At 32.4% G+C, this 123,860-nt stretch overlaps 3 protein-coding genes across 5 annotated transcripts; 2 read left to right on the forward strand and 1 right to left on the reverse strand.

Moving 5' to 3' along the window:
- The first annotated feature begins 17,168 nt into the window (after window positions 1-17,168).
- On the forward strand, window positions 17,169-67,938 carry CngB (Cyclic nucleotide-gated ion channel subunit B). Of its 2 annotated transcripts, XM_072526137.1 has the most exons (11): window positions 17,169-17,396; window positions 26,160-26,345; window positions 30,426-30,616; window positions 38,498-38,745; window positions 38,802-39,085; window positions 41,282-41,606; window positions 53,488-53,742; window positions 53,953-54,182; window positions 56,411-56,523; window positions 62,695-62,908; window positions 67,531-67,938. In XM_072526137.1, exons 2-11 carry the CDS (start codon window positions 26,319-26,321, stop codon window positions 67,711-67,713), a joined length of 2,070 nt encoding a protein of 689 aa, XP_072382238.1. In that variant the 5' UTR covers window positions 17,169-17,396; window positions 26,160-26,318; the 3' UTR covers window positions 67,714-67,938. The 2 variants fall into 2 exon arrangements, with proteins under 2 accessions (XP_072382238.1, XP_072382239.1); XM_072526138.1 differs by lacking the exons at window positions 17,169-17,396; window positions 26,160-26,345 and adding an exon at window positions 26,441-26,663.
- Window positions 67,939-73,729: 5,791 nt separating this feature from the next.
- Window positions 73,730-121,501, reverse strand: LOC140435666 (SET domain-containing protein SmydA-8-like). Of its 2 annotated transcripts, XM_072524386.1 has the most exons (6): window positions 120,801-121,483; window positions 117,440-117,828; window positions 117,120-117,330; window positions 109,104-109,432; window positions 78,957-79,120; window positions 73,730-73,900 (listed from the first exon to the last, which is right to left on the reverse strand). In XM_072524386.1, the coding sequence occupies exons 1-6, from the start codon at window positions 121,034-121,036 to the stop codon at window positions 73,790-73,792; spliced, it is 1,440 nt and encodes a 479-aa protein (XP_072380487.1). In that variant the 5' UTR covers window positions 121,037-121,483; the 3' UTR covers window positions 73,730-73,789. The 2 variants fall into 2 exon arrangements, with proteins under 2 accessions (XP_072380487.1, XP_072380488.1); XM_072524387.1 differs by lacking the exons at window positions 73,730-73,900; window positions 78,957-79,120 and adding an exon at window positions 106,256-106,543 and having other exon boundaries at window positions 120,801-121,501.
- LOC140437896 (uncharacterized) lies at window positions 82,152-83,993 on the forward strand. Its single transcript, XM_072527688.1, has 4 exons — window positions 82,152-82,696; window positions 82,755-82,877; window positions 83,351-83,641; window positions 83,827-83,993. The coding sequence occupies exons 1-4, from the start codon at window positions 82,285-82,287 to the stop codon at window positions 83,991-83,993; spliced, it is 993 nt and encodes a 330-aa protein (XP_072383789.1). The 5' UTR covers window positions 82,152-82,284.
- Window positions 121,502-123,860: the final 2,359 nt, after the last annotated feature.

Below are 123,860 nucleotides of genomic sequence, written 5' to 3' on the forward strand. Positions count from 1 at the left end.
TGATATGACTTCATAGGGTATTCCGTGTGTTGAAAAAATTTTCTTTAACTCCTTGATGACCACCTGAGAAGTTTTTGAATTAATTTTCACTATATCGATCCATTTAGAAAAATAATCGATCAGAACTAGATATGACTGTCCACCATAATCTAATATATCACTTGCTACCTTTTCAAAAGGTGCTTGAGGCAACTCTCTAAGTAATAGTGGTTCTTTAGCATTGTGACTTTTAAATATCTCACACTTGCTACAATTTCTTACCCAGTCTTCTATACTTTTGTTCATTTGTGGCCAATGTAATATCTGTCTTGCTCTCTGTTGGGTTTTCTGAATGCCAAAATGACTTGAATGCAATAATCTTAGCATGCTCTCTCTCAATATTTTTGGGACTATAACTCTGTCTTTGTAAAATATTAGTCCGTCAAGTAAATATAGTTCATTTCTTATATAATAATAATACCTAATTGAATCGCTTACTCTTGACAAAGTTTTGGGCCACCCTTGTATACAATATTTCTTTACTAGTTTCAGATCCTCATCAGCATCCACTTCAGTCCTAAATTGTTCTCTCTTCTCATCAGTCATGTCAATAGTATGAACTATTTCTGTAATAAATTTATCATCATCCACTTCATCTTTTATAAAATTCCTCGATAATAAATCTGCCACATGCATGAACTTGCCTGGCTTAAATTTTACCTCTATGTCATATTTAGATAATCTTACCCTAATCCTTTGTAATCTCGGCGACATTATGTCCGCAATGCCTTTATGCATTAATGCCTCCAAAGGCTTATGGTCAGAATCAATTTGCACTTTCCTTCCGTAGATAAAATTGTGAAATTTATTGCATGCATAAAGGATTGCCAAGAACTCCTTTTCAATTTGACTCATATTTGACTCTGCTTTCGTTAGCGCCCTAGATACAAATGCTACCGGTCTGTTATTCTGTAAGAGACAGCACCCCAAGCCATTACTACTACTGTCAGTCTGTATCACAGTTGGTAACTTCTCATTGAAATTGGCAAGCACACTACTTGACATAATTACTTCTTTTATTTTATTTAGTGCATCAGAATGTCTATATGTCCATACCCATGCATTACTTTTTTTTAAGAGTTCTCTTAAGGGCGTGGAAATCTCTGACAAGTTTGGAATGAATGCCCTTAAATAATTTACCATTCCCAAAATTTGTTGTAATTCCTTTTTATTTTCTGGATCCTTCAATCTTCTTATCGCTTCTACTTTTTTGTTGTCAGCTCTCATCCCATCTTTATCAAAGATATGACCCAAGTATCTAACACTTTCAACGCAATATTGTATTTTGTTTGGGTTAAATTTCACATTTAGTTCTCTAGCCCTATCTAACACCTTATTCAGTGTATTATTATGCTCTTCTATTGACTCACCACAAATTAATAGATCATCGAAGTAGACTATACAACCTGGAATATCTGCAAAATTTTCAGAATTTAATTTCTGGAAGTATTCAGGTGCTATGTTAAGACCAAATGGCAGGCGGCAAAATTTATATGTGCCAAATATAGTGCCAAAAGCACATAAATTACTGGATTGCTCATCCAGTTCTACTTGGTAAAAACCCTCCTTAAAATCTAGAACTGTAAAAAATGACTTACCCTGTAACATTGAACGAATCTCATCAACAGTAGGTATTATACAAAATTCCCGTTCCAATGCCTTGTTCAGGTCACGAGGATCTAGGCAGATACGTAATGATTTATCAGTTTTCTCAACAATTACCAGGTTACTAAGCCACTGCGTAGGACCATCAACCTTTGCTATGATTCCTCGCTTTTCAAGATCAATTAGTTGATTATTAAGTTTAGGCTTGATTGTAAGTGGGACTCTACGAGGTGGCCTAGCCACTGGCACTGCATTTTCTTTAAGCTTTAAACTACATTTTTTCTGAAATTTACCTAAACCTGAAAAAACATCCTTATTCATTTCTACAAATTTTTCTTTAGAATGCAGTGTTATGTTATCAATTTTATTAATTAAATCAAGCTCTATGGTAGAACATAAACCCAAGATAGGTGTTGATCTTTCCTTTACAACAACAAAATCTAATAAATGATCAATATTTTTATATTTACAGACAAGTTTTATTATACCCAAAGGAATGATCTTAAAACCACCATATGTCTCAAGTATGACCTTAGTTTCTTTTAATTCATTAATTTTGCAAACTTTTTCAACAAAAACCTTGGGTAAAATGTTAACCTGTGCCCCTGTATCTATTTTAAAGGGTATATCAATGTTATTAATTTTTAAATTTTCCATCCAGTCTTTATTATTTTTATTCTTAATTTCATTAACAGTGATTGATGAAATCATGAAATCATATACTTCATTATTTTCACTTTCTTCCACTTGTACCTCTCTTACTAACCTACCATGATAACACACTTTATCAAAATGCCCATATTTACCACACTTTCTACACTTTTTTCCATATGCTGGACACCTCCTTGGTCCATGGACACTCCCACAGTTTCTGCAGTTAAATTCACCTCTAGAAGAACTGGCACCCCTGACTGTTTGGACTGAATTATGCCCCTGCTTGACTTTACTTCCAATTGATTCAATTTTCACCTTCTCTAAGCTGTTCTGAACTTCTTTTATTTGAGCTTGGGATACTTCATGCATTTTACATATTTCAATAGCTTTAGTCAGATCTAAATTAATTGTTTTTAACATGCTTTGTTGTGCATCCTTCCTATTGGTGCCTAATACTATTCTATCTCTGACCATTGAAAATGCTTCAACACCAAACTCACAATTTCTTACTTTATTTTTTAAATCTGTTAAAAAGTGGTCAAAAGGCTCTCCTTCTTCTTGAATGCGCTTATAAAACAAATATCTTTCATAAACCACGTTTTTTCTAGGGGTAACATAAGACTCAAATGCTTCCAATACATCTGCTAGCTTTCCTTGTTGGACCTCTGTTAATTCCAAACTGTTATAAATCTCAATGCCTTCTTCTCCAATTAAATTGAGTAAAATTGCTACCTTAACTTCATCACTTTTACCACTTTTTCCTGATGCCATCAGATATATTTCAAAACTTTGCTTAAATCGTTTAAAATTTTCGGCCACATTGCCTTCAAATGATAATGGATTTGGTAACCTTGCTTCCATGATTTTTGTTTAATTTCCACTAGACTGCGCCAAGTAATAATATTTCATTGGGTTTAATACATTTATTTAAACATACTTTTTAACAAAGTCTCCAAGAATCAACAATGTCCCAAAACCATCGAGCAAAAAGACAAAAGAGGGAATATAAAGGTAGTGGGGGCAAAAATATTGTTAGACAGGAAGTGCCATCTTGAGAGGCCAAATTAAACAAGGAAAGAGAGTCTTTCCTTGTTTAAGAAATCAAATTTAGTTGGGTTATGTTATTATTTGTCCCAACTGTCACATGAAATCTTATTTATATTGAAGTTTTTAACAATTGTTTCACATTTTAGACTGTTATCGTTAATATTTAATTAAAATTTTCTCGTCTAAGACACATTCTCAACACTATTTTATAGCTACTGTTAATAAGTGTCGGAAAATTTAAATTTGGCGCATTCGCATTTCCGGATATGTCCGCCATCAGAGGCCACTTTTTTGGTCTCCTTTTCATAACGATTAGATTCCCTCTTTTGTCTTTTTGCTCGATGCCCAAAACCCATGTTCTAACAATGATCTTGACAAGTAGTGACAACTGACAAAGAGTCCCCATACATTGTGCCTAGAGCCCCGTGACCGTAATCATAACCTACTGATATGACAATCCCTTCCCAATTTCGTTATGATCACCCTATCGTTGAACTTTACTGACATTTATTTTAGTGGAAGTCCAAAAATCAATCAAAGAGGGTGACTCTTTGGTAAAACTCAATGTTAGACCAAATTCACCATTCCATCGGTGTCGTTATTTCATTTTTTAAGACTTAATTATTTGATTAGAAATTAATTCTATCGTGATGTTTCTGTAGATAAAGATATCTTTTTAGGGTGTCTTGTAAATTGCTTACTTACCCAAGTTTGATAAGTTGATTAAATATTACAAGAATTTAGCCATGTACCGTCAAACTAAATTATCTATCACTAAACCCACACACCCTTCAATAATGATTCATGTTATCTAAAAAGTATAAAATCATTTTACGTCTTTACCATCTTATAGACACAACAATCAGCTAATTGCTACTGTCGAAAGGGAGATACGTACTGCGAGGACGTCTGTGAAGATCGTATTGTAACTTGATCTGTAAGGAATATTCGGGATTAAAAGAGAAATGAAGAAATCCAAGTTCACTTGTTCATGGGGGATATTTAGATAAAAAATAATTGAGATTTGAAACGAAAAAACTAAAATGGAAGTAGACAGAATTTGGTACCAACAGACAGGGAACAATAAAAGGCGCCACCTTATCTTTATTCTAGGGATAAGGAAAACTCGACACTTGACAAATAAGAAGATTGGTTTAAGAAAGATACTACAAAACTGACAAATATGTTAAAAATCATCCCTTTAAAACCAAATGCTTACATAGTTAAAAAGAACGATTAACAAATACACTTACCTTATATGGTCGTTCTACATTCCCATCAGACTTATCTTATTATTTCCCAAAAGAAAAGAAAACTGTGAGAGAAATTAAACAGTACACTTTGTTAGCAACCAGCTGTTTTTATTATACGCTGTAACATAAATTTAACTGAACATAATAGGTTAAGGTTTACAAACAAATATCCAATACAAATGAATACCTGCTTCCATCTTTATCTTACCGGCATAAGTATTACAAAGAAATATATCAAGAAACGGATAGAGAAGAAGAAAGAGAAACTATAACGAACACATAACAAGATGACGATAAAGAAAAAAAATTGACCTATACAGAAATAAAAGGGAAAATATGCAAACTTAAAAACGGTAAAACAGCGGGAGAAGACGGACTATGTGCAGAACTTATGAAATACGGTGGGGAGACACTATACAGAAAATTTATGAACTAATACAGAATAATATGGAGCAAAGAAATAATGCCCAAAGAATGGAAGAAGATAATTATAGTGACAATCCCAAAATAAAGAGACCATAGAATATGCAAAAACTACCGAGCAATTAATTTACTGAGTGTAATATAAAGCAATGACTAGTATAATTAGAGACAGACTAACAATATATACAAAACAAAGCATAGGAGATTACCAGTATGGTTTTAGAAAAGGAAGATCCCCAATAGAAGCTATTCTTCTTCTTCTTAGAGTGTCGTCTCCCTACGGATGTTGGCAATCATAATGGCTATTTTTATTTTTGAACTTGCTGCTCTAAACAAATCAATCGATCTGCATTGATACCAATCACGTAAATTCTTCAACCATGAGTTCTTCCTTCGGCCAACATATCTTCTTCCTTGAATCTTTCCTGTATTATGAGTCTCAAAAATTTCATATTTTGGTCCCCTCATCACGTTTCCTAGGTATTCCAGTTTTCTGGTTTGTATAGTGGTGATTAGTTCTGTTTCTTTACCAACCCTCTCGAGTACTTCTTTATTTGTAATTCTATCAGTCCATGATATTTTTAATACTCTGCGGTATAACCAGAGTTCGAAAGACTCGATTCTTTTTAAATTGTGTTTTTTTAATGTCCAAGTTTCAGCTCCATATAATAATATATTTAATATATAACAGCGGATGGTACGGTACAGCGAATGGTACGTAGTCTGATCTCCAAATTTAGATTTTTGCAGGTTAGGGTTTATTTCTGCAGTATGTTTAGTAGTTTATAGAAGCTATACATTCGCTAAAACAAGTGATACAGAAAACATACGAGTACGATGGAGAAACACATATACTTTTCCTAGACTTTAATAGACGTTTAACAAGCTAAACAGAAGAAAAATAATCCAAGACTTAGAGAGAGTAGCATACTTAATCCAAGAGAGTAATATACCAAATAAAATTCTAAGAATGATAGAAATAACAATGCGAGATTCCTAAGCAATAATAGGCACCGAAAGAGAACAAAAATAATAAAAATAAAAAATGGAGTAAGAGAAGGATATGCGCTCTTAACAATTCTATTTATTCTGACACTAGACAAGATAATAAAAAAGCTGTCCAACGCAGTAACTATAAACAAGAAAGCAGTACAAATAATAGGATATGCGGACGATATAACTATAGTATCAACAGATAAAAGGGCATTAAAAAAAACCTTACAAGAAATAGAAAAAGAAGCCAAACGGAGAGGACTGAAAATAAATGAAAATAAAGCAAAATACATGAACGTAACCAAGAAAAAGAAGACACAAATGACAGAACTGACGATAGATGGACACAGTTTCGAATAGGTTGAAACATTCAAATATTTGGGAGCACTAATCAACAGAAGAAAAGAAAGTGTAAAAGAAAGAAAGAAGAGGAAGTGAAGAAAATGTAAACCAAAACACAAAAATGAAAATCTACAAAACGACCATAAGATCAATAGTAGTATATGCTACAGAAAAATTTACATTAACAACAAGAGAAGAAGAGCAATTGAAAGTTTTTGAGAGGAAGATTATCAGAAAAATACTGGAACCAAAGAGGAAAAACGAAGAGTATACAAGACAGTGGATGAATTACGAAATACAAGAATGGATGCGCCAAGAGAACAGAGTAATAAAAGCACAAAGAATTAGATGGTATGGATACATAATAAGAAGAGAGAAGACAAATCCGTTAAGAGTTATGACGAAATGCATACCACCAGGTAAAAGAACCATAAACAGGTTCTTCATCTTAGTTAGGAAGACCTAAACTGAGATGAGACAATAAGTGGAAGAAGACTTAAGGAATATAAAATTTAGAAATATAGAAAGGAGAAAAGAGAATTAAGAATGGAGAAAACTAACTGTAAAGCCAAACCCAGAATGGAATGTTCCTCCACACAAAAAGAATCTTTAAGTGAAAACAGCTTCAGCTTCTTCGGTAGCGTATAGCTTGTATATATATATATATATATATATATATATATATATATATATATATACATCTTTATCTAATGATAATTATTAATTTATCTCAATGACCTTGTAAAACTAGTAAAAATATTTGTTTGTATTAAGGATAATCCCAAAAAAACCCATAATATCCCATGATATTATCATATCATGATATATAGTGATGAGAATTTACGCTTCTTATAATCCTCATACATGTTGTACATACAAATTATGTAGTATATAAAAAACCAAGGTTATTTAAAAACAGTAAAAGCATTTGGTATATATCCTATACAAAAAACGAAGCACTGCACTGCACTAAATATATATGAAAAGAATTAAAAATAAAACCAGACATGTTTCCTTCATTCACCACCAGAAAATATTCAGCCTTGTGTTTCAACCTGTTTTGACAGGTTATAAATAAAGTTAAAAACTTATGAGGACTTCTGCTCTTAACCTCATTAAAGGTTAATCTATTCGGCACTACTTTAACCACTTAATTCGATTGCTGTTTAGCAGCGTACTTGAATGACTGCTATAATCGAAATTCTGATAATACTGTCCTCGTCTTGTACTAGAAAAGTAGAAATTGCCGCAATCTATAACTTCATCAGACTTTATTTTTAAATTTCTATAGGCGTAACAGAGAAAATACGAAGAGTAATGCAGTAAATAATTCATCTTGAAAGTGACTCTTAACAATTATAAACAGACTCTGAAGGTTTGTTTAGTCTCACATTCTAAAACGCAAAAAATATGAACTATTCTCGATTTTTATGTTTTACACGGTGAAACTATGCTACAATAAGGTCTAAGATAAACATCTAAAACGTTTAAATGTGCTTCTTTTCGATTACACAAGTATGTTTTTTAAAACTTCACAACCTCAGTTACAAATTCCACCGAATATTGTCTTCGTGGAGGCATTTCTTGAGACGTGCAATCGTTTGTAATGTGAAAGTTTAAAATCTGCGTTTTTTAGGCATATTTCAAATGCCTCATATTTGTTGCCTAAACTCAAAATCGAAATTGTATGTTATATATTTCAAAGACTAAGCTCTAGCAATGGAACTTTTACTACGACCGTTCAAAGGGAATTTTGTTCATTTCATGCGAATCGTAAAAGATGGCAAAAATCGGGCAACTTTTATTTATTGAACACATAGAAACTGACTTTATTTGCGACAAAATACAAAGATTGTATACAAAAGTTGCATTTTTACCTTTAAAATACATTTTGATTTTTGTTGATAATACACTCTGAACAAAAAATATCGAATTTTTACCGTCGAGTTAATACAAATATTATTTAAAATCGAGAGAACGATTCATTCTAGACAAAAACATTTTTGTTTAAAATTATTTCTACAGCCTCATTTTTTATTTGAAATATTTTTTTCTACGGAGTGCAAATTATTGGTAAATCGATTTTCCCTTGCAGGGTTTTTTTGGAATCCCAAGATTGACATTCTCAGTAAAATTCAGCTAGGTCGTATGATTTTTAGAGGTCAAATCTCTGAAGTCTGGACTATTTTTATTGTGAGGTACCTCAGACAAAATATTAAAATGATAAATCGGTTGCTGATCCATTTCAACAAGGTGAAAGAAATAAATATATAAACACTTACTCGTAATCAATTTATTGTACCTTGGACAATGGGTTTCGAACACTAAACTTTGGTATTCATCGTCAGGTCTCAGGAAAGGTTGCTTAAAATTATAAATTGTAACTATCAGGGTTCTATCAGGTATACATTATGTATACCTAGTTTAAAAGAGTATATAAACTGTACTTACATGCCAATACAAGGAATATGGTTGTATAGGTGCATACTAAAACACTTACTTATTAAGCTGTAGTCTGAAGTGCATCAGCTTTATTGCACATCGAAACTTGTAGGATGTTTCTTGAGGAGAGAATTCCTAACCTTCTTCTATACATAATGCTATAAATAATGTATATACTACCATCTATTTTTCACAGAATAAAAATAAATATAACAAATGGTAAAAGTACACCAAATCCCACGTCATAAACCCGTCTTATAAGAGGAAAAACATATTATGTGGAGGGTATAATATACTATTATGATGGACATAATATACATATTATGATGGACACAAAAACAACGGAGGTTGTTAGTCGCTGTTCTTTTTTAACAGGATTTCCAGTGGTTAGAGTAGTAGTATTGTAGGCAAAAAAACTGACAAATGTTTTGAAATCACCAAATACAAATCAGCTCGGACGAAAACCTATTAAGTTGTAAGTTTGTAAAATAATTTTCAAAAAATTACATACTAATCTTAACTTTCTGTATATATATATATATATATATATATATATATATATATACATATATATATATATATATATATATATATATATACATATATATATATATATATATATATATATATATATATATATATATATATATAGATCCTCCAGACATTGATGCGTCCTTACATTTATGTTTTTGCATGTAATGCTGCATCCGCCGCATTGTTGCGTCAATATACGGACGCAGTATTACAATCGCTTATATTTCAAAAATGGTCGTAACCAATTTCTTCTAACTGACATCAGAAGACACTCGTAATCCAAACAAGGGATGTGACAAACTTGCATATAGTTCTGAGTTATAGCAACAAATATATTAAGGATTTTAAGTGACGTAACAATGGTGTTAGCATGAAATATTTGTGTATATATTAGTTCACGATATCTCCTTCAGGAGGCGCATGAAACAATGGAGTATAATTCATTGGTGTATATTATTTTCATTCTCTCGATTATTCTGCGTCATTTCAATTTGGCAACATTGCTAACCGTCTGAAATACCATCAAATATATAAATGTTTTGCATTGGAATAACAGTAACATGTAGGTAATAGAGTTTAAGTTGTAAATATATTATTTTTACGATATTACTTTGATGAAATTTCATATTTAAGCTTTTTACTAAAATGCATCATTTGAAAATGTTTACAGCAACATTCATCTAGAAGTTGTGGTACTTTACTCTCGTACTTTTGTTTTTTGTGATTTTTCAAGAATGTATATTTCCGACATGTGCACGGCTGGGGCTGGCCTTGCGAACAACTTTTATTCGAAAAACCTTTCGATATTGTAAAAGAACAAATTCAGATTCGGGGTGGTTAATTAGAGATAAATTTAAATACAGGGACAGATTTTTAGACGTTTTTCAAAAACTAGATACTAATATCTTTTTGTGCATGATAAACCTGATGATGAAAGTCGCATAACCCACCCACCTTGAAGCGATGTCAGGTACATGACGGGTCAACATCAGATTTTTTAACATTTTAATAGATAGGTGTTAGAAGTTAGCTTTTATTTTATGAGTAGAGAATTGAACAAAATACGATAGTTACACAATCCCTTCGGAACAAAATTAAATACTTCTAAAATGTGTATTTTTATACAATTATTTATATTTAATTTAAACACGAATGCACAAGTTTAAATGGATTTATTTACGTTACTTAATTTAACACAAAGATTGTTTTATTGAGTTTGCTTTATAAAGTATCAATTAATCTATAGGCTGAAAACTGAACTTATCAACAAGAGAATTTTAAATCTGCTAAAAGATGAATGGTCCATACTCATCATCATCATCATATAACGGGGGTCCTACGGCGATTGCTGCTTCCCGCATTTCAGCCTCCATCTTTTCCTATCTCTCCAATCTCCCTCTTCTAAGCCTCTAGATTGCATTGTTTTTGTAATTTCTCTTCTCCAGGAATTTGGTGGTCTTCCCCTTTTCCTTCTTTCTGGCGGAACATACATTAAGGCTTTCTTTGGCCACCGCTCCTCCTCCATTCTCATCACGTCACCATACCATTGTAATTGCCTTCCTTGTATTCTATCTGAAAGAGTATCTCTAATTCCTGTACGGTTTCGTATTTCCTCATTCCTGATTCTTTCCATTCTCGATACTCGACATGACCTTCTAAGATAATCCATTTCCACAACGTCTACTTTATCTCGTTCATTCTTTGTCATCGTCCAACATTCGGCACCATATGTGGTAATTGGTTCTACAATTGCTCTGTATACGCGAAGTTTGGTATGCATCTTTATTTTATTAGACCACAGTAATGAATTCAGTATTCGGATGCATTTTTTCCCTTGGGTTATTCGGTTTTGTACATCTATCTTAACTCTGCCATCTGCTGATATGATGCTTCCTAGATATTTATACTGGTTGCAGCCTTTTATGACTGCGTTTTCAAGCCTCAGATCTGTGGTATTTATTCTAAATCATAAAATCACTAAAGGAACATCTCTGAAGAATAAAATGATAGGTTGGTGTACATTCACGATTACTACTGATGCAGTGATAATAGCACAGCCCCACAGAATAAAAAAAAGTGTCTACTACGCATTACGCCAGTGTTTTTCGATGTATTTTTGTGCGTATTTGTTAAATATTTATTAGTATATCCTCAGTTAAGGAAAGTTTCTTTAGTGGCAAAGAAAGATTTATTGATTTGTAAATTCCGAGCTCGCTATTTAAAAACTCACAGAGAAAAATGAGAGAGCTTACTAAATCGTTGATAGAAATACACACTTTACAACCAATAATCAAAAATTTATATGATGCACTTCAGCCAGTATAGTTCGATTTATTTGTTAACGCTACTAAAAAGTAGCAAAATATGATGCAGTCAGGAAAGTTTTTGCTTATCCTACATTACAATGAACATTCAAACTTCTTTAAAACAATGCTGTGATATCGCCATATTGCTTATTCTGAAACGAAAATATCATATTTCCACGTTGACAACAGCTAAAGCAGCGTCAAATTTTAAAACTTTTAAGCAGTTACAGGAGGATGCTTGGAAGTTTGAGATATCAACCGTTGCTACTGTAGATTTAAATATTAAGAAATGGAACAAGTTAACGATTTTGGCGAAATGGAGCGCATGCCACTTCACGTTTATTCTGAAAGAAGTACTCATCAAACATATGAAGAGTTTTCAGAAGCCATAACACATACTGAAAAACATTGCCAACTAAATTCAAAAGAGTTGTGATTCGTGACAAACGAGGAAGGGGTGTTCCGGTGCTCTTCAGCATTGGCCTACAAGAACACACAGGTGTTTTGACAAATTGAAGAAAAAACTTTGTTGGTCATTCAAATATATATTTGTTCCCGAAAATCGGTACAAATAATCCGATGACCAGTTATAAAGTTAATGAAACATATGTCAAAATGAGTGGAGTAAAAAATCCTGGTACCATTATATCGACGAGATTATGCAAACATTTAGCCACCCAAATCTTCAACATGTCACCGAATGATATCGAACAACTAACAACTTTTATGGATCACATTAATGGCGTACATAAACAGGTGTATAGATTGCCCAATGACGTATATAAAACGGCAAAAATTTTCCAGCTCCTAATGCTGATGGAAAAAGGAGAAGCAGGGTGATATAAAGGCAAGACTTTAGATGAAATCAACTTAAACATGGAGGATGAGTTATGACGAAACAAGTGATGCCGAATTAGATGCTAGTGAGTTAGTTTAAGTCGAACCTAAAAATGTCCCTACTATCAACAAAAAAAGTCATACTCTTGTGCCATGGACTTTAGACCAAAAAGAAATTGCAAAAAAAAATCTTTACAGATCACATAAGAAACAAGACACCACCAAAAAAAGAGAGTGTGAAGAACTTAAATCCAGAAATACAAATATTTTTGGCAATAAAACATGACTACAAATTAAAGTTTTTATACGAAACATTTACCGGCTGAGTTAATTTGTGATGCAATTTTACACTGGGCTGACAATCACGAGATACATTAATGCCTGCCGCTACTTTACGATTTATTCTTACTTCTGTGCTTATAGCACATTCGAAGTTATTTTTTGTTTTCAGTGTATTTTATTCAATATAATGTATTTTGTATTAGTTTACTATTGTTAACAATCTTCAGAGTTTCAGAGCTTAATCTTTAATTAATAATATTCAGTCTCATCTGAATCAATTTTGAAATAATCGTAATATACCGAAACGTTTTTAAAATTTTTGGTCTTATCAAAAATTGTTTAAAAAAAAATAATCACCACAGTTACAACTGTTTGCTACTTATAATGTTGTTTGAGATATTCACCTACTTTCAAGTAATCATTAGAACGAAAAAACCTTCAACTGCATTTTTCTCAAAAATTATACTGCATGATTAATATTTAATATTGGTCTGGGTATATAAATAATATGCTTTTTCGAATTTTATTAAAAAATAGGATTTGTTGTTTAAAAAATGTCGATGCCATTACAAGCACCATTTTCTATCATCCAAAAAAGGAAATTAAATGTTTTTTCGTATTATACGATTTTTTCAAATCTAAAAAAATTCAAATTTAAAATATATATATATATATATATATATATATATATATATATATATATAATAAAAGTTATAAGATTAATTATGCCTAATATATTATATTTAAGATATTTTTTAATGTTACAAATAGTGAAAAAATATGTATTTGAAACAGCATCATTACTTCAAAACTAATTAATAATAAAAAAAAAATGTTATTTATAAACAATTCAGTTCTGAATGTAGCTAATAACTTTGGTCCGAAACTTTTCTAGGTAAACAGGAACGTTTCTATTCTCTCACTTTTTATTTTTGATACTCTACTTTTATTTCAAAAGTTGCAACACTGATAATTGTTAATAAGTTTTATTAAAAAGGTTTTCCGATGCAACATAATTTACATTATATCTTATTTGAGAAATATGAGTATTTTGGAATTTTTATAATAAATTCATTAGTTTTGACACCATTATTAAAATATTATTATATCATGCAATACTGAAATCTGCTTAGAAAATTAGGGACATTCTGTATAGTGCGTTAGTATTTGCTGCATATTTTGATTAACCTAATATTCAAAACTATCACTTTCTGACATATTAGGTTTTATTTAGTACAATATTTTTTTTTTCCAGTTTTTCTTTTTCTTTAATTCTTTCTTTAATATCTTTAATTCTCATTTTAAATTAGTGATATTCCTGTGAGTCAATAATTATCATGAATAACACTATATCAGTTTTTCCTGATTTACGATTTCTTTTCGTTTTGTCATTATGGAGTACTGTACTTTCCTTCATTTACAAAATGATGCTACTCATTATTTAGCAGACAACCTTGAAAATATAAGTTGGCATATTCTACGCAGACATATTTTCTAACAGAGTACAAATAGTATTTAGGATCACATCAAAATGAATAATAAACTGAACCGAGGTATTTGATAATGGCAACGTTGCGGATACAGGAACAGCTTTCCTATGAACAAAAATACCCGTTGCGGACACAGAAATGTCGGCGTGCTATAATATGGTATATTGGGACGTTCCAACGATGGCAAAATATGTGGATGCGATCTTAGTGAAAGTAAAAATCATCTTCTTTATTCTTAAAGTATATAGAAAACTGAGTTGACACCGAAGTAGCCATTATTGCAAGATAGTCAACAACTGTTTAAAAATTTAGATATATTTCAATTTTTCCAGTGGACGCACAAACATACCTATAATAAAATGATGCAGCAATGATGGTAAGATTTATATATATATATATACATATATATATATATATATATATATATATATATATATATATATATATATATATATATATATATATATATACAAAGAAAGCAGTTTATTAGGGATGCAGTCAGTAGGTTTGGCCGGGATGTTACAGAAACACTCTTTTGACTTTTGGTCGAGCTTTCGGAATTCCTTTATTCCTTCTTCAAGACACTGTAATTAGAAGAAAGTGTAAATATTTACAACATATCTCAAATTGTCATTACAACTTACTAGTCGTTGAGATTAACTGTGTAAAGCTACGACACTCAACATTGAAAACACACATATAAAATATAACATTTAAAATATTGGACAAAATACATTTTAAAATTTTGTTGAATAGTTAAAATTTTTTTTGTGACATCTTTTAATGGTGTGTTTTGACTGATCCATAGAGAACAGAAAAAAAAACAAAACAAAAATAGTGTGGTTTAAAAGGTAATTAGGAGTTCTTGCTATTATATTAATGGAAATAATATTAAACCTGTCTTGATAGTATGCAACACGTTTTGTATACAGGTGTATTATGGTGTGTATATGTAAAAGTAAATCTTTATTTTATTTTTTATGTTTTGTCAGTAAGTAACAATAAATGTTGCTCAATTTATCTATGTCTGAGCAAATGGGGAATAGGGTAGTGAAGAGTAATGGGTGGTGGAAGTTGCAATGTTAGGAGAAAGTAGAGTACTGTTTTCCATATGTTACTGAAAAGCTTATTAAATTGTACAAACAGAACAATATCCCGGTTAAGATTGCTATCAATAATGCTAAGACTGTCAGGAACTTGTTTTCTAAAATTAAAACACCTCTTTCCTTTTTGGAACAAGTGAATGTAGTCTATCACATACCCTGTTCTGAATGTGATGCATGTTATATTGGTCAGACTGGCCGTTCCCTTAAAGGACGCCTTACTTCACATCGTAGTGACATTAAACTTTCTAAACATACTTGTGCCCTTGCAGAACATGCAATCAACACCAAACATACTGTTAATTTTGATGATGTTAGAATTCTCTGTAGAGAACGTAACCTTAATAAGAGACAATTTATGGAGATGTGTCATATTTTGAAACAACCTAATGCATTAAATAAGAGAACTGATATCAGCAACTTAAGCCAAATTTACCATGCACTAATACTACAAAATTGATTCTTCCGTATTCTACTTTTAATTATTGTTTTATTCTTCAACTTCTTTTATTATATCATAACATTTATGTTGACATCTATAAAACTTTTCCTTCAATCTCACCAGCTGATTGTCATTTCTGACAGTCGAGCTTTCAAATACTTCATTTTCATGATATGATCATAACAGTCAAGAACCCTAGCCGTGCCGTTGTTTATATAACAATTCAAAATTGACAATTATATTTTTTGATAGATTTAATCAATCAATGTTTTCAAAAGTGAAATTTAAAACAAATTAGTTAAATTGGGAATCTTCCAGCGTTCTGTGTTTCTATATTTTTTGCTGTTATATTTATTATATTAATTTTTTGATGTTTCTTTGCAATAACAACATTGTAATGCTACAGATCTTTTAAAGGTAAGATCATTTACTTAATTGTTTTTTCATATTAGATGTATCGCTAATAACACTCTTTTAGATGAACTGATGATGCTTATTGAACAATAGGCGAAACGTCTTCAATAAAGATAAAGTAGCACAACTCTTGTCTTTTTTATCTCCAAATTGACCGAAAACATCCCATTCACTTACGAGTGCACATTTTTTTATATTAAATTAAACGGTCATATACCTTAAAGATATATATATATATATATATATATATATATATATATATATATATATATATATATATATATATATATATATATATTTTCTGACTGCAACCGTAATAAACTGTGTTGTTTGTTTATATCGACAGTCGCTAATATCCAGTAATTCTTATATATATATATATATATATATATATATATATATATATATATATATATATATATATATATATATATATACATATATATATAACGATGGCGGATAAAAAGAAAAATTTATTATCTTGAGATTTGGGTTAACGTCGGTCGGCCATATCGTTGGCAAAGTTAAGTAAGATAAAATAGTAACAAATTATCGGCCAGCATTCGTTAAAGGTTTATCGGCAGGATTGCGAGCATCGCCAGGTAAGGACCATTGAAGCCATATTGGAAGCGATACTGGTTTTCTGCAAAATCATGCCCTTTCTTGTATATAAAAAAAAATAGGGAATTAAAAGGATAAAAACAAGAGTTCTACATGCTTCGAGAAATGGTTCGACAATATTTTTCAGCATGTTGATAGGAAATTCTTTGATGAAGTTGTAATAGTGTTGAATAAAACATCTTATCGCAGCCATCTTGTTACACGCATTCAGACGATGACTAATCGAAATCATTCGTGTGCGCATGCATTCCATTTACAGAGATGGTACATTTCAGTTACAGAGACAATACTTTATGGTATTACTGTTTTGAGACTTGTATGCAGCCCGGGAGAACGTAACATTTTAAATTGGCGATATGGCGATATTCTGCGCCTATTACAAACCAGTATCATACACATCCCACAAATTAGGAGAACGCAGTTGCCCATGTTTTGAAAATAAAAGAGAATATGTGGAAGTTGAATAGGATAATGGAAAATATTATTGAATCTGTAATAGTAAGGGTCGGCGCCAACGAATCAGAAGACTCGATGGAGGTCTAGGATTCCGATAATTTATAAACTAAGTTGTAAGTAAAACGTTGAATGTGTTAAATATAGATATTTTTATCAATATCTTTTATACCAAATAGAAAGAATTTACTATATATGTGTTAAAGATGCTAGTTAAAATAACGATAATTCTAAATCACAGTTTTACATCACATGACCATAATCCGTGACATAATAATTTTCATTGTTGGTTTATTTTTCAAGGTAGACATTTTAATGTAGACAATATATTTAAGATGCCTTTATAAAATGCCACTGATAGAATTTGTCCAGACCAACTTTTAATTTGTTAAAAAACATCATGAATACTGTTTTTATAGCTGGCTCGCTGAAAAGGACCGCATATTACTTATTGAAGTGTGTGTGGAGCTGTTACAATGTTGTAAACCCATTATTTTGATTTTCTTTATAGTTAACGAAGTAATATCAGGCCCGCCTATAACAAAAGATGATCAAAATTTTCATTCCTGAAGAATAACAATACCGACTAATCAGTCTGGTAAATATGATACCAAAAGTATTTACTAAAATTATTCACAACCAGATATTCACCAAATTTGAATCAAGGTGAAAGAAACTCATATTGAATTTAAATGAGGTTTTGGTACTCGAGAGGTTATTTTCTTCCTTCAAGTGCTCATATACGTAAAAAATAAATAAAACTAATAAAACTCCTCGAAGATGCAGGTATAGATTCGAAAGACATTAGAATAATAACAAGCCTATATTGGAACCAATCGGCAGAAATCAGACACAATAATACTTGCCAAAAAGCATCATAATTAAAAAGGAAGTTTGCTAAGGATGTGTAATGTCACCTACGTTTTTCAATTTTTATTCTGAAGCGATATTTTATGAGCTTTTTTATGAAGCTACAGAAGACGTAATGATGAATATGAAGCTGATAAATAACATTAGATATGTGGACGATACTGCCATTAAGTGAGCGGCTTTTAAGACCTGTAGAATCTACTACACAGAGTTAGTGAAAACAAAATACATATAGAATAACTAAAAAAATTTACATACCTGAGAATAACTGTCTACAATGAATGGAACGTGACAACAGAGATAAGGTCTAGGATTAAAAAAGTAAGTTGAAGCTTTATTACCATGAAATTATATTTATTAACAGGAACATTTTACTTCCAATAAAAGTCCGATTAAATATGACTTATTTCCAGTTCTACTATATGGGGAGGAAGCATGGACCTTGACAGGACAATTAATAAAAAAACTCTGGATCTTCAAAATGTGGATGTGTAGCAAAATGGAGAGACACAAGAGACACAAGAAATAAATTCATTGAAATCGGCAAATGAAATACAAGATTGATATATTAGTAGAATTATTTAATGAAATTTACTATACCGGGGAAATTCCGTGAGAATGGCTAATGTCTGAGTTCATCCCAATACCTAAAAAACCCAACGCAATTAAATGTGAAGAATATAGAACCATTAGCTTGATGAACCATATTTTAAAAGTCTTCTTGCGATCGATAAATGGACGTGTCTACAAAAAAAAACTAGACGATAGAATAACAAAAAACTAACTGGGATTTAGAAAAGGCTTTGGCATTAGACAGGCAATATTTACTATACAAACAGTCATAGAATGGTGTCGAGATGTCAACTGTGGCGTATTCATATGTCTAGTTGACTTAAAAAAACCTTTGATATAATACAACACAGAAGTCTTGTAAACATATTACAGAACACAGAAATAGATGATCATAATGTGAGAACCATTACAAATTTATACCGATATCAGAAAGCCATACTTTGAGTAGATCAACAAAAATCTAAATAAAGACATACTTATAAGAAGAGAAGTACGACAAGGATGTGTACTATCCCCTCTACTTTTTAATATGTGCTCAGAAGAGATGTTTAAAGAAACACTAGAAGACATCAATGGCATATCAATTAACGGAATACTGGTGAATAATCTCAGATGTGCAAACGATACAATACTCTTTGCGGACAACAGAGAAGGGCTACAATTTTTTTTTTGATCGCGCTACACAGTACTGGGAGAGTTATGGAATGAATCTGAACACAAAAACAAAAATCATGATTGTCGGTAAGAACAACATTGAAGACGAAACAATCTAGGTTAAAGCTGAAGCTTTAGAGAAACTACATAGACACAATTACTTGGTATGTGAGCTAAATGAATAATGGGACCGTAGCCTTAAATAAATCAACGCATTGAGATGGCCAGAAGCCCTTTAGATACGATAAAATCAGTATTATGCAATGGAAAACAGGAAATAGATATTAGAACTAGAGTATTGAGATGCTACGTACTCTCTGCTCTTTTATACGGAGTTGAAGCTTGGGCAATCAAGCACGCAACTGAAAAAAGACTTGCCAGCTTTAAAATGTATTGTTATCGAAGAATGTAAAAAATATCATGAACACAACACGTAACAAACACGGAGACATCAAGAAAGATAAATAAAAGGAAAAGAAATATTCAACACTACGAAGGAAAGAAAAATGAGCTACTTTGGTCACATACTAAGAAATGAAAAATATGAGCTGATGCGATTGGTCATACAAAAGGAAGTGGCAGAAAAAAGAGGATTAGGGAGACGGCGCACGTCCTGGTCGAAAAAGTTAAAGCAGTGGAGTGGAAAAATAACAATATAACTCTTCAGAACTGCTGCAGACAGAGTAAAACGGGTCGTGATAATCGCCAATGTCCTTAAAGGATGAGGTAAACGAAGAAAATAGAAAAATACTCGAAATACCCTGGATAGCACATATAACGAACAGGAAAGTACTTACTGGAAACAATGGGAAAGAACAGAAAATTGTGTTTACAAGGAAAAAAGTGAACTAGAATACTTCAGTCATACTGTTATGAGACACAGTAAATACCGCATTCAGCAACTCATTCTCCGGAAAAGTGGTTGGAAGGAGGGGTCCGAACAGAAGAAGAAACTCTTGGAAGCGAAACCTACACGCCTGGTTCGGCCTCACATCTACCCAACTGTTTAGACAAACTGCCAACTAGATAAGCCTGCAATGAATAAGGCACGAGAAGGAGAAAAATAGTCAACGACGTATTTGATTTGCATTTCATACAATTAGATTCTATACATGTATGCGTATGTATGAGGCATTGTCCTCAATTTATTGTTTTATACAATACACTTTTCCTATATTATAAAATCAACTATTCTCTGTTTAAATGTATAAAATGTATAAAAAAACATTAATTTAAAATGTAGCTCGTAATGTCCGTTAATTTAAATAAAGGTTCTCATATATCCACTATCTTTATTATCTTCATTATTTTTAACGATATTTGCTTTGATGTTTATCTATGCGAGCAAACAAGAAAAATTCAATAAACATTACTACAACACGATATCCCTTTATGCATTATGTCTATCAGGTATGGAAAATTCGCATCTAATAGGCACGGAAAATTATAGTATGACTCTCTACACAATAGAACATACAAGCTTTATTTACGTATATCAAATTTTACAAAAGTTTAAACACGCAGTACGAGTTAATTAATTTTAATGGCATTGATACAGTATTTGGAAAATCATTAAATTTTCAACCTAAAATATTAAAAAAGAACAAAGTTTACTTAATAATCTTGGTTAGATCCAGGACATGCGAACTGGTAAAGTAGTCTGTAATGAAAATCTTTCTTTTTTCTATGACACTCAATATTTTGCTATTTATTTAATAGCTTCCTCAGGAGTAAACTAAAACAATTTGAACATTACAAAAAATGGCGTACAAATACATTTTAAAACACTCATAAAAATTAAAAGATTTCGCAAATAAAAAATCACATTGAAGTATTTAAAATATTGAATGTCAAGATTAAATTATCTTAAGCACGTTCGTTACAGCTATACGATAAAAAATTTAAATTATTTCAAATGTAAAAATAAAAATAAAAACAAAAGAAACGTTAGAAGAATGATATTTCTTTGATGAATTATTAAGGTTAGTTGTTATTAAGATGAATGTTGGCTATTTTGAATATTTATAAATTTTGTTCAATATATTACAATATATGTTACTTAACTGTCCAGTGTTCGTTTTATAATTTAAAGTGTTTTTATTTTTGTTAATGTAATACATCTCAAGAAATAATCTACTTTTGTAGTTATCAGTCTGTGTCAAAATGTGAGCTTTGTTATAGTCTAGCATATGACCAGTGTTTTCATAGTGCTCAACCACTGCGCAAGTATTTTTTCCCAAGCGGCAATCACTTTTATGTTGTGTGATGCGTTGTTTTAGCCATTGTGATGTTTGACCAATGTATCTATTTTGACATCCTAAACACGGTATTTCATAAACGACATTACTTTTATATAAAGTTGGTACTGGATCTTTGATTTTTGAAAATAGTTGTTTGCTGTTCGTGGTATTGGTTCGTCTTATCTTGACATTCAATATTTCAAATACTTCAATGTCATTTTTTATTTGCGAAATCTTTTAATTTTTGTGAGTGTTTTAAAATGTATTTGTACGCCATTTTTTGTAATGTTCAAATTGTTTTAGTTTACTACTGAGGAAGCTATTAAATAAATAGCGAAATATTGAGTATCATAGAAAAAAGGAAGATTTTTCATTACAAACCACTTTACCCGATAATTCGAACGTATTATATATATATATATATATATATATATATATATATATATATATATATATATATATATATATATATATATAATACGTTCGAACGTATATATATATATATATATATATATATATATATATATATATATATATATATATATTTTTAATTCTGCTAGCTTGAACCGTAAGCCAGCAGAATCGCTTCCCTTAAGGGTGGTTTGATGGTGAAAAAATATTAGCGTGGTAATAAATTAGTAAAAAAATATGCCATCAACAAAAAGTTTTTTTTTTAATTCTGCTAGCTTGAACCTTAAGCCAGCAGAATCGTTCCCATTAAGGGTGGTTTGGTAATGAAAAATTATTAGGGTCGTAATAAATTAGTGAAAAATGGGTGAAAAAATATGCCACCAACAAAAAGGTTTTTTTTTTAATTCTGCTATCTTGAACCTTAAGCCAGAAGAACCGATCCCATTAAGGGTGGTTTGGTAGTGAAAAATTATTAGGGTTGTAATAAATTAGTGAAACATGAGTGAAAAGATATGTCATCAACAAAAAGTTTTTTTTTTGAATTCTGCTGGCTTGAACCTTAGGCCAGCAGAATCGCTCCCATTATGGCGGTTTGGTGGTGAAAAATTATTAGGGTGGTAATAAATTAGTGAAAAATGGGTGAAAAAATATGCCATCAACAAAAAGTTTTCTTTTAATTCTGCTAGCTTGAACCTTAAGCCAGCAGAATCGCTCCCCTTAAAGTTGGTTTGGTGGTGAAAAATTATTAGGGTGGTAATAAATTAGTGAAAAATGGGTGAAAAAATATTACATAGGTTAAATTGGATTCCGCTCATGTGTCCCCGCTAGCTTAAGGGTCCTTTATCTTTGGGTAAATTGTTGTAAAACATGTGACAGTCGGTAGGTAAAAGTACCTTAAGGTCTTGCAAATGAGTATATTTATCACTCTTTATACTTAGTCTTTGGTTGTGTAAGTTAGGGTACGACGACATTTATAGACCTTTGGGATTGACAGCCCGTACAGGTAATGGCTTAAAATCATCTTTGAAATTAGTTTTGAACAAAATTTGTTTTTTCTCTGGATCGTACATTAATACCCTGAGATCTGTGACGGTTGGATCGTTCTTCATCTTTCCAGGTCGAATACTTTTATACGCAAGTTCGCAGGATGCATAGTTTTTAAAAAATGTGTGAGTAAGCATCTGCGCTTTAAATGGAGCTGGTTTTATCCGCGCTTCTTCAGTACATGTTATATAATGGTCTGGAAGAAAAATTTTACGATTTTTAAGTTTCATCTCTATTAGATGATGCACACTATCATACTCCATGTGGGTGTAACCTTTCTCAAGATATTTCTGAATAATAATTTGGCCTTTTTTTTATAGAAAGATTTAGAAGCTCGTTGGAAAGTGTAGAGTTTCTGTTGTGATAACAGCACCCATCAGACCAGAGAATAACAGGTAATTTTCGGTCATTACAGTTTTCTTCAATATGGTGTATAATGATGGAAGCAAAAGTAGATGCACACAGTTCTCCTTCTATTTCATCCCACCAATGATTAGAGGCTTCATGATTTTTTAAGTTATATATAGTGAAGTTGTGAACTGTTAGGTTTTTTTTTATAATACATGGCACTTGCGTTTAAGGCGGGGCAGCTTTTTACAGCTTGAAGGTCCATTGTAAAAGTGTAATTTTTGTGGTTTATAGCATCTTCTTTATCTTTGTCTTTCTCTTCCCTTGCTAGATTTTTTCAGTCTTTGTGTGATGCGTAAGCAAACTGGTCGATATTCTTAACTTCAAATGCGCTACAGGTATCACACCAGTCTTTTTTGGTTGGTACAAACTTAGGTTTAATTCGCAAAATATTTGGCTAAAAATAGCATACGATAATTTTTCCAAACTGTTATTATCACAGTGCTTTAAATACTCTCTATATAATTGAGCTTTGGTCTGAAAAATTGTCTCGACAATAATGAGAGGCCATCTTAGGTAGCATCTTAAACCAATCAACCAGACAATTTCTTTTTCCTTTATTAAAATTATTTGATCTTCTTTGATCCGCACTTGTGTTTGAGTTTTCTTCTCTTATACAAATAAGTCCATGCTCTGTCTTTTTAAACCAATCATGAACCATGTCTTCTTTTAAATCGAACGTATTCAAGAACATTTTCTTGCAGACTTTTTTTTTTTCATTAGTTTTGTTCCTTAAATAATAGTAATAGGTTCCACTTCTTCTTGAGGGTTCTTCACCCATCGATGACCTTTTTGTTTTTGTGTATTCCATGTTACCTGTTATGTATGCCTTCTTGTCTTGCCAGTTCATTTTGCCCCAAAAAGTTCGGAATATAAGATTCCTCTCTTCCTCCGAGAAGGACCCACAGAAATACTTTGTAGACTTCGTACATGCTAAAGATACACATCTGTCTCTTATCTTTCTCTCTGGTCGCTTTATTCCGTGAGATACTTTATTACGATCCTTATTTCTTTGGAAACCAGCGTATGCTGTACGGTATGTAAGTATCCACTCCATGCATTCTTCTAGATTTTGTTACCTGCCTGTTCCAGTTTTTCACATCTGCCTTCCTTTTTCTGCATCTTACTCTAATTTCTTCATTTAGTTTATCTTCATCTGAGCTCCTCGCACTGTCTGTTTTCTCTTCATTATGTTTTATCTAAAAAATTGGGATCTTCTTCAATAATATAGTCGTCGTCGTTTTGATTGGAATACTCAGAGGTGATGCTTGAACAGAGATTAAGGTGCAAATTGCCTATTTCCAATAAAGGAGTTTGATATAAATAAAAATCTGAATTCGTATTTTCAGTTATTTTATGCTTATGCTTTATGCTTATGCTAATAATTCCAACTACATTTTGTGTGTGCTTTCTATATATTATAATGAATCTACCTACTCCACCATTTAAAGTGTCTTCTTCACCTCTAAAATGAAATACGTGTCCTTATTTAAGGGTAATTTGGACTTCTCTTCGTCTTATTTTATTGAGGCCGATGATGTCCCGTTATATGTTCAGCTCTTCCTCTAGTTCCATCATCTTCTGGTCTGATATAAGAATTCTAACATTGTATGAAGTAATATGCCTTTGTTGCTCTTTGTAGTAGCCGGGGATTCTTAGCATCCTCTGCTCCAAACCTATTCCAACCGCTATCTTGGTTGGGTGGTGTCGTCTTTTAGAGAAGTATCCGCCCGCTCCGCACCTACCATATTAAATAAACACAATTTTGAGTGAGCTACAGAGTACCATCTACAAATTATAACTGTAAGTAAGTAACTTATAGTGTGTAAGAATTTCAATATGAAAATATTGACAAAAAGACGAGAATTATGGCGTTTGAATGTAAATATCCCATAAGAACAAACATAGTAATTGACGATAATTCACTAGACCAAGTGAATAACTTCAATAACTTATGGTTTGGGAAGTTTCGAGAAATATAACACACATCTACTATGTTTTAAGATGTATCTCTAGAATTTGAGCTAGCAAAATGAGATTTCTCTAAACAAGTCTTTTCTTTTTCTGGTAGTCGCAACAGTTTGAAATTTTCTGTGGTAAATAGACTGATAAGACAGTGCCACTTTCAAAGCGTATATTGTTGGTGCGTTGACTATTTATTTTTAAATCCTCAGTGATTCTTCCTATGCTTTCTGGATTATATTTTCTGAATACATGATAAAGGGACAATACATAATGTTAGCTGACGATAATCGTCATCGTTATGTCGTTAATGATTCGGACATCTCCCTAATGAAAGTTTTTCAGCTTGAGTAATTCTATAAGGTGGTTATTTTTGACTTGTACAAAGGCTTTGTTGTAATCCAAGAAAAAAGCTTATATTGGTTTATTTACATTCATAAATCGTTGTATAAGTACGTTTATAGAGAATAGAGTTTCTGTTCCCAAAGTGTCGTGTCCTAGAGATTTCCTTAACTTGTTCTATTATATTTTTTGTTTGACTATAATGATTGCGTTTTATTGTGCTTATCACAGTTATCATTTTTCCAAGCAAACTTTAAGACATACTTTTTCGGCATCACTATTTATATTTTTAAAGATTTGTTCGTTTTAATGGAATAATAAATATATCGCTTATTCTGATAATGTTATTTTGATATAAACAAAAATTGTTTTTAGGGTTTAGCACAGGATCTCCACATTTTACTTGACTAAAATCAATATCCTGGGGGTAACCATGGCTACGATTCGCACGCGACGTCCAATTCCGCCGTCAATTCCCACAACACTCGAGCTGAATGACACCACACACGACATCGCGGTTGGCGTTGTCCAGAAATGGAAAACATTTACAGATTCAAAAAGGTAATCTAATAAATCGAAGTAGGCACTTTGCCTTGATTGCTCGCTAGTAGAAATCACTTACACTAAGTAGGCTATTTAAATGTCGCTCAGCATATTAGATGGTTTGTTGCCGTTTTCGGAAGAAGATTCGTCTTTTTACAATCAGCAGCCTATGAAATATTCGTGTTTAAATTTATTGTTAGTTTGCATATTTCAATGCATTATGGGCATATTTTTATGGTGTATGTGACAGTTTTCATTAATGTTTTTCTTGTTATTATAATTTGGGCTGTTAAAAATCAATCAAACGTTATTGATATATTGTAGTGCTTGACAACCGTAAGTAAATGCTTCCAATACGATTAAAAATTGATCATTTTATTAATGAATTTATATTAAAAAAATAAATTTTTGTCTAGGAATAAATACATGGTTTTCCTCTTTTTTTAGATAGCTTTTTATTTTCTGTTTATAGGTTCATATTTTTTTGCGGCAGTATTCCCTCCTGTTTATTTTATTTTTTGCTTTTTACATTTTTTACCATTCTTTTTTATTTAATGCTTAATTTATAAGCTTGACAATGTATTTTTATTAAATTATTTTTCTAGTGATCTCATGCTTTACATATTTGCTTAACTTGTTTGTCATTATTCACGTGATTGAATGATTCACTAATCATCTCATTTTAAGCTCCTTTATCTTGATCTTTACTAATACTCCTAATAAAATTATCGAAACACGGTCATGCTGCCTTTGATAAACACCAAAGGTGGCCTGCTTCGATAGGCAGTAGCGCTCCATCTCATAATTCCAACAGTGTGTTGCATACGTCTTTCATAGAAAATTGTGGATTTCGTCGTTCACCATGTATCTCATCCTTACACGAGCATCATCCATGGTCAAACTGAATCTGAATTCATCACATTAGACAATAGTATTCCATTTGAGGTCCCAGCTCAGCTGTTCTCTGTATCTAGCCAGTAGATCACTTCGGTGCCTATGAGTGAGAGGGCAAACTGAGAACAGTATGAAGTAAGTCCAAAACTTCTGAATCGGTGATAATCATTTCGCATTGTAATAGACCTTCCATGCACTTGAAATCACTACCTTCGTGGCTATTTCTCTAAAGAACATATCGTCCTCACGAAAGCTTATTATTCGTCCCTCATTCGTCACTATTCTATTGACAATTTGGTGGTCATCTCATTCTAGGCGTAATGAATAGATTAAAGCAACTCTTCACAACGTTTTGTACAATGATCAAATGTCAATTGTAGCTACAAAATACAAGCATCTTACTGTTTTTTGTAAGAACAGAGGATATCATAAAAAAAACCAGTTAATCGATATAGTTGAAAAACTGATCGTTTTTTGTCCTAACTTAAAGAAACGTATTTCTTGAAATTAGTTTCATTATAATAAATTCAGCATAACTAGGTGTGATTTTTCTGTTTATGAATATTCTGATATGTTTTTCTGATATTTATAAGCCTCTAGATGATGTATTTTTCTAATTAGTATGTTCATAATCTAAATCAGTCTGTAGTGTATTGCTTATCCCCACTTCAGATTTTATGTTATAATTATTACTTACCCTTCTTAATAATTATCACCAAATAATTTTTGAAATCACAAAAAATCTTATTCTTCTTTTTCTTACTTCGAGCGAGACTTTATTTGTCTGTGCAACTTAATCTTTAAACCTTTCGATCAAAACCTGTCCTTTTGTTAAAGTCCACTATAATATCCTGTGCTCTAAATAAAAGCCAGAAACTGTCTTGAGACGACTTTAAGCATTTCTTTTGCCTTGCAAGTCAGATCTACAAAAAATAACAACCCTAAAATGGAATTGGTCAGGACATGCTGCAAGAATGGACGATAATAAGAGGAGTAAAAGAATTATCGCATGGAAACCCAGAGAATATAAACGTTATAATTATAACTTTAATATTTTGTATACAGCAACGATTAACTCCCATCCCTTAAAATTTAGTCCACTAATGTTTTGGATAGCCATCTTATTACTTGTATGACGTCTCTTTCTCCATGAGTATATTTTGATCTTATACGTGAAGCTGATGGTCACAGGTCACAGATTCTGGTTATCAGTGACTAAGCTGCATAAATATACCACTATACATATAATGCAGCGCCAAGTTCAATTTTCTCTCGAAATATTTGTCTATCCAGAAACTTCATCGAAGGCCGGATTAAATAACTGAATTGTCCAGTGATCCACACTAAGCTCTCCATTTTATTTACAAGACTGGCTAATGTTACCTTCAAATGCTCAATTTTGGTCTCTTGGTTTAGATATATGGAATTCTTCACCCTTAACATTTTTCAATACCGTTTTTCTTTAAGAAAATATTTTCTGATGTTAAATGACTATTTCTCAGCATATATAAAGACACAATACCCGCCTATTAAGTCTACTTTCGCTATAATGAGAAGAACTTATAGCTTCATCCATAAGATTTATTGAGCATCTTTTATGGGTCCTATATCATTCTCTGACACCATTTTGTCTGGTGTATTTTCAATAAACAAAAGTGGAGGTGGGCTGGACATGTTGCTAGAATGGAAGACGGAAGATGGACGAAGAGATTATTGGAGTGGAGAACAAGAGCCGACAAGCGAAGTCGAGGCAGACCACCCACCCGATGGACCGACGACCTAAGGAGAATAGAAACAAACTGGATTGCAGCAGCTAGAGATAGAGAGAACTGGAGACGTTTGGAGGAGGCCTATATCCAACAATGGATGTGAAAACGGGGCTGGATGATGATGATGATGATGATTTTCGAAGGACAAGTCCGCTTTAAAACATGGGTGGCGTCTACTGACCTCAATAGTAGACCTTACTGACATCAAAATCTTGTTCCCTTATGTTACTGTGTTTTTTTTGAGCTGCGGATAAGCATTGTCGAGATAATTCATGTTACTGACAAAATATAATTGAAATAATAAAAAGGCTGACAACTTATAATTAGACTCATAAAAATCCTTTTTAGAAGTGGTTTTTTTAGGTCCTTATAGAGTTCTTTTATCACAATATATTTAAATTTTGTTTCAAAATTGTACCAGTTTTCATTTTATTTACTTTTTGGTTCTGTTGCTAATATGCATACTACAATCTGTAATAGTACCAACCATTTTTTTGCCTTTACAACTTTTCGCATTGGATGATTCTTATCTGTACGAATAACATACCACAGTCACTAATGGCTTAATATTATCACTTGTGTAGCATTAATTGGTTGTCATCCTTTCTTGTTTTTTATTCAGTTTTCAATTTTATTGGAATTTTTCTATTATAGGTACATACTTCTTCATAGCATTTTTACAGTTGTCTAAGTTCTTATATATATATATAAGGGAATATATACCACACTCTTGGAGATAAGAAACGTACCCACTAGAAAACTGACTCACTCTAGAATTTAACTAGATTGGGGTAATACATAGAAGATCTAGTTAGGTTGAGGAGCATATACTCTAAATAACCTATATAATCTTAAATAATCCCCAGATTTACAATCTACCATCATGTCTATATCCTGCATATATAAAACTATTTATTTTTACAATCATTTTAGCATCCAAAAATTAAGTTTCATTCTAAGTTAAGTATGTACTGAGTCTTGACGTACACATATTTTAATCGTATTTTTTGGTTATTAGGGGAATAATCATTTTATTTATTTTATTTTATTTTAAGTAAATACCTTGCTACTATTCTGAAAATATATATATATAGGTATATACTCCTACTACCATACTCTTGTTAAATATTTCCATAAATTCAGACTTTTGAGAATATTTTTTAGTTACATATGAAATTTTTTTTACAATGAACTTACGAGTATCATAGCACTTGATAATTGTATGCATTGATCCGTTATTTTTCCAATAATGTTTTATATTTTATTTTAATAGTTTGTATTATATCTTGATTCAATGTTTGTCAATGAGACGAATTACTTGAAGACAGAGACAAATCGAATATTTTAGAATTTTATTTTTAAGTCTGAAAAGGTGTTATCCCAATACACTATTCTTTAATGAAATAAATAATCTATTTTACCTTTTCTTTTATAGAGAATGGTGTACCCTGAACAGTTAAATTTGGACCAGGTAGTCCACAAATCTGCTCAAAAAGCCTCTTCATGGTGCAGTGAACCATTGGAAGAGACTAGCAATAATGTTAATGTTCATGAAACGCAAACAAATGGATCTGTGAACGAAAAGGTCAATAACAGTTCCTACAAAAATGGAGGAATTCATCAAACGTAAGTGCTTTCTCTTCAACCACCACATTATGGTTTTCAGTAAAACGGACCATACGTTACAACTTTCATTTAGTACATTCCAGAACAGTCTTTTTCTTCTTCTTCAGCCTTAAGTAATCCAACTTTGGACATAGGCCTCCCCCAAATCAATTTAGTGTTTTCTATTTTGCGCCACTTGCTTCCAGTTGTGTACTCCGATCTTCTTAATGTCATCAGCCAATCTCATTTGTGGTCTTCCTCTGCTTCTCTTTCCTAACCATGGTCTCCATTGTTGTATTTCGTGGTTCCATCTTTTATCCTTCAGTCGGGCATTATGTCCTGCGAAGCTCTATTTTAATTTGGCAGCATGTTTTCCTGCGCCTTTTACTTTGGTTTTGCTTCTAATCCATTTGTTTGTTTTTTTTTGTCTATAGGTCTCACCCCAATCATTGTTCTTTCCATGCATTTCCTCTTTGTGCCTTTACTATTTTATCCATATTAGACTTGGTGAGTGTCCACGTCTGTGAACCATACGTGAGTATAGGAAGAATACATTGATAGTAAATTCTGGTTTTCAAATATTGTTCTATTTTAGTGTTTTTCAAAATCCAACTCAGTTTTCCAAATCCTGCCCACGCTAACCTTATTCTTCTGGTAATTTCGGCAGTTTGATTTTCTTTGTTAACGTTCATTATCTGTCCCAGGTGGATGTATTCGCTTACTGTTTCTAAATTTATGTCGTTCAACTTTATTTCTCTACTGTTCGGTGTATTTGTCATTATTTTTATTTTTTCCGAGTTCATCTTAAGATCTACTTTTTCCGAGAAATAGTTGCGTCATCATGGTCTGTAGTTCTTCGAAACTTGTAGCGAATATTACAATGTCATCAGCGTATCTCAAATGACTCAGTTTTCTTCCATTAACATTTATTCCTGTATCTGCCCAGTTAATGTCTTTGAACGCGTCTTCCAGTCCAAGTGTGAATAGCTTTGGTGAGATAACATCTCGCTGGCGAACTCCTCTGTTAAATGGTATAGCTTTGGTTTTCGTATCTACTTGTATTTTCATTGTAGCTTTCTTGTAACAAGAAAGCTCCAGAACAGTTTATTGAATCCACATCCAAAAAACCACTCTTCTCCTGATTTATCAACAGTAACCAACAAAGGTAACCACGAATAGTTTGCTCAAAAGACTTTTTGGAAATATAAAAATTTGGCACCTCTAGAAATCAGTAAAATTAAATACTTCTTAAATACCCGACAAGATTAAATAAGAGACAATAGTCGTTCATTCCTATTTAATTCGATGGATAAAAGTAAAGGAGAAGAAGAGATCATGGGATAATAAATAAAAAAACAAGAACAACATCTCAATCTTAATTAAGTCCTTATACACCAGTCTATCTGCAAAAAAATCATTGATTTCCCGTAAAACTTTTAAACAGATATTTGAAGGTTCTAAAAGTATATGACGGGTAGCTGATGAAAAATACATGAAGACGTAGAGCTGATTTTGCTTTGTTTTTGTTTAAAATAATCTTAAAAACTGAAAAAACCTTAATTTTGCAGTAATTTATAAATGTGAATAACTTTGTTTTTTACATAATGATATGTAGGTAATATAACTACTCAAAATTGTGGCAGTTAATAAGTTATTAAAGTGTGCTAAATTTCAAATAGATCGACCAAATAGTTTATAAGTTATTTAATTTGTTTATCCCGGAGAGCGACTGTTTAAACAACTGTACTTGCCGAGACAGTCACTCTAGGTCTAGAGGTATTCTGTAAATCAAAATTCATTCATTTAGGTATATTCATTCATTTCAGGTATACAGTAGACTCCCTCTATAACGAGAACTAAAATGACAGACTAATTACCTCGTTATAAGCCGATCTCGTTATATCAGACAATCGTAATACTGTGCATACATATGAATCTGTAGTTTTCTAAACCATTAACTTTCTATAGTGAAGCCATTCGGAGCAATATAAGATGCTAATAAATATTGTTTGAATGGCGTTTTTGAAAAAAAGTTGTTTACTTTTATTGTCAATGAAATATATTAAAACATAAAAGAGTTGTTTACTTTTATTATTAATGATATACGTTAGAACAAAAAAGCTGTACTTAAATTTGTTCCAACTACATAATGTATAAATCGTATTTTCAAGGATAACATAAACTATTGCTTCTGCAATTTTAAGAACTCTGTTATTTTTAACTGCTTTAAATGGTCCAGTATCACTCGATCATATATTTTCTAAAGATGTGAAACAGTTGTATTTATTCATTGTAAAGAAGTTTATTGCGGGCTGCAGTTAAGTTTATTGAGGGGCTGTTTGAAAAGGTATTTATTTATAGTCACGACCGGACTAAAAACGTAAAAAACACGTTTTTGGATCTTATTTATAATATATCTCTCGTTATAACCAAATTTGCCTCGCTATAGACGGTTATAGTTCAATAGAAATTTCACGGGACATCTAATGTATCTCGTTATAAGCGAAACCTCGTAATAACCGTGTTCGTTATAGAGGGAGTATACTGTATTAAAAAAACTGCAACATTTGATTAAATTTGTTATAAAAAACAGTTTAAAGAAGGACTGACTGACTCTGTCTAATAAAGATTTATAATAACTTAGGTTTAATGAAAAGTTGGTCAAAAAACACAATCTCCAAAATAAACAAAACATTCTATGACCAATAGGAAACAAGATAGCATTTTATTTCCTTAAAATCACATTTCCATTGTTTATTAAAATTGAGAGCTAATTTTTGAACAGATTATAAATGGAGATCTAAATTTTATGATCAATTTTATTGATGGTGTATACCAAGAAGAAGTAAAACGTTATAATCCGTTAAACTGATGGTATTCGTAAAATAGGGGAAGAGGGGGCACAGTGTTACATAAATGTTTTTATTTGATGTCATTTTGACAGGATTTCATTAAAAATAAAATTTTTAATATTTTAGAACTCGTTTGGATTTGACGCATACTATTATATAATCAACTATAGGAAAAACTTACATGACTAGTCGGTAAAAACGATTTTGTAGAGAAAATACAATTGTAACATTGTGCCCCACTAGTGGGGAACAGTGTTATATACTATGGGGTACACTGTTACACAAGGAATACTGAAGTGATTAATGAGAATTTTATATTAAATACCATTTATTTGTCGTAACTCTACATACAAATAATATAAAATTTATTTTAATACATTATAATAATTTTGAAAATCTACGGGAAACACCAGCATTTCACTTCTGCGTGCTGTCTGGCCTGAAGGTTTGGGAGTTGGTAATTTTAAAACAACTTGGGAGACATTAAATACGTAGTTTTCATTGGAGGAAATAAATGTGAACTTGGGAAATAAACGACGGATATAGGTAACTTTCACTGTAGTTTCAGTTTTGCCAATAATATGTCCTATAGACAATATTTCTATGCCTTTTGAGATACCTTCTTTAATGAGAACATAATCGCCAACGTTTATTTCTTTATTATCGTCGTAATCCATTTGGGATATCTCTTCGTCATGACTTATAAACGATCCCATACTTGATTCACTATCAGCACAAGAGAAAGATTCTTCCGATTTCTCTGAGTCAGAAGAATCTTCCATATCTTGAAGTTTACGTGTATTTGATTGAAAAACGTTCCTTTTTACAACTTCTTTTCGCTTTCTGTCATTTTCATCTTTATTAGGCGACTCTTCGTCTTCTGACGCTGATGTCTGTTTCTGAATCCTTTTATGTAAGACAGACATTTTTGTTTTACCACATTTTTTTGACGTGTTTATTTCACCGCGTTTTCTAGTTGCGTTCTTCTCATGCCTTACTTTTAGATCAGCAATTAGTGCGTCTTTAATAGGTGTATTTGTTAATATTTGACTTTTACGTTTTCGGTTCTTTCCTCTTCCTTCTTTTCTATCTTCTGCTCGAGGAAAAGGGCGAACTTGTTCTGGAGAGACTAGCGATGACAACCATGATGAAGTTGACGGAACTTCTGAGGATATTGCCGAACATGAAGGCAGCTGAAATGATGCAGTTGCCACAGGCATTATCTCAGGTATTTGATGTGTTTTTATCTCAGCAGTTTCATTATTGACTAGCTGTGGTGTCATATCAGGCGTTTCAGTAACGACTTGTTTTATTGGTAACGTAGCTGTTTCATTTGTCATCTGCTCTACGGGAAACGGTCGGTCAGTTACTGCAGATGCTAGAAAATCGTCTTCAGAGAAGATCTGCCGATTCAATGGCCAAATTCCAGTTGACTTAAATCCACTAATAATGTTGTTTGGAATAAACGCAAGTGGATATGCTTTGCCCAAGAGTTCAGCTATTTCATAGATAGTTATTGTTTTGCCAGGATTAGTTATCATCCAATCATTGCAGGCTTTATTAAAGTGAGTTTTTAATGACTTATATAATGCTTTATCTAAAGGTTGAAGTTTTCCGCTTGTGTGTGGGGGTAAAGTTAAAAGTATAATTCCGTTAGACTTACAAAATTCCAATGAAGCAATTGTAATGTGCGACTCATGGTTATCCAAAATTAGTAGTATGGGAGATTCTGAAGATGATTTTGTAAAATGATGGAGATGTCTCAATATGTCGATGAAGACTTCTCCGTTGACCCAACCTGTTTTTACTGCTGCTCCTGCAGATCCAGGAGGTGCTCCCTTCAACATTCTGTCCTTAAAATGAACTCTGGGAAATACAAGGAAGGGCGGTACAGAATTACCTATTGCATTAATAAAACAGCATACCGTCACCAATACCCCTCTTTCACCTGAAGTTACTTGTCCAATTTGTTTTAAGCCTTTCGGACCTACTACATTTGGAGGATTGTGAACAGTGGTAAGTGCTGTCTCATCCAAATTGTAGATATTTTCTGGACTTGGACCATTGCGAAATTTTTTAAAAGCACTTACCAAATTGTCAAAAAATTCGGTTATATTTGTTTTGTTGAAACTGGTTGCACGACTCAGACTAGTCGCCTCAGGTTTTCTTATGGATAGCCGGGAGTATCGTTTCATATAACCGTACAACCAGTCTACTCCAGCCTGTTTATTTTCGTTCCATGAATTTGGAAACTTAAGATTATTTTTCACAGCCAATTCATATGCAAACTGCATTACATTCTTTCTGGTTAAGCCATGGTGCATTTTACAAGCTATAATCAAATAATCTCTTAGTTGATCTTCTAGCTCTTTCGAGAAAACTTGATTTATTTCATAGTTTGGCGTAAATCTGAAATTTACTCGCTCTTCTTCAGACAAAGCTTTGTATTTATCAACATATCTTTTTAGAGTCATATGAATTATATTAGCTTGAATGGCTGCTGCCCTTACTGACCATCCGTTATTAACTACATTAAGAACGGCCGTTTTCATTGTATCATGGGTAAATGAGGCTATTTTTCTGATGGATTTTCTGTTACGAACCATTTTGATTCTGAAATAAAAATACAAAAGTAAATAAAACATCTTACTACTACCATATGCAATTTAGTACAAAATTAGTATTGTACATCATGCATATTTTCATTGTTTTTCTAGCAAAAAATGAAATATCACACTGTTCCCCACGCCTAAGTAGTGTAACACTGTACCCCTTCATAAGTTGTAACTCTGTGCCCCGAACGACGTTTTTACATTCAAATAATATTTTTGCCGAGTCACGAATTTTTGGGGTTATGTTAGTCCTACGAGTGTGTAGCTACAAGACGCATTTATAGTAATATATATCAATACAATGTGTAATATTTATTTACTAAGAGTTAAAACAGTTTTTAATACGTATCATTTACTTACTTTGGTGGTACAAAAACAGAAAAACACTTATATTTTCACTCAAATGTACAGTGACGGTCTACAAACACACCTACTGTTAACAAATAACGGAAAGTAACTACGACGACGACGGTACGGTTTTAAGTTCAACTTTAAGAAGATGGCGGAGAATTTAACATTGTACCCCGTGTAACACTGTGCCCCCTCTTCCCCTACTGCCACAGAAAGTAGAGGGGTGATCTACAAAAATATTATTTATACTTATTAGCTACTTATCTTTATTAAATGCAGTTATCATAAAATGAATTATTTGGTTGAAAAAAAAAAACATAAAATTAAATAAAAGAATTAAATGTATGTGTGTATTAATGTATTTTATTAATTTATAATTATTATTCTATATTTATATAAATACTATACACTTATCAATAAAATTTAAATAGTTCTTACGAAATAATAGTCAAATTCAATAACTTTTTATGAAAACATTTATTTATGTATTTTTTTCTCAATCTTCCAAAAGGTGAAAATAGTACAATTCTTATTGTTTTATTGAGCTACCCCAGTTTAAAAAATCAAGGTTCTACGTGTCATAGAAGCCGATATATTGCAAATTTTGCCAGTGCGCTTCAATTTAAAGTTCCAATCTAAGAAAAAACGGAGCTGGGGCACTTTTTACCTCCATTTTTCCGTGGCGGTATTTTAAAAGTACTATCATTTTAACGGGTAATAACTTTTTATTCCTTCACTGTATATGCCATTAGATGGATATAGAGTAAAGGATTAAGGATGTTGGATCATAAACTTTAGATCTTCGTATAGAATCCTTTCAACTTTTAATTCTTATTGTTAATAATAAATGAAAATATGATTTTAAGAATAAAATACTATCTTGTTTCGTATTTGTCATAAAAGGTTCTGTTTTTTTTGGAAAGTGTATTTTTCCACCAGCTTTTCATTAAGCCTATTAATAAGCGTGTGAAATAAAAATATCAAAGTGATTATAAAAGTATATAAGCTGAAAAGTCAGCCGTTTTTCAAACTATTTTTTAATAAAAAAATTAATAAAATGTTAAAGTTACAGTCTAGAGGTTTTTTGTATCTCGCAATCGATTCTTTGAGGCTTCATTTTAAAGTGTATTAAATAATACTTCAACTTATATTTGTTATTAAAAAATAGTTTGAAAAAGGGCTTACGCTTGTATGTAGGCTCAATAAAAAGCTGGTTACACTCTTTAAAAAAGCAGAACCTTCTATGACCAATAGGAAACAAGATGACATATTTTTCTTAAAACCATATTTTCATTGTTTACTAACATTAAGAGTTAAAACTTGAACAGTAAACTTGTAAATGAAGATCCGCTACAATATCTCGCCTGGTTTCTTGTTATTGCTCATAGAAAGTTTTGTTATTTTTTTAGAAAGTGTGTTTTTTCCCTAGCTTTTTATTGAGTCTACTTTCAACGGTGTGACATATAAAAATATCAAAGTTAAAATGTCAGCCCCTTTTCAAACTGGTTTTTATTAACAAATTTGTTAAAATATTAAAGTTTTTTATGAGAAGATAAATAATCGCTTTCCGGGATAAACAAATTGATTGGTCGATCTGTTTGAAACTTGACATTTAATAACTCATTAACTGCTACAATTTTTGAGTGATATTAAATTATATTATGTAAAAATAAAAGTTATTAACATTTATAAATTAATACAAAAATAAGGGTGTTTTATAATTATCTCGGTCAATTATTTGGGTATTTTAATTTGGAAACTCTCAAAATAAAGACTTTTATGATCTACTGTGTAGTATGATGTACTATGAACTTTTATTTGAACCATTTATCTCTAGAGTGCATAAGAAACCTTTAAAACATTTTTTTCACTTTTTAAGATTTCTAAAAAAAAAAAACAAAACAAAAACAGCTGTACGACTTCACGGATTTTCTATCAGCTACAACTTATGTATATACCTTTTAGAACCTTCAAATATCTGTACCTATAAGATTTTTTTCAGCTTTTTTTCCTTGGTTGGGGTATTAGTATATGTTTATATTAGTGTTAGCAATGATTCATTGACATTTCTGATAAAATGATTTTAGGACAGCAAACAAGCAGTTTATTCAAGATCGCATAAGACACTTAGTGGACGCATTTTCTACCAGAGCTCAGGCCGCTAGAGAACGCATCGAAACCCCCGCAACTCCTTCGTCTGTCAGCAGTAGAGAAACGATCGACCAACAACCTCCTATACCGATGAAGCAAAAATTGAGTATTTCGTTTTCTGATAAACATATCGAAGAAAGTTTCGAAGAAAAAGATGAATCAAAGGGTTTCAAACAACGCTTTGGTAGGTCTCTGTTTTAGCTTCTTTGAGAAAAACACTAACAAAATAAATTATTCTAGAACGAAAAATAATTGATCCTAATGGTCGATTCTACGTCATCTGGATGTCGATTGCCGCTATGTCAGTATTCTACAACGCTTGGGTGATTCCAATGAGAAGTACTTTTCCTTATCAAACAAAAGAAAACCGAGCCATTTGGATGGTGTTCGATTATATAGCAGACTTTATTTATATAACAGACGTTTTTTGTATTCAGCCCAGAGTGAAGTATTTACATGAGGGTTTCTGGGTGACAGATATAAAGTTGTTAAGAAGCAATTATATGAAAAGTAAAAGATTTAAGGTAAGTAGAGATTTTATTTTTGTATGAATATTATGAGAAATAAAATAACGAACTAATTAATAGGAATATCGTTTAATGGTCCGAACGCTAGAATCTTAATAACCCTTGGAAATACTCATACAATATTTCAAGTTGAAATAGTAGCAACAGTTTTTTGTGTTCAAAGATGTCTAAAAAATGCCTCAATTTCGGCAAATGATTTATTGCCTCGGACACTCAAGTAATATTTAAGATTCTGCAGTCTATAACTTGTGACTCCGTAACAATTTGGAACCAACCACAAACAGTCTCTTAAGCAAGTGACGAAAAAAAAAAAAAATAATGTAACAACGACAAAAAGGACTTGTTAGTTAAGATGTTATACAACAAACGACGGAGAGTATTTGAGGCACACAAAATAACCGAGGCCGCGTTGCTCAGACACGGTAAGATGTGGGGATGGTCTTAAGACATTCTCACTAGTACACAAACAAAAAAAAAAAAAATAAAATTGAACAATTTTCCAAAAAGGGCTCCACCAAATTCTTTTGTTTTTATATCTTCTTAGAATTGGAGAAAAAAAGAGGAGACATATAAAAGGTATAGGTATAGTATATAAAAGGATATATATATATATATATATATATATATATATATATATATATATATATATATATATACTTACTATTACTTACAATAAAAATATATAAATTTCATAATTCAAATTCATATATAAATTTTTATACACCTTCTATAACAGGTTCAAAACAAGTTAACGATTATAGTGCCAACTAAAAAATGATAAATAAATAACGCTTATTGGATGTGTTGACAAATTTATTTGAAGAGAAACATTTGACCTATGTTTGAAAAATGCACATGAACAATGTTGATATGATTTATTCGCTTGCAAACCAAAAAAAATTTTACCTATTGTAAAATTAAATAATAATTATTAAATATATGGCTTTCATATAAAAAATAAACATGTAAAATTAGAAATAGTTTAGTAGGTAATAAAAAAATACTGTCTAAAAAATACTTTATGAATGTTATTATAATTTAAGGAATATTATTTAATTTTGAATTCTTTGTTCGCAAAAAAGATAGGCACTGAATGAGAGAAGCGTGGCATATGAAACAAAATTATATATAGGTACGTATATTATTCTCAGTTAAAGGAAATCCATTCTTCTATGAAACGATCCAAAAGTATCCATAAATCCTCCAAGGTTTATCAGAAGGAACATCACCTAGATGTGACAGCTTGTATCCATTTCAGGACAGATAAAAATTAAAATTGGACGACTAATAATATACGAAGACAAACAAATCAGTTAAATATTTGTTACGAAAGATCTCTATGTTTTTCCTTCTGATGGACATTTTCGGTAAAACACAACACAATAGATTCTCAGTCTGCAGTCAGAAATGGATTTAACTAACTTAGAGCAAGCGGAGTACTCTCTGTCGGAATTACGCCACAACTTAAATCGTTCGATCCAATTTGGCCAACAAAAAAAAAAAAAGGTTTTATAAGACGCCATGTCTCAAGAATTAAGAATCAGCACAATTTTAATTACCAGACATAAAATGGAATAAGTTACAAAGGGTCGCATAAAACTTACCGCGTTGTGAATAAAATAAAATAAATAAAAAATATAAGTTCTTTGGATCGTTACAATATGATTAATGATAGTCTCGCTAAATAAATAGTTACCACTGCTTTTATCGGACCAGCACCATTTCCAAGCCGCATCGTGTAAGATGTCCGAAAATGGGAAATGAACTTAGTAAAATCTGCTGGAAAATGTTTACAATCTTCTGCTCTTTAGCTCACAAGTATTCTCACTGGAAACAGCTCACTCATATATTATTTCTGTGAAATGGGCAAATTAGTTAGAGTAATATGCAGATTTTCTGGAAGTGCCAAGGAAATGGCCATACATGTTATCTACTACTACTACTAACTGCAGGGTACTCGTCCACTAGCTCCAGAAATATCTGGAAAAGATCTGTTTAGAAGCTGATTAGGTCACAAATGTAGCTCCAAAACATATAATATTCTTTCTTAGAAGTATGACTTTAAAATTCAAAAGATCTTTCAGGTGGCAGTGTGAAAAGATAGGTATACGAGGTCAACGGCAATAGTTTGAATACAAATAAATAATTGTTAATTATTAAATATTAAAAACTAAATATTACTTTTATTTTTAGCTAGATTTGTTATCTCTGCTACCCTTAGACTTTCTCTACATAATATGGGGTCCAGAATTTGTAATTCTACGTCTGCCAAAGTTCTTTAAAGTCCACACTTTTTGGGAATTCTTCAGCTTAGTCGACAAATTATTGTCAAATCCTTACGTTATCAGGATCTCCAGAACTTTAATGTATATGATGTATCTTATTCATCTGAACGCATGTGCATACTATTCGTTTTCTGCCTGGGAGGGAATTGGTAGCAATAATTTTGTTTTCAATGGAAAAGGAAATGCTTACATTAAGTGTTTCTATTTTGCCACCAAAACAGCGACTTCTATAGGTAAGTTTATGGAAATATGTATATTTTACATTGCAGTATTTAATTTCTTGTTTATGCAGTTATATCAGATTCTAATATAAGTTATAAAATAATTACATAGTTCTCAACTAAAGATTAATGTACAATTTATGACTATTGGCAAGGCGTGAACACGTAAGGAATGCAATAAAATTTGAAAAGAAATAATAGCTTCTAGGATGTCTATCTATCTTTTATTTATTTCCTCGACGCCTTTTCTACAATTTCCTTCATCTGGTGAAATTTTTCCCCCTCCTAATTAAGATTTCCTGAATTTGTTTCATCCACCCCTTCCTAGGCCTACTCTTTCTTTTTCTATATGATGTAGCCTCACTTTCACACATTACTTTCTTTACTAATCTATTCTCAACCATTCTAATGATGTGTCCATAGCACAGTTCAGGTTTTTCTTCTTCATTTTTGTCTCTATTGATTCCTAACTTGTTTCTAATAGTTTCGTTTTTTCCCTGTCCAGCTTGGTCATCCCTGATATTTTTCTCATTTCTCTTATTTCTCATATCTTACGTCTCGGTTCCATATAGAAGTGATATTGTTTTCTTCTTCGTTTTATGTAGAGATGGCTGTCTGTATTTTCAATGTGACTTAAATAAGTTTTCATTCTATCATTTCCGTAGTCTTCCTACTTATCGTCTTCCTATTGGGGAACCGCCTTTTGCCATTTCTACTACTATATTTATTGTCATTCGGCTTATGGGATCGTTCTATTCTACATTTTTCCAATCAACACCAGTCCTTGGTGTTCTCCACTTTGCATCTTCGTCGTATATCTTCTAGCTCTGTCCTATAGTGTCATCATCAATTTTTTTAAGGTGTTTCGGGTTTCATCTCCGCTGTTATTAGCATTCTTTCTGTTCTCTCTGTGTCGAGTCATGTATCTTCCGCTTATTTGTATTCCTCCATATTGTTTCATTCAGGCATCCTGTGGCACTGGGTGGGTTAGTTCTTCTTTCACTTTTACTATAATATTCTGGTATATATATATATATATATATATATATATATATATATATATATATATATATATATATATATATAGTAAACTCTTAAATATTGGGGAAATCTGCAAGAAATACTCTAATGTGTATCAATTGTTTCGCCGAACGTTTTCGCCAAAGAGAATTAATTTGGCTTCTTCAGGGCTGAAAGAGAATAAATTATAATTAGCTACCATATATTATCTATTAAAACATTATTGATCTTACCGTAACTTAGAATTGTAGAGTTAGAATATTAAAAAACTTTGCTAGTAACATAGTGGTGTTTTTTGTTACTATGTGCAAAAAAATTTTTTTATAAGGATTGAAATGTATGGTAGCTTCGAACTTGACACGTAAAGGCTTACCCAAGGTTAATCGAAAAACCCAATGCAACTACATTCAAAAGGAGGTAATTCTTTTCAAAGTCCTTTTGAATGTAGTTGCATTGGGTTTTTCGATTAACCTTGGGTAAGCCTTTACGTGTCAAGTTCGAAGCTACCATACATTTCAATCCTTATAAAAAAATTTTTTTGCACATAGTAACAAAAAACACCACTATGTTACTAGCAAAGTTTTTTAATATTCTAACTCTACAATTCTAAGTTACGGTAAGATCAATAATGTTTTAATAGATAATATATGGTAGCTAATTATAATTTATTCTCTTTCAGCCCTGAAGAAGCCAAATTAATTCTCTTTGGCGAAAACGTTCGGCGAAACAATTGATACACATTAGAGTATTTCTTGCAGATTTCCCCAATATTTAAGAGTTTACTATTTAACTAATCTGCAAAGATTAAATTTCTTTTCTATATATATATATATATATATATATATATATATATATATATATATATATATATATATATATATATATATATATATATATATATATCTTGCGTACAATAAGTGGATAAAGTCCTTTAATTTGACCCTGTCAAATGGCTCCTTTACGTCTATGAAACATAATTATGCCGGTTTATTATATTCTAGTGATTGTATTGTATTCGCCACTTAACATGTTTCATTAACAAAGCGGTAAGAAATTACAAAGATGGACGATTGTTACATGCTTGGATTATCTTGATCTTTCGGTAAAAACTTCTGCATACATTTGCAAGAATCACTAAACTCGTTTTTTATTTCCTAACGATGTAATGTAAAATAACCACTGAAAGTTTTGATTCAATAACTTTAAACAGTCCCCTAAAATGTGAAAATATTGTAGAAAATCCATCAAGAAATTTATTCACAAAAAAGAAAAGACCTACACCGTAAATAACGTTAATCCCATTGTTACAGTAGTCTGAAAAGTTTCTGCTAAATCATCCTTATGTTCCTTACCGTTTATACGATCCTCGTTTGCTTCCCGGATTTTCGTATGTAACTTTGTATATAACCTTCTATTGCCCACTTTTGATCTTCCTCTAGAATCTGCGTTATTTCTAACCTGTGCCGACAGAGATCTGTTACTTAGTCCGAAACTTTTCGGTTGAGAACGGTTTTGTACTTGGTAATGCTGAAATTCATATTCTGTTTAGATGGAAACCTCCTTCCTTGATCGTCAGTTTTTGATTTTCTCATGTAAGTTCTCATGCCCCACATGGTGCATCCAATGACCAATAGGAAACCTTCTATGAGTATATAGGACAAATAATAACGCACACACACACACACACATACTCAAGCATAAAACACACATATATGTGTGCACATCTTCGTCATTTGGGATTATATTCGATAATTCTTTTAATGTACCTATTACCCTTCATTCTCACGATATGCCCAATTCTATTTTAGGATTGTTATTTTTTTCCAGAGCATATTGTTCTGGTTCTTTATATTTTTTTGTTGATAATCCAATCTTTTAGAGATAGATCCAACATTCATCGTTCCATTCCATATTGTGGTGGATGGTTTGTGTTCAATTAACTATTCTTTTTGTCAGGGTTAGGGTTTCTGCACCACACGTGAGGACAGGCTGGGCACATTGATTCTCAACACCTTTTGTTTTAAGGCACATGTAAATATCTGATTTCAATGTGTCTCGAAGCTCACCAAGAGTGGTCCATGCCAGTTCTATTCTCCGGAATTCTGGAATTCGCATGTTTGGTTATCTCTACCAATATGTATTTCGTGCCCTAGATATTTTTAGGAAGCAATCTGGTCTAGTTTAGTTTCGTAATAGGGAAGGGGAATCCATTATCATTCCCAAGAAAGTTATGCGTGATGTCTAAGAGAATGTCTCGGATGTTTTCACGCAGTCCGGGTGACGACCGGCTCTATCTTAAGTCCGGATCAAGGAGTGCAAAATCGTTAGTAATTAGGCATCGTGTGGAAATTTAGCTACTGGTCCAGCTACTTAGAAAGCTACTTAGAAGCTAGCTACTTAGAAAATTAATTAATGTCGATACATGGAACGTAAAAGGGCTAAAGACAATCACAGGTAAGCTATCAATTGGTTATGGTTATGGAAACTTGGGTTAGGAGAGGGTCATTTTAGAACACATAATGGCATTTATGTTTATTTCTCAGGAAGTGAAACCCAGAACCATTAACTATACAGGTGTTACCATTCTGGTCTCACGAAGATTACAAAAGTTTGTCGTCGAATTTAAAGCTGTGAGTAATAGGATAGTTTTCCTTAAACTGGAAGGCAAACCCCATAAACTCAATATCATACAAGTTTGTGCATCAACCAGTACAGCAGACGACATAATAGCCAAGGAATTCTACGAAAAATTGGAAACAATAATTACTAACATTCCAAATAAAGAGCTAACCTTAATATGCGGTAATTTTAACGCAAAAGTCGGCAATACTACTGAACTGAGCTTATTAATCTAAGTTATTAACTTTATTTATTATAAAAATGTTCTAACACTTAGTTTATTAAAGTCTTTATTTATACAATATTACACTAATTTATTTTACACTATAATTATATAATTTATTTACAACATTTATTACAATTTATATTACCGACAATACGCGCGTTACATTTCAAAACTCGACTCGATATTATTATGCAGACTAACTGAAATGGAAATTCCTCTTTATATATTTATCAACCGTTGTTCTAAAGTCCCTTCGAAGCCCGGTTTTATCGTAGGGGAAACTACTAGAAAATTCTTATTAGAATAATAACATGTTTACAGGTTAAATATGAGTCATATTTATCGTAACACTACACAGAATGACCTAACGAATGTACTCGGAAAGTTTGGCATAAGAAAAAGAAACGAAAGAGGAGACCCCTTAATCGAGTTTGGTAATAACTATTCTATTCTGAATACTCGATTTAAACACCATGTACGCCCACTTTATACTTGGAAAAGTCCTGGAGATAGGTCTAGAAATCAACTACAATCAATTGACTGCATCCTCACATATATTCGCTGGAGATCATCAATCCAAACAGTCAGATCATATAGAGGGGCGACATGTGGATTAGACCATACTCTCCTCGTAGCTAAAGTAAAGCTCAAACTTGAAGCACCTAACACACAGAGAGACAACGAGGATAGAACTAAGAAAGAAGGACGATCTTATTCAACAAGTGCAAAAAAGTATGCCCTCTATTGGTAAGGGTACATCACCAGAAATATCGGAGACTATTAGATATTGGGTCTTCTTCTTCACGTGCCATCTCCGCGACGGAGGTTGGCAATCATCATGGCTATTCTGATCTTAGATGCTGCTGCTCTGAATAGTTCAATAGATGTGCATCCGTACCATTCCCTCAAGTTACGCAACCATGAGATTCTTCTTCTTCCTACACTTCTCTTGCCCTGGATTTTCCCTTGTATAATCAATTGAAGTAGGTTGTATCTCTCATTACGCATAACATGCCCCAGGTATTGCAGCTTTCGTGTCTTGATGGTTTCCAATATATTGGGTAATAACACCCAATTAATCACCGAAAGGTAAATATTCTAGTAAAACAAAAGCACTGGAGAATAGATGAAACTCTTAAATTAATTAAGAATAGAAGAAATCTTTGTCAAATTGGTGTACATAGTGAAATTTAAAAATCCAGTTTAAGAGACCTTAACAAAGAAATAAAACGAAGATGCAAATCTGATAAACAACAATACCATTACAATATATGCAAAGAAATTGAAAGCCACGATCAAAACAATTAGCCAAGAGATCTATTTAGAAAAATACGATACATAACAAGAGACTTTAAAGCCAGAACTTTGGCAGCTGTAGAGCACCACGTCCAGATATGATAACAGCAGAAATGCTCAAAGCTACAAAAGAAACCGGAACGATATTGCTTCACTTGCTCTGTAAGAAAATATGACATTACAGGCAGTGGCCTGACGACTGTACAAAATCTACAATAACGATAATATATAAAAAAGCCAGCTTACATAAATTCGATAAGTATGGAACCATCTCTCTTATCTCACATGCTAGCAAAATAATGCTACACATAATCAATGAGAGACTGAAAACTTTCCTACAATACCTCAAGAGCAAACTGGATTTATCAAAGGTAGAGGTATTCGAGAACATCTGGATAATCTTATCGATGGAATTCAATATTCCACTATACATTTGTTTTATAGATTATCGCAAAGCGTTCGACAGGGTCAAATGGTAACACTTATAACAGATACTAAAAGAAGTAGGCGTACCTCAGTCATTTCGCTTATAACTGAACTACGAACACACTACTGGAACAGTTAAAGTGCTTGACACACTCTCTAACGAATTCTATCCAGAACAAGGTATGAAGCAAGGATGTATACTGTATCCACAATTATTATATATATATATATATATATATATATATATATATATATATATATATATATATATATATATATATATATATATTGAAACGAGTACGGCAGGAAGATCATGCATAGACCACATATACACACTGTAACAACTGTTGGAAAAGAAAAAAGCAAAAAATAGAGATATACACTTGGCATTTGTGGACCTGAGAAAGGCGTATGACTCTGTACCAAGGTCAGAACTATGGGAGGCAATGTACAAATTAGAAATACAGACGGAACTCATAGAAGCTACAAAAGCTCTGTATAAAGAAAATAAAGTGTCCGTTAAAATGGGAACAAGAATCATAGGAGACTTCACCACAACAAAAGGGCTCCTGCAGGGTTGTTCCACATCTCCAACCCTATTCAAAATATACTTAGAGAAAGCCTTGACTACATGGAAAAGAAAATGCGAAGGCATGGGATTACCGGTACGGAACGAATACCTATATACGTTAAGTTTTGCAGACGATCAAGTAGTAATTGCACAAGACCAAGACGACCTCAGCTACATGATGAAAAAACTACAAGAAGAATATAACAAGGCTTCCTAGATATTAACCTCGCGAAAACAGAGTACCTATCTACAAGTGAAGAAGACATAGAAGATCTACAGATTGATGACAACGTAACAATCAAAGGAAAGGATAAATTCAAATGCCTGGGGTTTATAATCACGAAAAAGGCAACTACAGAGGAAGAAATTACACAAAGATTAGGACAAACAAGAACAGCAATCCGACAACTTAACTCAGTATGGTGGGATAGACACCTAAATATGAAGACAAAAACGCAGATTTATAAAACATTAGTGCGAAGTATTATGACATATGGGGCTGAAAATTGGATCATAAACAAGAAAACCAGCAGTAAGATAGTAGCAACAGAGATGGAATGCTTGCGAAGATGCTGCAGAGTAACAAGAATGGATAGGAGAAGTAATGACGAAATAAAGCAAAGAACATCAATAGAAACAGACATACTAACATATACAGTGCTAGTCAAAAGTCCGTTCCCCCCCCCTCGTATCTTTTGAACGGTTATTGTTATAATATTGAAATTTGGAGGGAGGTAATAAACAGACGTAGGCTTCTCAACTAGTCATAACAGGTGACGTAATAGTGAGAGATGACGTTACAGCGCCAATGTGACAGATAATTTTAAATGGGACCTTTTGGCAAGTGATACCTCGTTTGAAAGGTATTGAAAATACCTATTCAGTCATAATAATTTTGTTTGAGTTTAAACTCATTTTGATGAATAAATTAAATAAATACTAAAATTGTAGCTTCTCATTTAATTGATAAATATTTAACAACCAGTTCTTATAGTAAGTATTCAAAATGTGCTCCATCTACTTCCTGACAGTAATGCATTCGGGAATGTGTCGGGGGAAATTGCCCTACATTCTTCAACAATTCGTTGTTTCAAAATGTCAATATTGTCGGTTGCTGTATCGTAAACTTTAGATTTCAAGTATCCCCACAAAAAAAATCTAATGGTGTGAGGTCCGGTGACCGAGATGGCCATTCTATTGTACCTCGTCGTCCAATCCATCTACCACGATATTCCTCATCTAGGTAACGTCTTACTGCACCATAATAGTGTGCAGGAGCACCATATTGTTGAAACGTTATTTCCAAGTTGCCGAATTCATCTGGATTATCCTCCAGAATTTCGAGTATTAATGGTTCGATTGCATTTTGTAACATCTCCAGATACACTTCACCGGTTAAGTTAGTATTGAGAAAAACAGGCCCAACTATATGGTTTCCCAAAATACCTGCCCAAACATTTATTTTATTTTGGAAATTGAATATGAGTGAAAATTGAGTGTTTCACGAAAGACGTGAGGATTTGTGTCATTTCAATACTTCACATTGTGTGTGTTAACATTTCCATTGAGAGAAAAAGTACTTTCGTCACTAAAACAAATTGTTTTTATGTAATTGGGCTGTTGGTTAATTTTATTGGACATATTTTCTCAGAATTCTAGTCTTCGGTCGGGGCCATCATCTGAAAGTTGGTGCACAATTTTTAATTTGTATGGATGAAATTTGTTTTCAGCCAACACTCAGTGTACTGTCTTTTGACTGATTCCATAGATAGATGCAACTTGGGCTGTAGAAGAAGTAGGGTTAACTACCATTTCTGAAATTATGTTAATTTTTTTGTCGTCACTAATTGTTGGTCGACCAGATCGTTTGACATCTTAAACACTACCTGTTTGTTTAAACTTCCGAAGAAGCTTCCTCAAATAAGCTCTCGATGTACAGTCTGTCCCAAACCCTTCTTTCAGTGCGTCACTAATTTTGACGTCATATAGGATTTTAAGAATGTCGAGAATTATTGCATGACATTTTAGTTAAATCTGACAGTTGAAGGATCGTAATCGGCTAAATGTGAAAAGGTTATTTTTTGAAAATGTGGAGTAAAAATTTTAAGAATTCAAATTTTTGTTTAATTTACATATTACAGGTCCCGTCCTGTATAAAAAAATTTATTGTGCATTATATTGGAACGGCAGTTTGTTATAAGTCCTATTCTATACATTCCAAGGAAAGTGCTTAATTAGCTAAGATTTATTTATGTATTTATTATTATTTATTACAAACACTATGGCTAAAATGTATAGTATTTAAACTACTAATATGAATATTTTTTAGAATTAATTTTAATATTAGTCTTTGTTCATTCTCGGTATATCTTGTCATATTTAAAATATTTTTATGACAATAAATACAAAATTAAATTTTCACTGTAAAATGTCTGAAAATACTATCCTGGAATGACAATTATCATTTTATCAGTTGACATTGTCTAAGTACTGTCACTATCGAGACCATCTGCGTCAAATTATATTTATGCGCATCATTGATTGGATATCTATTTAGCGTATTCTAAACTCCGACCAATTATATATCCGTAAGCAGAATTCGCTTTAATATGCAAACACCTGTGAACGATATATAATTTTCTAAGTTCTATGTATAATAATCACAGACTCACGGTTTTTTCTGTCACTTCTAGCTTAATGCGTTACAGAGAATTCGATAAACTGTGACGCACTGAAAGAAGGGTTTGGGATAAACTATAGGGCGATGGGCGCACCTCTCATTAAAAAGACGTACCACTGCATGGAAATTATTTCCACATTCACCAATTATTAACACAGCTGCTACTTTGTCGGCTACAGTACGTACCATTCTGCCTTTGTAAAAATTTAAACGTCTCGTCAAACAATATTTAAACTAAATATTAACTAAGAACAACTAACTAAAAACAACTTGACTAAACTTAAATTGACTAAACTAGGCAGAAACAGAAACTAATTATTCAGGTATAAACGTGTTTGCAAACTAAAAGTAACTAGAGAATTGACTAGACTAAGTAGAAGCAGAAACTAAATATTGAGCTATAAACGCTTTTGCAAACTAAAAACAACTAGAGAATTGACAAACGTCAAATTTTTTGACAAATAACCAAAGGCGGACGTTAGAATTTTTATTAATTAAATGTCAAACAAGAATTTTAATGTTTATTTTCTTTATTTATTCGTCAAAATAATCTTAAATCCAAACAAAATTAGAATGATTGAATAGGTATATTAAAATAATTGTAGTTTCGCATTTAATTAATAAATATTCTAACGTTCGCCTCTAGTTAATTGTCAAAAAAGTTAATGTTGACGTACAAATAATTGGAGAATTGAAAAATGTCAACTTTTTGACAAGTAACCAGTGGTGGGGGTTTTAATATTTATTAATTAAATGCGAAACTACAATTTTAGTATTTATTTAATTTATGAAATGAGCTTAAACTTAAATAAAATTAGTATGGTTGAATAGGTATTTTCAATACCTTTCAAACGAAGTATCACTTGCCATAAGGTGCTATTTAAAATTATCTGTCACAGTGGCGCTATAACGTCATCTGTCACTATTACGTCACTTGTTATGACTATTTAAGAAGCTTACGTCTATTTATTACCTCCCTCCAAATTTCACTATTATAAGTAAAACCGTTCAAAATATACGAGGGGGGAACGGACTTTTGACTAGCACTGTCTTCTTCTCATTGCGCCGTCTCCTTTCGAAGGTTGGCGATCCAAATGGCAATTGTAGTTTTGGAAACTGCTGCGCGAAAGATCTCTGCGGATGAGCGGTCGAACCATCTCTTCAGGTCTTTCAGCCACGAGTTCTGGCGTCTTCCTACTGATCTTTTGCCCTGTACTTTTCCTTCCAGTATAACTTGAAGTAATTCATATCTTTCGCCTCTCAGCACATGACCCAAGTATTGCATTTTCCTCTCTTTGATTATTCTTAGTAATTCTTTTTGTTTACACATGCGACGAAGTACCTCAACATTAGTAACTCTTTGTACCCATGGAATCCTCAACATTCGTCTGTATATATACATCTCAAAGGCATCTATTCTTTTTTCTACTTCGCTACTTTTCTACTAGCACTGTATAGAACAAAAAAGACTAAAGTGGTATGGACATGTAAGAAGAACTAGCGATAGCAGATGGATAAAGATAACCGAATGAAGCCCCATAGGAAGGAGGAAAAGAGGACGACTCCGAAAATCCTGGAGGAACGAAGTAGACGACGCCATGAGTAAGAGAGGACTAAACAACGATGGAGAATGGAACAACAGAGAGAGATGGAAACGGTTGAGCGAGGGAAGGCAGTGAATGATGTAGAATCCCTAAATATGTATATATGTATATATATATATATATATATATATATATATATATATATATATATATATATATATATATGTTGGAAATATCGGGTATGTGGTCTATATTAAATAAAAAATCTTTGTTTTTTTTAAAGCTCAATATTTCGCCATTTATTTGATGGCTTCATCTGTTTTATAATTTAAAGTTTGTTTATTTTTGTTAATGTGGTACATCTCCAAAAATAACCTACTTTTGTAATTTTCAGTCTGTGCCAAAATACGAGTATTGTTGTAGTCTAACAGATGACCGGTGTTTTTGTAGTGCTCGACAACTGCGCAAGAATTTTTTCCTAAGCGGCAATCACTTTTATGCTGTGTGATACGTTGTTTTAGCCACTGCGATGTATGGCCAATGTAGCTTTTTTCACATATTAGACACGGTACTAGCACACGGACCACATACCCGATATTTCCAACATATTTATAAATTGTTTTTTGGTCGAAATAATCACGTTAATATATATATATATATATATATATATATATATATATATATATATATATATATATATATATATATATATATATATATATATATATATGACACGAGTACGACCGCCTAAATTTAAATACACAATGCAAGTGGGATAAAAATCTCACTGTAAATGCTTCATTCCCAAACGTAGAAACCATTTTAGCGATACATTGCTGTTGTAATAATCATCTCCGAAAATTGTAAAAAAATGTTGCCCGAACATGTCGGCTAAGATCCATTTTTCGACCTACTTGCTAATTAAAAATTTACTGTATCTACACGACCTGTTGTATCGTAATGAAACTCTCGATTTATGTCAACAAAAGATTGATGTTATATTTGTATAGGAAGATTTTATTGGTAGCGTGGTATTGTTAAATTTAATAAATTTGTAAGCTCACTTTTATTATTACAGACCAGGACCTATAATCCCGAAAACGACTTACCGTTTTCTACTCATAATATCCTTCCATATTTTATCTTGGTAAATGTAGTTTTTGCGTTTTTAATTATTTTCTTGTCATGTGAAAACAAATGCAAATGAATAAAAATACATACACTTCCCAATAGAACCGGAAAAATAAAGGAATACATAATAATATTAATACTGGGTTAGAGATTACATGAGATCAGAAAAATAGACCTTAGAAGGAGCACATAAATGAAAAATTTTTTGGCAAATTTAAATTACCAAATCGATAAAAATTAGAGATTAAATTGAGAACATCGAGATGTCAATATTTACTCGTCATTACAGCTCGACTTAACGTTTTAGCAAAGTAGAGTCACAAGAATTCACAAGAATTAATTATAAACATAATTGATTATTTAATTTCTTAAATTTTTAGGAAAAAATCCCAAACCAACACAAGAAATAGAATATATGTTCATGACCTTCTCATGGCTGATGGGAGTTTTCGTATTCGCTCTTTTAATAGGTCAAATTCGAGATATTATATCTACAGCTACCAGATCCAAAACTGAATACCGAAAGTTGGTAAATGAGACTTTGGAGTACATGCGTAGATTAAATTTACCTCAGGATATGCAGCGAAGAGTCCAATTGTGGTTTAATTATACCTGGGAAACACAAAGAACTTTAGGTAAGTTTGAATTACTAAGAAATACTTATAATAGTAATTTAATAAAATTCTCTAGGCTGTTCCCCTTTCTTCTTTTTCAAGTTCCGCTCCTATCGGAGGTTGGAAATCATTCTGGCAATGTATAGGCTGTTCCCCTTTAGCAGACGTTTTTTTTTATAATTTCGTATAATAATAAATATTTGATTGAAGTCTAGGTCAAATTTTTTTTAGATGAAAACACTATAATGGATTGTCTACCCCACAAGATGAAAACGGACATAGCTATAAACGTCCATATCCAAACTCTGAGCAAAGTCAAATTGTTTGCGGACTGCGACGAAGCACTTCTTAGAGAACTGGTGCTGCAATTGAAGTCTGTACTATACTTGCCGTCAGATATAATTTGCAAAAAAGGAGATGTTGGGAAGGAAATGTATATAGTGCAATCAGGAAAAGTTCAGGTATAAAAATACAAAATTGTTTACTAACCCCCGCATGAATATTGGTTGTTCAAGATTTTTTTTAAATGAATAGGACTAGAAATTTTTTTTATTTATTTATCATTATTTTCTTTGCCTTTATCTCTATTCGGAAGTCGTCTTCCCTAATTACATTTCTCCTTAAGTTTTTATCTTGGGTCATATCAATATCAATACCCTTTACCGACATATCCTGCCTAAGCGTCTTCTTAAGGTCTTTTTTGGTCTTCCTCTCCTACACTTTTGAGTAGGTCCTTGATTTACGTCTCGACTTTGAACATGACCAAACCATCTTAACCTATGCTCTCTCATCTTGGCAAAAATCGATGCTACCCCTAGACTTCCCTTAATATACTCATTCCAAAATTTATCCTTTTTTGTCACTCCACTCATTCATCTAAGCATTCTCATTTCACCACATAGACTTGTTGTTCCTCTTTCGCTTTAACTGCCCAACATTCAGCTTCGTACATCACAGCTGATCTTATGGCTGTTAGAATTAGAGCTGAATACAATTCTCTTTAGCTTCATTGAAATTTTTCTGCCACAGAACACACCACTTGCTTCCTATCTCCATCTATTTTACTTAAACTCTGTAATTCCGACCCTAGGTACTTAAAACTATTACTTTTCACAATCATTTTACTATCCAAAGATATCATTATATGCGTACTAACTTCAAATTGTTCTTTAAATGAACAATTCAAATACTCTGTTTTTTGTCCTACTAAGTTTTAAACCTTTTCCTCAAGCGCTTGTCTCCACTGTTCCAGTTTTTGTTCTAACTCGCTTTCACTATTTCCTACTAACACTACATCATCACCATACATTAAGCACCACAGAATGTTACCCTGTAGTTTCGCTGTTATTTGATCCAGAACTAATGAGAATAAATAAGGACTAAGCACCGAGCCTAGTTGCAATCCTACTTTCACATGAAATTTATTAGTCTCTTTCACACCTGGCCTAACACTAGTAGTTGTTACTTCCTCTCTCATGTCTCTCACAACCTTTACATATCCCCCGGGGACTCCTTTCTTATTGAGTCTGATTCTAATTGAATCTTTCTTATTGAGTGCCCACCACAGAATCTCTCGAGGAACTCTATCATATGCTTTCTCAATATCAATGAGTACCATATGAGCGTTTCTTTTTTTATTCCTGTATTTTTTCGTCAACTACCTTATAATAAAAATAACATCTGTTGTTGATCTGCCTTGTGTAAAGCCAAACTAATTATCGGATATTTTGGTTTCTTCACTTATCCGTCTTTCAATTACTCTCTCCCATATTTCCGTGGCGTGACTAAGTAGTTTTATGGCCCTGTAGTTTATACATTGTTGTACATATCCCTGTTTTTGAAAACAGGTACTAATATACAACGTCTCCATTTCTCTAGCATTTGTCCAACTTTCATAATTATATTAAATAGACCTGTTAAAGAACTTGTCCCTCTCTCTCCTAATGTTTTCCATACTTCCCCAAAAATATCATCTGGTCCAACTGCTTTTTCTTTCTTTATATTTTGAACTACTTGAACCACTTCTTTGTTTGTTATTTTGGTGATCATTGCTGTTACTGTCTCTGTTAACTCAGCTCGTTGTCTGTCAAATTCTTCATTTAATAACCTGTCAAGTTACCTTTTATATGTATTTTTAACATCCTTTTCGTGAATTAGTATTTTACTATTTTTATCTTAAATACATCTAATCTGATTAAAATATTTTGCTTTCATTGCTCTATATTTGACTATTTTATATATATTTGCTTCTCCTTCCCTGTTATCAAGTTGATCATATCGCTTTATTCTTTCCACTGTTTATATAATTTTCTCTTTTTTCTTATTTTTTCTTGAACTTCATTGGATCACCATCAGTAGTAGAATTTAATATTCTACGAGTACAATGGTTACAAATAAGATTTTCTCGAATACAGAAGTAACACAGTCGTCACTAGGTTAAATCATGATTTAATTTCATATTTTTGAAACTTATTTTTCAATACATTTTAAAAAGTGTAAAATTATCCGTATGATAAAAGTTTGTGTGGGATTATATCCTTAAAACGTCAAGCTTGGTACACCGATGTTGTAATATAACAAAGCTGAATTAACAGCACTTATGTAGTTATCACTTCCATGGGTATATACATAGATAGAATTTTGATTTATGTTCTTTGGGATATTTTTTATTTTATTTTTTAATATTTAGGTAATAGGCCCAAATGAAAACGAAGTCCTTGCCACATTATCAGAGGGATCTGTTTTTGGAGAAATAAGTCTCTTGGGAATACCAGGAATGAATAGAAGAACCGCAGATGTAAGGTAATGTTTTTATTACTTTTTCAACCAGTTTATTTATATTTTGTTAAACGAGATTTACTAAAAGCCAATTTAGTTTTTATTTAAGAAAAGACTGATTTAATTTATATAATGGTTCTGAAAATTTTCGCTCTCTGTTTTATGCATATTTTTTGTAATAGTATGCTAAACAGTGAACTAAACTTAACAAGGAGGTTTCAACCCTAATACATTATGTGACTCGAAGTCACCATTGCTCAGTCGTTGTAGATGATGGAAGGGTTCGTTTAGGTAAATGAGAAAAAAGCGAAAGACATACACAAAACCACAAAAAAGAAAAGGGAAAAGAACAATACTTCACAAAAAATTGGCGCCACTGTTTTTCGATATTTGAATGCCGAAAAACAAAAATGGGATGATAATGATATAAAAAAAGACAAAATAAATTACCGATATAAATGTCAAAACGAAATGAAAATAGCAATATATAGGCGAGTTTAAATAAATCTTACACAGGTGTAAGCAAACCACAAATATCATTAAAATATCAAATTTTAAATTTCTATGTATAAAAAAGTATATTTAGAATAGTAAATATCATATATAAATTCAAGTATGTACATTACAAACTTCAAAAGGTCTTATATAAATTTAAGTCCTCTTTAGAATGGATTAACTGTATATCGAAATACACATAATAAAAAAATAGTAAAATTAGTTAATCTATTTCGCCTTTAATCATGATTAAAATAGAGACTGCACAAAAAAATGTCAATAACATTAAATAATCAAATATATATTATTTAAGTGTTAAAAAGATTTTAAATATTAAGTGCTATGCCGTAATTAAATCCACTCTCTTAGATCTAATCTCGGTAATCAGATATTCTTAAAATGAATTAAACATCTGGTTTGAGCTGGCTTAGAATATATAAATGAATTATTTTATTCATAATAGATTGGGCAATCGGTTAATCAGATTACAATTAGATCAGAACTTCGACACTTAGAATTCTCTAAAGTTGTTGTGCAGGAGGTGAAAAATATTGTAGTCGTAATTATGAGTATTTGGTTGCAAACTTGGAACCTTACTCCAAATTATGATCGAGAGCCTCGATTCAAATTGAGATAAGGGGCCTATCAAAGTCTATACAACGAAAAAATGCAAAAATAAAATACGAGAAGTACAAAAATAAAGAAGAGAATAGAAGTGGTGTGTTACGTCTTACTGCTGAACAGAAAATAATGTATGTTTTACAGAAGAGTTTGTATTTTGCATATTTATACTGTCATAACAACTACTTCGATAGAGTATTGTACCGTTTTGAGTTTTTGATCCTTGGTGGCCAATAACGATATTTTGTCGGAATATAGCGGTACTATTTTTGTGGCGTATTTAAAAGGGATTATCAAGAATGGCCAAAAATAATTATTTAAAGGGATTTTTTATTACTGAAAAAATTTGCAAATCGGTTATAGAATGATATATATATACAATAGCACTAAAGGCCTTAGAGGCCCATGGCTTAAAAAGTTTGTTCTTTCTTCATTTTCGCTTTTCTTTATGTACTGAGATCTTCTCTGGCTCGATATGTGATTTTTCTCCATTCCTTCTTGTTATTCATTTTTCTTTTCTGGCCTTGTAGTCCAATTTCTTCCATATCTTTTTCTACCTCCTGATTCCATCTATTTTTTGGCCTTCCTTTTCTCTTTTTTAAAGTTATAGTGTAGTTCATTACCCTTTTTGAAGTCCTCGTGTTCGGCATCCTTTCTAGGTGACCTCGCCATCTTAGTCTCTGTGCCTTTATGACTCCTATTATGTTAGGTTGATTATATAATTTCTTTAACTCATCATTTGATCTTCTTATCCATAAACCGTCCCTTATTATTCCTCCATATATCTTCCTCAGGATTTTCCTTTCCCATATCTCCAGTAAATTTTGTTCATTTTTTGTCATTGTCCATGTCTCACTGCAGTACGTTACTATTGGTTGTATAGTTGTTTTGTATAACTGTATTTTTGCCTTTCTTGATAAAAACTTGCTTTTCAACATTCCACTAAGAGTATGTACACTTCTATTGCCTGCCATTATTCTAGCTTGTATTTCTTCTTTAATGTTAGGTTTGCGTGATATTATTGTACCTAGGTATGTAAATCTTTCTACCATTTCGAATTCGTATGATAATCTTTCTTCTACTTCTACTTTAAACTTTTGTCCATCCCTGAACTGATCATCTGTCCACTGCATACATTTTGTTTTAGTTTCATTTATGTAAAGTCCCATTTTCTTTGCTGCTTTTACTATTCTCTGTACTATCTCCTGTAGCTCTTTTTTTCCTCTTGCCAGCAACACTATATCATCCGCAAATGCCAAAACTTGGTGTCTTTTATGATATAGGAGTCCTTCTCTATTGATTTTCGCTTCTCGCATTATTTTTTCTAGGCATAAATTGAAGAGTAATGATGACAAAGGATCGCCCTGCCTTAATCCTTCGTTTACTATAAATTTGTCCGATACATGATTGTTTACTTTGACTCTGTTTTCTGTATTCTCTAAAGTAAGATGTATCATGTTACGCAACTTTCTGCTAACTCCCAGTTCCTCAAGGGTCTCTTTTAATTCCTTCCTTTTTATTCTATCGTATGCTTGCTGGAAGTCGATGAATAGCGCTATCGTTGGTAAGTTGTGTTCATAGCTTTCTGCTTGTAATTCTCTGATTATGAATACTTGGTCCGTTGTGCTTCTCCCTCGTCTAAATCCGCATTGGTATTCGCCTATTATATTTTCAACTTCTTTTTCTAGCTTATCTTTTATGGATTTTGATAGGATTTTATATACGGTATTTAGTAACGCTACTCCTCTGTAATTACTGCATTCTGTTTTGTCTCCTTTTTTGTGTAATGGGCAAATAATGGCTTCCTTCCAATCTTCGGGTATTCGTTCTTTTATCCATATCTCCTTTATGATCTTGTATATCCAATTATTTAGCAGTTTTCCACCATATTTCATCATCTCTGCTGTTATGTTATCGCTTCCAGGGGATTTGTTGTTTTTCAGATTTTTTATGATTTCCTCGATTTGTTCTTTGCTGGGTGAATTATCTTCTATGTCTTCTAAGTGTTCGATTCTTGCTTCTGTTTCCACGTATTCTCTTTGGTTTGACTTATTATTGCCATTTAGTAATTCATCAAAATACTCTTTCCATCTTTCGGCAATTTCTGTTTCCCCGCTTATATTATTTCCTGCTTTGTTTTTGACGAATATGGGTTTTTGTTGGAAACCTTTTTTTTCATTTCTAGCACCTTGATATAGGTTTTTTATTTTTTTATTTCTGTAATTCTCTTCTATTTCTTTTAGCTTATTTTCTATGTGTTTTCTCTTCTTTTCTCTCAGCACTCTCTTTACTTTTTGTCTTTGCTCCCTATATCTATTCTTTGTCTCTGTTGTTTCTTTCGTGATCATTTCAATCCTTAATGATTTTCTTATTTCTATTTCTTTTTGGCACTCTATGTCGAACCAGTCTTTCCTCTTTTTATTCTCTTGTTTGTTACATTCTTTTGCTGCTTTGTTCATTATTTGCTTTATGTTTTCCCATTTGTTCTCAGTTTGCTCTTCTATTTGTATCTTTTTTAGTTCTCTTTCCATTGTTTCCTCGTATATGTCTTGCTCTTTCTTTGTTGCTAATCGAATTGGGTTATGTATACATTTCTTTTTTTTTATTTTGTTTTTGTTTTCTGGTATCAGTTGCTTAATTTTGATGCCCACCATGTAATGATCTGAGTCGGCGTCTGGTCCTCTGTATGTTCTTATCTTCTTTATACATTGCTGTTCTTCTTTTTCGATGAGCACGTGGTCTATTTGGTTTTTAGTCTTTCTATCTGGCGATATCCAAGTTTCCTTGTGTATTTCTTTTCGTTCGAAATATGTGCTCATTATGATCATATTTTTTTCTCTTGCGAAATCTATCAGGAATTGTCCGTTCTCATTAGTTTCATTGTGTTTACTATATTTTCCTATTGTCGGTCTAAATACTTCTTACTTCCCTATTTTGGCATTTGCGTCGCCTAGAATAATTTTCATATCATATCTGGGTATATTTTCGATTGTTCTGTTTAATTCATTGTAGAAACATTCTTTGACATCATTATCTTTTTCTTCTGAAGGCGCGTGAATATTTATGAGGGTGATTTTTTGGTATTTTCCCTTGAACCTGATACCACATATGCGGTCTGATACTGGTTTAAACTCTACTAGTGCTTCTTTTAGCTCTTTTCTTATCATAAAACCTGTGCCTAACGTTCGATTCTTTCCACCGCTGTTAAAAAACATTGTATCTTCTATTTCTAATATATCATTTCCCAGTTGTTTCGTCTCCTGTAAAGCTACTATGCCAAAATGGAACTTTTCGATTTCTCTCGCTAAGTGTTTAAGTTTGCCTTCTCCATATGTGCCTCTTACATTCCATGTTCCCAAAAGTAAGTGTTCTTTTCGTAATGTTTTCTTGTGTTTTGGTCCCGTTATCATTTTTTTCCTCTTTTTTCCTTTTTTCGTATTATCGCTAACCTTGTTCTGTGCTTGTTTCGTCAACTTTATTCCAGTAGTACATTTAGTTGCTAGTTTTTTGATGTTTTTTTACATATTGCGCCTTCTTTGTCATTCCACTTCCATTCGCTGTTATTCACCCATATTTTTTTTACTCCAATCTTGACTTCATTTCCTTTATTTCTTTCTTCTTGAGCAATGTTTCTAATTGTTTTCTGTATTTCTCGTTCTTTTGTGGTTGCATCTTCGTTGATATATATTTTGTACTCTTTAATTTCTTGTAACTTGTGCTTTTTTTCCATTATTTTTCTTTTTTCTTCCTGGTTTTCCAATTCAATTAGGCATGTTTTTTCGCCTAACTTGTGAGCATTCCTTATTTTAACCTCTACTCCTATGTGTTGTTTGATGAAATTATTGATTGTTCCTTTTAACCTTGCTTGCTCATATGTGTCTATCTTTAGGCCGTACATAACTATGTTATTTATTCGTCGGTGTTTTTCCATAACTTCCATGTTTTTTGTTATTTCTCTGAGTTCCTCCTTGATCTCTATATTTTCTTGTTTTAGTTCTGAATTTTCTTTTCTCAGCTCTCTGTTTTCCATTATGAGCTTTTCTATCGTTTCCTTGCATTCTTGTTGATTTCTTTTTATTTCCTTAATATCATCGGTGAGGTGGCTCACCATTATTAGTAATTGATCAATTTTTGTTGCCTCATTTTTTTTCTCTGGAGTTTTTGTTGGTGTTCTCGAAAACTTCTTGCTCTTTCTGAAAATGTTATCTTCTTCCTCGCTGTCTTTATATCTGTCCTTCCTTTTTGCCCCTCCTTCTGAAAGTGTATCATCACTGTCTAAATTTTTCATATATTTTTCCATTTTCCGGCGCCAAACACTGTCTTCCACCTCAACAGTTCAGAGAAGACAGCGTTTACCGTATTTATTTTATGTTTATTAACCGTTGTTATTTTTCTGTGTCTACCCCGAAAGTCTACTCACAACGGCAACGTCGCAATTTCAAAGGTCAGAGTTTCGTTTCCATGCTTTGATGTTAATTAGGCTTATCAATTACAGCGATCTTACTTTTTATAGGGCCTTGGTGTTTTCGGATGTAATTTCACCGATTTTAAAGTTTTTTCTTAGCACTCTCCTTCACTTAATGTCTTATATTGTTCACTGGATATTTTCAATAATTTATTTCCCGTTACAACTCTCAGAAATTGAGTTTATTGCAGACGACAAATAAAATATTTGTTTACGTTTTGGTTACCGTGTTGCCAATCCTAGCCATATAGAATGATACCGTGAGAAATATTTAGAAGAAAAATAAATGACCATACTGAGCGTTTCACAAAATTTGCGGTTTTTAACAAGTTGCAATAGATATTTTTTACATCTGTTTAGTACAAAAAAATTGTTTAGTATTTAAAGCCCAGGTGATTACTACTGAGTATTCCCGATGAGAGTCGATCGAAAAGAGGATATAAAAATTTTAAAGAACTTAAAAACAAACATTTCCTGAAATTGATAATATTCCCTAGGAAAAATTAGTGCAATGAATAAATTGTTGTCAATTATAATATCTTAATAATATCTATGTTATTAAGGTATTTTAAAAGACTTTTAATAATTTACATAATATTTTTATATTGTTACAGGTCTCAAGGATACTCAAATCTATTTGTATTGAGTAAAGCTGATCTTAATGAGGCTCTAGCTCACTATCCTGAAGCTCAAGAATTGCTCAACAAAAAAGCAAAATCGCTCATGCGAAAGAACGCTGATCTGGAAAGGAAACATAAAGCAATGATTGTTATTAATAACCCCACATCTCCAGAAAAGCAGACGAAGTTTTTGAACACAGTTCTTCAGGTAGGTATTATTATTGATTGCTTTGTATTTATCATCAATGTCGACTTCTTGTGCATTGTCTTATTGTTATTTAAAAATAATAATCGCTACTAGTATTTCATTATTTTCTTAAAAATACTCGTAATTTACAAAACATTAACTTTTACAATAGCATTTGACAGATCTTAGATAGCCTATCGTATCTGTGAGAATCGATATACTAAGAAACACTACCAAAAAATGAATTAAGACTTTAGAGTTATATTATTCTCCAAGTATGGTGGATGATAAAACCCGCAAATTCATCTTATCATACACAACGGATACAGGACCTTGAGGAGGTTGTGCTAGCAACTCACCATACAATGAATATATAGCATGATACGATTGTAAGGTTTTTTAAACAAATTCTCATTCTCAGATTAATTTTATTGGACTATATAACAAAAGAACTGGTGGTTAAAGGGTGGATGAATATCAAAACGTCACTAAGTGCAAGGAAAAATATGTTGCTAGATAGAACCAATATCCTATTATAGATAGCTAGTTATCTTCACTGCATAGTAAACATTCTATCGATTCTTTTCAACACTCTTTCTGTTCTTGTTGACGAGACCTTTATAACTCTTTAAAAGTATAAAGTATAACGTTTTAAAGACTTCTAGTCGTCTCATACTGTTTATTCCCAAAAATTTAAAGTTTTAGTTTATATACTCTTTATATACTTTATATACTTTTATATACTTTAGTTTATATAATGTACTGGAGGTGCATCACAGGCGTAGCCAAATTCCAGGTTTTAGTTTGGGGGGAAGGGGGATTTAAGAAATAAAACGACTGAAAGTGCATAGAATAGCCCTTATATTGATACGAAAAAAAAAACATTGAAGATGTAAAGAAGAAGAAAAAAATTCGTACATAACGGTACAGGAAAAAAGCTCCTGAAAGGAATTGGGAAAAACATTTTTTGAGAGGTGGTACAGTACAGGCTAGGTAAAATATAACGTTCTATTATATATAGGTAGTCATTACAGAATTAATGTTTTGTTTTTCTTTTTAAATAGATCCACTACTTCATTAGCATTAATTTCTATACCATCTAAATGTGTATGAGAGTCAAGCCGTCAGTATCTAAGTATTTCAAAGCTGATTTTAGAGTAAGGGAGATGAGAGTCATAGCCGCTTTCCATACTTAAAGTTCTGCTTTGACAACAGATGTACTTTTTTCGACCAGCACTGCCAAATATGTACATAATGCCACCTCAATTTCTTAACCGGCCGCAAAATTTGACGGTAACACACTAGATAGTGCCTGCAACTGCCTTCCGACGATATGTGACATAAGCAGTATACCACCCTTTTCTTCGAGCAACATCTTTGCTTCTTCATTGCAATGGAGGTATCTGCATCAACTTTATGTCTCAAAAGTTGCAAAACATTAATGACAGTATTAACGTGGCTGGTATGAGGTCTGTGTTAATCGCATACAGTTGCTTTAATAGCGACAATGTATAGCTCATGACTTTTTGAAGAATCATTAGGTACATAACAAAATTCGACAATCGCAGTGCTTTACGCATTTAGACGTCGTGCTGCGATGTTTCTTTATTATGGATACATTGGAGTTCTTCAAGAGCATGCACAGAGGCCGAATAATTTTTTTTGAATTTTATATTGGCTTCATGCTTGTGGACCACTATGTTTCGCATATCGCAAGCAGGCTTTTTGATGATCGGCTGGTACAGATTTGGAATTTTTCTTCTAGAACGGCAGTAAGTTGAGCCGAATGTCTAAAGTAGGAACCAACAGATTGCACGATCTCAACACAATTTCGTACCCATAAAGAGGTTATTATTGACGAATATATGCTTGGACATTGTGCAAATAACCTCTCACATCTGCAGCCCATCCTAATCGCGACCAACCACATGACAATATTCAAGTCCATGCTTTTTAGAGTTGTAACTATGAGATTTGCAAGAATGGATTCACATCTGTTAAATCAACATATCGCAAGCACAGTGAGACTTTCTCCCTACACGCATTGTAAGTCGAATCGTCAGAGAGAATCGAAAAAAAAATTAGCATCCTTTACTTCGGGCCCCAAAAGTAATCTTCCAAAAATAAAACCTTAAGGAAGCTTGATTTCTCTTTCGGTAATCATTATCGATGGAGAATAAGCGGTTGCTTCATGTTAGGAACTTCTCTATGCTAACAGTAATAGAAGAATTAAAGTATCCCAATCTTTTTGATTATCACAGACAAACATTAAAATGTATTGACAAACAGTTCTATTATATCTTTCGACCATTCCGTCTGATTGCGGATGGAGAGTCGTAGTGCGAGTTTTCTTAATATCCAATATTTAATTTAATTCTTGCCATAAGTCTGATTCAAAATTTCGTCATTGATCAGAATGTAACCCCAAAGAAACTGCATATCTTGATACGATGAGTGTTATGAATGCTTATGCTACTGGAGTTGCTTCTTGATAGGAAAAGGTGCAATTTCAGGCCACTTTGAAAAATAATCCATTGCGACTTTTAAGTAGTTGTTTCCTCTCTATGTCATCAAAAGTGGACCGACAATAGACACGTCGTTCAAAAGGTTCTCCGGAAAGATATCGTGCTATTTTACCACGATTTCTTGTTCTAGGGCGATACCAATCTTCTACATCTCGGCGGCAATTGATCCAGTAAAATTAGTTTCGAACTCTGGTCAGTGTTCTTTTGGCACCAAAATGTTCTCCGGAAAGGTTGCTATGAAGTTCTTGCAACATACTTTTAATGTGTAATTTTGGCAGTATCACTTGTTAAACTATAAGTACTCCATCGGGGCTTTTCGACTTCCGATATAATAGACGATTGGAAAGATACAGAGATTCCCATTAAGCCCATTACATCTTTATAGTTCCATTGTATTTGGTTATTTCCTAACAAATAAGTCTTACTCCATTTTTAAATCATTATCTTTCTTTTCGCTCTTTTTTTGGCACTTTTCCAACTATGAATTCTTATAATTGTCCAATATGAATGCCTGTATACCAATTTGATCCAGAAAATCTTTAGGTGCCTGAGAGTACGCCAAATGCATTAATCTTTTAACATCGGCTTCAAATTCTGGTAGGCTTTCGTTATGCTTTTGATATCGAATTTTTAGCTGACTTTGAAAAACTTGCTTTAGATACTGCTGGCCATATATTCTCTCTAAAGCTTGAACAAGAGAGGTATAACTGGGTGCATCTTTTGGAAGAAATTTCACGACTGTTACTGTCTGCCCTCGAAGCGACACTAGCTAGGAAGCTGCCATTTATTTTTCAGTCCATTCATTTGGTCTAACCGCAGCTTCAAATTAAAAGTTATAAGTTTTACAAACAAACAACAGTAGAAACAATATTAGATAAAGAACGTTGGGTATTAATTTTTCTTTCTAACTCAACTCTTTGTCTTTCTAATTAGATTTTAAAACATTTTGCTGTTGTTCTGTTTAATTTTCTAAATAGTTGTGTTATCGTTCTATTTTATTTTCTAAACCGGTTTTTAATATCGTTCTGTTGTTCTTTAAATTTATCTATTCTACTAGTAATTTAACTTATCTCTAAATTAGAATTTTCGTGAATTTGAGATAAATCATCCATAATATCCTCCTCTACTTTTCTAAGCCTCTCTTCTTCCTCTTGTCTATGCTTCTTCTCCACCTCCCTTCGCTTCTCTTTTTCCCTTCCTCTTTTTGCATACATTTCTCTTCCTCTTCTATACATCTCTCCTTCACATCACTACGCATCTCTTCCTCTTCTATACATCTCTCCTTCACATCACTACGCATTTCTTCCTTTTCTTCCATTTTTAAAAAACCGTGAGGGAGTCCAATGTTACACATCTCTGTAATCAATTTATTAAAACGCCAACTTGTTTACAATACACAATTACCACTATAAACTACACAATACTACTGTTACTTAAACTGTTAACATCTTGTTCAAGACACTACTAGACATTTCGGGATTTTTCGATCACATCTCGATAATTCTAGATTTCTTTAATACTCACTTCTTATTTTTCGTCAAGGAACTTTTTCTATATGCAATAAATCTCACTAAACTGTCGTAGCAATATACTAATTATATTTTGGTGAAATTTTTACACACTATTCTTAAAGTTCAGGTCAAGTTGTTTGTCAACTTAAGAAAAAACTAGTATAATGAATTTATTTCGTTCATGTCTACAAATTTACAAAATCTCTGCATACCTCGTTTATTGGTTTACAAGGTGACGGTGCTAGGTGCTAATCACATCATCCGAATGAGAAGTAAAAATATAAAAGTGATTTGCAATAGTATTTCTCACAAATCTTAAAATAAAATGCAGTAATTGGAAAGGAAATTTGATAATGTTAGTTTATCAGTAAGAGCAGAGGTTCATGAAGATATAATTCAGGAGGCAATTGGCTGTATAAACCGTTTACATAATATAATTGTATATAATGTTCCAGAAAACAACTCTATTCTTGAGTCGAGTAGATTAAATACTAAATTATTCGTACCTATACGGTCATCTATTCACATATTTATATTATTTCTCCCTATCTTAGTTACTGCCATATTTTCCATCATAATGTACTTACGTTTACTGTGTACTTTTTAGGTATTGCCTCCTGGTTCAGCTACAAACCGACTTCTGCGTTTCGGCAGTAGAGGGAAACCCTCGACAAATCCAGAGTATGACAGATTTAAATACAGAAATAGCTTACCAATAATAAAAGCGAGGTATGGTAGTTTTGACAATTATTTTGAAGGCAACGTAACTGTCCATCGCACCATGACTTGAATGCCAACGTATTCAACTGACATGAAAAGCTTTAAAATAGGTCCGTTTTGGCTTTGTTCTTTGCAGAATGGATAAGGATATCTATTCTACTTAATGAAATCAAAATGGAGAACACCCGAATGATATAAAGATGTGATATTGGCAACAAAACATATATAGGTGTTATTTATTATAGTTAAATATGTTATAGATATAAATAGAAATATACAATAATATTTTACCATATTGATTTTTTTATATTTTTAAAGTTTATGTGGAAATTTTAGTAATATTCCTTAATTCCATTCCTAAGTCTATTATTTAACCTTTTAAAGTTTTAACACAAAACATACAAATTTACTTATAAAATATAGTGAAATCTTACCGGTAATATTCTTAAGTATGCAGTACCATGGCGAACCGGAAAGTACTAAGGCGACGTAAATACATGTCCCTTGGAGAAGGGTATTTGGCAAGGAGACGCCATCTCTTCTAAACTATTCACCGCATAGTTGTAGAGCACTATGGGAAACACTAATTGGGAAAATATAAGAGTCAATATAAATGGATTTGAGATTTGCAGACGACCTAGTTCTTATTGCAGACCGGATAAATCATGCATGCCAACTTCTTCTAGATCTTTAGAGCTCTTGTGCACGAGTTACCATTACAATTAGCTTTTCTAAAACTCAATACATGACCAATCTTGTACTGTATACGATGTACAAAGAAAAAACCATTATACAGCATAAAAACATAAAACATAAAAATATTTAGCCAAAAGTGTTTTGGATATCAATGTTCGACAAGAGCCTCTTTTAAAAAACAATTTACCTGGAACTGAATGGGTATATTCATTACTGAGACGGCATAAACGAGAAATTACCAAAAAATTGGCGACGAATATTAAAAGACCTAGAGCTAATATTTCAAAAGAAACTTTAGTTGCCTACTTCGAGAATCTGCGTAGAGAATTAGAAAATATTCCACCTAATAATATTTTCAATTACGACAACACCAATGTGCAAGATAACCCAAAGGAAATGAAATTTCAACGCGGCACCAAGTATTCCGAACGGGTTTTAAATTTTACTAAAGGAGCAACGACTATAATAATGTGGGCTTCGGTTTCAGGATTGCTGTTACCACCATATACAATTTATAAAGTAGAAAAAATGTGGTTATAATGGACTGAAAATGGTCCAAAAGGATCACCTTGCTGTACTGATGGATGCTGCTCTGTAGGTTCTCGATATAATCGTGGACGGATAAATTCACAAACATTTTCAGATTGGTTTTCACCTTTTTACCACATGCAAAAAGTCTTGAAGGGCGAAAAATCATCATAGGAGATAACCTTTCCTTACATTTTACCGATGAGGTGATATTTTTATGTGATATTTTTATGCGAACAAAATAATGTGGGCTTTATATGATTGGTCAAAAACTATTACCCAACCACTTGATACCGGTTTTTTCCATCCCTTTCAGATGGCTTGGAGAGAAACTCTTAGTGATTTACAAAACTGTCACCTTACATTAACAACAAAAGATAAGAAAGATTTTCCAAACTTGTTAAACACTACCCTCGAGCACATGGACGAAAAAAAAGAAAAACAGCGAACGAAAATGCGCTATAAAACGAATTATTGTTTCCTCCTTTGCAGTAACGGGAATTTAGCCCTTCTCCACCGAGAAAGTTTTAAATAAGTTACGTAGAGAAGTTGAAGAGATTGAGGGCCAAATCGACAACCTTTTGGTACATTATCTAAAGGAGAAAAGATATTCAACTGCACCATCCAGGTAAAATATTAATCGATCCAAACTAAATGTCGATCCAGGAAAAGGTGTTGTAGCTCAGCAACCTAATGAAACTTCAAGCCACAGTGAAGAAGAGCCACCAAGTGATAATGAAACAGAAAGTGAAATGTCTAACTCAGATGAGTCTGACAATAATGATGGGGTTAGATGGAGAAGTATTGCCATTTTACCCTATCCTGAATTCCTTAATTCAGCAAAAACAGCTTGTATGTTTCAAAAACGGATTGATGTAGTGGAGATGTAGAATATCACTTTAAACTTAATATACATATGTTTAAACATGTTTAAAATTATGTTTTTTAGTGTTCTACATTACAGTACTAGCTCAACTTTGTCATTCTTTGGTTTAAGCATATTAAAATTTACTTTTCATACCTGTTTCATACGATTACTATTTTTAGAAAATATTAGTTTTGAATGAATATGGCTATTTAGTTCAGTTTTTTTTTAATATCATTGATAACTTTTGTTTGTGAATCCTAATTTAGGGCGTATTAGAATATTTTTGTTTTTTGTGTAAATAAAATAAATCTGTAGAAAAACAAATTGTGGTTTAAATTGCAATGATCAATTTTACCCCAGTATACATTTTTCAAAATGCTTACATTTTTTGAAAAATACTTATAACGTGGGGTGAACATGATCGGCTAATATTACATATTATGCTATTTTCATTCACTTAAAAAGGGGTAATCAATTTCGCCCCCTTCAGGGTATTAAATTGTTCATCCAGTTGTTTGCATTTTTTTAATCAAAATCTTAATAAAAAATATTTTTTATGGGGAAATATTTAATATATATCTTGTTGAATCATATTAGTAGAAAATATGTAGCAAATTTTACAATTTACTGCCATATTTTAGAATGAATAATTTTATAGTGATGAATTTCACCCGATTTTACGGTAATCTGTTTTTGTCCTAATAAGTTTTAAAGCTTTTTCCTCAAGCACTTGTCTCTATTGTTCCAGTTTTTATTCTAAATCTCTTTCAGAATTTCATACTAACACTACATCATCAGCATACATTAAGCACCAGAGAGTGTTAGCCTGTGGTTTACCTGTTATCTGATCCAACATTAGTTCTTCGACATGATAATAAAGAAGGACTAAACACCAAGTCTTGATACAATCCTACCTTCACATCAAATTGATCAGTCTCTTACATACCACCTGTCCCAACACTAGTTGTTATTCTCTCATATATGTTTCTCACAATAATCTTCATATATGCACCGCCAACTCTTTTCTTATTAAGCGCCCACCACATAATATCTTAAGGAACTATATCATATGCTTTGTTAATTCATATGCTATGCTTTATTTCTGTATTTTTCTATCAGCTGTCTTGTGATCATCATAATAAAAGTTACATCTGTTGCTGATCTACCTTGAATAAAACCAAACGTATTATAGAATAAATTAAATGGCCAAATATATGGCCTAGGAGGACAAATTCGTTAAACTTCCCGTGCTCGAATCGGTATCAATAAAGTGTTATGATCATTTCGGCCTATCCCAGCCTCATCAGACACTTGGGCTGATACAAATTCAACCTCCCAAAGTCTAACGAATGTCTCCCAAAATTTCACTACAACAGTAGTTAGCTTACAAAGGCGCCACCTGCTTTGGCGGCCGTGAACGAAACGATATGATAATATCGTTTTCTGTATCCTTTGCGCTATGCGAAATGTGTAAAAGATAAAATCTTTTAGCGAAAGCCGCTATCGCTTTATTAAATTAAATGGCCAAATATATGGCCTAGGAGGACAAATTCGTTAAACTTCCCGTGCTCGAATCGGTATCAATAAAGTGTTATGATCATTTCGGCCTATCCCAGCCTCATCAGACACTTGGGCTGATACAAATTCAACCTCCGAAAGTCTAACGAATGTCTCCCAAAATTTCACTACAACAGTAGTTAGCTTACAAAGGCGCCACCTGCTTTGGCGGCCGTGAACGAAACGATATGATAATATCGTTTTCTGTATCCTTTGCGCTATGCGAAATGTGTAAAAGATAAAATCTTTTAGCGAAAGCCGCTATCGCTTTATTAAATTAAATGGCCAAATATATGGCCTAGGAGGACAAATTCGTTAAACTTCCCGTGCTCGAATCGGTATCAATAAAGTGTTATGATCATTTTGGCCTATCCCAGCCTCATTTCGGCCTCATCAGACACTTGGGCTGATACAAATTCAACCTCCCAAAGTCTAACGAATGTCTCCCAAAATTTCACTACAACAGTAGTTAGCTTACAAAGGCGCCACCTGCTTTGGCGGCCGTGAACGAAACGATATGATAATATCGTTTTCTGTATCCTTTGCGCTATGCGAAATGTGTAAAAGATAAAATCTTTTAGCGAAAGCCGCTATCGCTTTATTAAATTAAATGGCTTAAATTACTGTTGTAGTGAAATTTTGGGAGACATTCGTTAGACTTTCGGAGGTTGAATTTGTATCAGGCCAAGTGTCTGATGATGCTGGGATAGGCCCAAATGATCATAACACTTTATTGATACCGATTCGAGCACGGGAAGTTTAACGAATTTGTCCTCCTAGGCCATATATTTGGCCATTTAATTTAATAAAGCGATAGCGGCTTTCGCTAAAAGATTTTATCTTTTACACATTTCGCATAGCGCAAAGGATACAGAAAACGATATTATCATATCGTTTCGTTCACGGCCGCCAAAGCAGGTGGCGCCTTTGTAAGCTAACTACTGTTGTAGTGAAATTTTGGGAGACATTCGTTAGACTTTCGGAGGTTGAATTTGTATCAGCCCAAGTGTCTGATGAGGCTGGGATAGGCCGAAATGATCATAACACTTTATTGATACCGATTTGAGCACGGGAAGTTTAACGAATTTGTCCTCCTAGGCCATATATTTGGCCATTTAATTTAATAAAGCGATAGCGGCTTTCGCTAAAAGATTTTATCTTTTACACATTTCGCATAGCGCAAAGGATACAGAAAACGATATTATCATATCGTTTCGTTCACGGCCGCCAAAGCAGGTGGCGCCTTTGTAAGCTAACTACTGTTGTAGTGAAATTTTGGGAGACATTCGTTAGACTTTCGGAGGTTGAATTTGTATCAGCCCAAGTGTCTGATGAGGCTGGGATAGGCCGAAATGATCATAACACTTTATTGATACCGATTCGAGCACGGGAAGTTTAACGAATTTGTCCTCCTAGGCCATATATTTGGCCATTTAATTTAATAAAGCGATAGCGGCTTTCGCTAAAAGATTTTATCTTTTACGTATTATAGAATATTTCTTTTTCTTTACGTATCTGTCTATCAATTACTCTTTCCCCTATTTTCATGATGTGGCTAAGTAGTTTTATGACGCTGTAATTTGTGTATTGTTGTATATCTCCCTTGTTTTTCTAAACAGGTACTAATATACTACTTCTCCATTTGTCTAGCATCTGTTCCACTTTCATTACTCTATTAAATAAACCTGCGCAAGCTTAAAAATCAATCAAATTTCTCAGAGGAATTGCCTGGAATTTGTCAGGAGTGATTATTAGGAACTACATGAGTAAACACTCCTTCAAACCAACCATCTCACTTTTTATAATATATAATATTTATACTATACATAATTCTCCCTTTATCTTTATAATATGTCCCTAAAAGTGTACCTACTTGAAAATGGTGACTACAAGCTATAGTTGGCCGTACTGTACTTACAGACCAACCAGTAGCACATAATAGTTAATAAACTAGCTAGACCAACACTCAATGATGTAGTGATAACTAACAATAATAATTTGCGTGTTAAATACACAAGAAGATCGCCAAGTACAACAAATAATGAATGGAAAGTACTAAGTATAATAAAGTGTACGGCTCTCGTACATATGCATAAGAAAATTTTTGGAAAGATACTCCGGCTTACCAGATCACATACAATATGTATGGCTCGATAACACGATGCTGGGGCGAGGGATTTTTACTAAAAACAAATAATACAATATTTGGGTCATATTACGAGAAACGAACAGAGATATAGTCAATTAAAACTAATTCTTCGGGGAAAAGTTGATAGAAACACCTGGAAGAAGACGTAGATACTTCTTGGTTATAATCTTCGAAAGTTTCGCTAACAATCACTGTACTTTTCTGCGTAGTTGTTAATAAATTGAGAATTTCATTACTGGTCACCATAATCTAGAACGGATAGGTATCTTAAGAAGAAAAACGAGAAGATTTGGCTTTATAAGAACGTTTTTATTGTGTTTACAAATTTTTATTCACATATTATACGCATTAATTTCCATTCACTTGTACAACTTGTTTCACAATTTCAGGAGCACTAGCATCGTATTTTAAAATAACGGCAGCTTCTAGTAGATACTTATTTGAACTATCTGAATTTATCTAAAACAAGAATTTGTGATCAATCTCTGTGTAACGTTCTTTAAAACAAAATCAGCGTTTATGCTGCATTGTCTCACATACATTATAGGAAATCACAGATCATTCCAATTATTATAACTAAATTTTTACTCCTTATCAAGGAAAATATTTGCAAGATTAACATTGTATAACAATTATAACTATTCATTTAATCTCATAATAATATTGTCATTATTCAGACATTGATCAAAGTATTAAGTAGTTAGATACTGTAACACCTACATTTTTTCTATATATTTATATATATATATATATATATATATATATATATATATATATATATATATTATATATATATTTCATATATATATATATATATATATTTATATATATATATATATATATATATATATATATATATATATATATATATATATATATATATATATATAAAGTAAACGTTAAATACTTCTGGTTCATTATATATATATATATATATATATATATATATATATATATATATATATATATATATATACATTTACATTAGGTGATGTAGTTGATGTATAGAGTTGCAAACTTTATCCATCAACCTCTATATTACACACCCCACATTTAATTTCTCCTGTTTATGTAGATTTATATTCAATTATCCTTACAAATCTCGCTTCTACTATACTCTGATAATAAATTGGGGAGGGTGACTTATAAACGTAATATACTAATTGTACGAGGTGCAAATCAAATACGCCGCTTACTAATAGGAAAATCAAAATAATATCGGTTCACAACATTTTGATAGCTCTCCGTACATTTTAATGGGTAATATGTGGTTGTTTACTGTGAGGTAGCTGTACCAATAGACATATTCACGATACGTTTTAACAAATTAAAATTTGGTCAGCACAATTTATCCGAATTCATAATCATTTACTCTCTATAAGTGACGTGTCATGAAAGCAGAAGGCACCTTACAACGAAATTTGAATTTATTTGAGACATTTATTTTGAAAAATGAAAAGAGGTAGACAACAACGTATTTTTTAATAATTTACAAGATCCCATTGCAGGATCACTACGTTTATAACTTAGTTAATCAAACTCACATTTTTTACATACATTTAAAATTAGGAGAATGCATTGATAATAGGTTTGTCAGTCATAAAGTGGCAGTGGTAGTAGTTTCTTTAACTCTTCGGAAGAAATATGACTGTGTCTGTGAAATGTTACAAAGACGTGTTGATGAGTATTAAAAATCAGTTAAAAGCCGAATATCTTTAGGTTTTCGTTAACGAAAATATACAAAGGGTCGACAAATGGCAAATCTATTTGTTGGAGTTCTTAACGAGTCTTATCATCATCAGTGGTGCTACAGCCCTAGTTGAGCCTCAACCTTCTCCAGTTTGTTTCGTCATTAATTTCTGTTCATCGCCAACTGTTGCCAACAGTCTACCTATTTTTGTAAAAGATATTAAACTTCTACCATTGACTATTTTTTTATACTTCTCGTACAATTCGAAATTATATCGCCTTCTCCAAATACCATTATCACAGATCATGGCCGCTCACTATTCTGAGTAGTATTTTTTTTTCGAAGACGAGCAGACGATTTGCGTCTGTTTTGGAGATAGTCCATGTTTCTGATCTATATGTCAGCACTGGTAGGATGAGCGTTCTATATATTGTTAGTTTGGTTTTTGGCTTAAATTTCTGTTTACATATGTATCATTATCGCTTGTTATGATATGAACCCAGATAGTTAAACTTATTTACTACCTCAAAATTATAGTGGTCTATGCTAAAATTATGTTCGGCGTTTCTAGCTTTATCTCTCATATTTGGCATCGACGTCAACATTTTGGTTTTGTTCCTCGTTTATTTTAAGCCCCATATTTTGTGCTGCCATCAAGTAGTTGGAAACCATATCTTTAAGTCCTCGTGTGGCGCGTGCGATCAAATCCAAATCTTATGAAGACTTATTAAAGATTGTTCCCCTGTTGTGAAACTCGACATCTCTTGCAGTCTTTATCAACGCCTTTCATGTCATACCATAGGAGCCATTTCCATTGAAGCGTTAACTCGACGTTTGGTTCATCCCGCATTTCGATGACTTGGTTCCAAACCTGCCTAACTACAATTTTTCCATTTTCGAGCTATTTACACAGTAAACCGCATAATTATTTAAAGTTTTGTTCCAAGTTTGGCGAATTGCATTAATTTAAAAATAGGCGCCAGAATATATAGAACCATTAGTATCTATGTACACAATGAACGTAGTTCGCAATTCCATATGTAGTTAGTAACACATAGCCACCTTTGGAATGGACATCTTTCGATGTAGGTGAAGTTAGCGCCATTTGTTTTATTATAACCTATGGTACAATGGACATACCATAGGTTGTTCTGTGGAAAGGAATATTCAAAACATTGTGGTAACGTAGAGCTTGATGGGAAACATTAAAGTTAATCTGGCTTAACAGGTTTGGACAAACAATAAATCCATGTATGATTTTATATATAAATATAGCTCCTGACATATCACGACGGTTCTTGGGTAAGGGTAAAGATAATTGTTGTTCGATACAGGAATAATCATGATGTTCAATAGTAGTGTGGACACGGTAAGCACAATATCTCAAAAATTTATGCTCTTTCTATGGTATCAATATTGTTCTGAAAATAAGGTGACCAAATAACTGAACAGTATTCCAAAAAATTAATTAAAATCCTTTGTAAAAGGTATATATTTAAAAAACCCAAACGGGCTGTGTTAGACAAAACGTTTTCGGAATACATTATTCCATCATCGGTGTCTAGGAGTACATGAATGTAGCCAGAATACTTAGGATGTTAAAGTTACCGTTGGATTAGGTAACATGGCGACATATATTCCGAAAACGTTTTGTCTAACACAGCCCGTTTGGGTTTTTAAATACATACCTTTTACAAAGGATTTTAATTAATTTTTTAATATATGGTATACAGCCAAATAGAGGAACGTAGATTCCTTGTGGATATTCCAAAAAAGTTCTAACTAAGCAACAATACACTAATCTTGTTGAATTAATGGAGAAATACTTGCAATTCCTAGTAACGAAACCAAAAAGTTTAAATGCCTTTATTGAAATAGAGTTTATGTGGTCACAGAAAGTAAGCTTCTCATCGAAAATAACACTCAAATTCTGATTGCACCAATTTTGTAGTAGGTCTATGTCATCTTATAGCAAGGCTTGATCTCTTAAGCTATCTATAACTTTCTATAACGAGAGGGTATTACCTGATATAAATGACAAAGAAGAGCAAGATTTTTTTTAAAAATATTTATTTTACAAGAAGTTTACACCGTTGTTTATTTATTACTTATTTTTATAAATTTTACTGCAGTTGTAATATTGTAGATAACCAGTATTCATTTTTCATTTAAAATAAAGTTAAGTTCCAAATGTAGCTACGTGCATTTTATTACGAAAAACCCTCCCCACACGAATAATTTAAAGAACTATTTATTACTCTTATATTTAAAGTGTTTGTCAGTATTACTACCTAATATTTTATAGGAAAGCAATAATTTGATTTGAAAGACCTGATTTGATCGACAGGGTTAAACTTAAAATTTCGTTTAATTGAAAACGACAATTGTGTAGTTAGCCACTTTTGGAACCAGACCATCGATTTAATATAGCGCCAGTTGTGCTGATCAAAAATGGTCCACTTGGCACGCTGATTCGTTTCTCACGGATTCATGCTTTATTAAAAAGAAGAAACGCCAGCGCATCTCTCTGCTGTAACCCTGCATATTTTTCAAAGGCTTGTGACAGATCGCCTTGTATTTGTACTCTGCAGATCACTTTACTCGAGTCATATTAATTTATGGGAAATGTTAAGTCCATTCAAGGCTTCATACAATTTACATCTTAGGGCGCTTAACGACTCGGGCGATTTTAAAAACTTATATTTAATTAGTTTTAAATCCTCAGAAAAAACAAATTATGGTACAATAGCTAGATTTGTAAACGAATCCCTAATATTTTTTTACACCTGATCAATCATCATTTGACAAAATATTATTAAAATTATTTCTTGAAAAATATGACCCCCTATATTCTATTGCCACTAGAACCAGTATTAACCAGATGGGGGACTTGGCTTAAAAGGGCTATATATTTAGCTGAACACTACCTACGACGGCATAAAAAGGGTTATTTCAAGTTTTGATTCGAATTGTACCACTATTGACAAAAAGTCTATTAAAAATCAATTGTGTTATATACAATTAAATTTCGATATCGTTGAAAGTTCAAATGCAAAATGAAAGGCTTAAAATGTATATCTTTACTATAGTATTTCTATTGTTGATTCAGTTAAAAACAAAATATCAAATCTGAATGGGGAAATTGGAGTAAAGAAAAAATTTATTATTTTTTAAACAAAAATAATGGTTTTACTTTATTATAAATAATATATTCTAAATAATATAATAAATATTGGAAACTTTGATGAAGATATTAATATGGATCCCTCTCTAATAGCAAATTTCAAATATGCCCCAATTAGGCCTTGTACCGTTGAGAGATGTTTTTATTTCTTTAAACAAACATAATATTACTTTAGAAAATATGAATGAGTATATGATTATTTATTGCAACAATCAAAATATGTAAAAGTTGTTTTATTGTATTCCTATTTATCTTGTGGTAAAAATAAAATATTTTAAGATATTGCATATTTTGCCGTTTTATTTCTCACAAAACCGGAAGTTTAGAAAATATATCAAGAAATAATAATACAATTTGTTTTAAATTCAAACATCAATCAACAATGTATTTAACCTAAACTTTAAAATTATTTTTATAAAAATAAGTGCATATATCTAAATTATAAATGCATATTTGCACATTATTTGTGCATATTTCGCCTATTTGACAATCCATATTTCATGATTATTTTAGACATTTTTTAGTGCATATTTTCCAGTCTCTAGTCATGACTATTGTATTGTAAAGATAATTGATGTAAATATAAATAAATACTTTTTAAGAATATAAAAAGTTGTTAATAGACAAAAAATACCTCTTACCTCGCTATTTCCCCCTTCTCTTAATTTTATTTCTTTGTCGCACATATATACTTCATAAAGTAGTAGGCCTCTAATCTTACAAAGGCCCAGACGCAACTTTAATAATAATTCGAGAATATCCTCGCAGAATTGTTTCTTAAGAGTTAAAAGGTCCAACGGTAACTCTAAAATATACAAATATTTATTTTATACCAGTAATTTTTAACTTTAAAATAAATTTAAAAAATTAAATTCTACCAACACACACTAACCCCACAGGAGTTAAATTTCTTGAAAAAATTATTGGTTTAATGAGTCCTACATGGTCCTACGATGTATCGTTTACGTAAATAATTACATACAAGCGTAAAATTCGGAAACGTACGTAGATGGCAGTTCTCAAAACGTAATGTGTAAAACAGTATGATGTAAAAATACCTACTTAGTAATTGGGGAAGGGGGCTTTTGTACTAGTTTTATCCATGGTACAATGAATACACAAGGTATGATATTGCGCATGACATTTGACAGCTGGCCCAGGAGTGTGACGTAGTTAAGATCGCCTGAACCACCTCGAACCCATTATTACAGCTTAACGTACACATTAATTTTGAAATTATGGTTAAAAAGTGATCTAATTTTTTTTTAAATGTTTTGTTTTGGTTATAATTGAATAAAAAATATATTTTCAGTAGCGTAAAACCTTTACTTCTCCTAAAGATTCAGGCGAAATATTTATTTTTGTTTTCATACATATACTAATAATATAAGTACTCTTTTTGTATGCAAATCCCTTGAAATTTAAAAATTTTCTGCAGAGGAAATACTGTGAATAGGTAAATAGTAGTAGATTTGCTTATTTTGATCCACTGTCACTCACTTCCAAGCAGTTTTACTAAAATAAAAACAAAATAGAGTACAACAGAGAAAAATCTGTTTTAGAATTCAATATGGTATTTTAGATGAGTTATAATGAAATTTAGTAAAATAAAAAATATACACATTGCTATAACCTACCGATTATTATATGCAAAATTTACTTATCAAACAATATAATAATATGAAAATAAGACACAAATTAGTTCAAACGCAAAACACAATAAATATCGACTTCAGACGACTTTACACCGGCAAGACAGAAAGCTTGTATAAAAACAAAAGTTCAACAATAATATCGGTTATCAATGGTGACTATTGCAAATTGCAAGTTATGAGATAATAAATATATTTTAAAGTATCTCAATACTGACTGAGTCATCTATTTTATAATAGAAAAATAATTTAGATATATGCTTATATATGTGTCTTTATACAAATGGTGTTTAGTTACTATTTATTTATACTGTATAGTATTTTTTTGTAAAACTGAAAGTTTTTATTTGCCATTGTATATCTGGTTTTGTACCTTTTTCAAAGTACGCTGTGCAATTGCTTGTTGCAATAGTGACAATGAAGATAAAATCTTTAGGTTTCATACATTTCCTAAAGATAGCGTGATCAGAAAACTGTGGATTATATCTTGTTGTAGATAGGATAATTTTAATACTGCAAGAATTTGTTATACACATTTTAAAACTGAAGATTACCAAAGAAATCTACAACAGGAACTTTTAAATTACGTTTCTAAAAAGGGTCTAAAACTCAAACCTGAGGCAGTACCTAGCCTTTATTTGCCTAAATCAACATCGGCTACCCTTTTAACCAACCAAAAGAAACGCGTACAAGGAGGCGAACACAGAGAGTCCAAAAAGTATGTTGAGCAGCTTCTTACTACTTCTAGGTTAACGACTTAAGTCTAAATCTTTATTTTTATTAATTATTAGTCATGAAACCTTAAATGGTTTTTTCATATCGATTTGTTAAGTAAGAAACTAGCCTCAGCCTGCTATGCAGTTTGCAATAAGAACTGTTTCGGAGGAAATCAATTTAGCATCTTCCAAAATAACATATTTTTTCTTTGTTAAATCATGTTATCATTATTAAAATTTACAATGTTATCATTATTATAAACAATACCAAGATAATTTTATGTGTGAATATTACAAAAATGTCATTTTAAATGTTGTGCAATATTGTGTGCCCTCACTACACTCATATTCGATGGCCAGCTAGCTCATTCGATATAAATAAAGTAGACTTTGTCATTATTTATTTTGATTTTGTGTTTAGTTCAGTAGGTATATATACGTACAAATTTTGTGTACCTCCATTACCACTTTTCTGTATCTTTTTAAACATCTGAAATATCGAACTCTGGAGTATAAGTTAATTAACCTTTACCTACGTGTAATAAAAGATAATTAAAACTTGTCTTATAAAGGATATATATGTTTTATAAAGGATAAATATTATAATAACATAATTTTATTATCTCTTTATAATTACTATAATTAAATTAGCCAAATTATATAAAAAAACTTAAAATTAAAAGTCTTTCCTATACAACTACATTCAAATGTTGCGGGAATAAGCGATCTTGACTACGTCATGCGCGAAAGTGAACTGATTTTGGAACATTATGTATCATACCTTGTGTATTCATTGTACCATGAGTTTTATCCATCGAGTTAGAATCTATGGAGAGGGCATCACGTGATTAAAAAGACCTCACTTCGGCCATATTGTTTTGCCACTTTTGACAGATCGTATATGTTTATTTACGTTGGTTGTTTTTCAAATATTTTTAGTTTTATAATACTTTTACAGAAACTGTAATAATATATTGTGGTAGTGCATAATAATGGTTTCTTGTTCTCAACGTAGTTGCAGTGGCAGAAGCAATGTTAATAAAAAATCTTCAGGAATAACGTTCTACAGGTTAGAATACAAATATGTAAACAAAGTAATGGCCCGTACTTCAGAGAATAAATTAATAGTATTTGACTGTATTAATTTATCTTTCGTCCGGTTCCACCAACGTGATCTAAGTAAAATCTTACCTAAGTTTTGCTTAGTCAAAAAAATTTCTTAGCTGTAATTTGCGTTCCACCATACAAGTTTTTACTTAACTTAACCAAGACAAAACTTAAGGTCTCAGAAATACCAACTTTGCAAAATTGTCAGAAATTCTTAAATTCTTGACTGGTTATTAATACAGAAACAACAAAAAAAGAAAAAAAAGAAGAACATTTGTGTCATTTTTGATGCTGTCTTTAATTCAATGTCAGTCATTTTAAATATTTACTATTTACTGTTATTGTGACCTCGTGATCTGCTTTCTTTTTATTAACTATAATAATATTATAAACTATAAGTTAAAAATTTAGTGATAGTTTTAAAAGTTAAGTTAATAGTTGTAGTTTTGTTGTCGGTGAAATAGTTTTAGTCAGTTAAATATTAGTTTGGAAGCATGGAAAAAGTCAACAAAAGAGTTAACTTTTCTTCTCAAGAAAAGGAGGAATTAATATCTTTGGTATCCAAATACAAGGATATTCTTGAAAACAAAAAAACTAACGGTGTGTCTGCCAAAGATAAAGATGCGGGATGGGAGAAATTAAGTTTCGAATTTAATTCGAAAGGTTTAAATACCTTTCGATCCAAAGAACAACTAAAGAAATATTGGGCCAATTTAAAACAATTGGAGAGACAGGCAGCAGCAAATATCAAAATAAATAGATTTAAAACAGGAGGAGGGCCGTTCCAGCCGCAAAATGAACCTGATGAAACAGTCCTAGAAATTATAAATTTTAAAACAGTTACGGGTTTAGAGAATCCATATGATGATGAAGCTGTATGGGACAAAGATCATTTTCTACTAACAGGTATGTAATCTTCAGTATTTAATATAATTCATATTATTTCAAATTTTCTTGTTTTTAGAGACAGAACATGAAACAAACAACTGTACTCCTACAGAAAGCACTTCCTACAGTGGTACATCAACAGTTGCTATACCAAAAGCTAATACCATTTTAAACTGCAAAGAGTTAAAGATTTGCAAAGGTAAGTAACATTGTAAACTGATCTACAAATGTATCAATGTTAAGGGTTCAAAACAAAATTATAATATCCAATGAAAGAAGGATTTCACCTTCAGATATTAAAGAATAAACAACAAATAAGCATATATATATATTAGCCTTGCCATAAAAAAAAGGTTTTAAAAAATATAGCCTGTTACACAAATCAATAAATATGATTAGTAGTATCAATAATATGGTAGTTGCTGATAGTTAAAAAAATCATTTATTTTATAACCAAATATGAGTCACATAAATGGGCATACATAATTCAATGTATTTTTTTAATAAATAAGTTGTATATGCTCACATGTTCCTTACGAAATAATTTTAACACTTTATAAACTCACATTCTACATACTACCATATAATATTGTAGTATAATCCTAACATTAGATTTACAATCATAATTGTTTCGAGCATTAGGCTTTAGTTAAATATTTGTACCTTTTCCAGATTCACAAGATGAAGATGTACTAAAGGTGATTCAAACTCCAAAAAATAAATTAAAACACCAAAAAAAATATAGGAACACAAATGATGATGATCTACCACAAATAGTAGAGTTAAAGGCCCAGTATCTGCAGTACCAGATTGAGGAAATTAAAGAGAGGGTGGAAATTAAGAAGGAGGAAAGAGCTTTTCAAGCAAAACTCCAAGCTCTACAGTTAAAAGAAAAAGAAGTAGAGGTGGACATTTTGTTGCAACAGAAGAGAAAAATTCAGCTCGAGAATGAAGCTCTCGAGAGTAAAATAAAAAAATGTAAATATTCTGAATAAAAAGTCATTATTACATTATTATTTTTATTTATCTACTGTAATAAAATTTACATGATTTTTGCGAAGTATAATACTTATATTCTATATTTGTTTACAATACATATTCGTTTATAATACACAAACTAGGTGAAGGATACAAATTGTGATATGTAGGGAAAAGTAATACTAGGAATAGAGTTGATATAACAGCTGATTTAGTAGAAGTTGTACGAATGAGTGATAGAATAATATCAGTGAAACTTGTACTTGATAAAGATGTATTAATGTTGTGTATATATGCCCCTCCTCAAACAGAGCTGGGTGAGAGTAATATTCCGTAAGAGGAGAAAGTTATAATACATGATTTTAATGCACATGTAGGCAAATACAAGACAAGATATGAAGCAATATGTGGAGGACTAGACTTTGGAACTAGAAATGAAGCTGGCAATGATAAGCTTGAATAAGCAACAACATTAGATATGGCTGTGAAACACATTTTTCAAAAGAAACTCAACTTATTAAAAGGAGACAAAGCCAATCACAAATAGAGTTTCACTATAAGAAAAGAAGATATACATGAATGTAAGGACATCAAGGTAATAATTAGTGAGACAGTAAACCAACAACATAAGTTGCTTGTGCTATCCTTAAAAATACTGCTATTGAAATACTTGGAAAAAAATCAGGAAAGAAGTTTGAGAATAAATAAAGACACCTGATGGTGCAGTACCACAGCTAAAGAAGTATACAGAAACATTTACAAATATATATACTACTATATATATATATACATTTTATGGACAAAGCTTATATGTTAAAAAAAAGGAATAATAATTACAATTAAAATTTACTAAAATTACATAAATCGTCAATATCACAGAATAAAACATAAAATACACAATCCATTGCAAAATTTCAGTATGAACTAGTTTACGAATAAGTTTAAGCTGCTGCATGTGATACCCAAATATATATATATATATATATATATATATATATATATATATATATATATATATATATATATATATATATATATATATATATATATATATATATATATATATATATATATATAATATATATTACTTGTACCTAAATGAACTGAACTTTCTTAATTATTCGTTGAGAAACTCTTCCACTGAATAATAAGGTCTTTCAGATAGATAGGCTTTTGTCAATTTATGGAACTTAAGGAAAGAATTTGTAGATTTAAGATGTAAAGGAAGATGGTTGTATAATTTTTTTGCCGAATATAATATAGATTTTTTTGATAACTTAGTGGATGGAATGGGTACATAAAAACATAGAAGAGAAATACAAATGAAAATATGTGGAGTGTAGTAAAGCTTTAGAATTGATAACAAAGACTTCAAAGGATATTCACAGTATAATTAAATTAAATAGCTTTTGGTATTTTTTATTATAACTAAAATTAAGCTTGAGTAAAATAATTTTCAATAAAATGTCTTCTAATATTATTATTATTTCTGTTTCCTGCAGGCACAATGTCATTGTCATCCATCACAATGTATTCACCAATATCATCATTGGCTGGAGGTTGTGGTTCGCCTTGCCTGACTGCTACATTATGTAGACAAGCTGTAGCAACAATAATTGCTAGTACATTTCTTAAATTTAGACGGCATCCATATGCTATAATAGGGAATCTCCGCTTCCAAACACCAAACAAATGTTCCACTTTTACTCTAGTTCCTATGTGAGCTTCATTATAACTCCTTTCTGCATTTGTTTGTGGATCCCTGAGAGGAGTTAACAAGAAGTTGGTGCATGTGTAGCCACCATCCCCTAAAAGTATTGTAATTTATTACTGATTATTAGTTACATTTAGGTGAGCACAATGTGTGGCTATTGAATTAATTTCAGACAGACATCACTCAATATTAATTTTGGTGATCATGTCACCAGTGGGATCTCATATCAAAGGATACCAAAAGATTGACTATAGTCCTGTATAAAATGGATAGACAAATATAAAAAAGAAATAACAACAAAATTATCTACTTCAGATTGAATCTAATACCTGCTTTTTAGTTTTGTGATTTTATAACCATTGTACACACTGGCTAATGTTTCTTTTGTAATATAAGATGCTCACCTAATAAAACTCCATTTGCAAAATCTCCTCTTATAAATCTTTGTTTTACTACTGAATTATTTAGAATAGTTTGGTCATGCGCAGATCCAGGCCATCGTGCTGTTATATTTTGGAACAGACCTTCAGCTGAGCATATCGCTTGAACGTTAATACTGAAATAGCCTTTTCTGTTCCTGTAAATTTCTGCATCATTGCCCCCTATAACAAAATAGCAGCATTATTATAGCTATATGCAGTAGTTCAGTGACTTTCTAAATAAACAATCTTACCAGGTGATGTTATTTTGATATGAGTACCATCAATGCATCCAACCACTCTTGGGAATCCTCTTATTTCATACCATTTATTTTGTTGCTCCCGAACTTCTTCTACATTATTTGGTAATTTGATGTAGCGAGGTCTCAGTGATGCTATTAAGGGGGTAACCCGTTGAACAATTCTGCAGACAGAGGACTTTGAAGGTCCAAAGATGTCACTTAGGCTTAATAAATGTCCTCCTGTGGCATATGCTCTTAGGCAAATTAAAAATTGGTTCATGGGACTTAAACATTTATTTCTGAAACAAGCAAAAATTTTAGTGTAAAGCCCTTTAAACTTATTTAATTTTATATTTGCCTTACCTTGCACTAGTAAACTGCAGATGTTCTTCTATTTGAGATAATACTTCAAACGCACTGTTTTTTGATAATCGAAATCTTTCAAAAAATTCTTTATTGGTATATGTCTCAAAATAGCTTGTGCGTTTGACATGTCTTGGGATTCTTATAACCAAATTATCTACTTGATCTACTTCATTCAATTGATTTTCCATCTGATTGTACTCATCAAGACCAAATAAATCTTCCGCATCGAAATCCAAAACGCCCAGATCCATCTTTTCAAAGTCACACACTATATTCTATATATACACTATAAACTATACTATACACTTTGGTGGAATTTACAACAAAAAAATATAAAAATAAAAATCCTATCAACACAAAAACCTACTTCCTACTTTTATATTATAGATTACTATACTACGATATACTATATACTATATAATAAGAATATAAAAATTAAAAACCAAATTAGACCAAAAAAATACGAGTTAACCTAACATCGACGATCAACAGAAGAAATTTAACCTCACTTATGTGTCAATATATGACAGAAGATGCATTTCAATGCATAGTCCAAGTTAAAATTTTTTCTTAAGTCGTCATAGTAGCTGACTTAAGCTTAAGCAAAAATATTTGTACTTAAGTAAAAATTTTTAGTTGGTGGAACGAAACTCAACGGACTTAAGTGAAAATTATTTCTTAAGATCAAATTTTAACTTAAATCGCGTTGGTGGAACTGGGCGTTTATGTATAATATATCGTGTTTTTTAGTGTTTACCGCGGGATAAATAAATCATAGTTTATTAAAAATGTATTGCACTTTTTTAGATTATGATTAAATCTTCTGAATAACTAGTCATATTTTTATAGTAGTTTTAATATTATTGAGTCCGGCCATGATCCCACCGCCATATTGATATCACAGTTAGCCACGCCCACCTACGCCGTTTTTAGTACATACGTTAATATGCTCATAGCTTCTCCATAGATTCTAACTCGATGATTTTATCTAAGGTCAATCAGGGTAAATGTGGACAAGGACAAATGAGGACATCGAAAATAAAATCGTTAATAAAAACGCTATGTTGAATTTGTCTTTGTATCTCCCTTCTATACTTAGGTGACATCTATCAGCAATCTACGAACTCACAATAAAAAGCTGTTATTTTACCGCACCTGACACTGAAAGTTAACCTATAAAATATTTGGTGCATCGGTTTGGTCGGCTGTCACGGTAAGTACTGTTACCTTAAAAATATTTAAAATATTGAATGTTTCTCATCACAGTTGGCTTTAATTGATTAAATAGAACATATTTTTTTAATACTTCATTTAACTGCAAACCATTGTGAGATGTTTATTTTGTGTGTCCACAATTACCCCAAAATAATGTGTACAAGAGGTAAATGAACACAGAATTTTGGGACAATTGCGGACCAATTACCCCTAATTACTATTATACAGAGACTTGGTTTCTAGTTGATACTCATTTTTTCGTTACAGGTTAAAATAAATTGCATTATGGTAAGAAAATGTATTAAAAAAGACCAGAGAAAACCTACACGGCAGAAAATGTAAAAGCTGCCGTAAACGACGTCAGACTTATCGCTCTTCTGCAGAATATTATGGACTTCCAAGAAGCGTTATATTCAATCGAATAAATGGAAGAAAAACTTCACTGAAATCTCTCGGCACTGGTCAGCATATTGCTCTTTCAAAAGAAGTTGAGGGTCAACTAGAGCAGTTAATTTTAGCGGGAGCTGACTTTATTTATCCGATGGATAAACAAGAATTATTATCTTTCGTTCAAAGTTATTGTCAAGATTCAAACATTTCCACTCCTTTTAAGCAAAATAAACCTGGTCAAGATTGGTATAAGAATTTTATGAACCGACATCCTCGATTATCATTAAAGAAACCACAAAGTTTGCAAAATAAAAGGGCCCTGTCTTCTGATCCTTTTGTTGTAGCAGACAATTACACTAAATTACAACAAATTGTAAATGAAAATTTATTTGATCAAATGCCCTTCCGGATATCTGGAAGAGCCAGTCTTCTTTAATTGGTTTGTTCGTCAGTTTATGTTTCCCATGTGAAAAAAGTTAAAAGATCACTGCCAAATGTGGAGCCTACTCAAAAAGCACTCTTAATGTTTGATGGACACAAAAGCCCATGGAAAAAATGGATACAAAAAGAAAAGCAGGCAAAGAAGATAAAACTGCATAAACCAGAACAAAGAAAAAGGTTCTAAAGAAGAATATTTCGGAAAGCAAATCTGATACCAACGAAGATTTGGAAAAAGAAATCCAAGAGAATATGAGTCAGAGTGATAGTGATATAAGCTTGAATTATGATACCGATGATGATACGCCTGGAAATATTTTAGAAGGAGATGTTAGTTCGTCAAAAAAAAATACGATTGAATTAAGTCGAGAAAAAACGCAACGAGAAGAATAGATGGCAACAGATAAGCCATCCACTAGTAATATTTCCCAACTATCAGGCTGCAATGATAATTGCTAAGATGTACTTAATCGTTATTTTACAGTAACCACTTCGAAAACATGATACGTTGGTCTGATATTGGAAATTGTTTCGGATAAAGAAGTGAAAATGACATTTTTAGATCGACTAGGAAGTACCTTTAGATGACCAATGCATCTGAAGATTTAGAATGTAGCGGTCGAATCAATTATAATGGAGGTATTTCCAAAAGGCAAAAATCCCGTAACATACCCTTCTATTAAGGACATTGAACAAGCCTGGAAAGAGTCGAAGATTTCTCACAAATAGTATTGTTTTTATTTAATTTGTTCGTTTTAAATTTAGTTAATCACTTAGTTGACAATGTACCGTTTAATTTCTCAATAAACTAGTAAGAGAAATTATCGATTTTATTATTTTTTATATGCATTAAATGATCAGCTTTTGTCTTCATTTACCCATTTTATTTTATAGGTGAGTTAAATTGGGAAAAATTGCAGTCTTCATTTACCTCGTACATTGGGGCAAATGAGGACATTTGACTTACGATTTAAAAAAAATTATAGAGTACTTGCTTTACACAAATATATGTTACAAGTTATAATTTCTTGAAGGATTATCTCTCCTCGATCACATAAAAATATACGAAAAATTTAATCACACTAATTGTTTCCAGAATATCTTTTAAAATTATTTAATTGTTAAAAGAGGCGTTTTTCATGAAAATAAATTTGTTTTTCTTCCAAATTCGTTTTATCCACTTGGTAGACGTTGATCTCTTATACAGACACAGTCTATGTCCCTTTAATCGTGACAAACCTCTACCCTTTCATGGTTTTGCCAATTATGGAAAGATGAAAAAGTCGTAGGATATTCACCAAAACACCACGTCCGGTAAATATGCTGGTTGAGGTACTAGAGTGATTTAGTTACCTTGCTACAGGTGAGACGAGAGATCTTCTTTAATTCACTCGTGAACAAACTTAAAACATCGTTGCAACAAAATACGTTTATTAATAATTTAAATTATATGCTTGTTATATATAAAATTATATCTTGAGACAGGTGGACGAGAGATCTTCTTTAATTCTTTTGTGAACAAACTTAAAACATCGTTGCAGCAAAATACATTTATTAATAATTTAAACTACATTACTTATTATAAAATGGTTGAGGTAGGACCTGGCATCAATCCCCTTTATACTTACAGCAATAATAATATTGACCTTGCTTTTCACGTTAATTCCGATTTTATATCTAATATGTAGGTCACTGTTATACATACATATTTATGTGTAGTCATTAGATTTCATGGTTGTAAAAACAAAATCCATGCGGGTGTAAATAAACAACGCTAATTTTTTATAACAAGGGAATTATTTAACAACTATCTCTGTTTGCGATACAAGAAAGGCACATAGTATATCGACATTGTTGTTTTTTGGACAAGAAACCAGGAACAAGCAACGATGTGTGAGCTGTAGCATTATCGTGGTGCAATACTCGTGAATTATTATTCTGCAGTTGGGCGTTTTTTCGAATTACTTCATATAAACAGCAAATAACTTCAACGTAATATTCCTTACTTCCGGACGACCTTCTTTTTTTCACTTTCTAAATAGTCTAAAGTATCACTGCAAAATCACTACGATCATAACGTAGTTAACCAAAGTCACATTTTTACATACATTTAAGAATAGGAGAATACATTGATAATAACAGGTTGCCAGTTAAAAAGTGGCCGTAAATAGTTTTACTTAACTTAATGATAATTAATTTTTGAACAAAAACATCGTTCATTTATTTTTTAAATAAATACGTTGCTCATGACGTGTAGGTATGTTATTTATATGAAATTAAAGCTAATTTTTTTAATATGATGGTAAATCATATTACCGTGGTCATAATGCATGATGGTCGTAAATTAGAGTTTCCAAATGTTAAAAACGCGGGGTATCAAAGTTGAAGTAAAAGAGAGCTAGCGCGCTACGCCACTGGTTTGTTATAGGGAATGTTAGTTTTTAAGGCCATTGCACATACCTCGATAGATAGTGTTATTAATATACATATTGTATATATATATATATATATATATATATATATATATATATATATATATAATTAAAAACACGTTAATCAACTTAATAACAGTATAACGAGCTTCAAAACTTGGTCAAAATAATCTGACACTCGCCATCCTTATCAAACCAGTGGCATTGCGTGCCAGCTCTACTCTTTTATAACTCGCGTTTTTAACAGCTGACAACCTTAATTTTCGACCATTTTTTCTCAGACCTATTCGCTCCGTGCGTGACAATGGTAGGGGTACTTTGAAACGATGCCAGCGTGCGTAGTGGCGAAATATGACAAAATTTGCCCTACCTTTTTACGCATAAATTTTATCAAAAATGTGTGCAAATACATATTGCGTATTTAATTGTGCTAATAATAGCAAAAATAGTAAGTGTAGTTTTTATAGGTTCCCAAAGATTACATATAAATTAGAGAAAAGAAAAAGATGGATCCGTGCTATTAATATGAAAAAGTAAATATCGCATAACTTCATTTTTATGCAATTTGAGGGGGCCTAATGACTGGCTCCCTACATAAGAAGGTTGGAAAACTTTTGATTCCAAGCCTCACTTCAAAGGACTTGTGAATGGATGTATCTCCATAGGTTTGGTTCTTCAGTGACCGTTGAAGGATAAGGATTGTTAATGTGAGTAAATATAGCTCCAGAGAAGTAAAATCACTTTTAGTTTATCGACTTATAATTAACTATTTTTAGAGTAGAGAAGCCTCAACACGGCCGTAGCTGACTGTACAATATCAAATAATTCTTTCTTTATCACACGTAAAAGAGAAAACCGTATTTATGAGAAAAATACCCGATTTCGGCGTAGAGAAATATTTTATACATGACTTGAGAGTGTTTTAAAATGCACATGCCTCAAGGGCGATGTGTGAGAAGGAACTGATAAAATACTACTTGATGCGTAAAAGTGAAGATTACCCCTCTTGTATTTAGGTGTGAAAACTATTTAAGAGGCTGTGGCGCCAATGAGTCGGGTATCCCGAGCAAACTTGATGAAATGACTATTTTACTTATTCTACACTAAGAAAAGTCTAAGGAATTATATTTTTATTTTATATTTTAAAAACAATTTGTTCATTTCTGGAACATAGACTGCCCGCGTTGAAGTATTTACTTCAAAACGAAAGAAAGAGTGATTTGAGAAAGTAAGCAAACTTAACTTAAATGTAATTTAAGAAATAACTATTCCTAAACTAGAGTAATACATATAAATGTGACAAAATTTAAATAACCACTTGGGGCGATTCTGAAGTTGATTAAGGTAATTAATTTTCCAGCGTTTGGCAAATGATTGCTGAATCTTCATGTAGTTTTGCCAAATTGTCAATTTATTGTTAGGTATTTCCGTCACTATCTCTTCAGGAAATGACGTAATTGGTTTTCCTATTAGGAAATGTCCTGGAGACAATGTGTTAAAGTCATTTGGATCATTTGACATAGCAAATACTGCTTCTATTTGTGCGAGAACTGTGCTAAAGGCTTCAAAAGTTAAAGTGGTATTACCTAAAAGCCTTAAAATGTGATATTTGGCACTTTTTATGGCTGCCTCCCAAATTCCACCATGATGCGGAGAATGGGCTACAATAAATTTCCATTGGATTTCAGAAGAGGAGAGAAAATTGAATATGGACTCAGAGGTTTCCTTTTGTTTAAGAAATAGTGCAACTTCCCTCAACTGATTTCTAGCTCCTAGAAAATTAGTGGCGTTATCTGAGTAGATAATTTGTGGACAGCCTCTCCTACTGATGAATCTTTTTAAAGCAAGTAAGAAACTTTCGGTAGAGAGACCTGTGACTAATTCGATGTGCACTGCACGAGTAACCATACATACGAACAACGCTTTGTAGGATATTTATATAATTTTTATAAGAAATGGACCACCAAAGTCTAGACCAACATTGGTAAATGGAGGGGAGAAACATGAACGTTCCCGTGGTAAATCAGCCATTAACTGTGTGGCTGTCTTTGCTTTAAATTTAAAACAATCGTGACATTTATTAATTATTCTTTTAGTTTCTTTAAGACCATTTAGACACCAATATCTTAAACGAAAATTGGAAAGAGTATTTTGAGGGCCTGAATGACATAATCTTATATGTTCTCTATGCAGCATTAATTTTACTATGTGATTATGAGAGGGTAGAAGTAATGGGTACTTCTGTTCATATGGGACGTCTGAGTACCTTAGACGACCACCTACACGAATCATTTGCTGATTATCTATGAATGGGTTGACTTTTAAAATTGTCCTATTTGACATTATCTCCTTATTTTCAAAACAAGAAAATTCTCGAAAAAAGTGTGCCTTTTGCAAAAGTTTTATTATTAAATTTTCAGCATTTTTTAATTCTGAAACAGAGAAGGGTCCAACATATTTTTCATTTGGAAACTTGAAATTGTGAATGTACCTGAGAATAAGTGTGATACTGCGTTGTAGTTTTGAGAAGTTTGAAAATTTGAGAGATAAATTTTCAATGAAACTTATTGGGCTTTCTTGTGCTAGATGAACTATTTTCTTTTCCTCGGGTATTTTACTTACATTTGGTTTTGAATCATAAGAAGTTAAATCTAAGTCATAATTAAGTAGAAATGAGGGACCCTGAAAATGAATTTAAACAAAACAAAAGTCATGCACTCCGAAGACACCGTGACAATAATAAACGATAAAGTTATAGAAAAAGTTGAAGAATATATATACTTAGGACAAAAAATAATACTAAATAGGGAAATTCAAACTGAAGAAATAAAAAGAAGAAGAAAGTTAGCTTGGGCAGCATTCGGTAAACTGAACTATATACTCAGAAATCAACAAATTCAATTACATCTTAGATCTAAAGTTTTTGATGCATGCATTATTCCGATATTAACTTATGCGGCACAAACATGGACAATCACAAAAAAGAATATGAATATACTTAGAGTCACTCAACACTCGATGGAAAGAGCAATGCTAGGTATATCACTTAAGGACAAGAAAACAAACACATGGATAAGACACAAAACCAAAGTCACCGATGTGGTGCAAAAATCATTAAAGTTGAAATGGGAATACGCTGGACATGTAGCTAGGAGCGATCTAAACAAATGGCACAGATCAATTTTAACCTGGAGACCATACCAACACAAAAGACCCAGAGGCAAACCTCCTATGAGATGGACAGATGATCTGAAAAGGACTGCCGGGAAAAATTGGCTACAAAAAGTAGCGTACAATAAAAAACAATGGAAAGGAAGACTTGAAGAGGCTTATGTTCAGATGTGGACGTGAATGGCTAGACGAAGAAGAAGAAGAAGAAGAAGAAGAGGGACCTTGAAACCAAAATTTTGAGTTTAGAAGTTCAGGAGCAGACATGCCTCTTGACGCAATATCTGCGGGGTTTTGTTTTGACTTTATATATCGCCACTTAAATTGTGGGTTTCCTTGTATTTCAGAAACTCTATTTGCAACAAACTGTGACCATCTCGAGCTATGTGAGCCTAACCAAGCAAGTACGATTTCTGAGTCCGTCCAGCAGTTTATTGAGTCTATTTGAGTTAATTTATTATTTAGAATTTCCACTATTCTTTTAGTGAGTTTGCTGCATAAAACAGCACCCATAAGTTCTAACTTAGGTAAAGTTAATGTTTTTATTGGAGCTACCCTACTTTTAGAGGTGATGAGTGTGGAAGAGACATTTCTTGAGCTATAAGTAACTCTAATATATATATGCAGCTGGCGTATGCCTTTTAACTAGCGTCGGAAAATGCGTGTATTTGTATACTACATATATAATTTTCAATAAAAAAAGGTCTGTGAATTTTTAAATGTTTTAGTGCTGAAATATGTTTGAGAAAATTTAACCATTCATTTAAGAGTGTAGAGTCTAAACTTTCATTCCACTGAATTTTTGAAAGCCAAATTTTTTGTATTATTATTTTTGCAGTTACTATTACAGGATTAATTAATCCCTTGGGGTCGAAAAAACTTGCGATTATCTAGAGCACTTGTCTCTTAGTGTAGGAATCTTTTATTTCGATTTCTGGTACTGAAATAGAGAAACTATCTAATTTAGAGTCCCAACAAAGACCTAATATTTTATTGGAATGATTTTCTGGAGATATAACATACGTAGAGTCAGTTGAAAATTGTGAAATATTTTCTAAAAATTGTGGTGAATTTGAACACCATTTGTGAAGAGATATGCCTGCCGTAGCAGTGTAGTGATTTGCTCATGCGCAAGTGTGAGTGTTTCAATACTATTTGTACCATATAATATGTCATCAATATAGCAAAAATTAATGAGCATGTCATAAGCGAGAGGATATTTTTCCTTATGCATGTTTGCGAGTTCAATTAAACATCGTGTGCTAAGGAAGGTAGCTGGTTTCGTTCCATAGGTAACCGTTTCCAATTGTATACATTTTAACGGCTCTGAGGGAGAGTTGCGCCACAAAATATTTAATAAGAAAGTTTGGTTGGGGTTAATTCTGATTTGTCTAAACATGTTTTTTATATCAGATGTGAACACATACTTAAAGAGTCTAAAATTGACTAAAGTGTCAAATAGTTCTGGTTGTGTGGTATAACCCTTTAACATAATATCATTAAGGCTAAAACCAGAAGTGGTTTTCATGGATGCGTCAAAAACTACGCGCAAACGAGTTGTGAGAGAAGTGTCTTTTTCTACACTGTGGTGAGGCAAGAAATATTTGTTTTCTGAGTGTACAAAATTAAACCTTTCTCGAGAGTTTGTGTCTTTAAATAAGTTACACTGATATATTTTATGACCAGTTTGTTTACAAAATATGCAATTTTCATAGCTAGATTTATTATTATTTATAGTGGAAATATGAGCAGTTTTTTGAGTGACTTTATTATTAAACTTTGACTGAGTTTCAGTGTAATTAAGTTTCTCTAAAACATCACATCTTTTTTCTAGAAATTCAAAAAATTGTTTGAGTGTTGGAACATTCTTAGAACCTACTTCATATTCAAAAGCCTTGTGAGAAGCAAAATCTATTTTTTCTAAAAATATTTCTATTAAAAGGAGGTCCCAATGTTCAATTGGAACTTCGAGATTACTAAGAGCTTGAAGCGTTTGCTTCGTATGTACAAGAAAATCTCTTAGTACCTGAGGAGTGCATTTAACTAGAGATTGAGACCTTAACAGCTTTTTTATAAGAGTACTAATCACTCGTGATTTGTCATCATATCTTTCTTTTAAGGTTTTTATAGCTATAGCAAAATTTGCATCTACTACTTCGATACTGCTAATTAAGTTTAAAGGTTCTCCTTTGAGGAAGGATTTTAAATATATAAACTTTTGTACATTATTTAAACTTGAGTTGTTTGTGATCAGAGTTTCAAATAGTTGAAAGAATTCATTGAATTCTGAGAAATTTCCGGTAAAGGTTTTCATGCTAATTTCAGGCAGCCTCGCACTGGAAACAGCATTATTATTTGAGCTAGGTACTTGAGTGTGTTGAAGTATTTTTCTTCAACATTTGCTCGATCAGCTGATTGTTGGTCGCTGTCATCAGTCTGTTCGATTTCTAATTAAATTTGTTCATATTGTGTGAAAAAATTAAAAAGTTTTTCTTTCCTATTTTCAAAATCAAGTATTTCGTTTTCTGTGTCTTTATTGGCTATAAACCATTCTGAGAAACGTGTAATTGATGCTTTAAGTGATTTGTGCTTTTTCTTTAAAGCTTCCATTTTTTATTTAAAGTGAATTTATTTGCAAATATATACTGAACGAGAAATAAGAGTGAATGATTTTGTTTAGTGTAAATGTCTTTTTCAACTAAGACGCGATTTTAATTTTAATAGAGTATTTTTACTAGAGTGATAAAACAAATATTTTTCTTGAGAGCGGGCTGTGAGACAATCTGTATAATAAATAATTGTCAGCTATCTTTAGCGATGTTGCAGTTTCGCAACGGTGTATAAACATTTATTAAATATTACAGACTTTATGGTAGTTTTGATTCTCCCCGTATATCAAGATTCCATGTACAAGGGTGCATCTGTGTTAAAAACTACATATTACGAGACGGGCCATCTGCAAAATGACATAGATGTGTATTTGAGATAAGAATAGTAAGAGTCGAGTTTTATCTCTCAAACCACACACATGTGTGTGCGTTTGGGTTAAGAGTACCTTAAGACACTTTGCATCGGTCCTTTGACCGAGGAAGTCGGTTTGATGCAGACAAGTTGCATGAATTTTGTGGTTCCTGGTGTACGTCGATGAAGACGTTGGTAATAGCGGTTGGTGCTGTGATTTATGGGGTAAGCTACAATACACCATAATTTTGTTGCTGCATATATCAAGTACGTTTACTTGGTATATAGATGTCATATTTGCTTCGAACTTTTATCTGTTGTGCCGCGATCGCGATTGAACTTGATTGAGAACATTTCATTACCTTTATGCAGATTTGTATATTTTTTATATTATAATAATTTCACTATTCTTTTTGTATATATATCACAGTGTTGTGTATTTTATTACCTAATATTAACTCATAATGTGTATTATGAGTATACTTTTGCATTGAGTTTAATAATTTGTTTTTATATGACATATATATTCATATTTTTTTATTTGTTGTATATTATTTCTATCTATAACGTGGTATATATATACAATCGACAGTTTTGTTTTGTTTATGGTTCTCTTTTTGTGTGTAAGTTTGTACTACATATATTCTTCTTCTTTTAAGTTTATATTCTTCTTTATTTATAATTGTAGGTATATTGGGTTATGTATATTTATGATTGCTTTTACTTCGTGTTAAAATAGAGTTTTATACAGTCCACTTGTTTTCATTTCTTTTATTTTAATATACATACCCAATCCGAAAGGGGGCAACCAGCGAGTTCTAGATTGAACAGAATATCTTCTCTCCCCCTTCAGGATGACCAAAATTGTTATATTGAGGTCATCGTATGTGCAGAACGCAACATAAAATGTTGCAGTTTCGCAACGGTGTATAAACATTTATTAAATATTACAGACTTTATGGTAGTTTTGATTCTCCCCGTATATCAAGATTCCATGTACAAGGGTGCATCTGTGTTAAAAACTACATATTACGAGACGGGCCATCTGCAAAATGACATAGATGTGTATTTGAGATAAGAATAGTAAGAGTCGAGTTTTATCTCTCAAACCACACACATGTGTGTGCGTTTGGGTTAAGAGTACCTTAAGACACTTTGCATCGGTCCTTTGACCGAGGAAGTCGGTTTGATGCAGACAAGTTGCATGAATTTTGTGGTTCCTGGTGTACGTCGATGAAGACGTTGGTAATAGCGGTTGGTGCTGTGATTTATGGGGTAAGCTACAATACACCATAATTTTGTTGCTGCATATATCAAGTACGTTTACTTGGTATATAGATGTCATATTTGCTTCGAACTTTTATCTGTTGTGCCGCGATCGTGATTGAACTTGATTGAGAACATTTCATTACCTTTATGTAGATTTGTATATTTTTTATATTATAATAATTTCACTATTCTTTTTGTATATATATCACAGTGTTGTGTATTTTATTACCTAATATTAACTCATAATGTGTATTATGAGTATACTTTTGCATTGAGTTTAATAATTTGTTTTTATATGACATATATATTCATATTTTTTATTTGTTGTATATTATTTCTATCTATAACGTGGTATATATATACCATCGACAGTTTTGTTTTGTTTATGGTTCTCTTTTTGTGTGTAAGTTTGTACTACATATATTCTTCTTCTTTTAAGTTTATATTCTTCTTTATTTATAATTGTAGGTATATTGGGTTATGTATATTTATGATTGCTTTTACTTCGTGTTAAAATAGACTTTTATACAGTCCACTTGTTTTCATTTCTTTTATTTTAATATACATACCCAATCCAAAAGGGGGCAACCAGCGTGTTCTAGATTGAACAAAATATCTTCTCTCCCCCTTCAGGATGACCCCAATTGTTATATTGAGGTCATCGTATGTGCAGAACGCAACATAATGGTCCTTCGAGCCGGATTTTCTTCTTCTTTTTCTGTTTTTTTGTTTGTTTAGGGTTCTCTGATAGTAGATACCTTTTTTCCATGTTCTTTTTCATGTGTAGTTGCGGTTTCCTTATGGTAGGAGCCTTGTTGGTTATGATAACCAGTTAATATGTCGTTGCTTACGGTTTCCTTATGGTAGGGACCTTATCAATTATGATAACCATTTTATTTGACTTGCTCACGGGTTCCTTATGGTAGGAGCCTAGTTGGTTGTGATAACTATTTGTTGGGGTATTTCTTTTATACTGAAAAGATACCCAGTCGTCTGCCGAAAGACGATACCTAGTCTGCTGAAAGACTATTTCTTTGTCAAGGTTCTCTTATGCTAGAGACCTTATTGCGGTTATCACAACCATAGTATAGTCGGGTATTTCTTTTATCTGAAAAGATACCCAGTCTGCCGAAAGACATTTTACTTTTTAAATTGTACAAGGTTTATTTACTGTATACCTTTTTGCGGTTATCATAACTATATAGTCAGGTATTTCTTTTATGTAAAAAGATACCTACTCGTCTGCCGAAAGACGATACTTAGTCTGCCGAAAGACTATTTCTTCTTTACATTCTTTGTTCCAGGTGCTCTTCTGACAGAGACCTTCTTTTCGTGGTTGTTATAACCATTTATTGTATATTTCTTTTCTACGAAAAGATACCTAGTCTGCCGAAAGACTATTTCTTTTTACATTGCTTTCTCGAGGTTTTCTTCTGACAGAGGCCTTTTTTGCGGTTGTTATACCCATTTACATTACGGTATATCTTTTATACTAAAAGATATCCAGTTATCTGCAGAAAAACGATTTTGTACTTTACATTAATTAATTTTCAAGGTGCTCTTTTTACAGAGACCTTTTTAAGGTTTTTATAACCATTTTACATTGAGACTTCTTTTATACTAAAAGATAACTAGTCTGTCGAAAGACTATTTATTTTTTATGCACTTTATTCAAGGTGCTCTTATGGCAGAGACCTTTTTCAGGTTTTTATACCTATTTCTTACTGATTTTTTGATAGTGCTTTTAGTGGAGTATTTCTTTTGTCTAAGCATATACTCAGTCTGCCGAAAGACATTCTTACTTTTACTTGTTTAGGGTTTTCTTATGCTAGAGACCTTATTACGGTTAGTATAACCATTTACATTGGGGTATTTATTTTATGAAAAAAGATACCCAGTCTGTAGAGACATTTCTTCTTTTGTATTCGTTAGTGTTTGTGAGGTTGGAAAAAGTATTTTCGGTTATTGCAACCATTTTTTTGTTGAATTTTTCCTGATTGTTTGGACATTAGTAACAGATTGTAATCGTTTTATGTTGGGATATATCTTTTCCTTGATAAGATACCTGGTCTGTGGAGACTTGTCGTTTTTATTTTGTTTGTAGTTGTCTTATTATAGAGACCTGCTTTCGAGTAATACAAGTATCTCTTTGGTTTGTTTCTGTAACAAATCCAGGGATTTACAATTACTTTTACTCGTTCACAATCTTTTTCTTCTTTGTCTTGTCAGTTTTAAATATTAGCTGCTCCATTTTTGTCTAAACAATGGAAACCCTCAAATTCAAGAGACGGTCTGCAAAGAATGCAATTATTCGTCACTGTAATTGGATTGCAGAAAATGTTTCATTGGTCGATATTGATTATCTTTTGAAAGTTCGTCGTGAGTATTTACAGGTTGAGTATGATAAATATGAATGCGCACAGGATGCAATCGAGAACTTATTGGTAGATTCCGCTGAAGATAGCGAGGATCGAAACATTGTAGATGATTTGTTTTGTAAGGCAATGGGACTTATAATATGGGAGCCCGTCCTCTCATCCTGTACGTATTATAAAGTAGGTAGTGCATCCCATTGTTCTTCTAGGTTACATGTGGGGGAAAGACCTCCCACACTTATTTCAGATTTATGCCATCTACTCAATGTAGTTAAATCTTCTCAAAATCATATGTCAAAAGACTCATCTTTTTCAAAACCTCAACCTTCTTTCGAGACATCCACGTCTCAAACACCTCGTGTGATGGCGCCTAGTTCGTCAGGTCAGCTATCCTCGACTTTAGCTCATGTAGATACTGTCCCTAAGGCGTTACCTACGGACCTTAGCAGTATTGCATATTCCCTTCCACCTGTTGCAGTGGTAAATGATAGAGAGTCCTACAAGACTCGTGACGCTCATACAAACGCGAGTTCTTCTACGGGGCTATCCTTTAATGATTTACATCTCTCTGGGCCTCAGGTCCATTCTAATATTCAATCCTTGCCTAAGGATCTTTCTTTGCATGATCTCCATGATGAGGTGTCTGACGATGATGCTGCCGATACAGCTTCGCGGGGAGCCAACCCCGATACACTTGCTCGATCAAAATCTTGGCATTGTGAGCCAAAATTATTGTCGTCTCGTGACAGAGACAATTTTAAAGAATCTAGTAACTTAGATATTGCGACCATAATTGGGTCAAAAGTTCCTAGAGTGGCATTACACCCATCTCTAGATTTAGCATTCGGAGTACATATGTTTAAAACGTACTCCTGTCTTTCTAGTTTACGCCGAGTAAAGGCATTTGTGTTTTGTTTCATCAGAAACGTTCGTAAAAAGCAAGCTGAATTGCTTATTGTTCAAGACTTAAAAAGTCTCTCGTTTCCTCGTATATTGGAATCGTTGCCATCCGGTATTGCTAATCCGGATAATCAGTTGGATATTCCGAATTTATTTCTAGAGGAAATTATTCACCGTACGACAGTTAGCGGTATGTTGAGGAATGCTACCATTCCTTATGCTAAAAAGCATCCTTTTCTTCTTTCTTCGAACAATCTAGTTGGTTTAAAGATGTTTAAAACACACGTACAGTTGGGCCATGTAGGGCCCCAAGGTACGTCCAATTGTAGAGATCATTTCGGACTTAGTTGTTGCACATTTTATAATGTTGAGAGTCCCGTCCATCATTGTGTTACCTGTTCGAGATTTCTTTTTATTGCCATAGATTATGGGATATATTATTTGCTTAAAGCTTGCGTAGCTTTATTTGTTTATGTATTTGCGCCACGTTATATTAGAAGGTTATTTGTAGTATTTGTATTGAGTGCCGTCTCTCATCATGTGTCCGAGACATTCTGATTGTTGCCTTCTAATTATATACATCACTTTTCTTTCTTTCCTTGCTCTTTGTCATACGGTCCCGTTGGTTAACTGGTCCGTCCATGATATCCTGGGGATTCGCTTGTATAGCCACATCTCGATGGCGTCAGGTTCATGTATTGTATCCTAGGATAATAGAGGAATGCACTTCCTATTAGAGGGGAAATCTGTTTTATGTATAGTACTGATAATTGTATAATTGTAGTGATGTATATTTAGTATGTAGTTATGTATTTGTAATCTATTATCGTTCGTAAGCTCTTTTGTAAATGTATAGCTTTTCGTATCCTTGTTAGTGTGGCGTTCGTTTCGTAACCGAAGAAGTGTTTACGGTTTCGGAATTTGTACAGTGCGTCGCGAGTACAAAGTACAGTTATGTGTTATTGGCATGTATGCCAACGCGGGGAGAATGTTGCAGTTTCGCAACGGTGTATAAACATTTATTAAATATTACAGACTTTATGGTAGTTTTGATTCTCCCCGTATATCAAGATTCCATGTACAAGGGTGCATCTGTGTTAAAAACTACATATTACGAGACGGGCCATCTGCAAAATGACATAGATGTGTATTTGAGATAAGAATAGTAAGAGTCGAGTTTTATCTCTCAAACCACACACATGTGTGTGCGTTTGGGTTAAGAGTACCTTAAGACACTTTGCATCGGTCCTTTGACCGAGGAAGTCGGTTTGATGCAGACAAGTTGCATGAATTTTGTGGTTCCTGGTGTACGTCGATGAAGACGTTGGTAATAGCGGTTGGTGCTGTGATTTATGGGGTAAGCTACAATACACCATAATTTTGTTGCTGCATATATCAAGTACGTTTACTTGGTATATAGATGTCATATTTGCTTCGAACTTTTATCTGTTGTGCCGCGATCGTGATTGAACTTGATTGAGAACATTTCATTACCTTTATGTAGATTTGTATATTTTTTATATTATAATAATTTCACTATTCTTTTTGTATATATATCACAGTGTTGTGTATTTTATTACCTAATATTAACTCATAATGTGTATTATGAGTATACTTTTGCATTGAGTTTAATAATTTGTTTTTATATGACATATATATTCATATTTTTTATTTGTTGTATATTATTTCTATCTATAACGTGGTATATATATACCATCGACAGTTTTGTCTTGTTTATGGTTCTCTTTTTGTGTGTAAGTTTGTACTACATATATTCTTCTTCTTTTAAGTTTATATTCTTCTTTATTTATAATTGTAGGTATATTGGGTTATGTATATTTATGATTGCTTTTACTTCGTGTTAAAATAGAGTTTTATACAGTCCACTTGTTTTCATTTCTTTTATTTTAATATACATACCCAATCCAAAAGGGGGCAACCAGCGTGTTCTAGATTGAACAAAATATCTTCTCTCCCCCTTCAGGATGACCCCAATTCTTATATTGAGGTCATCGTATGTGCAGAACGCAACAAGCGATATTGAGAAGAAAGATCTGTTGTCAAATCAAAGCCATTAGTTAATATAAATATTAATAAACAAATAAAAGTCGAGACAAATATCTACCAATATAAATTATGTGCATGCAGTAACTATAGAAAATATAAAAAGAGTTTTAACCTCACCAAATGTTTTTCAAGTATCCAATTTAATTACTGCTGTCGCTTACCAACACATAACGCACTTTTCACAAAACACACGTGTCTAATCTTCAACGAAGGTCAACTTGTGCAATCTTTCTTCTAGGGACGAGAAACCATTATTCTTTCTTCCTGTTGCTCTCCGGCGCGTGTAATCCTTTTCTTTCTTCAGTCCTGTTTCATCAAATAATCTGTGCTCGATAGGACCACGAAATGAGTGGGGAGCCTTGTAACTGGCTCCCTACATAAGAGGGTTGGAAATCTTTTGATTCCAAGCCTTACTTCAAAGGACTTGTGAATGGATGTATCTCCATAGGTTTGGTTCTTCAGTGACCGTTGAAGAATAAGGATTGTTAATGTGAACAAATATAGCTTCAGAGAAGTAAAATCACTTTTAATTTATCGACTTATAATTAACTATTTTTAGAGTAGAGAAGCCTCAACACGGCCGTAGCTGACTGTACAATATCAAATAATTCTTTCTTTATCACACGTAAAAGAGAAAACCGTATTTATGAGAAAAATACCCGATTTCGGCGTAGAGAAATATTTTATACATGACTTGAGAGTGTTTTAAAATGCACATGCCTCAAGGGCGATGTGTGAGAAGGAACTGATAAAATACTACTTGATGCGTAAAAGTGAAGATTACCCCTCTTGTATTTAGGTGTGAAAACTATTTAAGAGGCTGTGGCGCCAATGAGTCGGGTACCCCGAGCAAACTTGATGAAATGACTATTTTACTTATTCTACACTAAGGAAAGTCTAAAGAATTATATTTTTATTTTATATTTTAAAAACAATATGTTCATTTCTGGAACACAATTGAAATAGGAAAAATTTAAATAATTTACCTTAAATGATATTTTATAAGGCTTCAAGCTAACTGCAGAGTGCCTGATGACTTTAGCTTTTATATTATAACTTTTACTATTACTGTTTTTAAATATTTGCTCTTTCACGTGAAGAACTTGATTTGCCAGTACTAGATTTTTCCCTTTCTTTTCCGTTTGTGGTTGAAAAGATATATATTATGATCAATTGTGAGAAACCCAGTTTTTAATACTACATTTATTTTGTACATAAACTAAAAAAATATAATTAAAAAATTAATTAATTATAATTGTCAATTTCGCATGTATTTAACAATGTCAAACATGTCATATATTTAACCTGAAAATTGGTAGGTCCAAAACTGTCAGATGAAGGCGGTAGGTGTCGCGTCAGTCACGCACGGAACGAATATCATCATATTAAAAAACATAGCTTTAATTTGATTTAAAAAACATGTATATACGTCATAAGCAGCGTATTTTATTTAAAAAATAAATGAACGAAATTTTTGTTAAAAAGTTAATTAATTACCATCAATTTAATTAAAACTATCAACGCCACTTTTTGATTCGCAACCTGTTATTAATGTATTCTCCTAATATATATAATATATAACGTTTTGAGCGGTTCTTGACGTACTGGGGCATCATAATTAACACCTTCTCGTGCTTCTATGAAGAGTTTGTATCACTAATTTATTTTTTTTTTTGCTCAAAGTTGGCTTATTAAATTCTGTAGTCAATATTTTTAAGTTCGATGCACTTAAAAGCATTTAATTTTACTTTCAGCACACTTTATATACGTCAAACATAAACTAAAAATGTAAAATGGCTGATAATTTCAACATACGTTGATGAAATATATAATATTTGCTTAAGCGCTTCCTAGGTTTAAATTCGAAAATTTTTCAACCGAATTTTTTTGAGCGACGTGAAATTAACTATCTCGAATTCTCCTGCACACTCTCATGGACAGCGATGATGTTTTCTGAGGATAATCTTGCATTTCGTCTACTTACTGGTGTTGGTTTATTGTTTGCTCAACTAGTGGATTCAAATTTATCCACCACAGTAAGAATATTCCTCAACCATTTTGACAAAACAATTTTATCATTTGCACATGTTATATCCATCCATGGTAATTTGGTCCATGCTTCAAGAGCATGGACGAAGAAATAGCTTCAACAATATGACCGCTACCAACTGTCAAAATTTGGAAGTCACTATTGGAAGACCATGTTTAATGATCACATATGTACCAATGTAAAAAAAATATAAATTTAAAATTACATGCACATAGTTCTCAAAATTGGGAGTGTCAACTATTTTAACAAAGCTCGTGTACCTACTTCATATCCAACACGTTGTGTGCAGATGTCCGGTCATAAGAGTTATACTTTGAATTGAAACTTATTTATTAATAAAAATGTGTATAATCAATGGCATACATGCGCGCCGTCCGCACATTGGTGAAGGCACCATGTGGCTCACATGTATGCCATCCGTACAGAAAAAGATTTAGTATTAAAAAACAATACTTTACATTAAATATCTTGGAAAAGAGTACGGAAAAATTGATGGCAGTATGGCTGTTCTGGAAACTGTTCTAGAAATAGAGAAGAAGAAGAAGATCAATAATGAAAGACATGAAAGAATGATCTTCTTATTGTTCTTCTTCTCTATTTCTAGAACAGTTTATCTCATATTTTCAACATTTAAATGTCATTACACTTCTCATAAAATTTTCTCAATATTTATTTATAACATTACACCAAATAATGGATAATTTCCTCGCCATTCAAATTCTCTTAGACCATGAAGGATTTTATATCCAATCATATAATTTTATTTCACATTTATACTTTGTCTTGATACACCTTCACATCAGGAATCATTAAGTGTCCCCCAATTTTCTTTCTTTCATTCAATCTTTCATTCAATTTACTGTCTTTTAGCATCAATAATCCTAGAACACATTAATTTTCAATTAAATTTAAATAATCTTTGTTTTACAACAATAATTACAATTCAAAATTCCCCTTCCGCATGTACAACCAATCCTGCAGTTAATCATGAAATTTCCAATACAATTCTTTTGACTTATGCATCATTAACTTTACCTGATTCAAATACAATTAGTTATAATGACACTACAGGATATTAAAATCCCTACCAGTTATCTATAAGATAAATTTCTTTTTCAGATTTAGTTATTCAACCACTTAACTGATTCTTAATTCACTTTCTCTAATAATCACATTTGAATTTCTGTTTTTTTTTAATTAGCTTCTAATTTTACTGATGAATTTAATTTTATTGTCAATTCATAAAATATAAACAAATAGGTATAAATAATAATATAAATAATAGCTACTGTCTCAATTTTAATAAACTAATTAATATTATAGAATTCAACATATGAGTCCTTGAGCTGGTTTACTTTTTAAAAAATGTACAATCAATCTTGTTCCGAATGTCATTGTCACTGTAAACAGCCAATTGTCAATTCCGACCTTAGAGTAGGGAATTCTACTTATCTACTTGACGAGTAGAATTCCCTACTTTAAGATTCTGACATATCAAATTAGTTGGTAACCTCAAAACCATCGACTCAAAACCAAATCACTGTTTAGTTTTGAGGTTAATATGCAAGTACTACAAAGTAAGTAATTAACCACATGTTTTCATATAATAATAAAAAAAAGTACCTTACGTTTTTATTAATTTAGTGGGATTACTTGCTTTTAAGTACACTGAAGATGGACTGATTAGCCCGAAAATGTCTTGAACTTAATCCTTTTTGATTTTTAAATTTACTTTTTAATTAAATATACCAATTACAACGTTATAATTATTTTCATTCCATGTTATTCCCACAATACGGCAAAGCTATGCGAACATCACCAAGTGTCAACGAATGGATGGCAACGAATTTATAAGGAAATGACTAATATATAAAATAAGTAAAAATAATATTTTTTCAATTAAATATAAATTAAATTAAAATATATGAAATTTATTTGAAACTTGGGACAAAAAACTACGCAATGTTACTACAAGAAAATATGCCCGAATATAAGAAGAATATTTATATAAACAAAGCGTTTAAAAATGCCGAAAACAACAAAACAGCCGGACCTGGGAACATAAAAATGGAAGTGTTGAAATATGGAGGGCCAAGTGTGGCATCATTTATTAGAGTGTTGTTTAATAAAATTGAAAGAGGAGAAGACAATCCAAGTGAACACCATACATGTCGTCCATATTTAAAAAAGGAAACAAGAGATCGACTAATAACTATTTATAGAGGTATCAGTGTAATGTCTTCAACTGCAATAGTCTTTCCACAGTAATAAGAGATAAAATAGAACAACACATGAATAACTACAGTGAAGAACCATCTGGATTTCGGAAAGCCAGAGATCATGCATCGATAATATATTTGTCATCAGACAAGTCATCGAGAAAAACATTTAAACACACATGACCTTCATAGATTTTAAAATAGCGCAGGTCAGTGTACCCATGCAACAACTCTGGGAAGCAATGAAAAGGATACACGTTACGAAGCAATGAAAAGGCGATAAAAGCAAAAAGTAATAAATTAATAAAACCAATCGCTTTAACAAAAGGTCTCAAACAAGTATTCGGCATACCACCTACACTTTGTAACATAGAGACCAAGCTTTAAAAAGGTAGCCTAGAAAATTCGGAGCTATGGACATACCAATATAAGGAAATATATTGCACTCACTACTTTTCACAGACAATCAGGTTAGTTTTGCACAAGAAAAACGGGACATGGAATATATGATACGAAAATAAAAAAAATACGAATAATGGGGCTTAAAGATAAATATGAGTAAGACGGAATACCTGTTTATAAAAAAAGAGGTTGCCGATCTAAACTTAAGCTTAGAAAACGTGATTATTAAAAGTTGCCAGATATTTAAGGATTTTTTAGGATCGGTAGAAATGAAAATATCTCGGGAGGCAAGCTACAAACCCACTTCATGAGACATGGAACAACACTCTCACTAAAAAAAAACAAAAAAAGAATCTTTCACAGGATCGTGGAAAACATTACCGTATACAGAGCAAAAGTGTGGCCAATGACAACAACAATATGAAATAAAATATGGCTGAATTGAATTTTTTCAGAAGATATCTTTAAATTACCAGAAGTGGCCAGAATAAGCACTGAGGAAATATGGAACCGGATGGAAGGAAGTAGAATTATCAGTAAAAAAAATAGAAAATCGAGTTCTACAAGGGTATGGTCATGTTCAAACAATGTCAGACCATAGATGGCCAAAAAGCCAGCTATAAAATGGAAAACATATATAGAGAATGCAGTAATGGAGTGAGGTCTCATGGAAGGTAACTGGGAGGATTGAAAGCTGTGGAGGGTTACAACGGTGAACTCATAATGGAGAAATACCAAAGAAGAAGAAGATAATATAAAATATTACATGCACGTAGGGAAAATGGTAGAATAAATAGATCATAGGCAAATAAAGACTTACCATTCCATAGGTAACCCTGCTTGTATCCCAAAATCCAGATCATCTTGTACTTAAGTTCGATTGCTACCTCGTTTGATTCTGGAATCAATACTGCCAATTTATGCTTAAGTAACTTATACATAATTTTAAAATCATCATCGCTAAGACCTCTTAGCACTGATGCAATAAGAGTTAACTTTTTACCTACTTCTTTGACGTTTTCCATAGAAGTACAAGTGTCACATTTCCAATGAGATGGTAGTAGGGGATTTTTTGGTAGTAAATTGCCTTTGCATGTTTTACAGTAGATGGCGTTCATGTAGGTATTAAATTCTGATGGATCTTTACATCTAAAAATATAAAAATATTTTATTGCTAATTGGCAATAAAATACTGCCATTTAGCAATAAAATATTTTATGGATAAAGTATTTTATGGCTAAAGTTTACTGTATACAATAAAAAATTTAAACATACTAAAAACCGATGAGTGCGATATCCCTTTCAACGATAAATACGTCTTCTTCCTTAGTTTTTCCATTTCAGGGGTCGCTGTTCCATAATTTTATTCACCACTTATTTCTGTCCATTTGCTTTATTTAAACGTTTCTCTCTCAAATCCTCTGTCACACAATTCTTCCATTTTCTCCTAGGTTTTTCTTTACCTATGTTTCCATCAAATTATATAACAGCTCTATCCTTCGTCCCACATAGTTCTCATTTTTACGTCTGATATCACCAAACCATTGCAGGCTTTGTTCTTGAATGCTTTTAGAAACTGTGGTCACCTCTGTTTTTTTTCTAAGCATGTCTGATCTGGTCCCTAAAAGTCTTACTCAACATCCACCGGAACATTTGCATTTTAGCTACCTCCATTTTCTTTTCCTAAACCCTCTTTACAGGATCCACTTCACTGTCGTACATCAACGCAGGTCTCATCACACTTTTGTACCTATATCTTACCTTTCAGTCTTTCTCTGATTCTCCCATTTTTGATCAGAGAGTATCCCCGCTTATTCGCTTCCAGTTAAATCAACCAACCTTAAATAATCCCGCCGAGACGGCCTTTGGTTATTAGTATTAGCGATTCTACCTATCAATGCGAATTGTTTTTAATAATTAGTAATTGTGGTATTTGTAATTAAGTGAGTTTTAAATAAATTTAGATAAATCACGGTGTCCTTCACTTACTCTCCGAATCCACAGAAAAACGTGTCATAAGTGGGATTGAGTGAAAGAAGATATTTTCAGTAATTTTTATGGTCAAAACAAGAAGCAAGACCAAGATGGAGGATTTTTAAGATATGATATCTGAAATAGAATAACATTCTAGAAGAATAGGGAGCTAAAGAGAGACGTCGTCAGGAAGACAATGATTTATTCGTGAGTATTATATCAAAAATAGAGGCCTCAAAAATGAGTAAACAAAATACAAAAAGAGAAATCGACTACTGCATTCACTTTAATTTGTATATATGTATCACTGATACTATATTAGCGTGCTTCTTTTATACTCCATTCGCTTAGCTCGGGCATATTTTGACAGATTCATTGTCGGAAACCTACAACACAACAATTCCTACTTCTCAGTATTAATAGCTTAAGTATCCTACTATTGCAGACTTCTTTCTTGAAAAAAGAAGAATTATTCTAAATAGGGGAAGTATATACTAAACCCATCAAATTTTGGGTAGTATATATTTAAAAAATATATTTTAGTTGTTATAAATTAACATAACTATTTATTATATGAGGCAGATAAATAAATATTGTTGTCGGTAATTTGCAAAGTTCTATTTTATTTACTATTTAGTTTGTTTACTATTAATATTGGCTAAGAGTACGTGTGCTTGGTTGTATAGTAATTTTCAGCCACTTTTAGTCTGTCAAAAAGTATCTAACTTCGCAAAAAAATAATTACTAAATTCACTAGACAGTTCGGACTGGGAATAGCGAACCGAGTATACTAATTATATTAATTTAATTATTAATTGAATATGATGTATTATTAATGATTTTCATTTAGATATACTTTTATTATATTATTAAATTGATTTCATTATTGACCTTTTTATTGGTAATTTCGTTTTATTATATATATTTTATAATATATGTCCTTAGATACTTTTTATCACCTATATCACCTTTATAATGGTACATATTTCCGTATAATTTGTTAATTACGTAACGATTTTTTATTTATTATTTTCCTAATTTTCGATAAATTATCCTCTCTTCCTCTATTTAAATATAAATATAACTACCCTTTATTTTATTTATTGTTTTGTTTTTATCATAAAAACCTAAATAATTGGCGCTCAATTTCTACCTTCTAATTTCAATATCTATATACAGTCCATCTAATTTACAAACCGTTGCACGTCATCGGCGTCATAGTCCGTGACGTCACATGATACCAACACGAAATATTTAGGCGGTAGGTGTGTTCCCTATATACCTACCCACAAAACCAAACAAATGATTGTCAGCAAGGAGAATATAAATGGGGCTCATCTATACATTAATGGGACGCAGATAGAGCGAGTAAAACAGTATTGCTACCTGGGAACTATTATAAACGAACAGTGGAGCAATGTACAGGAAATAAAAAGCCGCATAGGAAAGGCAAGAACGGTCTTTAACAAAATGAGCGCCATCTTCAAAAGTCACAACATATCCCTGGATACAAAAATGAGACATTTGAGATGCTATGTTTTCTCTGTGTTGTTGTACGGGGCGGAGGCATGGACGCTTACAGACACCACTATTAAAAAACTTGAAGCATTTGAGATGTGGCTTTATAGAAGAATGCTGAGAATATCATGGACAGCAAGGATCACGAACAACGAAGTTCTAGACAAAATGAAGAAGGAACCAGAGATTGTGTTTACGATCAAACGCATAAAATTGCAATATCTGGGACACGTTATGAGAAATCAGCACCGTTACTCCCTGCTGCAGTCTATATTGCAAGGTAAAGTCAATCATGGCTGCGGAATTTAAGAACATGGTTTAAGAAAACCTCAACGGAGCTGTTTCGAACCGCAGCGAGCAAGGTCATGATTGCCAATATGATTTCCAACATCCGAAACGGATAGGAACCAGAAGAAGAAGAAGGTGTGTTCTTTTTTAGAATCACTTTGCCGAGTACACTGGCATTACAGCCACTAGACATATTTTTATGAATAACATTTGTTCGGAACACACTGTAACTGTAATCGAACGAAGGTGAAATTTTGGCATAAATTGGTAACACTTATTTGACAGTTGCGGTGTTGACACTTTTTGTACTTTATTATTTTAAATTTTAAAGTGAATACCTCTTGTTTTATATTTTTACCTATTTAATAAAATCTCTTCTTTTTAGAACAAAATTAGTGTGTTTTATTTAAAAAATGTCACGTAAGAATTTAAATAGTCGTTGTAAAGAGTATAATAATAATTATGTGACCTATTTGATTTAAAATGGATTCAGGATTTTTTTATACCGGGCAACTATGTCAACTTCGATCTCTGACGTAGATAATGACGTGCAACGGTTTGTAAATTAGATGGACTGTATCTGATCTCGATTAGTTTTTATATCGATATCCCTACTACTTGTAACTACGAAAGTTTAAGTAATTTGTTCCAAAAGGCCTTTTCCGCCGCTAAAAATTACTCGAGCAAGATCTTTAAAGCATGTAGATCTATATGCTTTATGGTTTACTGAAATTTGGGTCTCGTCCTGCAATAAAAATGGAATAGCAATAAATTCATTCCACCAGGCTCGATTCCAGATCCATGGAATACAACTGATTCACCACCAGGTCCATTTCACGACCAATAATATAAAAACCCAAAGGTGTAATGAAATCGTCAATACCATCAACTTTCAATCCAGCAGCCCTACATTTAAAACAGCATGGTAAGTTAAGTGTTTCATTAGGACATTTTTCTTAAATATTAAGGCCCGCAGCCACTTTTTATCTTTATTTCTGAGTCATTTTTGTTAGGCCTTTTAGCCACTTTGTACAATACTTGCTGTAACATAGAGGCAAGTCTATGTCTTTATTAAATAAAACGCTTGTTTAAATTTTTGTGTTATCCTTTGATCTCCCTTGTGGTCGTTCTTGCTACCATTGTTTGTCTTAGGGATTAGCCGAACTACCTCTGAGAAGAGAGCTAGCCAGGGTAGTGATCTCTATGATTGTCTTTGTGGTGGTAAGTCAATCTTTGATTTCAAAATGATACAACCTACGTGGTTAGAACGTTACAAATTATATTATTGCTTTATGTCGTTAATAACTCAACAAACAAACAATATAATTCTCAAATTCCCTTGTTATTAACGTTCACATTTTCACCCGAATCTGGTTACCTGTATCCAGATAATTTATTCGCGACATGCAATGGTCAATATTGGTTCTTTTCTCAGATTTTGACTTTTTTGTATTATTATCGCTTTGTCATCTTTGTAGTTATTATCGTCAACTTTAAATAAATATTATTTATTGTAGTAGCATTACGTCGCATGTTTTAATTTTGTAGAAATTAATAAATTAGAATTAAATGTATATGTGATATTCTCTGTTTATATTTCCCTTGCTATAAATAAATTTGACCATAGTCAAATTATTGATTTTGTTTGTATGTCGTAATATACATACAAAATTCGAAAGGGGGAAAACAGCGTGTTCTAAACTGAACTTATCCCTGTTAAGGGAATAATTAAGCCTCTTATATTTGGCAGCAGGATCTCCTGGCCAGTGTACAGAAGGCAACAGCTCTTATATTAACACTTCGAGGTAAAACTGTCGAAATCCTCCAAAATATCCCAAAGGACACACGTAACGGGATTTAATAATAACAAACACAATCAGAACCCTAGACATTAAATTGTTTAGCATATATAGACTGATCAATGACAGTAAAGATAGGAAGAAGGAATTACGGGAATCACTTAAGTTAGATATCCCAGAATACACACGTGATAAATTGGTATCTTTATGTGAGGAATACTCAGATATATTCGTCCTAAGGCACGACATGCTAACATGTAACAACTTCTACGAACAAAAACTAAGAGTGAAAGACCAAACCCCAGTATACATCAAGAATTATAAGACACCGCCTGCACAAGCAGAAGAGAATACAATAGCTCAGTAGTGCTCGTACCGGAAAGGCTATAGATGGAAATAAAGCATGGAGATTATGCATAGATTTTAGACAGCTGAACAAGAAAATAGTCACAGACAAATTCCCATTACCAAGAATAGACTCAATACTAGATCAACCAGGGAGAGTAAAATGGTTTTTAGTTATAGACCTAATGTCAGGTTTTCACCAAATACCATTAGAAAAATCATCGAGGAAATGCACATCGTTTAGCACAGAGAATGGAGCATCTCAATTCACCAGATTACCTTTTGGATTAAACGTAAGCCCGAATAGCTTTTTAAGAATGATGTCAATAGATTTTTCAAGTTTATCCCCGGACAAAGCATTTCTTTACATGGACGATATAGTAGTAATAGGAATATTAGAAAAGCATCGTTTAGATAACCTAAAACAGGATAAAGACATTTGAGACATGTCTAAAGTTCAACCTAAAACTTAGCCCAGGAAAATGTCAATTTTTTAGAAGAGAAGTCACACATTTAGGACATTATCTTTCTCTGGAAGGAGTATCACCAGATAAAGCAAAATATGCAACGATTGAACAATGTACGACACCTACAACAGCGAAAGAGACAGAAAGATTTGTATACTATAGACGTTTTATTCAAATTTTGCTGAAATATGTATAGCACTAAACAGATTATAGAGGAAAGGAGTAGAAGATTTTTTAAAGTTAAAAAAAGTTTAAAGAAAAGTTTTAGTAAAGGAGAATGTAATAAACTTATAATCATCAAGGAATTACTAGCAATGTATTGAGGACTTAACCATTTCTAATGTTATTTATATGGAGCACCAACATTTTTGGTAAAAACGGATCATAAGCCATTAATACACCTATTTTCAATAAAGGAACCTACCTCAAAACTTACGAGGATCAGATTAAATCTAGAGGAATACGACTTTTAAATAGAATATATAACAGGGAAAAATAATTACACGGACATTCTTTCAAAAATAACATTGCATCAACTAAAGGACTTATACGTAGATAACACGCATATGCTAGCTACAATCCGAGCTCAATCAAGAAGAAAAATGGAAGAAACAAGACACAAGGATACAGAAAGTAAACCTATATTACAGCCGAAAGTGCACAAGCAACCAGTAAGAAGGGTACTAAATAATTTAGAGGCGCATAGACTACCAATTTGTCTTTTGGAGTAGACCGAATCTCACCAAGACTAAGCATTCCGATCAAAAACAAAATCAGGTGCAGCAAGAGCATGACCACAAGATTCAATCACTTTGATTTAAGTCAAATGTTGGCACAGCTTGATTGGCTGGCGGTATAGAATGCAGTACGTAAAGTAAAGATATACGTAAATGATATTATTTTTGAATTGCGCAAAATTGATGAATTTATAAAAGAAGGAAACAAATTATTGAAAAATATAGAAATATACATATGCGAAGTACCAGAAACAATAGACAAACGACGATGGACGACAAAGAAAAAAAACGTAGGATAATGAAGGAATATCGTAACCACCCGTTGTTTGGGGGTCATGTAGGAAATAATAGGCTAATAAACAAACTGAAGGCAAGATTAAAATGGAAAAACATGGAAAAAGACGTAAGGAAATACAGCTAAATGCTAAGTTAAAAATGACGCCACAACAGTTCGAAATAGGAGACCTAGTCCTGGTCAAAGAGAACAGAATTGTAAGTTTGATAGTCTTTATGCAGGTGTTTTCATAATAACAGAGGTAAATAACGTTAACTGTAAAATTAAGATAGATAACGCTAAGATCAAGGAGGTGCATAAAAATAGGCTTTACGCTTACATTCCAGAAACACAGTGAATTAGTGATATGTGAAAACGGGACAATTATATTGATATTGAACATTTTTTGGTGCTAGATATAAGAAAATATGTACCAAAAATGTTTATATAATTTTATAAATATGTAAATAGTGAATGTAAATAAAGTATGTATGTACAGTAATCAGTTGATGATGACACGAAAAATGTTTTTCTTTCGGAAGAGAAGAGTAAAAACAGTTTATGTAATTGATTGAAAACGAACAGCACTCAGAAAATTTTTCTTCTGAGGGATAGGGATGTAACGGAATTTAATAAAGCATCCAGAAATCAGATCTAAGTAAAACAATTTAGTTTAAAAATTTAAAACTCTTTAAATAATATTCATCATTGCTTATTGCTCAATGCGATTGTTTGTTCATGACATTGAAAATATCGGTGTAACTAGAACACGCTTACCGAGACGCTGACCTAGTGAAATTTACAATGTAATCAAAAGCTTATTCAATATTATGTAAAATTATATTAGTAAAACATAAATGCATAAACAAACGCATGTAAGTTAAATACCTGGAAAATAACGGGAGTATATCATTAAGAATTAAGAGTTAACAGTCGAAGCTAGTGTTGTCATCCATCAACTGGGTACTCTCTCTATTATTGTACTTAGAGAACCAATAAAGTAATTATAAGAGCAGATAAAACCCCTTTGAATACTGTAAAAGAAAGACCAATATCACATTTGGTCCACATGGTCAAAGGTTTACCATGCACAAAAGCACAGAAGCTAATACTACAACGTAAAATAAAGGGTGAGATTCATGATTACATATTATACGAGACTAGTATGGACTTTCCAACGTAGCCAACATCTTTCTCCAGGTTGAAAAGAACATCATTATATTGTTAATGTATCGACCAACCATAGAAAGGGTTGACTCGAATGTACTGGTAGTACGTGAGCCTAAAAGAGAAAGTGGAAATCTGTTAGACAATATGTTAAAAAAAAGAGGCTTGAAAGAAAAAAAAAGAAGGAAAATATAAGTATAAATTAAATGTCTCCAGCAGTAAATGTAAAAAACTAGAGCTGGTTAGTTAGGTATTCCATTGACTTACCTTTCACATTTACAAATAAAATGTTTGGTATTTTTTAAATGAAAATTCCTACTAACGGTGCCCCATAAAAGTCTTGTGTACGAATGAAATATTTCAGCATTCTTTTCTATAAATACTGCAGCTCGAACTATCATTCTGTGTTGTTCATCGAATACATGGAAAGCATTTGGATAACACCTATGATTGGCCAAACTACCTAGAGGAAATAGACCTAAAACCAAATATTTTATGTTAAAATTAATACCGGACTTTTTGTATAATAAACTTATTGTGTAATGACCCACTTTTCACTTATTTTTGAGATATACTAAATATTTTACCTCTAACAGTATTCATATTATCGAGCGGATCCGTTAGGACTTCAAATGCATTTGCATCCAACACAGTGCAGACATGATACAAGAACTTGGTTTCGTCTTCTGGTATAGTTAAACCCAATTTTCCTGTTAGAATCTCTATTTCTTTACCATGTTGACTTCCTTTATGGGATTTTAAGCTAACCACTAATTCTACATCCTCCCTGGTTAAAGTTAGGGATCTTAAAGGAGTCATACATTTGGTTAGCACCTTGTTGTCTTCATCCGAAAATATTCTATCTTTTTTAAAGGTTCTAATTAGAAGACATTCTTTTTGATGGTGTTCTGACAATTTGCATAAGTTGCAGACAATGAGGCCGCAATTTTTATCGCAAGTGGTCAAATTCCTTTTACTGAAAAAAAAAAAATAGCATTTCATACACGCTTAAAACATTATTTGAAAAACTGTGATCAGTTACATTAACAATATAACTTGCAATATGTATAGTGAAATTTTGCAATGGATTATATATTTTATGTTTTATTCTGTGATATTGACGATTCATGTAATTTTAGTAAATTTTAATTGTTATTGTTATTATTACTTTTTTTTAACTTATATAAGCTTTGTCCATACAATTGTACAATTTTCAGTGACAATAAAGCATATTTCTATTCCATTCTAACATTTTTTTTTATTTTCAATTTCTTGTGCCTTGTTTTGTAGAGTCGAATTTTTGTGTTTCTTTTTGTAGAATGTATGTTGAATAAATACTTACTATTATGACAGTTGCCTTGACGAAAAAGAAAAAGTATTAAAAATATCTAAAATATCGAGATACCATCGAAAAATCCCGAAATGTCTAGTAATGTCTGGAACGTCAGTAAATGTATATAAACACAGAAAGTTGACAGTTTAAAAAATAACAATAGTATTTTGAATAGTTGTCATGGTGTAAAAGTTGTAAACAAGTATTGTAATATTGTTGGTGTTTGAATAAAGTAATTTCAAAGAGTTTAACAATACCTTGTTGATAAGTAAAATCGACTTACTTATGTTAGTAAAGTTGGCAAAGTCCTTTATAAAGATTGCCTTATTATATTCGAACGACTGCAGACGATAGTTACTATTAAAAAAAGTAGATGGCCACAAAAATACCGTTGTATATAAAAACATTAAAAAGGAGAAAAACCACAGGATTAAACATAGTGTCATATAAATACAAATATAGCAAACAGAAAGTTCAAACACTCAATCTGGTTTTACAGTTGAGCCAACTTGAGCGGCACCAACGGCACTGCACCATCTCATACACAGGATAGAGATGATGATTTCTTACCATACGGTACCCAGATATATCTCTAAAGTATCTTTTCAATTGGATATTTGCCCACAAAAGGGATAGGGCAGAGAGAACACTCAACCCTGATTGCAGAGATGTAACTTTAGAATAATGCAGAAATATTCAATTTAGTGGTGGAAAGTAGTGGTGGAAATTTAAACATTTCTTTTCCACTAGGAAAATATACCTCTGTATTTCAGGCAGAGCTTTTGTAATCTTACAGTGTACAATAGAAATTACGATGAGGGTTTTCGAACTGACCATTATATTACCTTTCTTTAACTACTGTATATTCCTACAACTGACCCTTCTGCCGTTTTAGACCAGTTCGTTTACCAGGTATTGTGGTACACGGAGGACGGACGGAGGAAATACCAGGTTGTGTGTTTCCCCTGTCCCATCCGTCGTGAACATGTCCATCTGGAAAGGAACTTTAAGATTTATTTGGGTACCATATCGCCAAAAATTATCATTCATGTAGTATCCCTAGTTTCATTTATGATATTGTTATGTGTCTGTAATTACGGTCCTGTAATGTTTCGAAAATTCTACTTGGCGTTCTATTAATGGTTTATTCGCGATATCTTCCTGAAATTTCAGTTTAAAGTGCTGAAAAATCTAGAAATTACGATGTTATTTTTTAAGGCGGTGATTCAACGTTTAAAGTTTAGTTTTTCATGCGACCAGCGAAGTGTTTATCTTAAGTAAAGTGATATAGGTTAATTATTAATGAGACATAATTTGTTATTTAGTGAGTTATTAGGTGTTATTTGAGTGTTTAAATAAAATTAGTTTAGCTACGTGTATTTCACTTAATCCTTGAAACTAAAGAAAAACGCAACAATGTTATTGAGTCCTGATCTAACCATTACCTTACTCAAATTTTACGCAGTCTAAAATATCCCACTCTCGCCTTGCGCCTATGCAAAGGAAATAAGTCAAGTAGGACCTCCATAGTTGCTGTTGGTGTGCTCCTATGAGCCCTTGTTTTTTCAAGGCTAGCAAGTCTTTTCACCTTGCTTAATTTAATGATGACCTTTTTTTGCTTTACCGTTGGCCACCATACCACTAACGCCCGTATTATTGTTGCTTTTATCACCATGTTATAAATCCAATACATGTCTGGTTTTAAACTCCACATTTATCCATGTCTGGCTAACATTAAGTTAGTTACCGCTCTTTTGGTTTTTTGTTCTATCTCCTGTTTGCAACTAAGCCTCTAGCATTGTTCTAGTCTATGATCCCAAGGTAGGCTAAACACTACATAGGAGACAGACGATTCATTTTTCATTATAAAATCAAAAATTGTCGTCAATTATTATCAATTAAAAAATAATCTTATCTGCAATGAATCTCCAAACATTTACAAGAATAACCACACACAAAACGACTTTTATACATCAAAGAGGGTGGATTTTAGTGACCGGTATTGCATGTTGATACATTGTATTTAGAGTATGTAGACCATGGTTTAAATTTTTGAATACCAATACTTCGTCTCCAACTGCGGCAGAAATTATCAAAGGCTCTGCGGGAGATGACGTATCTACACGATTTGTAGACGCTGTATCCTGAGAAGTTTTATATTTCGTAGTATTGAGAACAACATTCTGTTTAAATGAAGTAAAAAGCCTAATTGAACATTACTGCAGTATGATAATTTATTAAGAACCTGAGTTTGTTCGAATAATATTAATTGGTTATCTTGTGTGTCAGATGTGATTCTCTTGATATAACACTTCTGTCAGAATACCTTTTCTCCGTGTTTCTTCATTTCAGGTTCACACATTTAGGTAACACGATCCGTTAAGGTTTTTATGACTTCTCTCTTTTGTTTAGGGTGGTTTTTCGAGTCTTATTTAAATAATGGTTCCTGTGCATTCTTTTTCGGTATGCTCTGTGCCCGTTTTGATTAGTTTTCTACCAAACACCAGGAAGAAAAAATTATATAGACATTTGCCTCTAAACCCCAAATATAATGTTCCCTTACGTAGTTTTATATAGTTGGAGCAAATATAACGCTAAAATGAAAGAAAACTCACCTGTAACATATTGTACATTGCACTGGATAATCTTTTAAACATCTTGGTCCTAATATTATTGGATAATCTATAAAAATAACTTCACCAGCTTGTATATCTCTTTTGGAAAATATTCCAAAGCCCCCTAATGTAGATTTCTTTATTATCCAAGCTGGTTCTACTGTAGAACAGGACTTTTTCTTTAGATAATCAGAAAGGACGTGGTTAAGTTTCTCCTCATTTTTAATACGATCCATTTACTTTAAATTAGTTTGATATAGTCTCAAAAATTTGTATAAAATATAATCGAGAATATTTTCTTTTTTACTTCTGTAGCTTTTCGAACACTCTTTTATTCCATAGTATTAAATTTTTAAACGTTTTAAAAGTTTTAAAAACTGTCTACGTACTTTTAATTGTTTTCGCAAACAAACTTCATTAGCACTTTTCACTTGGTTTAAACGGCCACAAAGTTATGTGTTAATTATTCGGGCTTCCTAATCACTCCCTCAAATGTTACATCTATTTTTAAGCCGCTGTTTGTTTCGATTAGCACAGTGTAATTAACCGGAAAGGTGCCAATGGACGCCCGTCGGAATGTCGACTTGAGATTATTCTCTTGCACTACTGAAACCTAAATGCTACATAAACTTTCTATTAAGAAATAAAAAAAGTTGAATAGTTACTTATCTATTAATAAGCGGTAAATAATTAAACTGTACTTGTAACTTAAATGCTTATCGCCTTTCTCTGTGACTTTTGATTTTGTTATATCCAAGTGAATGAGGCTGACAATAATAATTATATCTGGAAGGCCTCTAGAAATCCTCTTTAAAATCGCAATATTTGTCTGGCTATCGCTATATTCAGGCAAAGTTTTTTTTAAGAAACACAGTGTTTCGTAGAATCTATATGTTATAAATCCAATATAAATATATAAATTATAACGCCATCTTTGCTTTTAATTCCTTGGGTATTCTAGAGTAGAGGATTGTGTGATTTTCTAACGGTCATTTCAACGGTATCTAGTCTTACCATAAAATTCTCAGAATACGATGTAGGTACTAATATGAAAAAATCTCAACACTTTTTTTTTAATGCTTCTAAATAAAACATTTGAACCTGTACCTTGGATTTGAGTTCCTACAGATGAATTTTCATCTTGGATATTCTTTTGTCATGAGCATTAGCTAAATAATAAGACCAATATAATGACGAGTTTCGCTTTTTTATGATTTAAATATTTGTCTGCTTATTCGGCGCATAACTTACAAATTTGTGGTTTAGCGTACAAGTTATTCGAAACATTCGTCGATATTTTCACATTTCAAATGCTTTCAATTTATTGTTACATAAATCCAGCAAATCGAAATAGAATACCGCGTACGAAAGAGAGAATTCTACAGAAAGACTCACACAGAAAAAAAGGAGACACTGGAGAGAATTATGTAACGAGCTGGATAAGGACACCTTTGCGTAATATCTAAGCTGAGTAGACTGTACCCTTTACCATAAACGAATTAGTCGAAGCATTGGATGCACTCAAGACGCATAGGTCCTCTAAACTAGATCAGATAACGTCCAAACGTGGCCTGCGTGCCTTTTGGAGCACATAAATGCATTTTTTTAAGCACAGATTTCCTGAGCCTTGGAGAACATCAAGGTTGGTGCAGTTCCCCACAGCTGCAGGAAATATTGAGCCATATTCCTCCTCCCATGCATCGGGAAGTTGTACGAGAGGATGCTGTAAGGACAGATCGACGTCATGATTGAGGTATAGGAGGCCTATCCCCGAGACTGTTCTGATTCTACAAGGGGAAGAGCAGGATTTACGCAAAATTTTGAGTATACTCGAGTCATTGTACAACATTGGAGACAAACAGCACTGGGTAGCTCTGTTACTTCTCGATGTTAGAAATACATTCAACACGCTGCAGTGAAAAGAGGTGATGCAGGCATTAGAGGAGGAGTGCCCTGACTATCAGATGCATATAGTGGTGGAATATATATCCGAAAGAAGGATCATGGTTGAAAAGGACACGCTCGTTGACGTAACGGCTCGTTTGAACTGCGAATACGGAGAGGTTATAACCCCCGTCGCCCTTGCGGATGATCCCTTATAAGTGGCTCATACGAGTGGACAGAACGAATCTAGTGCAGTAGCGTGCACTTACAGAACTGTATCTGCGATGGCCTTGTACTCTATTACGGATTGTGTTCCTCTGTATGTATTATCAGTAGAAAGGACATATCAAAGAAGAGAGCATTAAACTCCAACCCTAAGGAAATAAGTACGTGAAAGATCAATGGAAAAATGGGAGGAAGAGTGGAACAACACAGAAGCCTAATGGACTTGTAACTGACGCAGGTGGTAACAGAACGCGGGTGTTTTAGGGCCTATCTTCATAGATTCAGACAAATGCCTACAGTGTGAATACTCCGATACTGTTAGCCACACAGTGCCGAAGTGTAATAGATCGCCAGTGGAGATAAAAGAAAGCATAAAGAAATAGGTATGAACCCTGTGACCATGAAAGAGATAATCGCGAAGATGATGGGAAGCAAGGAGGGATGGAATATTATGGATAATTACATCCGTGTAGCCATTAAGACAAAACAAGCAAAAGAGAAGCAGCAGCCGGATTAACGACAGAGATAAGATCTAGATAAGAAAGGGAGGTGCTTCGAAAGTATGATCAGCCTTACAGCCATCCCGGTTTCGGAGTACGGTACGCGTGACACTTAACTTGTAACCGTTTCAAAAGTTTCAGAAAATTCATTATAATTCCGATTAAATCTTTTTAATAAAATTCCTCCCGCCATATTTCTGCCAAGTACTTTTAATTAACTCAAGGACAAGGTTCGTCAACTTGTCACTCATATTGTTTCCCAGCGAAAATTTCTAGTATCGGAGCATCATCCTTTTATCTCGCAGAATGCCAAGCCGCTAACACGTGAATCTGTTCAGTTGGTCTTTAGGTAAACCGAACAAATTCTTTTTCTTGCCTATATTTTCAGATAAATATTTATTTTTAGACCCTTATCGGAGAGGCTAGAATATTGACAAAATATGTTTGGTTC

The sequence above is a fragment of the Diabrotica undecimpunctata genome, chromosome 3, assembly GCF_040954645.1.
Source record: "Diabrotica undecimpunctata isolate CICGRU chromosome 3, icDiaUnde3, whole genome shotgun sequence".
NCBI lineage: Eukaryota > Metazoa > Arthropoda > Insecta > Coleoptera > Chrysomelidae > Diabrotica > Diabrotica undecimpunctata.

Coding starts and splice junctions, on each gene's coding strand:
- CngB (XM_072526137.1), top strand. CDS start 26,319: ATGGAAAACATTTACAGATTCAAAAAG. Junction 39,086..41,281: donor TGAAAAGTAAAAGATTTAAG/GTAAGTAGAGAT, acceptor TTTTATTTTTAG/CTAGATTTGTTATCTCTGCT. Junction 54,183..56,410: donor TGCAATCAGGAAAAGTTCAG/GTATAAAAATAC, acceptor TTTAATATTTAG/GTAATAGGCCCAAATGAAAA.
- LOC140437896 (XM_072527688.1), top strand. CDS start 82,285: ATGGAAAAAGTCAACAAAAGAGTTAACTTTTCTTCTCAAGAAAAGGAG. Junction 82,697..82,754: donor AGATCATTTTCTACTAACAG/GTATGTAATCTT, acceptor TCTTGTTTTTAG/AGACAGAACATGAAACAAAC. Junction 83,642..83,826: donor CGAGAATGAAGCTCTCGAGA/GTAAAATAAAAA, acceptor TGTGATATGTAG/GGAAAAGTAATACTAGGAAT.
- LOC140435666 (XM_072524386.1), bottom strand. CDS start 121,036: ATGGATCGTATTAAAAATGAGGAGAAACTTAACCACGTCCTTTCTGAT. Junction 117,829..120,800: donor CAATGTACAATATGTTACAG/GTGAGTTTTCTT, acceptor TTTTTTTTTCAG/TAAAAGGAATTTGACCACTT. Junction 73,901..78,956: donor GAGAAGGGGGAAATAGCGAG/GTAAGAGGTATT, acceptor TTCTTGTTTTAG/ATAAATTCAGATAGTTCAAA.